The sequence below is a fragment of the Vombatus ursinus genome, unplaced genomic scaffold (assembly GCF_900497805.2).
Source record: "Vombatus ursinus unplaced genomic scaffold, bare-nosed wombat genome assembly UNPS02014793.1, whole genome shotgun sequence".
NCBI classification, from domain to species: Eukaryota; Metazoa; Chordata; class Mammalia; order Diprotodontia; family Vombatidae; genus Vombatus; species Vombatus ursinus.
In genome coordinates, this window is record NW_020954571.1 from 11,176,056 (window position 1) to 11,293,831 (window position 117,776).

At 40.3% G+C, this 117,776-nt stretch overlaps 2 protein-coding genes and 1 pseudogene across 8 annotated transcripts; 1 reads left to right on the forward strand and 2 right to left on the reverse strand.

The window, feature by feature from the left end:
• Positions 1-21,656: 21,656 nt before the first annotated feature.
• On the forward strand, positions 21,657-51,936 carry WDR34 (WD repeat domain 34). Its single transcript, XM_027869322.1, has 9 exons — positions 21,657-22,100; positions 33,442-33,690; positions 41,090-41,199; positions 45,450-45,607; positions 46,301-46,410; positions 47,896-48,063; positions 48,694-48,926; positions 50,856-51,013; positions 51,486-51,936. The coding sequence occupies exons 1-9, from the start codon at positions 21,657-21,659 to the stop codon at positions 51,722-51,724; spliced, it is 1,869 nt and encodes a 622-aa protein (XP_027725123.1). The 3' UTR covers positions 51,725-51,936.
• Positions 51,934-113,680, reverse strand: SPTAN1 (spectrin alpha, non-erythrocytic 1). 7 transcript variants are annotated; one of them, XM_027869315.1, is made up of 58 exons: positions 113,570-113,680; positions 112,575-112,658; positions 103,094-103,333; positions 100,649-100,774; positions 97,129-97,269; positions 96,628-96,774; positions 94,530-94,663; positions 94,183-94,327; positions 93,947-94,101; positions 92,881-93,016; positions 91,773-91,874; positions 90,567-90,704; positions 89,957-90,067; positions 88,889-88,966; positions 88,606-88,761; positions 88,189-88,393; positions 87,239-87,420; positions 86,587-86,830; positions 86,159-86,281; positions 85,263-85,480; positions 84,669-84,761; positions 83,939-84,073; positions 82,854-83,002; positions 81,389-81,448; positions 79,941-80,139; positions 78,973-79,077; positions 77,112-77,135; positions 76,296-76,331; positions 74,898-74,945; positions 74,050-74,141; positions 71,257-71,401; positions 70,970-71,151; positions 70,547-70,646; positions 70,186-70,383; positions 69,951-70,097; positions 69,276-69,379; positions 68,872-69,034; positions 68,499-68,513; positions 66,615-66,746; positions 66,270-66,407; positions 65,611-65,715; positions 65,090-65,298; positions 63,863-63,983; positions 63,411-63,532; positions 62,848-62,980; positions 62,052-62,150; positions 61,451-61,610; positions 60,462-60,538; positions 60,164-60,373; positions 59,445-59,741; positions 58,625-58,737; positions 57,819-57,836; positions 54,635-54,689; positions 54,099-54,295; positions 53,715-53,768; positions 53,453-53,599; positions 53,172-53,319; positions 51,934-52,441 (listed from the first exon to the last, which is right to left on the reverse strand). In XM_027869315.1, exons 3-58 carry the CDS (start codon positions 103,328-103,330, stop codon positions 52,316-52,318), a joined length of 7,434 nt encoding a protein of 2,477 aa, XP_027725116.1. In that variant the 5' UTR covers positions 103,331-103,333; positions 112,575-112,658; positions 113,570-113,680; the 3' UTR covers positions 51,934-52,315. The 7 variants fall into 7 exon arrangements, with proteins under 7 accessions (XP_027725116.1, XP_027725115.1, XP_027725120.1 ...); XM_027869314.1 differs by lacking the exon at positions 112,575-112,658; XM_027869319.1 differs by lacking the exons at positions 81,389-81,448; positions 112,575-112,658.
• On the reverse strand, positions 84,331-84,424 carry LOC114048733 (annotated as a pseudogene).
• Positions 113,681-117,776: the final 4,096 nt, after the last annotated feature.

The window sequence follows — 117,776 nt, forward strand, 5'->3', positions numbered from 1 at the left end:
TACCCCAGGTGTACTTATCATCTTTTACCTGGATTATTGCAACAGCTTCCTAATTGGTTTTCCCATCTCCAGTCTCTCCCCTCTCCAATCCATCCTTCATAAAGCTGACAGATTGTTACTTATAAAGCACATATCTGCCCTGTTCAAACAGTTTCAATAGATTCCTGCTGCCTCTAGGGAAAAATACCAAGTCCTCTGCTTGTCATTTAAAGCCTTCATCTTCTACTTCCCAATTACTTTTCCAAACTCTTTTTTAGACTGCCTTTCTTATTCTTTATGTTTCAGCTAAATTGGCTAAGACATGACTCTCCACTTTTTGCCTTTGCTGAAGCCAGGGGTGGGGAACTTTGGATTCAATCAAAAGGCTGCACTTGAGGATCTTGAAGGCCACTTGTGGCCTCAAGGCTGCAGGTTCCCCACCCCTGGCTTAAGCTATTTCCTGTGTGCCTGGAATACTCTCTCCTCACTTTCACCTTACTTCTTAGGATCTCTAGCACTTTTTAAGGTTCTCCCACTTACATGCTCTCTCCTATCCAAAGACTGTTTTTGATTCCCACAGTTGTTACAGCCCTGTCCTCCCTAAAATTAATTTGTATTCCCTTTTCATATATTTTGTATTGACCTCTCTTGGTACATGTTGCTTCTTCCCTGTAGAAGGTAAGCTAGTTGAGAGCAGGAATTATTATTTAGCTTTTGCTTTTGTGTCCTCAGATTGTAGCGAGGTTCCTTACACATTGTTGTTTTCGGTGGTATTCAACTCTTCATGACCCCATATGGAATTTTCTTGGCAAAGATACTGGAGTGCTTTGCCATTTCCTTCTCCAGCTCATTTTACATGTGAAGAAACTGAGGCAAATAAGGTTAAATGACTTGCCCGAGGTCACACAGCTATTAAGTGTCTGAGACCAGATTAGAACTCAGAAAGATGAGTCTTCAGACCTGTTATTCTATTAACTGCATCACCTAGCTGCCTTCTTTGCGCTAAATAGGTGCTTAATAAAAGCTTTAAACAAATAAATGAGAAGAGGACAGGGAGAGGGAGGGGTGGAGGTCTGTACCTGAGTCTGCCTATCTGTAAAATGAAGAAGTTGGACTAAGTGACTTTTTTTAAGTTATGACATTTATTTTTAATCAAAAACTCCTAACTTATTTTATCCAAATGAGGGTTAGCCTTTAAAGAAACCAGAGAAAATCACTCTCTTAACTTTATAGCCACATCTTACATTTTTCATTGCAACTAGGATTTCAGAGTTTGACCTATGACCAGACTTGGCTGCATATGACTGTTGTGTCAAATGACTGGAATGAACTTATCACTTTTTCATCATACTTTTGCTGGAGTGCTATAAGTCTCACCTCAAATCCCACCTTTTTGCAAGTCCCTGCTCTTCCCATCTAATTCAGTCTTCTCCAAGATTAACTTTCTTCTATTCTCTTTGCATCAGTGATATGCTTATTTATTTACAGGTAGTCTCCACCATCAAGAGTTTAAGCTCCTTGAAAGTGGAGGTTATAGTTCTACTTTTACTTCTCTTTGAGAGACAGTGTCAGTGAGAGAGAGAGAGAGAGAATTATTCTTTTTTAAAAATTATTTATTTTGTGTTTTATTTTTCCCCAATTACATGTAAAAACAATTTTTATTAATTTATTTTGAATTATCAACAATCACTTCTATAAGCTTTTGAGTTTTAAATTTTTCTCCCCCTCCCTCCCCTTGATGGTGTGCAATCTGATATAGGCTATACATATACATTCCTATTAAGCATATTTTTACATTAGTGATGTTATAAGTAAGAATTAGAACCAATAGGAGGAATCACCAGAAAGAGGAAAAAAACACAGCAGAAGAAAAAAAAAAAGAGCAAATAATATGCTTCGATCTGCATTCAAACTCCATAGTTCTTTCTTCCTTGTCCATAGCATTTTCCATCACGCGGCCTTTGGAGATGTCTTAGATCCTTGTATTGCTGAGAAGGATTGAGTTTATCAATATTAGTCATCGCACAACGTGGCTGTTATTGAAAAACAATTTTTAACATTCATTTTTAAAATTTTGAGTTCCAAATTCTCTCCCTCCCTTTCTCCCTCCTCACCACCCCTCATTGAGAAGGCAAGCAATTCAGTATAGGTTATTGAGGTCACACATGTGTGTAGTCATACAAAACATATTTCCGTATTAGTCATATTGTAAAAGAAACATAGAACTAGGTGACTTCCAAAACCCTTTCTAACTCTTGAGCTGTGAGCCTATGAATCCTTTATGTTAATATAAAGGAATGGAGATCTCAAGAAAATGAGCTTAGAGTGCTGTATGTGCAGCTAGGGGGCACAGTGGATCAGGCAGCTGGGTGGTGCAGTGGATAGAGTGATGGGCCTGGAGTCAGGAAGACCTGAGTTCCAATTCAGTCTCAGACAGTTCCTAGCTATATGACTCTGAGAAGTTGCTTAACCTCTGTCTTTAGTTTTTTCAGCTGTAAAATTGGGGTGATAATAGCAGCTACTTCTCAGGACTATTGTGAGGATCAACTGTCTTTCTTTAATATTTGTCTCCCCAGCACTAAGGACAGTGCCTGGCACCTAGGGGCTTAATGTTATTGACTAACTGACCTCTTAAGTTAGATTGTGACCTTCTAGAGGGCAAGAGATTTGTCTTGGCAAGGGTTCTTAAGAAATATTTGTTGAAGGGTCAGCTAGGTGGTGCAGTGGGTAGAGCACCAGCCCTGGATTCAGGAGGACCTGAGTTCAAATGCAGCCTCAGACACATAACACTTACTAGCTGTGCGACCCTGGGCAAGTCACTTAACCCCATTGCCTAACCAAAAAAACCCAAAACAAAACAAACAGAAATATTTGTTGAATATGTGCTGCTGTTTGTCCTTCATTCTCAAAGAAGACCATGACATCAGGGAGGTGATGCCATGACATGCAGGTGAATTGGATTTAAGTGAGGGAGGGCTATGCAGAGTCACCAGCCTCACTATCTCCTCTGGAGCCATCTGGGTCCAGTGACCAGATATGGATCAGGACTAATATATCCAAATTACATTTTAATTTGCTTCAAGTAGCCACATGTAGCCCACAGCCTGTTTAATACCTCTGGTCTAGAGCCTTGCTAGATATAGTGGGTTGTTGATTTTGACTTAATGAAGGACTGATTGTGGTGAATGAAATCATAGCAGGCTACCTAGAATTTTAGTATGGAATCTTCCCAGCAAGTAGCATTAGAGGTCTAGATTGCTCCCAGAAAACAGAAGGGGAAATATAGTAGAAAATTTACTAGCCTGGAAGTCAAGAGATGTTGGGTGTAGCCTTAGCTCTGCCATTAAATCACCATGTGATTTTGGGCAAATCATTTCAATTCTCTGTGTCTAGATGCCTTTCATCACTATCTCATTCTTCACTGTGTCCCATAGTGAGGTGGCCCTTTTCCTTGCTAAGGCAAACCCAACTATATTCATAAGCAATCCCATTTTTCTCCAGCTATCATTCCCACCTTCTCACTTATCTTCAGTCTCTCCCTGTTTACTGGCTGTTTCCCAACTGACTACCTACAAACATGCACACAACTCCCCCATCCTCAAAAAACCCTAGTTTGATGCATTCATACGTCTCATTTCTCCCTTGTCTTTTGTGGCTGTCTATAATAGGTATCTCCATTTCCTTTTACTTTCACTCTTTTTAACACTTTACAGGCTGGCTTCCAGCCTCATGATTCAATTGAAACTACTCTCTCCAAAGTTACTGCTGATCTCTTCACTGCCAGATCTAATGGCCTTTTCTCAGTCTTCATCCTTCTTGACAGGACTGCAGTCTTTGACACCATCAAACATCTTCTTCTCCTCGATACTCTCTTCTCTTTAGGTTTCTGTGATACTACTCTCTCCTTGCTCTTCTTGTTCTTCGCCTACTTTTCTGACCACTTCTCAGTCTCCTTTGCTAGATCTTCATCCAGGTCATGCCCACAGGGTTCTCTCCTGGGTCTTCTCTTCTTCTCCAAGATTATTTCACTTGGTGATCTCATCAGCTCCCGTAGATTCAATTATCATTTCTATACTGATAACTCTCAAATCTATTTATCTAGCCCTAACTTCTCTGTGTACTTCCAGTCTTATATCTCCAGCTGCCTAGTAGACATCTCAAACTAGATGTCCCGAGACATTTAAAACTCAACATGACTAAAACTGAATCCATTATTTCCACACAAACCCCTGCCAAACCTTCCCGCTTCCTAATTTTCCTGTTACCATTGAGGGTATCACCAGCCTCCCAGTCACCTCAACTCCTGACTTTCTCTCACTGCCCCTCTCCCCCAATATCCAATTTGTTGCCAAGACCTGTTGCCTGTTACCTTTGTAACATGTCTTCTCTCCTCTGACACTGCCACCACCCTGGTATAGGCCCTCATCACCTCATGCCTAGACAATTACAATAGCCTGCTGGTGGGTCTCCCTGCCATAACTCTCTCCCCACTCCAGTCCATCCTACTTTCAGCTAATAAAATGATCTTCCTAATGTGCAGGACTGACTATGTCACATCCTTCCCAACCACATCTCAATAAATTCTATGGTTCCTTGTCATTTCCTGGATCAAATATAAAATCCTCTGTTCGGCATTCAAAACTCTTTATACCCCCCCCAACACACACACACACACTCACACCCCTTTCCAGTCTTTTTAGACCTTATAACCCCACAAGGACTCTGATCCAGCAGCACTGGCCTCCTTAATGTTTCTGGAGCAAGACCTTCCATCCCCCAGCTCTGGGTATTTTCACTGGCTGTCCTCCATGCCTGGAATGTTCTCCCTCCTCATTTCTGTCCCTTGGCTTCTAGGGCTCCCTTCTAGTCTCAGCTAAAGTCCTACCTACTTGCAAGAAGCCTTTCCCGATCCCCTTTAATCCTAGTGCCTTTCCTCTGTTGATAATCTCCAATTTATCCGGAACACTGCTCATTTGCATGTTGTCTCTCCCGTTACTCTTTTGCCCTTCTCTGTATCTGCTGTGCTTAGCACTGAGAAATGGTTAAGTGCTTAAATGCTAGTTAAGTTAGCTGTTTAACCCTACTAAAAAATAAAGGGACTAAATGACCTGTAAGGTCTTTGTCAACTTTGTGTAATTCTATGTTTGATAATCTTCTAGGAATTCCCACCTGAGTCTCTGACTTCACAGTATTGTATAGTATAGTATCATATAGTATAGTAGAGTATAGTACAGTACAGTAGTGGAAAGTATGCTGAGTTTTGAATAAGAGAACGAGGTTAAAATCTCTATTATTACCTATGGGCTAATCACTTAGTTCCTCTGTACCTGAATCATCTAATCCAGAGGTTCCCAAACTTATTTGGCCTGTTGCCCCCTTTTCAAAAAAAAAATTTGCTCAGTGCCCCCCTGGAAATCTACTTTCTTTAACCCTTTAATTTTTTTTTTTAAATTTGCATCCTTTCAAAAAATATAAAATATTTTTAATGATGGATCTTAAATTTAATAACTTACTGTAAATATGTGGTTTTTTTCTACATTGAAATTTTGATGACACAATATTGCATCATGTAACTGTATAATATCGTATTACAAACAAGTCAGTATGCACATATTCCTGCTGATGTATGCTGGATTTCCCCACAATTCGCAACAAGCTCTCTGCCAACACTTGCTTGTTAAGACCTGTCGTCAAACTTGACCACTAATGGGTTATAACTTGTATTTTGTGTGTTTATTTGGAAAATAATGTAATCACTGCGACTTTAACTCTGTTACACAACAGATGAAACATGTACTAATGGCTTTTCAAAATTTTCTTCTTTTCTCTTCTTTCCTTATGCTTCCACTGCCCCTTATTTTTATTCAGTGCCCTCTACTTGCACCCAAGGCTATACCAGCCCCTCTGGATCGCTACAGGGTAGGGCACACTGTGGCCCACTTTGGAAACCTCTGAAATCTGTCAAGAGGAGAAGGTTAAACTAAAAGACCTTTCAGGGCCCTTTGGTTCTAGATCTAGGATCCTAGGCCCTACCTACAGTAATGGGCACAAGTGGTTAAATTCCACTCCTAGTCATACCTTCCTTCAGAGACATTCAGATTTTTTAGTTCCTGGTTTGATGAGATAGGGAGGAGGAGTGGTTGCTAGGTAGCAATTGTAAACAATGGCTTTTCTGACTGGGCATGAGAATGGTTTGCTCTACCCACCCTCTGGCCTCATGGCAAAGGAGCATTTGGTGGTGCCTCCCTCATCTTGTAATGCATAGTGTTTTTCATGTATCTTAGAAAAGTTCATACTTATCAAGTAATGTTGTATATTTCAGTTAGCCAGTCTTAGGAATAGGGCCTGGACCTGTGATTTCATGGGTGGAGGGAACTCACAAGTAAGGAAACTCCCTCTACCAATGCCTTTTGGCATCTTCTCTGCAATTTCTGGAGCACTGATAGCTTAAGTGATTTCCTCATGGTCACATAGCCACATGATGCTGGCAAGACTTGGTTCTAGGTCTTCCTGGCTCTAAAGACTACTGATAACATTCCACTGACACATTCCTCTCCTCTGGGACTTGTTCAGTTGTATTTGACTCTTCTTGGCAAAGACACTAAAGAAGATTGCCATTTCCTGGGGAAACTAAGGCAAACAGGATGAAGTGACTTGCCCAGGGTCACATAGCTAGCAAGTGTCTGAGGCTGGATTTGAACTCAGGTCTTCCTGACTCTAGGCTCAGTGCTCTATCCACTGTGCCATCTAGCTGCCCTTTGGGACTTAGTCCTCTTAATAGACTGCAAACAGAGAACCAGGTAAGAAAGATTTTGAAGGAACTTTAGATTTCATTTAGACCATAAGTGTCAAACAGGCAGCCTGAGGCTATCTCCTGACTCTAGTCCAAACCAGATTGAAATATAATTGGGAAATATTTAACAATATAAATAAAAATATACTAAAATATTAATTTGAAGTTTTCTAAGTCAATATTTGACCCTGCCAGGATCAGTTTCTATGTGAGTTTGACACCATTGATTTAGGAACAACCTCCCCCCTTTATTTTACAGATGAGGTAACTGAGGCTCAGAGATGTTAGGTAACTTGCCCAAGGTCACAGATAGTAAGTGGACAAACTGGGATTTGAACCTGGGTCTGCTAATTCCAAATCCAGCATCCTTCCTACTACATCAGGCTACCACTCCCTTGTACTTTGTTCACCTGCAGCTGCATAGTGCTTTCCAATGAGTAAGAGGCTTAATGTTCGTTTGAGTGAATGATTAAATGAATAGTGTACTGCTCAGTGTGATTTCTATACTCAAGAAACTTCCTGTGATTCCCTATTGCTTCCCAAATAAAGTACAAATTACTGATTCTGGCATTCGAGACCCCTGTCCTCTCCACCCCCCACCCCCCAACAATCTGGATCCATCTAGATTGCCTCCAGTTTGACCTATCACCTGTTATTTTCCTTTTTGTACTCTTTATTAAAGCTGAACTGAACAATTTTCTCTCTTATATTCTGTTTTCCTCTTGCCTTCTCCTATATATATGCCTTTGCTGACATCATCCTCCATGTTTCGGAAAAATGCTCTGTATCCTCCCTCCCCTTCCCCCCAAACCTATAGAAGAACTTCCCCCTGCTAACCCCTTCCCCCAGATGAAAGTGATTTTTCTCTTCCAAAATTCTTGAAGGACATTGCCTGCCCCTCTCCTTACCATCTATCTCATTCTCTCTTGAATTAATTGTGCCTATGTCTTTTCTGCCCATTTGATTTTAAGTTCCTTGAAAGCAAGAGCTGTATTCCCAGTGTTACACATAGTTTGAGGGAGCTGTGATCTCATCAATATGAGTAATCCCTCTAGTGCTACAGATTGCGACTCCATCCATGCCTGTTTATCCTGTGGGACTCTTGTCTATGCCCTCCTAAAAATGTTGGGGGTGGGGAGAGAGAGACACTTAACATGCTGAAGGTCTTCCTCTTTCGTCTGGTTCTTCGGTTGAAATTCCCTATTTGTAATGTGTTGCTTGCTGCTCAGGTCCTCTATTTGCTTCTCTGTTGTCCTTTGGGTGATCTTTAATTTTATGTCTTTAGAAACTTGTATTTGTGTCTTGCAGTCACCCAACATCATTGGAAAAATATTGTTAAAAAGATGGTTTAGGTGGCACAGTGCATAGAGTACTGGGCCTGGAGTCAGGAAAACCAAGTTCAAATATGACCTCGGATACTTATTAGCTGTGTGACCCTGGGCAAGTCACTTGACCGCTGTGTGCCTCAGTTTCCCCACCTGTACAATGGGAATAATAACAGCCCCTACCCCCGTGGTGGTTGTGAGGATCAAATGAAATAAAAATTGTTAAAAACAAAAGTGCTTAGCCCAATGCCTGGCGCATAGTAGGCACTTTATAAATGATTATCTCCTTCCTTTCCCTTGTTTTGGTAAGAAAATAAATAGGCCCTTAACATTTGTTGAATTTGAGTTTTCTCCTCACTTTTCATGTGTATGTTCAGTAGTTTCAGTTGTATGTGACTTATCATTACCCTATTTAAGGTTTTCTTGGCAAAGATACTGGAGTGGTTTGTCATTTCCTTCTCCAGCTCAATTTTCAGATTAGGAAACTGAGGCAAACAGGGTTAAATGACCTGCTCAAGGTCACACAGTTAGTAAGCGTCAGAGGCCAGATTTGAACTCAGGGAGATGAGTCATCCAGACTCCAGGCCAGGTGATCTACCTGTTATGCTACCTAGATATCCTTTTCATGTGTATAAAACAATGAAACTGATCAGTTGATAAGCAGAGAACTGAGACATCCAAAATGATCAACAAACTCCTCTTTGAAGCATTCCATTTAATAGGCTGTCCAGTTACTCCAATACTTCTTCCATTGCTCAGAACAAATCTGGAGCTACTTTTCAGAAGTCAGTATGAAGCAGCAGCAGACCGCTGGGTTTGGAATCTTTGGTTGAATCCTGACTCTGCTGATTGTGTGGCTTCCGGCCAGTGACTTTTACCTCTATGGGCTGCAATTTCCTTAGGCTCTAAAATTTATAAAATTCAAGGCATGGACTAGATGACTTTTGCAGTCCTTTTTTTTTCTTTTCCTAACCCTTAAGAAAAATCTATGATTCATTGGAAGTGATCCTGAGGAGAGTTCACCATTTTTTTTTTTACAAACTATTTTTTTACACTTATTTTACAAATGAGTAAGGAAGCTGCATGACAGGAGGGAAGTGAATTTGGCATAGCCTGAACTGAACTTAGGCGCTCTTTCCAAGACTGTAAGCTTCACGAGAGCAGATTTCTCAGTGAAATCAACTCTCCTGATTCCACAGACTTGGCTCTAAATGATTTGTGGTTGTCTCCAAAATTCCAGTTCATCAAACATAGTCTCTGAATGCTTCCAAACAAGAGGAAACCTTTAAGATGTTAAAGTTTAATCTATTTGCTTAAAAAATGTCTTATTATCTTTCTGTCTCCTCTCCTCACCGCAGATGGGAGATTCATTCAAGACAGAGACTTCACTCCAACTTAGAATCCTTCCTGTTGCCCACAGAGCCTAGCACAAGTCTGAGTATCTAGATAGCTTAATAAATATTTTTTGAAAGGATGGAAATCAGCAAAGAGTACAGCTTGGATTTTAAAATTAAGGCCATCTTCCCAGTGATTTCCCTTCTGCTGTGAGAAAGGGCCAAAACCTACCAGTGTATTCACAAAGAGGGGCTGACCTGGCCTGGTGAGCAAGACAATGAAACCTGCTGGACTCCCCATAGACCTCCCAGCCAGTCACTCAGCCATGATAAAGCCATGTTAATGGGTTTGTTAAGGTGCCCTTTGTCTTCTTTGTAAATTCTTTGTGCCTTTCAGGACTTTCAAAGTGGAGCTGGGGGAGGGCCAAGGCTCTGGGGGATTGAGTAGGAGGAAGGTGAACTGTCTTGTGGAATGAAGAGTGTACAAAGGAGAGTGTTGGAATTTCATTCTTTTTACTTGCAGTTTTTTTTTAAATAATGTTTTATTTCTCCCCAGTTACATGTAAAGACAATTTTTAACATTCATTTAAAAAAAATTTTCAGTTCCAAGTTTTCTCTCTGCTTTCCTCACCTCCCTGCTCTTTGAGACCATAAGCAATTTGATGATATAGGTTATACATGTTCAATCACTTGCAGTTATTTTTGACATTTTTGTTTTAAGCAGACCTCTGACCTCTTTATAAGCTGGTAATATGGCACCTGAGGTTGGGACTCCAGGAAGCCTGACTTTTTTCTCTACTTCTGCCTTTTGACCTTTTAGGAGGCAATCTTATTTCAAACAAATTGAATTTATAAATTCAAAGGAGCATTACCCTTCAAAATGGTCACCTGTGGTGGTTGTACACTTTTTCCAGTGATGCAGTTGTTTCTGCAAACATGCTTAGGGGTTTGTACATGGCTTAAGTCTTTGCTAAATTATTGTAACACTGAATTGTAAAATTAAATTTTAAGATTTGTCTTGGGAGCCTGTAACAGATTCTTTTGCATACCTTTAAAGGGGAAAGCTCTTTTCATTTGAGGACTGATTTGATCTGGGGAAACAGCCATAAGTCATTCAGAAACCAAGTCTCCATAAGGTGTGAGGTCAAGCTAGGTCATAACCTTTTCAGTCACTATGCATATATCCCAAAGAGGTCAAGAACAGAGGGAAAGACCCACATGTACAAAAATATCCATAGCAGTACTTTTTGTTGTGGCAAAGAACAGGAAACAAAGTGGGTGCCCATCAATTAGGGAATAACTGAATAAATTATGGTATAGGAATGTAATGGAATATTAGTGTACAAGAAATGACAAAAGGGATTCAAGGAAATCTGGGAAGACTAGAAGACTTGTTTGAAAGGATGCAGAGTTGAAATGAGCAGAACCAGGGGAACAATTTATACAATGGCAACAATAATGAAAGGAAAACATATATGAAAGACTTGATAACTATATCAATTCCATAACTGAAAAGACTGATGATGAAGCATGCTTCCCACCCCTCAGCAGAGGTGATAGATCAGAGGTGCAGAGTAAGACATTATTTTTCAGACAAAGCCAATGGGTAAATTTGTTTTGCATGCTATACTTATTTGTTATAAGGGAAGGCTTTTATTTGGGGCAGAGGAGAGGGGAAGAGTTATAGGGGGAATGAGAGGAATGAGAGTGATGCAAAAAAGGGAAGAAGAAAACATAAATGAAACATGTTAAAAATGCACAGAAGAGAACAGAAGGAAGTTTAGAAGAGGAACACAAACAAGTAGGTCAGTGTTGCTACTTTTATGCTTAATTTATTAATATATACATTTAAAAACAAGTTGTAGAGTTTCCATTTCATATACATTCCTTATTTCCTGTTCTTTGTATATGGCAATGTTCATAGTTGTTGATGTCTGTCAAGTTTAAAATTTTAAAAATTCAAAACAAAAAAGAATTAAAGGACAAAATGTTGATGGGGACGTAGAGGGAGTGATGAAATGACATTATGAGTATTCATTGAAGTTAATTCATTTGAATGTATAAAGTTACTAAGCAAGCTAAATTGTATTTGTGTTTGCTGTTAACTTCTCAATAAAACATTTTTAAAGTAAAAAAAAACAAACAAACTATGTAATCATAAACTGGTGAAACAGGAGTCATGTTGTAGATAGGCAATGTTGTCTAGTGTTAGACTCTCAGAACAGTTCTGGGTTTGAATTCTGTCTTCAAACCACTTACTAGCTTTACTGGACCCTGGATGAGTTCAGATCTTCTTGGTCTTCAAATCCCTCATAGTCTTTGCACTATATTCCTTATAGAATTGTTTTGAAGAAAGTGCTTTGTAAATCTTAAAGTGCTATATATTGTGAGCTATTATTATCAATAAAGTATTATATTAAATGGGAAAGGGGTAGACAAGATAATCTCCAAGTTTCCTTTCTACTCTAAATCTAGGATACTACTGCTGCTGAGTACTAAGCCAGAGTCTCAGAGGAGGAAAATTAAAAGTAATGTCTTTTGTTGTTGTTGTTGTTTTGTTTTTATGGTTGATAAAAAGGAGGCCCTGGGAGATTGTGATTTGCTTAAGGTCTCATTCAGTCTAGGAATCCCCTCCAGAATACCCCCCACAGGTAATAATATAACCTCTTCTTGAACCCTTCTAGCAAAAGAGAGCTCGTTCCTTACCAAGAATTCTTTTTGTACTGTTCAGTGGGTCTGTGAGGCAAGGAATGTGGCTGACTGTCTGTCTAATATGAGTGATATTTCCCAAGGCGTCATTTTCCAAAACACTTTTGACCAACATATAGGCCATTTTATGTGTACTTGTGGCCTAGCCCTTTCCCTCTGACTTCACTCATAAGGACTTAGTCTGATTTTGGTGTTTGATCCAAGAAGATAATTTTCCTTTTTTGGCTCATTGCCTTCCCCCAGAATTTACTCTGTAAAAACCTCTAAATATAGATTGTGTTTGGGTTTCCATAAATGTTGATAAAGGAGTCCTGAGCCCCTGCATAAGCATTCAAAATAAGAAATGCATATTGGATATAGGACAGCCTTATTTGAACTCACAGAAAATGTAGAAAATGAAAAGATTTCTCAGGAGTCCATAAACAAGTATTGAAAATACAAAGAGCCCTTGCAGTAGTTCCCCTAGGAAGGAATACATTTTGGGCAAAGTGTGTCTCAAAGCAATCTGGAGAAGCATACGAAACACTGGCATGGAGAGAATGTTCAGCAAACATACAGTATTGGTTTCAATTGGTCAAATTCCCTAGACCTTCAGTTTTACCAGTATAGTGTACCTGGTCCAGAAAATGTATTGCTTCACAGGGCAGTGGAAGTCAGTTAAACCAGAAAGGTTCAGACTACTCACACCCTGGACTTTTATGCTTTATGTGTCAGGGAAGCTATGTCCAAGTTCAAGCATTGAACCAGTTCAGTTTCAAGAGTGGTTTTATTGCCTTTTTAGGGAAAAACTAGCCCAAGTTTGAAGAACCTTTCAGTTTTCCTAGCCCCACTGCCATGAATTCTAATCAGTTTTGATCATGGGCTCTTAGCCTGGCATCTATGAACTTGTTTAAAAAAAAAATTTGGTAACTGTATTCCAATATAATTGGATCCTTTTGTAGTCCTACGTGTTTTCTTTTATGCATTTAAAAACATTCTGATCATTGTGCCCTTAGAAATCATGAGACAGTCTTAAAGGAAACTGAGAGACTTCTACAAACTGATGCAAAGTAAAATAAGCAGAATTAGAGCAATCTATACAGTTACAACATTATTTAAAAAACAACAACAAATTAAAAAACAACAACAAAACTTTGCAAGACTTTGGTACTAATCAGTGCAATGATAAATGAGTAGAGAGGGCTGAAGATGAAACACAACACCTACTTCCTGTCAGAGAGGTGATGGACTTAAAATTCACAGTGAGACATGGCCAATAAGACAATTTGTTTTGCTTGATTATGCATATTTGCTATGAGGATTTTCTTTTTCTTTCCTTTTTTTAATTGTTTATAGCGGGGGGAGCAGTGGGAGGGAGAGATAATTTTTTTTAAACCACAATATTATTCTGAGAAGAGGATCATAAACTACACCAAGGGGTCAAGGGAGTGTCCCTGAGACAAAAATGGTTAAGAAACCCTGGTTTAAACGTTGCTTCAATGACATAGCAAAACTTGAGATTGCCTCTGAGACATAAGTGTTGTTCCGGTGAATCCCTAGCTGTCTCACAGGGTCCTACGCAATGCCCTGGAAGACTTGTAGTACCGCTTGTACTTTACACAACCCTCAGGAAGGGAAACACACTTAGTACTGCTATATGAACAACCTTTTTCCCCTGGACCTGCTCTGTTTGAATAAATAACAGTAATAGCAGCAGGTTTTGTATATGGCAAGGTCCATATAACTTGCCCCTCCATGTTGTGGCTCTGCCCTCTATCTGCAGGGGCCATGTGGACAATCTTTGTCTTTTTCTAAGAGGTACCAATGCTCAGGAAATGTCTTTGTCTATCTTTTAGGGCTTGATCTTTGAACTCTCAAACTTGAGGCTACTTAAATTGTTTTAAAAAATTTATATCTTTTGTTTTTATATCACCTAAATTTCTCCTAATATCCTTCCCAATTTGCTACTCCTCCTCCTCCTCTCTTTCAGTGAGCCATCCTGTATAACAAAAACTTTTTTTCAAAGGGAAAAAAAAGAGGAAAAAAAATCAGCAAAACTGTTGAATAAATTAAAAAAAGATCTGAAAATGTATGCAATGTTTTACAACCTCCCACCTCTGCAAGGAGGGGGTGGTGGAGCTATCCCCTTGTTTCTCTTCTTTGGGGCCATACTTGTTCTTTGAAATTTTACAACATTCATTTTTAAATGTTTTGTGGTTGTTCTTTCCATTTATATTATTGTAGTCATTGTGCATATTGTTTTCTTGGTTCAGCTTACTTCATTCTGCATCAATTCCTTTAAAATCTTTCCATGAACATGTTTATATTCATCATATCCATTATTTTTACAACACAATAATATTTCACTATTTGTATACCACAATTTGTTTAGCTTTTTCCCGACTGATGGACATTTACACTATTTCCAGTTATTTGCTTCCACAAAAAGTGTTGCTATAAATATTTTGGTATATATGGAACTTTCTTCTTATCAATGTCCTCACTGAGGTATATGCCTGATAGAGAATCTCATGGTCAAAGGACATGGTCATTTGATTCACATAATTTCAAATTGCTTTCCAAAATGACTGTCTGAATCATACTCCCCTGCCAATGCATTATCGTGTTTATCTTTCTACAGCCCATCCAACATTGATTATTCTTATTTTTTGGCTACTTTTAAAAAATAACTTTATTGATATGTTTTATTTTTACATTTTTTTGTCTTGCCACAATGTTTTTATATATTTTCTGATGTGCTGTTCCCTCTTCTCTACCCAGAGAGACATATTCTACAACAAAGAATTTAAAAAAAGGAAAAAATGCATCAAAACCAACTAACACATGGAAAAAGTCTGATGTTATATGCCATGTTCTATACAAGTCCCCTACTTCTGCAAAGAAGGGCAGAGTTGCCTTTTATGGGGCTTGGGGCTATTTCTGGTGTAACCATTAAAGCTGACACTACCTAGGAAATTTCTGTTTTCTGACTCAAAGGCTAGATTTCATATCATCCTGCCTTGTGAGTTCTTCTCCAAATGGCTGGATCATAAGACTGTAAGACTTGTGAGGAAAACTCTAAAGTTGGCACTGACCAAGAAATCACCCATCATTGGCTAAAAGTTTAGATTCCAGGATCACATTGTCTGGAAAACTGAAATCCTTACTTGACATAGGAAGTTAGAATTCAGGAACATTGTCCATAACTCCCCTCTTGGACTGAATGGGCCAGCACATGTCTATTTCTGCCACATGCTTCTGAAGGAATACAATCATTGCTCCAGTTGCCCCAAGTGGTCAGAAATGACCAGATTAGTGAGCACATGTAACTCCCATTATTTTTGTCAAGGGCATCACTAGTTTTTTATTCATCCAATATTGAAAACCCCTGGAGTCATCTTCAATTCCTCATTCTCCCTCACCCTAAATATCCAATCAGCAGCCACTGACTTGGCAAAGTCTTGTTGAGTTTACTTCCACAACATTCCTCATGTCAGTCTCCATTTCTTTACTCACGTGGCCACCTACCCTAGCTCAGGCTCCCATCACCACCTCACTTGGACAATAATCTCCCAATTAGTTTCCCTGAATCATGTCTTTTCTCTCTCTGCAGAACTGCAAAAAGTGATTTTTCCTGAAGTACATTTCTGACCATATCACTCCCTTGTTCAATAAACTCCAATGGCATGGCTCCCAACCATCCCTAGGATCAACTACAAACTCCTTAGTTTGGCATTTAAAGTCCTTCACTTCTTGGCCCCAATCTATCTTTCTAGACTTTTTTAGTGTCCAACCAAACAGGCTTTCCTACTCTTCCTCATACAGAGCATTCCACTTCTGCATTACAAATGTAATGTTGTTGTTTGTCCTTCATTCTCAGAAGAGGACCAATGACATTGTGAGAGTGATGTCTTGACTTGCTAGTGAATTGGATTTAAGTGAGGCAGAGCTGTGCAAGGTCTTCAGCCTCACTCTTCCCTCCAGAGTCATCAGAGTCCAGTGGCAAGACATAAGTCAAGACAACTGGTGATCGCCCAGCACAAATTTATGTTACATAATCTCAGCTCACTGCAGCAAGGCAATCCTTTTACACTTTCCTAATCAATTTGCTATTACTACAGTAGTTATTCCTAACACTTTTCATCCCTCAAGCCTGTCATGGATTCCCCTCCTCCCACTCTCTTAGCTAAAGACCTTGCCTCATACTGAAAAAGCTGAGAACATTCTTTAAAAGCTCCTTTTCCTCTCCTCCTCCTCTTTTCAAGTCCTTGGACAAAGGAGGGACAGCCTCCTTTATATACTCTTACTCTTTCCTCCTTCACCCTTGTCTCACAGGAAGAAGTGGTTGTTCCTCTTGCCAAGGTAAATCCCTCTACATACGAATATGATCCCCCATTCCATCTCTTCTCCAGTAGATGACCTCTATCTCCTGCATTCTTTCACTGTTTTTCAATCTGTCTGTCTGCTTCCCTGCTGCCTACAAACATGGCCATGTCTCCTCCATACTTAAAAAACTTTCACTTTTCATCTTCCTCACTAGGTATCATACTATATCTCTACTCTCTTTCATGGCTAAAGTCTTTGAAAAAGCTGCCTGCAATCAGTACTCACACTTTCTCTTCTGTTTCTCTTCTAAAACCTCTGCATTCTGACCTCAACATTTGACTGAAATTGCCCTTTCTGGTTACCAATGATACTAGTTTTCAAATTTAATGGTCTTTTCTCAATCATTATCTATCCTTTTTTACCTGTCTGCAGCTTCTGACTCTGCCAATTACTCTTTCCTCCTAGCAGCTTTGTCTTCTCTTGGTATTCATTATACCAGTGGAGGGGAAACTGTGGCCTTGAGGCTACATGTGGCCCTCTAGGTCCTCAAGTTTGGCCCTTTGACTGATTCTTCTTCTGGTTCTCCACTCCTGCATTATACTGTTCTCTTCTGGTTCTCCTACCTGTATAACTTCTCACTCTCCTTTGTTGGTTCTCTGTCTAGGTGATGCTCAAGCTCACTAATTGTGTGTGTCCCCCAAGGTTCTGTCCTGGGCTCTTTTCTCTTCTGCCTCTATACCAGTGGTTCTCAACCTTTTTGGTCTTGGGACCCCTTTATACTCTTAAAAATTATTGTGGATCTCAAAAAGCTTTTATTTACACGAGGTTTTAAAATAAATATTTATTGTATTAGAAATTAAAACTAATCATTAAAAATTATAACAAACTTATCATAACATGTTAATATAAATAACATTTAAATGAAAAATAACTATTTTGCAAATCCAAAAAAAACTCAGTGAGAAGAGTGGCAACGTTTTTCATAATTTTGTAAATCTCTTTAATATCTGGCTAAATAGAACACTGCTAGAGTCTCATGTATGTTTGTGCATTTTATCTGTTGTGACATGTTCTTTTGGTTGACATATATGAAGAAAATGTGGTTTCACACAGATATGCAGTTGGAAAGGGAAAGAAAATTTTAATAGGTAAATAACTTTTTTAGTATTATAATGAAAATAGTTTTGATCCCATAGGACATTCCTAAGGATTCAAAGAGAATTACTCTATACTATCTCCATTGTTGATTTTAACAGCTCCCATGGATTCAATTATCATCCCTATACAGATGGTACATAGATTTTTAAAAATCTAGCTCTAACTTCTCTCCTGACCTTGTCTCACACCATCAAATGTCTGTTTGAACTGGATGTCCTATAGACATCTCAAATTCAACATGTTCAAAACAGAACTCATTATCTTTTTCCCGAAACCTTCCCCTATTCTGAACTTCCCTATTATTTTGGAGGGCACCACTATCCTCCCAGTTGCCCAAGCTCAAAACCTGGGAGTCATCCTCAACTCCTCATTTCATTTATCCCATATATTCAATCCACCTACAAATCTTGTTTCTACATTCACAACATCTCTCCTATATATCCCCCTTTTCTACTCTGACACAGCAGCTGCCCTGTTGCTGTGCATGCCCTTATCACCTAATGCTTGGACTATTACAAAAGCCTGCTGTTTCTCCCCACTGCAATCCACCCTTTACTCAGCTGCAAAAATGATCTTCCTGAAACTTAAAGTGACTATGTTATTTCCTTCTTCAATAAACTCCAATGGCTCCTTATTACTTCCAGGATCAAATATAAAGCCCTCTGTTGGGCTTTTAAATCCCTACATAACATGACCCCTTCCTATCTTTCCATCCTTTTTGTACTCTGCTCCTTTCCTGGTACTCTATGATTCAGAGACCCTGGCCGTCTTGCTGTTCTTTCAATACAACACTCGATCTCTCAACTTTGTGCCCTTTTCCTGGCTGTCCCTCCGTGCCTGGAATGTACCCCCTCTTCACCTGGACTCCTGGCTTTACTCAACACTCAGCTCAAATGTTGCCTTGTATGTACATACTCACTTTAGTTTTCCCAGTAGAATGTAAACTCCCAGAGGGGGGCAGGGACCAAATTTTTATTTTATTTTTTTTTTTTTAACATATCCTTACCCCTTAGTACAGAGTCTGGAACACAATAAGCTCTAAATAATGATTGCTGACTGACTTTCCCCCATGCCTGGAATATCCTCACCCTTACTTCTTAGAATCTCTAGTTTCTTTCAAAACTCAGTTCAAATGCTACTCTCTACATGTAGCCTCTCTCCCTTTCTCTCCATGCTAGTGCCTCTCTCCCCATTATGTTTATTCTGTATCTGTATTTCCATGAATTAAAAAAGCACTTATTAAACATGTGCGAAGCTCATCATACTTCTCTCAAATATTGTCATCATTTCTTATGGTGTTCCATATCTACATCTCCTGATAATTTAATATATTACTTTTGTGGTATTAAATAGGGATACCAAAAACAAATAAACCTGCAACAGTCTCTTTCCTCAGAGAATTTACATTTTAAAGGAGATAATACATATCTGGGACTTCTGGCTGGGGCTGGGAGGGAGGGCAGACTTTAAAGAATCACCTGGAAGGTGAATTAATCTTTGGGGCAGTCTGTGACCCTCCCTTCTCAGGAACAATGTTAGTATTGGTTTGATTATTGAGAAAGGGCAAGAAATTGAAGGCAGGGGTGAGGTGGGATGGACAGAGGGGAGGTTATGAATTAGGTAAAGCAGATGGTGGTGATGGGGATGGGATCTGAACCCCCAAAAGGAAAAGACCATGTCTTTTGGATCTGGACCCCAAAAAGGAGCCCTGGACTCTCCCACTAGGTCAAGTCTCTGGGGTTTGCCTGAGGCCATAATCCTCTCAACTGCCCTTGCATTGTGGCCTACGCCCAATCTCCCAATTCTCTGTTACCTTCGGATTGCCCTAGGCTACTTCCCACTATTGATCCTATCTAGGGCCCATTGTATCTCCCGGAACCCCAGCCTACTGGCCACTGCCATCTAGATCCTCCCTTCTCTCAGTCACTCCAGACTACTTGGTCACTCCTAGATCCCTCCCACAGTCTTTCTGTATATAAGATCCATCTTGCCTCCATTAAAGTGCTCAGATTTAAGAGTCTGGTCAATATGGTTGATTGTTAGAATCACTACCCTCCCTCTACCTGTGTTTTAATAAACCTTGTCTTTGGCTGAAAAAAGCTTTAGGTCGAATTAATTCATGCAAGACCCTTGTGTCACTATTCCCGGTCAACAGTGGTAGAGTGAATATTGATTTGGAAAGTGAAATGTGGTCCAGTGTCTTCACATTGTAACTTTCCCCATTGCAGGCTGATATATCGCAAGTTGGCATAAGAAAGTAAATGGAAATTTTTTGGAAGTTTTGCACAAGCCAAAGACGACATGCAAAAGCCAAGAGAAGACACAGAAAAAATTTAGAAACTCAGAAATGCATAAAATATATGTATAACATTGTATAAAATAAACTCAAATTTACAATAAAGTGCTGTGCTTGGGTACTGTAAACACTCCATAAAAGAAAAAGAAAGAATTCAGACTTTTGGTACAAAGGAAGGGCCAAAGAAATTTTACACAGATTTTTAAGCTTGTCTGGGGCAGGGCCCCCCCCAACCCCTCAGATGGAAGGGTGTATACAGTCATTTGACAGTGTAAATTTTGTGGTCTGGCTCAACTTTGAAAGTCATTGTTCTTTGTTGTTTCCTGATAGAATCAAAGCTTTTTGTGGGCAAGCAGTTTCACTTAGTTGACCTTCCTTGAGTATAGCCTGGAGAAGTTTAATAAAGGCTTGCGGGTCGATTGACTGATAGAATGTAAGTTCTTTAAGAGCATGTACTTTCATTTTTACCTTTGTCTTCCTGTATCCTTAAGTAGGGCCTTAAGAAATGATTACTGATTGATTACCCCATTATAAACATCTAGTTCCTATCTTACTTGCACTTGGGTTATCAAATGAGATCAATCAATATACCTTTGTTATTATTATTAAACCTTTTGTATTCTTTTATATTAAATTTAATATTATTATTAAACCTTTTATATCAACCCATTAACCTCAGACACTAGCTGTGTGACCCTGGAGAAATCACTTAACGAAGTTTGCCTCAGTTCCTCATCTGTAAAATGAGCTGGACAAGGAAATGGCAAACCACTCTAGTATCTTTGCCAAGAAAACCCCAGGAGGAGTCCGACAAGACTGAAAAACGACTAAACAAGAAATGTGTCAGGCTCCGTGCTAAATACAAAAAGAGGCAAAACACAGCCCCTGCCCTCAAAAGGCTTGCGCTCTAACAGAGGAGACAAGTGAACAAATGTATACAAAGTAAACTATATACAGAAAAATAGGAAATAATTAACAGAGGGAAGCCACTGGAATTAAAAGGAGTTGAGGAAGACACTGGCACTTAAAAATAATATATAAAGCGTTTTGCAAAACTCAATTATCAACGCTAGCTGTGGCCAATATTATTATTATTATTATTATTATTTCAGTTTTGCTTTCTCTTTTTGGAAAACACGTAGCACGTATTGGGAGCATTAGCCGGAGGCTTGCTGGAGGGTCAATGCCCCGGGTCCAGCCTCAGATTTAATGTGGTTTTCTTGGCACATGGCAGAGCTGGGGGCAGGGGGGAGGTCCTAGAAACCAGCGCGGGCCCGCCTCCCCACCCCCATTTTAAAGTAGGGGAAGCCGAGGTCCGACAAGGGGGAAGGATTTGCCCAAGGTCACGCCACAGCCAGCGACGAGCCCTTCCCTGCCCAGCCCTCGGGCGCTGCGGACTCCGGCGCGCCCTCCACTCCCCTGCCGCAGACGCTACCGCAGCTCCCCGCCTTCGCCGGGCGCCTCCCAAGCGACCTTCCCCCTCGCCGCCATCTTAGAGCCTGGTACTGGCTGGCCCACTGTCTCGTATACATCAAATAAGTGCTGGGCCTTCCTCTGTCCCGCCCCTCCGAGATCGGCTAGTCCGCTCAAGGCCACTGCGCCACCTTCCTCGAAAGTGGAGTCCTCCGAGCAGGAGGAAACTTGCCCACGGTCAAGATGGCGGCAAAGGCATCAGTCCTCGCCTGGGGCCGTGGTTCAAGGCGTCATCAGGAGGCGCCAGCTTCTAAGGGACTAGGAGGCGGTCGGGCGCCGTCTCCATGGAAACCTCTGGGCGTAGGGCGCGGCCAAATACTAGAGGCTGGCGGTGGGGAAAGATCCGAGGCGACCAGAATCCCCGGCGTCCTGAATCTGACCCTGGCCCCCATCTAGGTTGGGGGCCCAGCCCTGATCCGAGCCCCTGCCCCGCCCCTAACCTCTATCTCCGTCCCCACCCGGATCGAGAGCCCAATCTTGACCCAGGCCCCTACCAGGGCCCCGGCCCCGATCTTGACTTCGGCACAGATCCTGACCCTTTCTCCAACTCCGGCCCCGACTCCGGTCCTGGCCCCGGCCCCGGCCCCGGCCCCGGCCCTGGCACCAGCTGCGGCCCCGGACCCGGCCCGGGCCCCGGCCAGGCTCCCGGCATGTTGCAGGACGAGACCCTGGACGGGGCCACGGTGCCCTCCCTCTGGAGAGGGTCCCTGGAGATCCGGAGTGAGCCGGTGAGTGAGGGGGAGGGGACTCCCCTCCCCGAAAGACAGTCGGTGGTGAAACCCATTTCCCTCCCCTCGATGCCGCCAATAACCCCCAACCCCTTCGCTCCCCCCTGCCCCATCCCAGGCTCTGAGACCTGAAGTTCCTCCTGCTGTATAACTTAGGAAGAGTAACTTCCCTTTTCTTGGATCTCAGCTACCTCATCTGTAAAATAGGTCAGGGAGTGGATAGTTTGGCATTGGACTCAATCAACAAGCATTTATTAAGCCCCTACTGTATACCAGGTGATGTGCGAGGCGAAAGGGTTGCAGATATAAAAAATGAAATAAACAGACCTTACTCCCAAGGAGCTTTCTATTGGCAGAAACGACATGTGCACATATAAGTGTATACAAAATAAATGTATGCGGTCTTCATCATCTATATTGGTGATTCTAAATTGAAGCCGAATGAAACTAACGCTCTTTAGTGTAACAAGTCTGGGTTTTGGGACTGGTAACAACAGTTAAACATTGTTATCCGGAGCGGTAGCACAAGCAATGTATCTATCTATGTGGATTTAGAAAGAGTCTGTACAGATTTATAAATGGTGGAGAGCTCTACCTGACCTATTGCGGTCGAGGCTGGGGTGGACTGAAAAAGGCATAGCCCTTGGGGCTGTTGGTGGCAGCAGAATGCCGGAGCTGGCTGGTTGTATTATGGTGTCTGTTCCTAATGGAGTGAGCTGGTTTTGGTTGGTCAGAAAGAGCCAGAAGAGAATTTCTTGTTTCTAAGGGGGAAAGCATGGGATTAGGTTTATACCTGGCTCATGTACAATAGTTTTTTTTTGGTGAGGCAATTGGGGTTAAGTGACTTGCCCAGGGTCACACAGCTAGTAAGTATCAAGTGTTTGGTCTGAGGCCAGATTTGAACTCAGGTTCATTGTAACTTTAAATAAGTCACTTAAACCTGTTTAGGCCTGTTTCCTCTGTAAAATGAAGGGTTTGGATTTTATGGTCTCTCATTCAGTTCCAAAGTTTTTGGATTGTGTTCTTCTCTTCCTTTCCAACAGATTTTATACTTTCTGGTTTCAGAGAACCACCAACTTCTTTTAATACTGGGGTACTTTACTTTCTGCTCAATTTTGAGTCATTCTTGCTGTTGTCTGGCCCTTCTGAAAGTTCCCAGAGCTTGAGCCTCTCACAAGGGGAGTTGAAATTATTTCAAAATATTCCCCAAAGCTAAATTACATAAAACTACAGTTCCCAGCTCACCTGTTCCCCCCTACTTGTGCTCCAACGGAGGCAGGCTCAAGGGCTAGCTTTTTAAATAATTTCCCCCTTCTTTGTTGCTCCCCAGGAGTTCTATGTTTTTTGTCTTGTTTGAGTAAGAATTTTGCTGACCTAATTAAACTCTTCCTCTTCTGAACTCTTCATTTATTACCTGTAGCACTCATTTGATACCTAATCATCTATCACTTTGCATTCAGTTATTTTAAAAGATATTTGTTCTGTATCCCCAATTAAATTATAAGTTTTGGCGTTACTACTGACTTTACCACTTAACACACTGACTTCAGAAAAGTCATAGATCTAGAACTGGATGGGGCCTTAGCAGTCTTCTAATCCAACCCTTTCATTTATGAGATGAGAAAACAGGTCCACAATGGATAAGGGATTTGCTTAAGGTAAACTCTAAACCAGGCCTAGGTTTGAATCCCAACTCTGCTACTTATTAGTAATAGTATTTGTAGTAATAGTAATTTTTATATTATTTATAAATTTATAGTAATAATTAGTAGTAATTACTACTAATTACTATTAAGTAGCAGAGTTGGGATTCAAACCTAGGCCTAGTGACACCAAATTTAGCATTCCATATTGGGTGTTCTTTCTCCTGTACCGCACTACCTCTATCTTGGGTCTCAGTTTTTTCCTTTTTAAAATGAGAGGGTTAGATTAACTCTACAAAAATCTCATTTAAGGGACAGCTAGGTGGTGCAGTGGATAGAGCACTGGCCCTGAAGTCATGAGTACCTGAGTTCAGATCCGGTCTCAGACTGGACATTTGACACTTATTAGCTGTGTGACCCTGGGCAAGTCACTTAACCCTAATTGCCTAAAAAAAAATCTCATCTATCTCTTAACATGTTAGAGTTCTGTGCTTCCCTAGGTCAGAAATTATCTTTTACGCTTCTTTGTATCTTGTGTAGTGTCGTGTAGATATTGATTGATTCTATATTCATTTTTACCTCCCCTCCCAGTATATACAGATGTTTATTGGGGAAGATAGATCTCAAATAAGATCTTAATTTCCTTGGGGCCTTTCTTAGGTGAAGTGGAAGCAGACAAAACACTTAATTTTTTAAAAACTGTCTTTTGTGGGGGCAGCTAGGTGGTGCAGTAGATAGAGCACCGGCCCTGAAGTCAGGAAGACCTGAGTTCAAATGCGGCCTCAGACCAAACACTTGGCATGTACTAGCTGTGTAACCTTGGGCAAGTCACTTAACCTCAATTGCCTCACCAAAAAACAAAACAAAATAGTCTTTTGTGTTCTTTTTTGTATCACTGTGATATTCTGATGACTACTCCCCCCTCCCAACCTTTCCCTTATAAGAAATAAATAGTTCAACAAAACACATCAACACAGTGGCCATGTCTGAAAATCTTTCCCTTATTCCCCACTTACAGTACACCACTTTTCTGCCAAAGGAGGGAGACATGACTGACCTTTAATCTTCTGAAATCAAAATTGATCACTGCATTAATCAGAGTTCTGGAGTCTTTCATTGTTGTTTTCTGTTACTCCTGTCCTAAGGGATGTCACAAGACTCAAATGAGATAATGTGTATATAAAATGTTTTGTAAACTTTAAAGTGATACATAGATATCAGTTTTGCATTATTGAACATGTATAACCAGTATCAAATTGTTTACTGTATCAGGGAGGGGAAGGTGAGGGAGGGTGAGAGAAAACTCAAACTCGGAACTCAAAAATTTTTTTAAATGAATGTTAAAAATTGTCTTTATATGTAATTGAGGAAAAGGAAAATATTATTTTAAAAATATAGCTACCCAAAAGTGAAATGAGCCTCCTGCCTTAGAGTTCTCTCTCACTGGACTTGTCTGGTATGTTGTTGGAGACATTTATTTAAAAAAAAAAAGGGTTATTAAAAACAACATTGGACATCAATGCAACCAACTAATCATGCTTAGTAACCCCCTCTACCAGTTCAGGTCAGCACCTTCTCTGCAGTTTGTAGTCTTAGTCTTAACGCCATTCCCTGTGTTATCTCCAGCAGATTGTATACACTATTTCCTCCTCTCTCTAATCTTCAGGCTTTCTCCATCTACTTGTTCCTTCCTTTCTACCCAAGCTTCCCCAATCCTTAAAAAACCCACACTAGATCCCATCCTCCATGCTACCTTTCATGCTATATCTCACTTCCCTTTCTCAACTGAATTCCTGGAAGAAGTTGTCTAACCTTAGTGTCTCCACTTCCTCTCTTCTCACTGTCTTCCACTGTCTTCTAAGCTCTCCGCACTCTCCCTTCAGATTTCATCATTCAACTAACACTGGTCTCTTTGAAGTAATCAATGATGTCTTTTTTTGGGGGGATTAGGCAATAGGGTTAAGTGACTTGGCCAGGGTCACACAGCTAGTAAGTGTCATGTGTCTGAGGCCGGATTTGAACTCAGATCCTCCTGACTTCAGGGCTAGTACTCTATGCACTGCGTCACCTAGCTGCCCCTCAGTGATGTCTTAATTGGCAGATCTAAGGGTCTGTTTTCCATCATTAGCCTTCTTAACCTCTCTGTTGTACTTAACACTGTTGATGACTTTCTACTCCAGAATGGTCTTTCCAGGGGGCAGCTAGGTGGCGCACTGGATAGAGCTCCAGCCTTGGAGTCAGGAGGACCTGAGTTCAAGTCTGGCCTCAGACACATGACACTTACTAGCTGTGTGACCCTGGCCAAGTCACTTAACCCCAATTGCCTCACCAAAAAAAAACAAAACAGAATGGTCTTTCCTCTCTGGGTTTTGATGACATGTCTTTCTTGGTCCTATTCCTACGTCTCTAACCACTCTTCAGTCTCCTTTGTTGTACCATATCCATATCTCCACTTATGTACCGTGAGGCTCTCTCCTGGGTCCCCTTCTCCCTCTATATTCTCTCTCAGGGTGATCTCATCAGCTCCCCTAGATTCATTTATTATTTCTATGCAGATGATGCCTAGATCTTTGTAGCCAGTCCCAGTCTTTCTTCTGAGCCACAGTCTTGCATCACAGCCTGCCTATTAGACATTGAACATTGGACATCCTGTAGTCACACCTTGAACTCAACTTGTTCAGAAGACAACTAATTACCTTTCCCTCCAAAACTATTACTTTTCCAAACTTTGCTATTACTTAAGAGGGCACCACAATCCTTGCAGTCTTCCAAGTTCAAAACATTAATGTCATTTCTGATTTCTCATTTCTCACCTCACACATCCAGTCATTTGACAAGTCTTGTCATTTCTATTTTCCACATCTCTCCCATGTTCCCCTTCTGTCATTCAGCCACCACCCTAGTTCAGTCTCTCATCATCTCTCCCTTAGGCTATTGTAATAACCTCCTATTTATTTATTCTCTGCTTCAAGTTTCTTTTCCTCAGCTCAAAGTGATTTTCCTAAAGTGCTATTCTGACTTTTATCATACTCTCCCTCCACTGCCCCCACTCAGTAAACTCCAGTTGGCTCCCTTATTACCTCCAGGATCATAAAGGCTTCTGGTATTTAAAACTCTTTATGAACTGGCCTATACATTTTATGGTTTAGTTATACTAGGCTATTTGCTCTTACTTAAATACAATATTCCAACTCTTTTTTTCCTTTTGTAAAAAATTTAATTTTATTTTTAGTTTTGATTTCTTGCCTTACCCTAACCCTCATTCATTGAGAAGGCAAGAAAAACAAAACCCATTACAAATATGTATGGACATGAAAAACAAATTCCTACATTAGCCATGTGCAAAAAAAAATTAAGAAAAAGAAAGAAAGGAAAATATGTTTCAATTTGTACTATCCGTATAGCATGTTTTGTTATGAATCCTTTGGAATTGTGGTTGGTCATTGTGTTGATTATTAAGAGTCTTTCAAAGATGATTATCTTTACCTTTCAAAGTTGATTTATCTTTTCATATGTTGTTATTGTATAAATTGTTCTCCTGCTTCTGCTTGCTTCACTTTGTGTCAGTTTATACAAGTCTTCCTAGGTTTTTCTGAAATCATCTCTGTCATTTTTTGAACACAGTAGTATTCCATCACATTCATGTTCCATAATTTGTTTAGCCATTCCCCAATTAATTGATATTTCCTCAGTTTCCAATTCTTTGCCACCATAAAAAGAGTTGCTACAAATATTTTGGTACATATGGGCTCATTTCCTCTTTCTTTGATCTCTTTGGGGTTTAAAACTAGTAGTGGTATTGCTGGGTCAAAGGATATGCACAGTTCAGTACCTTTTTTGGGCATAATCGAAATTGCTTTCCATAATAGTTGGACCAGTTCACAGCTCTGTTAGCAGTGTATTACTGCACCTGTTTCCCCAAAGCCCCTAGAAATTTGTCATTTTCCTTTTTTGTCATCTTAGCCAATCTGATGGATGTGAGATGGTACCTCAGAGTTGTTTGAATTTTCCTAATTATTAGTGATTAAGAACATTTTTTCACATAGATATTGATAGCTTGGATTTCTTTTTCTGAAAACTGCCCATCCATATCTTTATCAATCGTTTTTTTCTTGTAAATTTGACTCAATTCCCTATATACCTTAGAAATGACACCTTTATTAGAGAAACTTGCTACAAATATTTTTCCCAGTTTCCTACTTTTCTTCTAATTTTAGCTGCATTGGGTTTTGTGTGTGTGTGTGTGTGTGTGTGTGTGTGTGTGCAAAACCTTTTAATTGTATGTAATCAAAATTATCCATTTTACCTCCTATGACCTTTATCTTTTGTTTGGTCATGTTTCACCAATTTGCTTATGATGTCACCCTTTATGTTTAAATCATGTACTCATTTTGAGATTATCTTGGTATATGGTGTGAGATGTTGGTCTTACACCTAATTTCTGCCAGACTACTTTCTAGTTTTCCCAACAGTTTTTATTGAATAATAAGTTCTTGCCCCAATAGTTGGATTTATCAAACACCACGTTATTGTGCTCATTTTTCTCTATATGTTGTGTGTCTGATCTGTTCTGTCAGAAAACCTATTTCTTACCCTGTTATTAGGACAATTACAACTTTGTAGTATAGTTTGCTATTTGGTATTGCTAGTCTTTCCTATTCCCATTAAAAACAACAACAATAGCAACTGATTTCCTGGATATTTTTTATCTTTTTTTTTCTCCGGATCAAATTTTTTTTTTGGTGAGGCAATTGGGGTTAAGTGACACCCAGAGTCACACAACCAGTAAGTGTTATCTGTCTGAGGTCAAATTTGAACTCAGGTCCTCCTGACTCCAGGGCCTATGCTTTATCTACTGCACCATCCAGTCCCGTTCCCCCCCCCCCCGCCCTGACCTGATCAATTTTGTTATTATTCTTTCTACCCTATAAAGTAATTTTTTTGGTAGTTTGATTGGTGTGACATTAAATAGGTAAATTAATTTATGTAGTTTTGTCATTTTGATTTTATTGGCTCAGCCTAACCATGAAGAATATTTCTCCAATTATTTAGATCTGCCTTTATTTATGTAAAGAGTATTTCTTTTGTTCACACAGTTGTGTGTTCACACAGTTCCTGTGTGTGTCTTGGCAGGTAGACTGCCAAGTATTTTATAATATCTGTAATTTTAAATGGAATTCTCTTTCTTTGTCTTCTTGCTAACATACAGACATGCTGATTATTTGTGTGGGTTTATTTTATATCCTCAACTTTGCTGAAGTTGTTAATTGTATCAGTTTATCTTTTAGTTGACTCATTAAAGTTCTTTAAGTAAACCATCATGTCATTTGTGAAAGGTGATAGTTGTCTTTTTTCTTTGCTTTGCTTATTCCTTTAATTTCTTTTTCTTGTTTTAGTTAGCATTTCTAGCATTATACTGAATAGTAATCATGATAGTGGATATTCTTTCTTCACCCCTGATATTTGAAAAGTTCATAGCTTACCCCCATTATAGTAATACTTGCCCTTGGTTTAGAGCAGCTAGGTGGCACAGTAGATAGAGTGACAGACCTGAAGTCAGGAAGACTCATCTTCCTGAGTTCAAATCCCACCTCAGATTCTTATTAGCTGTGTGATGCTGGGTAAATCACTTATAACCCTGTTTGCCTCAGTTCTTCATCTCTAAAATGAGCTGGAGAAGGAAATGGCAAACCACTCCAGTACCTTTGCCAAGAAAACTCCAAATGGGGTCATAAAGAGTCAAATACAACAAAATAACAAGTTACCATTTTAAGGAAAGTTCCATTTATTCCTATGCTTTCGTGTGTGTGTGTGTGTGTGTGTGTGTATTTAACAGGAATGGATGTTGTATTTTGTCTAAAGCTTTTTTTATATCTATTGAAATAATTGTGCTTTTTGTTGATCTTGTTGTTAATATGGTCAATTATGCTCATAATTTTCCTAATATTGAACCACCTCTGCATTCCTGGTATAAATCCAGTCTGGTCATAGTATATATATGATCTTTGTGGTATATTGCTCTAGGCTGCTTGTGAATGTTTTGTTTAAATTTTTCACATGAATATTCATTAAGGAAATTGGTCTATAGTTTTTCACTTATGTCATAGAAGGAATTTTGTAGGATTTCTTATTTGCTTATTTTTTCAAACAGTTTATGTAGTATTGGAATTAATTGTTCCAGTGTTGAGTAGAATTCACTTGTGAATCCACCTGGTCCTGTGGTCCTTTGGGATTTCATTCATGGATTATTCAATTTCTTTTTTCTAAGATAGGGTAGATTTCTTTTTCTAAAATATTTCTATTTAAGTATTATATTTCCTGTTCCATTAATTTGGGTAATTTATGTTTTTGTAAATATTCATATATTTCACTTACACTGTCAGGTTTATTGCTATATAGTTGGGCAAAATAACTCCTAAATAGCTCTTTATTTCTTCATTAGTTGGAATTTATTTTTCATTTTTTTATACTGGTAATTTGCCTTTTTTCTTTATTTTTCTTAATCAAATTAACTAATGATTTCTCTATTTTATTTTTTTGCTTTCCCCCCCCAAAAATTAGCACCTAGTTTTATTTATTAATTTAATCAATTAATCAAAAATTAATTCATTAATTTTTACTTTCAATTTTGTTAACCTCCTCTTTTATTTTCAGGTTTTCTATTTTGATGTTTAATTGGGGAGTTTTGATTTGTTAGTTTTTTAGACTTTTTTAGTTGCATGCCCAATTTGTTGATCTGCTTTCTCTCTCTTTAATTGATGAAAGAGTTTAGAAATTTAAATTTTCCTCTAATTGTTGCTTTAGCCACATACAAATTTTGTTAGATTGTCTCATTTTTGTCATTGTCTTTAATGAAATTATTAATTGTTTCTATGCCCTACCCATTCCTTAGGATTAAGTTATTTAGTTTCCAAAGGGTCTTTTGCTTCAAAGACCTTTTATTTAATATAATTTCTATTTCATTATGGTCAATAAAAGTTGATTGACTATTTTTGCTTTTCTGCATTTGTGAGGTTTTAATGCCCTAATACATGGTCAATTTTTGTGAATGTGCCATGCATATTTGAGAAATAGGTATATTTATTTCTATTCCCATTCAATATTCTTCAGAAATCTAGCATATCTAACTTTTCTAAAATTCTGTTCTGGTCCTTAACTTCTTTCTTGTTTATTTTTTGATTCCATTTATCTAGATCTGAGAGGGGTAAATTGAGGTCTCCCACTAATATACCTATATATTGCATATTTCTTCTTGTAACTCATTTAATATTCCCTTAAAAAAATGCCACACCATTTGTTACTTTTACCTATTTATTTTTTTCTTTGTGAGGCAATTGGGGTTAAGTGATTTGCCCAGGGTCACACAGCTAGTAAATGTCAAGTGTCTGGTCTGAGACTGGATTTGAACTCAGATCTTCCTGACTCCAGGGCCAGTCCTCTATCCACTGTGCCTCCTACCTGCCCCTCATTTGGTACTTTTAAGTTCAGTATTGATATAAGTTTATTGTCTATGGTACCTTTTAGCAAAATGTAGGTTTTTGGGGCAGCTAGGTGGCGCAGTGGATAAAGCACTGTCCCTGGAGTCAGGAGGACTTCAGTTCAAATTTGGCCATAGACATTTGATACTAGCTTTGTGTGACCCTGGGCAAGTCACTTAACCCTGATTGCCTTGCCAAAAAACAAAACAAAACAACTTTTTTTTGCTTATCTCTTTTAATTAGGTCTATTTTTCATTCTGTTTTGTCTGAGACTATGATTGCTACTCCTGTCTTTTTTACGTAAGCTGAAGTGTGATGGATTCTGCTCTAGCTCCTTATTTTAATTCTATGTATAACTTTCTGTTTCAAGTGTATTTCTTGTAAACAACATATTGGATTCTAATTTGTAATCTAGTCTGCTATCTTTTTCCTTTTTGTGGGTGAGTTCATTCCATTCACATTCACAGTTATGATTGCTAACTATGTATTTACCTTCATCCTATTCTCTTATACTTCTTTTTTTCCTCCTGCCTCCTCTTTAAGAGTCTCTTTTTACTTCTGACTAATGTATCCCTTAATCTACTTTCCCTATTCCCCCCCCTTAACTCTTTTCCTTCCCATTTTCCTGCTGAGCAGGATATATTTATATGCCCATTTATGAATGTACGTGTATTCATCCATCCTTTAACCAATTTAGATGTGAGTGAGGTTCAAGGTGTCATCTGCTCCTATTCTACTGCTCCCTTTTTGTTGTATAAACTACACTTTGTGCACTCCCATTTATGTAAGATAATTTCCGCCATTCTTCATTTCCATTCTTCACTCTTCTAGTACATTTCTTTTCCCCACCCATTCCCTTCTTAGTTTGAGATTATCCAAACACAACAGAGTCCCACTCAGGCCCTCTGTCTAATTAGTTAGACTCCTTCTGTGGCCCCTGGTGATGATAAAGTTCTGAGAACGTACATGTATCATTTACCCATATAAGAATGTAAAACAGTTTATTCTTGTTTAGTTCCTTATGATTTCTGATGTTTGCCTTTTTATATTTCTCTTTACTCCTGTGTTTCTACTTCAGAGTTTCTCTATAGCTCTGGTCTTTTCATTGGGAGTGCTTGGAAGTCCTCTATTTTGTTAAAAGTCCAATTTTCCCCCTGCAGAATTATACTCAGTTTTTCTGAGTAAGTTATTCTTGGTTATAAGCCTAGATCCTTTGCCTCTTAGAGTGTTGTAGTCCAAGTTCTATGTTTCTTTTCAATGGTGGCTACTAAATTGTGTGTGACCTGATTGTGACTCCTTAGTACTTTAATTCTTTCTTTTGGCTTCTTGAGGTATTTTTTCCTTGACCTGGGAGCTGTGGATTTAGGTTATAATATTTCTTGGACTTTTCATTTTGGATTTTTAAAAAATACTTAATAGTATTTTATTTTTTTCCAATTACATGTCAATATAGTTTTCAACATTCATTTTTATAAGATTTTGAGCTCCAAATTTTTCTCCCTCCCCCTCCCTCCCCAAGACAGCAAGCAATCTGATATAGATCAATCATATTAAACATATTCACACATTAGTCATGTTGTGAAAGAAGAATCAGAACAAAAGGGAAAAACCACAAGAAAGAAAAAACAAAAAAAAAGCAGAAAAAAATAGGTTTGGACTAGATGATTTCAAAGGTCCTTTTCAACTCTAAAATACTATGATTCTTTTTTTAAAAATAAGTTTTTGTTAATGTCTTTTTTCATTAGTCACCACAGTTTCCTCCAGCATCTGTCTGCCTCTCTCCTCCCAGTGAGTCATTCCATAAAACAAATAGTATTTTTTTAAAGACAAAAAAGAATAAGGAGAAAAAAAATCAGTATTACTGATTCATACATTGAAAGGTCTGAGAATAGGTACAATGTGCAGCATTTGTGGACCTCCCACCTCTGCAAAGGTGTGGAATGGGACTGTTTTCTCTTGTCTCTTCTTTTGAGCCATGCATGTTCTTTATAATTTTTCAACATTCACTTATGATTGTGTGTGTGTGTGTGTGTGTGTGTGGTGGTTCATTCTATTTTCATTTTTGCAATCATTGTATAGATTGTTTTCTCAGCCCTGATTGCTTCACTCTGCATCAGTTCATGTAGATCAGTTTGTGCTTCTCTGTATCCATCCCATTCATCATGCTTTGAGGATAGATCTTCCCTGATTATGATGTTCTTCCTTATTCCTCTTCCCTAGAAAAGTTGCCAGACTGTCAGCATTTCCACTTCAGAAGATGCCTGCCAAGCCCGCGAACAGGTTGATGCAGAGGTGCAAACTGACCCACCTTCTCCTGTGGCCCTACGCTATACATCTCAGCAAGATCTCCCTGGGCTGGCCTCCTTCCTTTACCGGGTAGAAAATCTTATCATCCGTGAGCTGGATAAGAATTGGCAGAGCCATGCATTTGATGGCTTCGAGGTGAACTGGACAGAGCAGCAGCAGACGGTATGGAGGGATGGGGAACAAAGATGGCTATTGGGTTCCCCATATTCTCTGAAAATTCCAAGGCCTCTTTATCTCCTCCCAGTTTTATTTCCTGCTTTGAGGTCTTCCCATTAGAACTTCTGCAAGCCTCTAGATCTTACAATTGTTATTTAGTGAAAATGGTTATCTGGCCCTAAAGAATTCTGAGAACCTGAGACCCAGGGAAGTTTGAATGATATTTTTTCCCCTCAGTTCTGGGCAAGGAAGTGGGCTTTCCATTCAATTCTTTGTCTCTAATCTTGGCTTACCTTCCCAGGGTGACTGAGGGGAAGAACTCAGTTTAATAAAGACACTTGACTGCAAATATAAAAATATTCATTGAAATAATTTGAAGATGACCATGTTTGCTTTACTAATTCTTCTGCTGTTTGGGTCCTGTGGGATTACTTTTCTTTCTGGATTGCAAGTTTTCTGTCTAGCCTTAAGCAACAAAATTTATTTTATTTTTACCATTTGGAGTGAAAAGTTTTCTAAAATATGTCACACATTTCCCTCCCTACTTAAATGGAGAATATAACACAGAATGTCACCTCTTTTTAAAAATGTTTTATTGATGTTCTATTTTTGGTAAACATTTTTTATTGAAGATTTCAATCATCTTTGAACATGGAAGACAACACTGATGTACAGTGATTCTCAGTGGGATTTTCTCTTGGCTTATCATGAAGGCACAGATCTTCTCCTTTTGATCTAGATTTTCCTTTTCCTGTTTGTACATAATTTTAAAATCAGCCTAGCTTTGTAATTTATACAGCATATTCTTCTGCTTGTGAGATTCCAACTTTGTTGTCAATTAGAAATAGTGATTTACCTTTATCAATTGTGGTATAAGTTTGCACTGAGGCTTTGAGGTCAGAATTATAAATTATAGGTTTTAGAATTTGTTTGTACATCATATGCATTTAATGGACAGAATTAAATATGCTACATCAATTCCCGAAAATCTGGGATATTTCCCTCCTCCTCCAAATTTCCATGAGATACTATGATATCTTACATTGGCAGTTAAGGGGTTGATGGGATTAGACTATGTATGATGAACTCTGCTAGTATGGCAAAGGAGAAAATAGCCTACTTGCATATTAATGAGAAATACATCTTTGAGTCAAGAGAGTCGAAAAAAGATGTCAGTAAACCAACTAAAACAGAAAAGGGCTTATTTTAAATATATCCACAACTTAAAACTAAGTCACAGAGATTGACAAGTCCCTGAGGCCAGTATCTGATTTTCATAGTGATTTTAAGAATTTCCAAGAGAAGCTGCTAACAGGTACTGCCAGGTCTTTACTCTGCAGCCTCTTCTGTGTATATGGCTACATTATTTCCACAAAAAAATTTAATTTTTAAAATTTAAATTTAAACCCAATTCCTGCTATGTTCAGACTTTCATCTAAGATGTTACTAAGATCATGATTAGGAAAGATCTTTGGGGGTGCGCATCATCCTATCTAGTAGCATGACACAGGTATTGATAAATTCAAGGACACATTAATTAGTGTTATGAGACTAGGGACCCAATCTTTGAGTGTATAAGAGAAATTATTGCAAATACTATGTTCTTTGTCCTTTCTTTCTCTGATGGGGCTTAAGTGAAGGAGAAAAGATTCATCATCTAGTTTGTGCTCAGGCCTAGCTTGGTTCTTCATACTGAGACTTGAGATACAGTGATCTGGAAAATTTCCTTAGCTTGTTCTGGGTTGGAAGTCCACAACTTTGTAGGGGAGTGAGGGCCACTGGAGGTAGGTGAATCTTGGATATGGGATCTGTTAATATAATCCTATTTCATTTCTTACTCTGCATTCATCTGTATACATTGTTTAATCAATTTTGAATCCATAAGATTTTTGTTTTTCTGGAAAACGTACTGGCTTCATTTATAATGTGCTGCTTTTCTCTGATGGTGTCCTCCCTCTGCCCCAATGCATGCTACCTCCTTGCAAGCCTGAAAATCCTGTGGTACAGGCTGAGAACTTCTTGTCATGTTGCTGTTGTCATCTCTGAGTCCCCCCTGTGCTTTCTCCAATCCTCCTTAAACAAGGTCCTCATCAAGATTGTGAAGTAGACTTATCAACTGTGTCTATCACACCTCCCCCCGCCCCAAACACACACATACACAGACAGTACCGGGGTGAGAAGAGGGAGCATCTGGAGCTTTATGGAGCCAGCGCGGACAGACCAGGGACTGGTGTGATGCTCTATTTTTTACATCACTTTCACTTCCCAATGACTTTCCTTCTCCCCCAAAAGAACCCTCTCTTATAAGAAATAAATACAGTTTAGTGAAACAAATGAACATATTGGCCGTGTTTGAAATTGTATGCCTCATTCTGCAAGTATAATCCAACATCTTCCTCTCTGCCAGAAACTGAGGATGGGCTTCACTTTCAGTCTTTTGAAGTCCTTACTACTCAATGTATTGATTGAGAGCTCTGAAGGCTTTCACTGTTCTTTTCCTACACTTTATTGTGGTCAGTATGTAAATGATTCTCCTGGCTCTGCTTACTTCATACAAGTCTCCCCAAGTCTCACTGAATTCTTCAAAAATAATACTTCCTTAAAAATTCACGGTCATCTTTGTGAAACATCCATTGTTGGACCATACCTTGTAGATGCTGAAGTATACAAGGCTGTTTGTCCCTAAGCTAAATGGTGCTCGATCATTGTGCTTTTGGAGTTTTGCATTTGCTTTTTGAATTTTCATCTGCTTTTTAAAAACCGTATTTTTCCCCATGAATTTGTTTCATTCTATTGTTCAGCATGTGTGATTCTTCTAGATTTGTGCTATTGTGAAGAGTATCTTCCAGTAGACTCCTTCCCTTTACTGACTTCCCCCAGAAACAAACAGACTAACCTTCTACCCCCACATGCTTTGGTTATTTCCTTGGGATTTTTTTTCCTTAAAGAGGAATTAATGTTTGCTTGTGTGTGTGTATATGCGCGAACATGCATGCATGTAAATCTCAGAGGGCCCTTGATTTATTTTTAGCATTTAATTTGTTTCTTCTACCCCCCATTTAATTAAAATTTTTCCAATTAACAAACATTATTTTCCTCTTCCACTCACCCCTCCCTCAGATGAACAATAAAAAAAGAAAAAGGAAACTCTTATAACAAATATGCATTGTCAAACAAAACAAATTCCCACATTGGCTATGTGCAGAAATATATGTCTCACTCTAAATTAAAAGTTCATCACTTCTCTTTGGTCTCTGGAAGCATGATTCATCAGTGCCTTCATCAGAGATCTAAAATCTCTTAAAGTAGTTTTTCTTTGTAATATTTTCATTGTATAACTTGTTCTCCTAATTCTGCTCACTTCAGTACACATCATTTCATAGAGATCTTTTCAGTTTCCCCAGAAACTTTCAATTTCTTCATGTCTCATGGCATAGCAGTGTTCCATTACATTCACATACCATAATTTGTTTAACTGTTCCCAATTAAGTGGACATGCCTTTAATTTCTAGGTCTTTCCTATTATGAAAAGAGCTACTGTAAATATTTTTGTATATATGGGTCTTTTCATCATTTTTAAATTTCTTTGGGTATAGGCCTAGTAGTGGTATCATTGTATAACAGTTTAATGACTTTTTGAGTATAATTCCAAATTGCTGTCCAGAATGGCTGTACCATTTCACAGCTCTGTCATCATCATTCTCATCCTTATCAAATATAATATAATGTAATATAATGTAATGTAATATAATATAAGGTAATATAATATAATGTAATAATATATGATATGATATGAGTTAATATGATATGATATAATATGATGTGGTATGTGATGTGATGATATGACATATGATGTAATATATTATGGCATAACATAATATAATAATATAATTAAAATATATAACTGTATAAATAGAATCATAATATGCACTACCATTTAATTATTACTTATATTAATAACAGTAACTAGCATTTATATAGTACTTTAAGGCTTTTTAAAAATTTATTTATTTTGAGTTATTAACAATCACTTCTATAAGCTTTTGAGTTTTAAATTTTTCTTTCCTCCCTACCTCCCTCTCCAATATGGCACGCAATCTGATATAGGCTATACATATACATTCCTATTAATCACATTTTCACATTAGTCATGTTGTATAAGGAAGAATTAGAACCAATAGAAAGAGGAAATGAAACAAAATGGAAGAAAAAAAAGAGCAAATGGTACGCTTTGATCTTCATTGAAACTCCATAGTTCTTTCTTTGGATGTGGACAGCATTTTCCATCATGAGACTTTTAGAGGTGTCTTAGATCCTTGCATTCCTTTTTTCTTTTTCTTTTTTCTTTTTTTTAAGCAATTGTGGTTAAGTGACTTGCCCAGGGTCACACAGCTAGTAAGTGTCAAGTGTTTGGTCTGAGGCTAGATTTGAACTCAGGTCCTCCTGACTTCAGGGCCGGTGCTCTATCCACTCCGCCACCTAGCTTCCCCAGATCCTTGCATTCCTGAGAAGGGCTAAGTCTATCAAAGTTAGTCATTGCACAAGGTGGCTGTTACTGTGTACAACGTTCTCCTGGTTCTGCTCACTTTGCTTAGCATCAGTCCATACAAGTCTTTCCAGGTTTTTCTGAAGTCTGCCTGCTCATCATTTCTTACAGCACAATAGAATTCCATTACATTCATATACCACAACTTGTTCAGTCATTCCCCAATTGATGAGCATGCCCTCAATTTCCAATTCTTTGCCACCACAAAAAGAGCTACTATAAATATTTTTGTACATGTGGGTCCTTTTCCCATTTTTCTGGTCTCTTTGGGATACAGCCCTAGAAGTGCTTTAAGATTTGCAAAGCACTTTTTGCATGTTAGCTCACTTTATCTTCATGATAACCCTGAGACATGCTATTATGATCTCTGTAGATGCAGACAAGTTAAGTCATTTGCCCAGGGTCACATGGCTAGTAGGTATCTGAGGCAGGATTTGAATTAAGGACTTCCTGACTTTAGGTCTGGCATTCCATTGAACCACATAGCTATATTAACAATACATTAGTGTGCCTGTTCCTAGTAAGTCCTCCAACATTTGTCATTTTCCTTTTTTGTCATATCTGCCAAGCTGACAGGTATGAGGAGTGACTTTAATTTGCATTTCTCTAATTATTAGTGATTAGTAATATTTTTACACATGGTTATTGATAGATTGGATTTTTTCTTTAGAAACTTCATATTCTTTAACCATTAACTGGGCAACGGCTGTGATTCTTATAAATTTGAATCAGTTCCTTATTTATCTTAGAAATGAGACCTTTGTCAGAGAAACTTGCTGCAAAAAGTTTTTCCTTGTTACCTGTTTCCTTTCTAATTTTAACTGCATTGCTATTGTTTGTGTAAACACTTTTAAAATTTTATATGATCAAAATTGGCCATTTTATCTTCTCTTAGCCTCTCTTTTTTGGCCCTAAATGTTTTCCTTACTTATAGATCTGAAGGGTTAGGGGACTCCTTCCCTTCTCCCTCCAAGCCTTCCACTTTTTGGTTGTTTCATTAGAGTCTTGTCGTTGCTACCATCATAACATCTCTCGAAGCTCTCCTTTCCTTTCCTGAGACTGTCCCTACCCTGGTGCCAGCCTTCATCACCTCGAGCCTGGACTGTTGCAATAGGCTGCTGGTTGTTCTCCCTACCTCCAGCCTCCCCCCACTCCAGGCCACCCTCCCCTCAGCTGTCAAAGTGGTCATCCTCAAGCAGAGGTCTGACTGTGCCATCTCCTACTCAGTAAACTCCAGTGGCTCCCTATTACCTCCAGGATCAAATATAAAATTCTCTGTTGGCTTTTAAAGCCCTTCACAACTGGCTCTTTCCTACTCTTCTAGTCTTCTTTACACTTTCCTCCCCCCTTTGTACTCTGTGACCTAGTGACCTCAGTCTTCTTGCTTTTCTTCACACACAATACTACATGTCCCAGCTCTGCCTTTTTCCCTGGCTGTCCCATTTACCCAACCTTAATCACCGAATGGGTGTAGCCTCAGACAAACTGAGACCTGTTAAAGACCTTAGCTTGGGAAGGCCAAGTTCTCCCACTGCATCCTGGGCCATCTCCAGTCATCCTGATCAATTATCAGCCGTTGGGCCCAGATAGCTCTGGAGGAGAAGGTGAGGCTGGCGACTTTGCCCAGCCCTCCCTCACTTCAATCCAATTCACTTACATGTCATGGCATCACCTCCCTGATGTCATGGTCCTCTTGGAGAACAATGGACAAACAACGACAACAACAACTTCCTCTTGGTCCCCTTCCTTGTTTTTCTGGCTTCATTAACATCTCAGCTCAAGTCCTACTTTTTGTAAGAGGCTCTTCCAGTTCCCTCTTAATGCTGGTGCCTTCCCTCTGTGATTGCCTTCAATTTAATCTGTCTGTATCTTCATGTTGTCTCCCCCAGTAAATGTGAGCTCCTTGAGGGCAGGGTTTATTTTTGCCTCTCTTTGTATCCCCAGCATTTAGCACAGTGCCTGGCATTTAGTAAGTATTTAGTAAATGTTGCATTTGTTCCCCAAGGTGGAATTACTTTTGTTTTTTACAATTTTTCTGTGATTTACCTTATTGTCAAGATGCCATCTATCACTCATAGGATTGTAAAAGATGGTTAGGATTTCAGGAATCATTTAGTCTGACTTGTAGCTAGAGAAGATTTCTTTGTAACTACAGTGTAGCAATAGTGCTACATGTGTGCTACATGCTTGCTACAGTGGCCCGCCTTCCTGTTTCTGATTTGCTCCCCCTAGGGAGTAATGCTAATAAATATTTAAGGATAGGGACTGGACCTGGAATTTTATTGATATGAGTAATTTCTGGATGAAGATTTTCCTATACCAATACAGATTGGCACCTTTTCTTCAATTTATGGCCTAGGAGATTTGACTTGAGCCTTGAGAGGTTAAGTGATTTGCCCAAGGTCACATAGCCAAACTGTCAGCTGTGGGACTTGAACCCAAGTCTTTCTGACTTGCAGCCAGGAGTTCTCCATTCACTTAGTATACTGCCTTTCTGCTGAGTAGATCTCTAAGCTGGTTAGAATAGTGCATAAAATAGGGGCCCGCAGAGTGTGATGGGCTTCAGTGAGGAAAAGCAAGATGTGTTAGTGCATTGACTTGGTGACCTAGTTGTTTAGAGGACTTTTGGACTTCTTTCATAGTACTTTGCTTTGTTCCGCATAGAAGATGCATTAACTATTTGACTGTTTTTCTCTCTTGTGCAGAGCAGAAATATCAGGGAAACATTTGGAGCAGGCTTGTAAAATCTCTGTATTTCTTTGCAAGGTTGCATTCTTCAATCTGGAAGGGGCTTCACTTCGGGCACAGAGATGCCTCATCCCCCTGGGCTAAGGAACATGTGACTTTTTTGTTTGGCAGGTGACCTGCCAGCACACCCTGTGCTACCCCCTGGCCCAGGCTCAGAAGCTGCAGGTGACCAGCGTCTCCTGGAATGCCACTGGCTCAGTGGTGGCATGTTCCTATGGTCGGTGAGTATCTGTGAGGGGGACATTTGGAGCTTAAACTAATTTGGGGCTTAAGCAGGGTCTAGCCTCAGCTCTGCCACTGATCTGCTTTATGATCTTGGATAAATTACTTTATCTTTCTGGACTCTGGATCTTATTTTATTATTCTCAATGCACAAAAATCTATTTTCTCCCCTTCCCCTCATTGAAAACAAAAGAAAATAGAAAAACTAAACCCTTGTAACAAACGTGCATAATCTAACAAAACAGATTCCTGCATTGGTTATGTCCAAAAATGTATATTTCATTCTGTACTCTGAGCCCATCACCTCTGTGTCAGCAGGTGGGTAGCAATATCATCAGTATCCTGGCATCATGGAGATAAGCTGGGCAAAACTTAGAAACTGACTAGAGAGAGAAGAGTCAGAGATGACTATGAAGCTGGAAACCTGAGAGACTAGAAAGCTATTGATCTCATCAACAGAACTGGGGAAGTTTGGACTGTGAATTCCATTTTGGACATGTTGAATTTAAGATGCATATAGGACATCCAGGGGCAGCTAGGTGGCGCCATAGTGCATAGAGTGCCAGGCCTGAAGTCAGGAAGACTCATCTTCCTGAGTTCAAATCTGACCTCAGACACTTACTAGCTGTGTGACTCTGGGCAAGTCACTTAACCTTGTTTGCCTCAGTGTCCTCATCTGTAAAATGAACTGGAGAAGGAAATGGCAAACCACTCCGGTGTCTTTGCAAAGAAAATCCCAAATGGGGTCATGAAGAGTTGCGCGTGATTGAAATGACTGAACAACAATAGGATATCCAAGTGGAGGGACAGTTGATAATAAAGAACTGGAGTCAGGAGAGAATTGGAGGTAGGATATATAGTTTTTGGATTTATCTGCATAGACACAATAATTGAACCCATGGGAGTGGATGAGCTCACCAAAGGAGAGCACGTAGTGAGAGAAGGCCAAGGGAAGAGGCTTGGGGGATGCCCATACTTGGGGGGCAGAGCTCCAGAAGAGGCCATCAGACTTGCAGGAAGGAAACCAGGAGAGAACGGTGGCATGGAAGTTGTGGGAGGAGAGAATGCCTGGGGAAGGGCATGGTCAGTAGCATTAAAAATTGCAGAGAGGTTGAGTAAAATGAGGTCTGAATAGAACCATTGAATTCAGTAGTTAAAAGGTTGTTGGGAACTTTTGGCGCTAGCCCATCTGCTGGTGGGATCAGAAACCAGATTTCAGTGAACACCTCCATTGGTGAAGAATTCACCATTTCATAAGGTAGTCCGTTCCATTTTTGGACAGCACTAACTGTTTGAAAATTCTCCCTTCTATTGTACTAAATTCAGTAGTTCCAGTAAGTTCTCCCCGTTAGGGGCCAAGCAGAGTAAGTCTTTTCCGCTTGACAGCTCTCCAAAAACTTGAATGTGCCCATCCTAACTTCTCTCATCATCTCTTCTCCAGGCTAAAGATTTCTTAGTCCCTTTCCTTAATCCTTATATGGCATGCTTTTGAGTTTCCTCAGCATTCTGTTCACTCTTCTCTGGACTTGTTTTGGCCTGTCTTTGGTCTTCCTAAAACGTGGCACTCAAGCTTGAAACAGTCTTCCCGATGGGTTCTGCTCCAGGTGGAGCACAGTGGAACTGTAGCCTCCCTCATAGAGGACACTGCCCCAAAGTTCAGGCAGCTCACATGGCTGGTGCGTCACACGTGTTGGGCTTAGAGCCAGTATAACCACCAGCACTTTGACGTGACCCACCGTCTTGCTACATCTCATCCATTTTGTACTGGGAGAGCTGATTTTTTGAACCCAAGTGCAAGAGAGAGTATTTATCCCTTTGATTACATTCACTCCATCATCCTAGGCTGCTGAAATTCTTTTGGATCCCAGTTCTGTCAGCTACCCTATAGGTCATCTTTATCATTTTGTGTATCACCAATGGGTGATAAGCATGCCATCTATGTCTTCATTTAAACCACTGATAAAAATGTTGAACAGTATGTGTCACTTTCAGCTTGAATACATTGTGATCCTTTTAACTTGTCCATTTGCTAGGCTGGGCCAGGCCAGTCAGAAAGCAGGGATGTGAGAGAGTATTGGAGAGGGGATGGGGTCTGTTTACTCAGAACAAGGATCTTCCTGGCCCCCAGGACCTAGTGGGTTATTGTTACTGTTGTTGCTGCTGCTGTTACTATTATTACCATTATTTCTACTTCATCTTCAGTGGGATTCAGATGGAAATGGTCCTGGGACAAGTTGCCATCGTGCTAGTATTCTTTAATATTTAATGTTTTATTGCACAGGTAATTAAAGTAGCTGTTTTTTTTGTTGTTGAGTAAAAGTATTGGGATGTTTAGCTCATCCTCTGTAGGTTTGCTGAAAGCATCCTTGGCACAACTTCAGAAACAGGTAGGACAAGATGACATGTACCGACCTCATCCTGTTTTAACATAACATTGACCTCCTCTGCTAGATCTCTATATTTTGAAAGCTATTTATTGCATGTAACTTGGAGATTTTGAATAATGGCTACGGAGAGCTCTATTAAAAACATTGTTCATTTTTAATGGATTAGGGTTATATCCTATCATTTATTACTATAAGCCCTAAAAATATAATAAAATACATTATAATAATTATATAAAATACAACAATAAACAACTGATATTTATATAGCAATTTAAAGTTTGCCAAATACCTTCATATACTTTATATACATTATCTCAAAACTACCTTAAGAGATATTGAAGATACTATTATTCCCATTTTACAGGTTAAAAATTGAGGATCAGAGAGTTTAAGTGAGTTGCCCACAGCTCATAAGTATCAGAGGTGGCTTTTGAACCCATGTTCTGGACTCACAGTTCCTCTGAAGTTTCAAAGATTCTTAGCTCAGGTGAGGCTGTAGCTCTCACACCTTCCTCCCTGGGCTTTTATTTGTACAGCTTAGGTCAGCTTATGTCTCTGCTGCTTGGAGGGTTTTTTTTTAATTTTTTGAGCTAAGTCTTAGCCTAAAAATAAGTTTTTATAAATGTCTTGTTTTTTACATCACCATAGTTCTCCCCAATATCCCTCACCCTCTCCCAGAGAGCCATCACATATAGCAAATAATATTTTTTAAAGATAAAGAAAGAAAAAAGGAAAAAAATCAGCACAACTGATCAATACCTCGAAAAAGTCCAAAAACATGAATGGGTAATTTCTCTGGCTGGACCTCTCACCTCCATGAAGGAGCAGGTTGGGTGTGTCCTCTCATATCTCTCTAAAGTTTGATTTAAATTTAGAGAAATAGGGGAGATTAGGGAGACTTTTAATTTGATTTGATCACAATCAGAGCTACCCGGGGTTAACCTACTGCTGCTGAGGAACTGAATTTATAATCCAGGGAAGATTCTTACCTCAGTTGCCTATCAACTCACTGTCTTCCCAAGGAATTTTGGGGAGGTGGACAAGGAATAAGGGATAAGGACAAGGGACATTGCATCATTGCCCTGGAACCAGAAGCCAAATTAGGTTCTTTGTTCCCCCCTATTTTGCCCCATTCCTGGTTCAGCCCACAAGTCCCAGCCACTGACTTTGAAGGTATTCTACTTCAGAGGAAGCAAATGAGTAGAGTGTGTTTGAAGGAATACTGTCCTGGGAATCAGGAGGCTTGATTTTTGCCATGATGCTCCCTTGTGTACCTTGGGCACTGATCAATACCTCTGATCAATATGCTCACTGTCCGTCCTGCCTGCTCTGTTTTTTGTCTGTTCTCCCTGGGCTGTTTCCTTGTGACCAGAGGGTGTTGTGTCTGTCTGTTAGTGGAGCCTGATCTGTGAGTTGGTACAGCTTGTTGGTGTGTGATAGATGGAGGCAGGACAGGTGCATGTGCATGTCTATGCACCATTTCCTTGGGATAGAGACAGTGTAGGGATCTCAAATCAATGAAAATCAGTTAAAGGTCAAAAGGAGTTCTTGGCTTATTGCAGTAGTGTTCCCCATAGAATTTACCTACCCTTGGCATGTTTTGAGTGACTTCTGTCTCCTGACATCCTAAAATGCTAACATGTTGAAATTATTTGTTTAATGGGAGGACATAGTCTTGACCACCCAGTCTTGCTTTCTAGGAGTGGGGAAAACTGAGGCTTAAAATCCTGTCTAGGGTATGTGTGTCTGCTGTAAGATGAAGGTCCTTTCTCAAGTCTCTGGAGTTGATATGAAACCTCTAATAAGCAAATGGGAACAACTGGTAGGAAGCACCATTTCTCTGCCTCTTCCTCCCCCATCAGTTTAGATGATGGTGACTGGAGCACTGAGAAGTCTTTTGTGTGCAGCTGGAACCTGGATCGTCGGGGGCTGAACCCCAGCCAACCTTCTGCTGTGGTGGAGGTGCCCAGCTCAGTCATGTGCTTAGCGTTCCATCCAACTCAGCCCTCTCACATTGCAGGTGAGCCCCACTCTAGCTTTTCTTGCTTATCCTAATGACCAACACTTTGTTCTTTTCCAGTGTGGCTCCCACCCTCCCAAGTCCTTATCCCTTCCTCCTCAAAATGGGCAGACAGAAGGGCCTGTGGGAAAAATGGATAAACTACTGTGGGCATAACATCATGCTAGGTGTTGTGGAGGATTTAGTTCAATTCAATAACTATCAAATGCCTGTGCCATGCAAGGCAATATGTGCTCAGGGTATAAAGACAAGGAACAGTAAAAATGGTCTTATCTTCAAGGAACTTACATACAGATAATGAAATACAAGATAATTTGGAGAGGGTGGCCCCTGAACTTAGCCTTGAAAGCATCTAAGCATTTTAAGAGGCAAAGGTGAGCAGAGGGCATGCATTCCAGCCCTGGGCCAGTCTGCACCAAGGCTGCTCATCAGGGAAGCTAGAATGTGCCTGATGCTGGTGGAGGCCACAGTAGAAAGAGGAAGCACTCTTAAGACTTGAGGTGGGTCTTGAAGGATATGTGGACCATGAAAGGTAGCAGTGGAACTACACACAGGAAATGGGGTGGTTTTCATGTTTATCTTCTATGTGTGTTTTAGAATGTGGCATGGGGGAAGGGGCTTAGAAGGCAACAGGAAATTGAGGGGGTGTGAGTGTGGGTAGTCTTGCCAAAATTCCCATTCCTTTTCCCTCAGGTGGCCTCTATAGTGGGGAGGTGCTTGTTTGGGACATGAGCCGGCCTGAGGACTCCTTGCTGTGGAGAACAGGAATGACGGATGACACTCACACAGATCCCGTCTATCAGGTCAGCATGGCCCAGCTGCAGGAGACACGTGGAGTTATGTCTGATGCATAGAGGTTCCCTTTAAAGAAACAGAAGCAGCAGCTGATGGGCCTTAGCTCCTCCCTGATTCCTCTTCAAGTGTCTTAAGTGTATTTTACACATGTGTCTTACATGCATTCCCTAGGAAACAGGCTGGGAGCAGACAGGTGGTACAAATGAGCAAGTGGCATCTCTCTGACCTCCTCGTTAGGAAAGTGGTCCACGGGCTCACACTTAACCCAACAAAACGTGAAAGCCCGTCCTCCTAGGAATGAAATCACTGGGAAACGAGTAGACGTTAACTAATAACTAGGTCGGTGATCTCATCGCTCTTCGTTGTCATAACCGTCTCCACCTCCTTGCAGATGCTTCGTAGTCGCCACCCTCTGGCCCAGGTTCCTATACTAGAAATGTCTAGACACAAGTGTCACTGAGCTGTCTCCTGTTGTCCTGGCTTCTGGCTAGCATAGAATCCATAGCATGCCACTGTTTGCCTGCCCTGGGGTCTGGCGCTGTTATGAGAAAACTCCTTGGAGAAGGAGCCTCACATAGCCCATCATAGGGCACTCCGTGTGGGGATCTGAGGGGTCCAGGTTGAAGCCTGGCATGGATTTGGTGAGTGGTCCTCTCTGGCCCATTCTGCCTTCTCTTGTGTCATGGGTGAGGCATTAGAGCAGTTGACAGGGAGGTCAGTAGTGCATAATCTCCTGGGTGGAATGGAGTTTTGTGACCTTTTTTAACCTATGCCCACGGAAGGATGTCGAGGTCATACTGAAGGCCTAGGGGGCAGAACCAGGGGGACACTAGGTAGAAATTACAGGAAAGCAGGGTTAGGCTCTGAGGAAAAACATCCTAATAATCAGAACTGCTCCAGTGCTCAGTGAACTACTTAAGGAAGTACTGGGTTCTCCCATCCCTGGAAGTCTTCACACAGAAGCTTAGAGATTTTATGTTAGAGATTTCTGTTTGAGGTTTGGGTTAGGCCAGATGAGCCCTTCTAATTTTGTGATTTTCGTTCTCATGAAGGAAGGGGACATAGATTGGAGGGTAGTGTGGTTTTAGTGAGCATGTGTCTTTGCTCACAAACCTCAACTGTGGTTGCCTCCGGAGATCGCAGAAACCCAGCTCTGTCCTGGAGGATGCTGTCCGCTAGGCACCCAGGGCAGAGAAGTTAGGCTTGAGAGCCCTTAAGAACCCCTTCACTCAGTGCTAATGCCAGGCTCTGCCACTGTGGATCTGTCCTTCAGCTCTCTGGTTCTTCCTCATTTTTGCATTAGCACAGTGGGAAAAAGGAAGGGAACCAAACCCTTGGGAAGTGGGGGAAAGGATGTTAGCTACTTCCTCAGTCAAGGATCCTATGTGCCACTGAGGTGGCCTCTTTCCATTCCCTGCTCCTTGTTGGGCCTCTGCCCACTCTGCCATCTCCATCTCCAGCTGTGTTTCTTCCTTCTCTTGTGGTCTGCACAGGTTGCCTGGCTGCCTGAACCCCGGCACAGCCACCGCTTCCAGCTGTTGAGTGTCTCCACAGATGGGAAGGTGCTGCTGTGGCAGGCAGTTGGTTCAGGGCAGCTGCAGTTGACAGAAGGCTTTGCTCTAGTCATCCAGCAGATCCCCCGAAACACAAAACTGAAGAAGGTGAGCGGGGCCAAGGCTGATATGGAGGGGCCAGGCTTGAGGAAAGGGACCAAGGACATCCTCATGGACCTAGTGTGAAGTTTCTCTCCATGAAATATAAGACCCAATCAGAACTGGTAGTGCCTGTGACCCTCTCCGGCTTGCCTAAACACTAAGGAGGTGGGGAGTCTACTATGGGAAATGCTTCCATTGGTACTGGGGAAGTAGCAGGTAATACCAAGTGGAGGAAAAGGAGGGTGGAGGCTGAAGAGATAGGCTCCTGCCCATGTCTGAACCCACAGAGGCCTAACCCGGCTGGTGACTCCTTGGAAAACAGGGTTGGGCTATAGGACGAATTCTGAGCAACAAGGAAGGAAGTTGGAGGTCTAGTCCTAGTTCTGTCTTCCAAAGCCATGTCTAAAACATGGTCTAGTGGAGGGAACACTGAACTTGATAGTCAGGAAGTTGTGGTCCCTGGTTTATACTAACTGTAAAAACTTTAACCAGATCCCTTCAAAGAAAGGGGCTGGCCTCGACACTCTCTGGTGTCCCTCTGGCTCTCTGATGTCTTCACATGGAGAGATGGGTAGTGTTTGCTGCTGCTGGCCAGAGCGATTTGGGGTTGACCCTCCTATTGCTGTCTTCCTGTAGCCTACCCGGGGTGAAACAGAGGTAGGGGTCACCGCCCTAGCCTTCTCCAGCTTTGACCCCAGCTTGTTTATCCTGGGCACCGAAGGTGGCTTCCCACTCAAATGTTCGACGGCAGTGGAAGTGGCAGCCCTTACCCGAATGCCCAGCTCCCTGCCACTCCGAGCGCCTGCCCAGTTTACCTTCTCTCCTCATGGTGGCCCCATCTACTCTGTGAGCTGCTCACCCTTCCACAGGTAAGGTCCAGGTGTTCCTCAGAGCCAAGCAAGTACGTAGCTTCTTAAATTGTAGGTTGTGGCCCACAGTTTTAAGAAGCGCTAAACACTTAACCCCAATTGCCTTAAAAAAAAAAAAAAAAGAAGCGCTAAAGGGGTCTTGAGTGGAAAAAGTTTAAGAAGCCTTGGGTTAGAGCAGGGGTTCTTAAACTTGAGGTCCAGGAACTTTTTTTTTCCATATTTCAATAACTGAACTGCAGTATAATTGGTTTTCTTTGTGATGCTATGTATTTTATTTTATTCTGAGAAGGGATTCATAGGCTTCACCAGACTGCCAAAAGAAGGGTCCAAGGACCCAAATTAAGAATGCTTGTTCAAAGGGCCCTTTGGCAAGTCACTCCTTTTTGCTCAATGGGGTTGGTGGATGAATTCCTCTTTCCCTTCTTAGGAAAGGCTTCCTTTAATGATTCAGATCCCCTACTCCCTTCTGTGTGGACGAGCAGAATAATCTTTTTTTTTTTAAAGATACATTTTATTTTATTTTTTGCTAAGGAAATGGCTTGTAGGTCATAGGCAAAAGGATTTAAGCTGATCATTACAGCACAAAGGGAAATTACGTGATTTGTATGGCATAGTTATACTTCAATACATGACACATGGATAACATGTGTATTTGTGTGTTGTGTACAGGGTGTCTACCGATTAGATTTATCAGTTTCTACACTGATGTTTCTATTCTTAGCCCAATGTAAACAAAACAGTAAACTGAGCTGCTGATATTCTCCTTAATTTGAATGTCTTAGGACACTGACATAATAGAGCTCAATCATTTCCCTTGAGAATCAGCAAGCAAAAATAGATCACCTTGTAAGATTCAACAAATGCCATCATGGATCTTAGATACAGGAGTATGGTGTGAGAGTCAGACACAGGGAGAAACAAAGACAGAGAGATGAACCCCTCACAGTGCTGGTGTGTACAGGTTCAGATAGAATAATGTTTCTAAAGATTAGGGGGATGTAGAGTGTGGTGCAGAGCCATGGGCTTGGGGTGGAGATCTGAGTGAGGGTCCAGCTCAGACACATTTGCTGTGGCACCTTGGGCCAGGTGTGCACGACTGAATGACTGAGCAGCTTGGGTCAGTCACTTATCCTCATTTCCTCATCTATAAAATGAGGAAGATGGACTCTATGATTCTGTGACCCACTCAGTTTTAATTAAAGGCCCTCTCAAATCTTGGCTGCGTTCACTCTTCCCTTATGTGAACCCAAAGTCTACTTGAGCACGCTTTACCTTTTGCTTCCATGTCTTTGCTCACATCACTTTTCCCCCCTCTTTTTTCATATATTACCCACTCATCAGGGCTCAGGTCAAGTCCCACTTCTATGCTAATACCTGCTATTGTGGCTGTTTATAGTTCAGTTATTTTTTCAGTTGTGTCTGCAACCCCAGTTGAGGTTTTCTTACCAGATACTGGAGTGGTTCGCCATATCCTTCTCCAGCTCATTTTTCAGATGAGGAAACTGAAGCAAACAGGGTTAAGTGACTTGCCCAGGGTCACATTGCTAGGAAGTGTCCTGAGGTCAGATTGGAACCCAGGAACATGGGTCTTTCTGACTCCAGGCCAGGTGCTCTATCCGTTGTGCTACCTAGCTGCCCACCATGGCTCTTCAGCTTCCTGAATTTCCATGGTACTCACTTTGGGTTCTACTCAATAGCATTTATATCGGAGAATATTAATATAGCATATACTGCTTATTGTTATTTATCTTTGCAAGGTGTCTTGTAATCTTTTGTACATTAGGAAATGTTGGGAGATAAAACACAGGCCCAGCATACTGGCGTTGTTTAGCATTTTTGCTGCCTTTTAGTACGGAAGACCAGGTTTTTGGGTATGTATATTGACAAAGGCCCACTGGGTAGACTGACTTGCTCCCTTCTTTCCCCTAGGAACTTGTTTCTGAGTGCTGGGACAGATGGGCACATCCACCTCTATTCCATGCTGCAGGCCCAGCCCTTGACGTCTCTCCAGCTATCCCACAAGTACTTGTTTAGCGTTCGCTGGTCTCCTGTCCGTCCCTTGGTCTTTGCTGCTGCCTCCGGGGAAGGTAAGAAGGCTTTCCTTTGTTTTAGGAAGCCTAATTGTTTAGGATAAACTCCTTCTCCCATTCCTCTTTTAAATCACCCATGGAAAGAGACAGCAGCTTACTTCTAGACAATTTAGTTCTCATTTCTTTCTTTTTTTTGGTGAGGGATTTGGGGTTAAGTGACTTGCCCAGAGTCACACAGCTAGTGAGTGTTGTGTGTGAGGCCACATTTGAACTCGGGTCCTCCTGACTCCAGGGCTGGTGGTTGAAGTTCTCGTTTCTTCATTAGAATATGGAATGAGATTGTCAAAGCTATAGCAATTTTAGTTGATTTTAATTCTGGGTCTGTGTTTCTGGAAGCCTGGCTTTAGATGGTAGGGTGCAAAGAGGAAAATTGCTTCTTACCTTTTTGACTCAGAACAGACTCATCTTTAAAGCCAAGTGAGAGAGTTCCTGTCCTCAAAGAGTTTACATTTTCACCTTTTTCTTAAAGGGGACATACAGCTGTTTGATCTCAGAAAGAGCTCCCAGAAGCCCACAGTTTCTATCAAGCAAACCCCAGATGAAAGCCCAGTATACTGTCTGGAATTCAATCTTCAACAGACTAATCTCCTGGCTGCTGGGGATGCCAAAGGTGTTGTAAAGATATGGCAGCTGAGCACAGAGTTCACAGAACAAGCACCCCGGGAAACCGAAGACTTGGACCAATTGGCAACTGAGGTGGCCAGCTGAGGACACCAGGCTTCCCTTTTGCCAGGTGGCAGTGATGAGCAGAAGCGAGCCGCATAGGGCCTTTATACTGCTTACCCATGGCACAAGGAATGCTGTTCAAGGCTTGGAGAATTCTGCTCCTATGAGCAGATACTTGAGTTTTTGGGTGTTCCTCAGATATAATATACATAAAGACTAACATTTGCTAATGATTAAAAAAGAAAAAAAGCTTTTTTGGGGGATGAATCATTTATTTATCTTTTGCATACAGAAAATTGGGAGGAAACAGGAATGAAGTGAAGCCAGCTTTATAGAATTTTTCCCCTTTAGGTCTGGTTGGGGCAAGCCGGTTTTAGGACATATAGGAGACAGGGTGGAATCCCAAATTTTACACATATATCTCCTGACACTGATCCAGCCATTTCAACTGGACTCAACATTTTATTGAAGCACCGTTTTCTCTAATATCCCCAAGCTAAGCAGGTTTAAGGTTACATTTGGAAGTAACACTGTCTGAATTTTTTTTCCTTTAAGAGCACAAAGATGGACAGACATGCAGTGAGGCAGCAAGACGAGCAGTGTTTGGCTGTGGCTAACACTAGGGGTTGTGGATCAATTCACAAAGAGAGAACGGGTAAATTCTACGTAGTCAAAAGCAGAGGGGAGTTCACGGCCCTTGCCATCAACATAGGGCTTCATGTGTGAGATGCAGTAGTCTGCTTGCTCCCGTGTCAGATTCTGAAAGGGGAAAAGAAAAGAGAGAGATTAGGGCTGGCATCACCTCACCCCGAGTACAAGGAAGCTCAACTTTTGTCTCTAACCAGCACTGACTCTAGCTGTGGAGGGCAGAATCTCTTGGGAGCCCCACTTATTGGTTCCTCATTACACAGAAGAATGATGACACAAATGATGACACTTTTTAGAAGACTATAGAACTGACAGTCTGCAGACTTAGTCAATGGAGACCACAATCCCTGCACAGAGCTGATCAGAATATCAGTGAGAAAATCATGACCTCCTAAGTACATGAATTGGTTGAGAGGTAGCTTCTAGTCCAGATTCTACCACTGACCAACTGGCTTTATGGTAAAGTCACAAAGGCACAAGAGGCTGTTACCAGTATTTCAAGGGGGGACATTCCCTAAAGGGTGTTGTTAGAAGTGCTTTAAAAATGTTCAGTGCTAGCATATAAGGTTTTGGTATATCCTGTTTTTAGACCTGATAAGGTATGTTCAGTCTGCAGCTTACAGGAAGATAGATTCTGGCTCAGTGGAAAGAGTATATATAACAGACATGGAATGGGGCTGCCTTGTGAGATTCCCGTCACTGGTGATGCTCAAATTCTCCACCCTGGCCTCAGTGTGATTCATTATAAAACCCAGTGATGGAAGCTTCCATTCTCTTCCTGAGACAAGAACGCCCAACAGTCAGTCACCTGGTGGATCAGAGTCATGCATTTCACGCATACCTGGTACAATTCTTCCTTGGTCACATAGGGTTTTCCCTCAGAACTGAGGGCACGGAAAGCACTCTCAATCTCCTCGCTGGATTTGACATTTTCAGTCTCTCGGCTTATCATAAAAGCCATGTATTCTTGCAGTGATACATGGCCATCCCTGGGAAAGGAACAAAGGGAAATGAGTAAAACAATAGAGCATCCATCCTAGAGACTGTGAACGTGTTTTAGCCTGGACATCACCCTGCATGATCCTGTGGCTCCTGCCCACTTATTGTGTTCTGGAATTGTACCTGTTTGGATCCACAGTGTCAAGGATAGCTTCAAACTCAGGGTCTGGTTCTCCTTCTTCCACCATAGGCAGGTCATAGCCCAGGGAACGCAAGCAAGATTTAAACTCTTGGTGATTGAGTCGACCAGATTTATCCTTGTCAAAATGTCTGGAATGCAGAGAGTCAGGGAATTAGAGTTGGCAGAATTGTGTTGGGAAGCATGAAGCCCAAAGTGACACACCTCCCTTTAGAAACCTCCCTGGGGAACTGTGGCAGTACTCACTTAAACATCATGCTGAACTCCTTCAGGGCCTCTTCAGTTACACCAGTTGTATTCCTGTGAACAAAAGCATAGTTAGGAACTTGTCCACGTAGCCCGGGCACTTGTATATGCCAGCAACTGGGTGATCACTGTTTTTTTGCCAATACAAAATTTGTCCCTTCTAAACACTTGAGTCCCTAGAGAATCCCAAAAACCAGATGACTAGCTATTAAGTGGTTGTTATATTTTCATTACTTTTCCTGTTGATCCCAAGATTATTACCCTCCTTTTATCTAAACTCTCTAAGACCCACCACCCTAAGTTTTCATGAGAAGTAATGAAGGAATTTCTTCTCATTCACCATAAAGCAGCCTAACATCTGGGGAAGACGCAGTAGAGGCATACCTGGCCTGGATCTGCTGCTCCAGGTTGTGCTGCATTCGCATCCCAAGTTGGTCCAATTGATCCCACTGTTGGGCCAGCCCTACAGTGCTATGCTCAGTGTATTTGTTGTCCAGGATAAGGGCTTCCTCCATGGCTGCCCCCAGGTCCTCAATCTTCTTCAGTTGACTCCTCATGGCCCGGATCTCCTGGTGCTTACGCTGTGGGTGGGAAGAGTTGGTGGTAAGGATGGCTATTCCCATATATTTTTTCACTTTTTGAGAATAAAAGGCTGTTGGATGCAGGATTTTTATTTTTACTAAAACAAGAGGCCTAGTGAAGGCATGAGGAAGAAGAAAAGAATCCCTGGTTCTCAAAGAGCAGGGCCCCCTGGCAGCCCCTGGGTGTTAAACACCTTGTGCCAAACTGTGGATCTAACTGAAGCTAAGGAGGAAAATGCCATAACCTCATGGGGGAGGAGGTGCCTGCTTTACTCCCAGGAAGCAGGGCCACTCCAGCAAGCAACTGCAGAGACCAGGAGCCATGCCTGGCACACTTACTTTAGTGGCTTCCAGCTGGGATTCCAGGGTCCCAGATTCTTCTACCATACAGGACCTAGACAAAGAAGCACGATAAACATTTTGGGAAGGAACAATGGGTTGGGGGCTTAAAATTAACCCCATCCCTTCAGGAATGAAATAATACGTTTTGCATTCCACGTAAGTCCCTTTCTTCATGGAGCACAAAACACATCTTTCATTAACTAACATCACTTCAGAAACGCCCCATGAGGTAGCTAAGGCAAATTTATCTCCATTTTATAGATTAGGAAACTGAGACTCAACAGGGATAAGGCAAGTTTGAGAATGGAGACAGGAATAGAACCGAAGCCTCCTACCTCCTTAGCCCGGTACTCTACCCATTCATTGTACTTTTAAAAACTACACCAGCCTTACTATATTACACCAAAGGCCTATTTCCCCATGTTTTTCCAGTCCCAGTATTTTAAATGAAGATTGGTTACTTCAGGCAGTCATTTTAGTGACCTTCTTAAGGACTTGGGAGTATGTTTCAAGTCCCATGACTCCCATGGAAAGAACTGGGAGATATGTTGTGCTCAATTTGAAGTGCTCATCTCTCTCCCCATCTTGTAAGATTAGAAACACAGTGCAGCTCCAACAACCGTGCTCTACATACTACAACAGTAGGAGACTTGGGAAAGGACGACATATATGGCCAAGATGAGAGAGGAGGTTAGAAGCCAAACTGTTTCCTTAAGGTTCGGTTGCCAGGGGCTCAATCTCAGGGCCTTTTTGCAATCTGTTCACTGTGGGGGGGGGGGGGGGAGGAACTATGGTGCCGACACCAAAGAGTATGGATATAAGCAACACTGAAAATGAGATCAATATCTTAGAGTAAATTGAATAATCTTTTCTGCTTAAGAGTTGCTAAGACCATTGGCATTTGTTATTTTTAAAAGTTTTTGTAAAGCCCTGACAGTTTGGCCCAATGAGGAAAACAACACTGGCTGGTCTCCTAGATTCCTGTTCCCGACTCTAGGTTATGTATCTGCACAAGGTTTTGATGTTGATGTGCAAAGGCTGCATGTGAATAGTAATGATGTGCTTTGGTTCTGAGATGCTCTGGTCTCTGAATGTGTCACTGTGAGGTTTCACAGCAGGCAACTAGTGAACAAAGAACAAGTTGTGGTTACCATGCAAGGACAAGGTAACACCGTGTTTTTGATGGAGGTGTATATGCCACCTATTACCTCTTCCCCTGGAAACTACCTTTCCATATCCCTGGGGGGTTAGAGAATGTGGTTTCACTGGGATAGAGAATTTCTCGTAAAAAAAAAAACCAAAAAACCCAAAAAACAACCCAGTAACAACATAACGAAACAAAACTTCCTCTACTAGCAGTTATGGGCCTGCCAGAGGCAGGACTCCCAGGATTTCTCTCTAGGTATGATGATACTCTGCTGCCCCTTGAAACTGAGGAAATTGCTCTAGCAATGGAAATCAATAAAGCTTTCTCCTATGACAGCAGGTCAGAGCTAGTTATGCTCTATTCCCATGGGAAAAACACACACCAGGACCTCAGGTGGGGTGGCAGGGCAGGGTGGGAGTCCAGGCACTGGTGCAGGGGAAAGGACAGAGGCTCCTCCTTCCCAAGCGGCCACAGGCAGTGAGTTAGTGAGGAAGCAGAGCCGCCCAGGAAGTCAAGAGTGCATTGGGAAAACCACAGTGAGGTAAGAAGAGAAAATAAGAGGAGAAAAACCTTCCAGACAGATCATCCCCAACTTCATACTGATAGACACGAATGACCCGACGATATGCTATGCTATTCAAAGAAAAGAAACCAAATGAATACACACCAAAGGAGGAAAAAGGGAAAGAGGCAAGAGCATATAGACAGAAATACACTATGAGGTCTGAGCTGGCAATGCACAGAGAACAGTAACATCAAAGCCAAGGCAGGCGTCCAGTGGTGGACTAGAACCTCTACCCACGAGGGACCACAGGCAGGCACTTTTTTAACTCAAGAGGACTACAGTGGAAAGGGACATGGACTTTTTGGGACCCAAAAGGAAAATGGAGCATTTTACTTCACTCAGCCACGATTGGCAGATATAGACGCGAGGGCTTAGAGGGTGAGAGTCTGGGAAGGAGAGCCAGGTGGCCAATTGTTCCAGAGGTCTCAAAGTTTCTTTGGTGCGGACCTCTTGCTAAAAATCCCCTTTCCACTTTCCCAGTAGTGACCTCATCCTGGTTCTGACCTTCTCCCCCCAAGCTGCTGTTCATAAGACCACAATGGTCCCACCAGCCAATTCTTTAAACAAAGAAGTGGTGGTACTAAGGTGTGGTCTAACTTAAGTGGATCCAATGAGTATGGGGGTTCTTATCTTGTACTGGCTCTTCCATTTTCTTTCATAAAATTCTTTGAATTTCACATCCTTTTCTCAACCACCAATTTAAAAAAAGGAAATATTGTACTCAAAACTTTTCCAAAAATGTCTTTCCCAGGGCAAGACAGGATCCTCACAAGACTCATTATGTCTCCCTTAGTTCAAAGGAGAACATATTTGATAGGATAAGCCCTGAGTCTAAAATGAGCTATCACAGCTCATCCAATTTCAAGTAATTTGCACAAACAATATCAAAACTGAAAACGATTGAGGTTTCTCTAAACTATTTTAAGCTTTTGCGCTTTTCAAATTTTCCACCTGGCTTTGCTACAAAGTACTTCAACAAAAACTATTTTCCACTGGGCAGATGGGAGAATAGATACATAGACATGATATACTACATTAATGGAGAAGCAATAGTTTAAAAACTCAGACTCTCTAATCAATGCCTTCTCCCTTCATCATGCTGCTTTTGCCAAAGGACAATGTCTCCTTTGTTTAAAAAAAAAAAAAAAAAAAAAAAAAAAAAAAGAAATGGCTCTCCTCCCCAGGCTTTAGGTCCTGAAGGGAACAGGCATACTTTTTACAATTAACCTGGATATCTAGGCTGGACATTAGGGTTGGGGTGGGGTGCGCTCCCTTTTGGGGAGGGAGGGTACCTGGCACAGTATCTTAAGGGTGCTACAATCCGCCCCTGGACAGGCAGGCCCATCATAGAAATACTTTAAGCCAAGCCACCGGGTAAAGGAGTGGAGGGAGGTGGGGGGCGGGGAACAAGCACACAATACACCAATGCCACAATACAAGCCTGAGGAGAATAAAAAGGTGATATTAACCCATCGAGGAGATATGTTCTATGGAGACACGGATCCAAGAAGCAGGAGGTGGTGTCAGGAGAAGCAACCATTGAAAAGGGAGAAAAAGGAAGACAAAAAAAGGACATTAGTATAATGTCTACACCTTGCACTCTTCCACTAGTTCATCAACAGGTAGGCATTGAGCAACTACTATATACACAAGGCCCAATGAAGAGAAACCTTTCTGCTCCTAATTCCTAGATGTGCAATTGATCCTTTTGGGAAAATAGCATGAAAAACTGTTTTGGCTTCCTTACCCAATCTCTTCTCTAACTGGAAAAACAGATCTGTGTCTACAGTTCCTTTTTGCTCCTTTCACAAGTACCTACTCTGTGATAGACTGTGAAGGTGTAATGGCTGCCTCTGTCACGTGAGCGCCATGGCAGGGAGGCCAGTTTGGTGAGAGTGTGTGGGGAACAGCTGCAGCGAGACTGCCAACTTAGAGCTCTTATTTTGTCCCGGTGGCAACAGGGAACCCCTGGAGCTTTTCTGGTGGCAAGTTTCAATGACAAGCCGTAAGTGAGGGTCTCTAACTGAAGCTGGAGGTTTGGGAAGACAGGTGGTGCTGCCCCAAAATACAAACTCTGCCAAGAATCCTTAGTACCACGATTTCACAACCAGGCTTGCCTGAAGGGCTCCATCATTCTGTTGTTGTGTAATGAACTAACATAGAGGGAATGGGCATCCCCAGAGAGATTCTAGCCTGAACAGGATCACCTTCCCCCCAGCTGCCCCTCAAGACCAGCAAGGGCCACTCTGTGATGGATTAACAAGGAGATGGGCACCTGGTCTCCTGGATCCACTGGTGGAAGGCATTGGCATGCTGGGCAAACTCCTGCCGTAACTTGTCATTTTCCTCTTGCCTGCGCTGTTCCTTCTGTAGCTCCAGCTCCCGCTCCTAAGAACCAGAGGGACGATGCAGATGTAGCATTCAGGAAGGCAAGAGAGTCAGTAAAGGAGCTCCACTGAGGTTATGTTCTATAAAGATTGGCTGAGGTAACTAGGGATGTTTAGCTTGAAGAGGAGAAGACTTTAAGAGGACATGACAGCTGTCAAGTACCTGATGGGCTGATATCTGGGAAAAGCGTCTGTGTGGGTTTTTATCTGTTACCAGAGAACAGAAAGGCTCAATGGATAGAAGCTGCACAAAAGAGCAGATTTCTTAAATCTTTAATAATCAGAAGAATGGAAGGGGCTACCTGCGTTCTGCTGCACTAAGGGACCTTAAGATAAGGCTGGATTTTATCACCTGTTCGGACACTGTAGAGTTCTTAACATGGGATCTGTGAACTTGGATTTTTAAAAGAATATATTTTGATAACTGTATTTCAGTATGATTGATTGGTGTATTTTATTTTATATATTAAAAACATTATTCTGAGAAGGGGGGCATAGACTTCAGACCGCCGGCGGGGAGGGTCCATGCCCCTGCAAAGACTAAGCAATCTCCTAATGTTAGATGGAGTTCTCTCAGGCAAGCAAGAAGTGTCTCAGAAATCTTTTTCTTCTCTTGAGATTATGTGATATGCTGGCAGGAAAGGGCAATTTGGGATGGAGGGATGAATGAGGCTTGACGTTCTGTTTAAAGGGATGCAGAAGACTTACTTTGATGATTTTCTGTAGGTTCCTCCAGGTTTCTTCCAGGGCCTCCATGGTGAACCAAGTATAAGGATTGGACGCCACCCGGAAGCTCTTGATCTGTCTGTCCAGTTCAGCCAGCTGATTAAAGTCTGCCTGGGCAGAGCTGAGTGAGGAGCGGAAGGCATCATGGGCCTCTCGCAATGCTTTGATTTCCTCCAGGGAATTGCAGCGAACAGGATCTGTTAGATCCTCCTCAGCATTCTCAAACCAGCTGTTGAAGGCTGAAGCCTTCTTGGCAAAGGTCAGGAAAAGATCTTCCACCTGAAGCAGAGGAAAACTTGGGTTAGGATACTCACTTAGTGATAAGCTTATTTTTAAACAAAGCCTAGAAAAATACAGAAGATTGAGGCCATCAGGAACACATGCTGCTTACTGGTCATCTTTACATTTTAACTCTGATTCCTCTTATTTTCACTTCTGTAAATTAGCATTCCTATCAACCTTATCTCTTCTACAATTTTTCCTACACTGCAATGGAATTACAAGTCTTTCCTGCCTGCTTTTTAAGGAAACTTTCTAATTAGTCTACACATGCCTGCAAACTATGTGTCATACATAGCTATATACCATCTGTGGCTCACAGATATTACTGTAACAAAACCCTGGTTCATACATACATCCATCACTGGGCAATTGTCTAGTTCGGCCTCTGACCTCAAAGGCTGATTCATTCTGATCTTTACCTTTCGGAAATGTTCCTGGGCTTCTAAAAGCTTCTTCTTCCGGGCGGCTGAGTTGGCTAGCAACTGGTTCCAGCGCTTCATCAGAGAGGCATGCCGTGCCTCAATGGCCTTGGACTGGACGTGCTTGGCAGCCAGCAGCTGATCTTTGAGGGCTGTGATGTTGGCGATCCCTTCCTGTTGGAAGGCCTGAAGCCCTGCGTCAAAGGTTTCCTGTGATGATAAAGGGGGTTAGGGTGTTGAGAGACACACACAATAAGCAGCTCCACCTACCCTTCCACAGAGAGTGGGGGCCACTGACCTGTTTGGTGAGAAGAGTTTGAACAGAAGAGAGGTCTCGGCCATAGTCATCTGTCTTCAGACTGTTTTCTTTCTCACCTGGAAATTTAAGTTTGAAAAATATGTAGCACACCACCTCTTCTCTACAAAGTGAGAAGGGCAAAGCAACATTATGAATAAGATCAAATTCTATTAAACTTTCTCTAAATGGTTTTAGCTAGCTGTGTGATCATGAGCAAGTCACTTGTAAACTTTAGTTTCCTCAGTTATAAGATGAAGGAGTTAATGACTAGCTCTAAACCCCAAAGAGATGAAGAAAAAGAAAAAGGACCCATATGTACAAAAATAGTTATAGCAGCTCTTTGTGGTGGGAAATAACTGAAAACTAAGGGGAAACTCATCAGTTGGGGAATGGCCAAACAAACTGCTATAATGAATGTAATGGAATACTAATATTCTGCTGTAAGAAATAAAGAAAGTGATGATTTCAGAGCAACTTGGGAAGACTTGTATGAACTGATGCAGAGTGGAAGTGAGCAGAAACAGGAGAAAAGTTTATAGCAACACTGTAAAGAGAAGAAATTTCAAAGACTTAATAACTCTAATAAATACAATGACAAACCATAATTCCAGCAGACTGAAAACACACTATGCACATCCTGAGCAGTGATGGGACTTGATACAAAATAAGACATATATTTTCAGGCAAGACCAGTGCAGAAATTTGTTTGACCTGACTATGCATATTTGTTACAAAAGTCCCCCCCTCCCCAGCGTGGGGAAGGGATAGAGAGAAGGTGGGAGACACAGGCAAAAAATGCTTGCTAATTTAAAAAAAAAAGTTAAAAATAAAATAAAGAGATTAAACTAATGATAATCTAGGACCTGCACAACACTCATCTATGAAGGAAATCTAATTGACTGTGACCTGCACCCATAATATTTCTTTACCTTCCAGATTATGTGATCTTAATGATCAGAAATGATGAATCTTGCTGAAATATTACTTACCAATCCAAGATTCCACTACATCAGCCTTCCAATTGAACTGAAGGAAAGCCGAGTTCTCATCTAGCTTGGCCTTCCTCTGAGCTGCAGCTTTCTCTAAGTCAGACACCTTCCCATTCAGGCCCTTCATTTTAGCAGAGATATTCTCCTCATGGTGATTATTCTATGGAATCAAAAAAACCCATATGCACTGGTCAGTATCACCTCCCGATCTAGATGCCAAAAATGGCCACCTCAAATTCTACCCTGCATCCTAACTCAGAAAGGCAACACTCCCTATAAGAATGGCTATTTACTACAGAAATGCAAGGGGATAATTAGCTAAGATATCAAAACAAAAGATAGGCTTTCTCCTTCTGTGTTTGTCTTACTAAGGCTAGTAAATATTATTTCCTGGCCTACTAAAAAGAAAAGAAAAAAATCAACTTAGCATTATAAAAATGTTTTCTTTTATGGAATATGGAAAATAAGTGTTACTCTATGTGGGTTTTTTTACCTGGAAGAAACATTTCAAGTCAAGTTCTCAGGGTCAATCACTAAGCAGCCTACCTACTTAAGCCAGAGGATTAGGAGGTAGGAGACAGAACTTTTCTGATCTGTTTACCTTTTTAATGAGGTCTTGTCCATTGGTACAAACATCATTTACTCGGTCTTTGTGAACAGTGAAGTCTGTCTCAAATGCTTCATGTTTTTTTAGCAAGCCCTGTGGGGGAGAGACAGTACCTGTGGCTATGACTCAGAGCCAGACCAATACTATGATTCATAGTTTGCTGGCTCCAAAAGACAAAAAGAAAACATAGGTTTAAACTAAGCAAGTTCAGCAAAAGTAAACAAATAAATACAAAGGTAATTATTTCAAAAATTTCATATCCAGTGATATCTATTTTATCCAGTGATAATTAACAGTGCTTAAAATGCTAGTTTGAGAAACAGTCTTTTCATTTGCTATTCCATGATATTCTACATAAAACTTGGAAAAGGAAGTTAATCAAGTTTAATTCAGACTAAATAATCATGCTGAATAGGCTACTGACTTAGCGATTCAAAGATTAGAAAGCCGATTCTGTAATGGTAGTTTAGAGAATTCAAATTCCAATTAGACTTCTGACAGTTTGCTGTTGCAGTGTTTGGGGTACATCTCTGATCTTTAAGAACTAATACCATGCTCTCTCATAAAAAATCCTTTTGTGCCAGCATCAAACTGAATGCTGGGTGGATGGATCTTAGGTCTAACCTAACAGAACATTTTATTTCCAAGGGAAGGATGAAATGTGCTGACCAGGTGGGCATCATCAGCAAATGGAAAACCAGATCACTTTCATGCTGTCCTGACAAAAAAGAAAATAATTTTATAACAGTAGCTACGACAAGAATGGTGATCTTTTTAGTGCCTCATTTACCTGTATAGCAGCAAGAGTATCTCCATAATCCTCACTAGCTACCAAGGTCATTTTTTCATTGATCCAGGCTTCCTCCTCCTCCACATTGGCTACAAACTGCTGATATTCCAAGGACTCTTCTAAACGTTGGCCCCTATTAAGAGTAAAAAAATAGCCATTCTAAGTTGGAAGTCTGGCGTCTGTCCACCAGAATATAAAATAAAAGGTACAACTTGGTGTACAAAAAAGGATAGCAAGACTTTGCTCCCCTCATTCTGAAGGGAACCATTGTCGTAGCCAGAACACAAGATGCGATTTCCCTTTCTTTTCTTCCCTTGTGGTCAGGGTACAACAGGGACTAGGACTGCTTAATATAAGTCTTCCCATGGATCTGAAGGCAGCTTCCAGATCTGGTAGGTAATGGGTTGTGGGTCCAGGAATGGGCTGAGAGACACCACACTCTATTCCCTATTCCAGTTCATTCTGATCTCAGGGTACAACAGACACTCAACATACAAAGAGGGAGAGTGGAGTCCTCATTTGCTTCATGAAACTCAGAGAAGCAGGCTCTGGGTTTCACTCACCGAGCAGCTGCCAACTGCTTCAGCTCCTTCCAGTGCTCCACAAACTGAGCCAGGCGCTGCTGGATCTCCTCTTTGCCAATTGTGTTGTCATCAGACAATTTCTTTCCAGTGTCCAGAACAGCCTAAGGGGCACAAAATTATGATGTTAACACTGCTCTCCCACCAATCCTGTCTCTTGGCCGTATGCTTCCTTTATGACCAAATCAGATGAGCCCCCTTCCCTCTTTGGGACTTTTGATCTTGGGTGTATTATTAGGTAACTGACATGCCCCATCCCTTTTGGGGATGCCAATTACTGTCCTGATTGTCATCAATCCCACTCCTCTTCTCAGTGGGCCCTGAGATCAAACATGGTCACCCCTCTGCTTTGTCTAAGTAAGGATACTATTGTTCAAGCTCTGTCTGATTGAAAGTTCATAGCTCCCCCCAACACAACTCCACACTTCATTTACCTGGATGGCAGGTTCGTGTGCAGCTAACTCGGCTTCTAGGCGTTTATGCTTTTTCCTTAGGTTCTGTACACCTGTTAAATCCCGGCCATAGTCCTCTGAACTCACCAGGAGCTTTTTTTCTCTGAAGCAAAGGAGAAAGTCAAATTTAAAGGTTTTTTAGTGCTATGTTAGGTTAATGAACTGGGAAGCTGTATGTATTCCAGTTCGAAAGATGGCTTTCAGTGTAGGAAAGACCCAAAATGTCCTTCAACCCTAAATCTACAAATATCTTCACAATCCAACCCATTCACCTATTCTCTCCAAAAATAATCCAAAAAAATAAGTGTTCTGGCATGTCAACCATAACCTTCACTGGCTGAAGAGACCTAAGTAATTCCAAGACCCTTCTTTGCAAATTCTCTTGGAAAAAAGGGCTTTTGCATGCCCTAGACAGCCCCTTTTACTACCGAGAATTTATATCAGTTTAGCTCCAGTACACAACATTTTTAAGAGGATAAAAACTCTTTCTCAAGAAAAGAAAACCACAAAGTTCCAGGCCATGATACCCACCTGGGAGCTCACACTGATTTATACGCATGATCTCATCTTCTCTAGAATCACAGAATCTTAGAGTTTAAAGAGAACTCAGAGATTCAACCGCCTCATTTTACATATCAAGAAACTGAGGTCTGGGAAAAGACTTTTTTTTTTTGGTTAGGCAATGGGGTTAAGTGACTTGCCCGGGGTCACACAGCTAGTAAGTGTTATGTGTCTGTGGCTGGATTCGAACTCAGGTCCTCCTGAATCTAGGGCCACTGCTCTATCCACTGTGCCACCTAGCTGCCCCAAAAAGACTTTCCAGAGGCCACACAGCAGCGAGGCAGGGCCAAGGGGACTCTGCTAGTGTACAGCTAAAGACCATCAAGGCCTACAGACGAAGACACAGGCCTGAGGCCATACAACAAATCTACAGTAACAGACACCTGAACAGCTGATTGCTAAGGACAGGGCTAGACCTACTTACTGCTTCCTGGTTTTGCCTCTCTGCCCCACCTAAAGACTCCCCCCCACCCCCCCCCCGCAACTGGGGTTAAGTGACTTGCTCAGGGTCACATAGCTAGTAAGCATCAAGTGTTTGGTCTGAGGCCAGATCTGAACTCAGGTCCTTCTGACTTCAGGGCCAGTGCTCTATCTACTATGCCACCCAGCTGCCCCCTAAAGACTCTTGATGACAAGTCCAGCACATACTTGATCCAGGACTCCTCATCATCCATATCTCGGAAGAACTGGTGCAGTCGATGAGACTCATTTAGCCTGGCTCGCCTGGCAGCTGCCATGCCCTTGATCCTCTGGAAGCGGCTGTTGATGGTGTCGCGCTTCTCCTTCACCTGAGAAGTGTCAAAGGCGCTGCTTGTCATCAGGCTGTCCGCTTGGCCATTCAGATCCTTCAGGCGATCCTGTGGATATAGGAAGATGTGTGGGAGAGCAGGGTCTCAAGCATTTCAACTCAAAGCAATGGAACAAGGAAACCATCAGTTAAGCTCCTAACTGGGCTGATGGCACAAGCATCCTGTCACCAGCTTCTTTACATATTTGCAGAACCAGTTTCCAGTATGTTGTGCTGGGGGAGTACTCTTGAAGAGGACACTGCAGACTCAATGGCATCAGATCACAGAAGCCATCTGTGTCACTGTCACAGAACCCCCCTGGCATGTCCTGTGTCCTCTGCACTGAGAGGTCTTATCTATTCTTTCTGGAGGCAACCTTACCTCATGAGCTGAAATATCCGCCTCAAGTAGCTGATGCTTCTTCAGCAGATTATTCACAGAGGCCAGGTCTTTACCATAATCTTCTGAAGCTAAGAGAGCCTCCACCTGGCAGGGGAAGGACCAAAGAAGACGATGCAATTTCACACAAATCTACACCTTTACGAAAACAAGACTAAAGTCACCTTTGAATCATCTACCTGCCCAGCTTTTGCATGAACTATTTAATTCTAGCTCTGACATCACTTAACACATTTTCAGGCTGTCCTGGGTGACTATCAAGGGATATGATCAGGGAAACAGCCAACAAATCTTAATATTAGCAAAAATAATTCAATTTAAAAGTTCTATCTACTATAGAAACATTAAGCTGAATTCTAAATCAAATAAATCATTTTATCATCTGCTGCTTTGGTTTATAAATTATGAACTTTTGCAACCAAGACAGAGAACTAACCTATTTTTCTTCTCAAACCCTAATTAGGGAGGCCATTTGTAGCTGATTACCCACCTGGGTCAGGGTCTGTTTGAAATTATCTTGCATTTTCTCTTTAAATAGGGCAAATAAGGCTTCTCCGAAGTTCTTGGTTAGGTGACAAGTAATATACCAAAAATGAAATGAAAAAATTCTGCTGGTACAGTGGGAAAGTTTCTACACTTACCTCCGAGAGCCAAAAATCAAAGTCCTTGATGCCGGTGTTGAAGTTCTGCTGTTTGTTGGCTTCTTTCAGCTTCTGGCTCTTCTCGGCTGACTTCTGCACCAAGAACTGCCACTGGTCAGCGAGGGCAGCCAGCCGGACCTGCAGAAGAGAGAGTAAAGGACTGAGAGTCACCCAGAGCTGCCGCTGTCTGCTCCAAGCACATGCCAGGCTATCTATCCTAGGAATTCCAATTAAGACAGTGATGGGTCTTGGGCTATGTGACATTTAAAACTCATCTCTTCTCCTGCTAAGTGAGAAAGGCCAGACAAAGCAATGCATGACAGTGAGGGAGGTAAAGATTCAGACCTTTACAGCATCTTCACTGCCAGCACAGGCCCCTCGCTCAATGAGGGAGTTGCCCATGTCAATGACACCCCGGATCCGGTCAGCATTGGCGTGCAGCTCAGCTTCGAAGGCTTGGTGCTTCTGGTGTTTGCTCTGGAGACAGCAGAAACAGAGTGTCACTATCCAGCAAGTTGGACTGGGCTCCACAGCTGTTCTCATGGACAAGGTGAGCTACAGAAAAATCTCTCAAGAGGAGACGTGTAAGGAGTTTGAAAGGAAAGAGGTATCAAAATCAAATGACTGAACTTACAAAGGCTACAAATGATAGACTCCTTTTTTCTTAATGAGGTGAAACAGCTTTCAAGCAGAGCTCTAAAATTATATACTGTCTCACACTCTAGATACTATGATAAGTAAATTTCAATTTTGATTTTATTTGCAAATTACTTTCCCCCACAAGGATTTCAGATTTACGAGACAAAACCAATAAAAAAAAATCATATATTTGGAAAGCTAGTCAGCAAAAAAAGTAGTTAATTTAATCTAGTTTGGGAAATAAGTTGACGTCTCCCACAAATCCATATAAAAAGCCTCTTGCACGCGAGCATGCGCGCGCGCACACACACACATACACCCTGTAGGAAATAGAGACCAACTAATTTATGTCATCTGATAACTGTGGTTAACCCAAACCCAAGTCTACTAAAGAATCACAGGCTTGACTCTTGTTAAGAGTATGTCCTGGCTAAGAAACGAAAACCAGAGAACAGAACCATGAGAACAACGGGAACCCAACGGGTAGAGAGGGCTGATTTACTTTAAGAATCCATAAAGAGAACAGAGAACGCACTCTTATTAGCATTAACAAAAACAACAGCAATGATGACAGCTGCAACTCCCCAACTGAGAATGACAGCCAGGGGAGAATTATATTAACAAACAACAGAACTCAACAGTACAGAAGGCAGAGGAAAAAAAAGGAAGAAAGGTACTACTGTTGGTGAGGATTCTGCATCAAATGTTTACTTAGAGGCAGCAACTGCTCAAGGACTGGGGCGATGCCACAGGCTAACAAGTCTACTACTGAGAGTGAAAATGGGTGAAGACGATGGGGAAAAGGAACTTACCAAAGAATTTTCAAAGGGGAAAAATGTTACACAATATGACAATCTCACCCTCAGCTTCTTAACAGGAACCCAGAAGGACTTATATGTCTGAACAGCTTACCCATTTCTCTGTTATCATTAAATTCTATTCTCCTCTTGTTTCTGTAATTCAATCCCATTCTTCTCCTAACCAAATTCTTTTTTTTTTGTTTTTCACCTACCCATTTAAGTGATTATTCTATGACATCTAAATTAAATTTCTCTTACTATCCTCTGGGTAAACAATCCCATTTGTCTTAGCTTATTAAACTGCTGTCCTACTGGGCTTTTAATGCAAAGATTGGCATCTCCTTATGCCGTTAGGTAATTTCTTTTTAATGAATGGCAACCTAAGGCTTTATACATATTATGGATTTTCTATCCTTGGCCACAGAAGACCTGAATATCAAGTCAAAAGTCTAAAGAGAGGATGCTAACATCTGCTAAAAAAGACTTAGCAATGAAATAATGAGCTTAGTATTTTCCGATACCAAGTATGCCTTTGAAGAGAACCCAAATACTGCCTCGGAATCAAACAGATCATGCAGAACATGCCTAGACAATGAGTTTTTTTGGCCACATGATTAAAACAAGAAAGCCACATCCCACAAGGGACACCTAGATGGAATATGATGGATGATTAGAGAAGCCAAAGATGAATGGACTAACAAAATGAACACGACCAAGTATCGATAGTCTATACAAGAGAACACAAATACTGGCAGCTAATGAACCAAGCTCTAAAAAACCCCAAACTTACCAGCAGCTTGGAAAGCTACAAAATAGATTAAGAGAACAAAAGTTCAGTGCACTGACACAGATCCACATCAGTTACCAAAAAAAAAAAAAAAAAAAAAATTCATTGCTATTATACTTATCCCAAAAAGCTGGCATTATAAAACAGTAAAATAGAAGGAAGATTTAAAATGTTTTATTTTACACTAATTATGCTACATGGTCTCATATTATATCACTGGGCAACAAGACAGACATGAGAACAGCTTACATAAGGCTACATCAATTTCCAATGCCTGGATCAGTTTAACATTTTTTTTTAGTTTCTCCACACATAACAAAGAGGGTTGCCTCACTTTCACATGTCTTCTAGATTTCCATTCAGTTTGGTAACTCACCTGAATGTTGGTAGGATCCTTATAGGATTCGTCACTTGCCGTTTGCAGCTTTTCACTGATCCAGGCCTCAATCTCATCCACATCTCGACTGAACTGTTGAAGAGTTTGAGATTCTCCCAGCTTGGATCTCTTCTCAATCATCTGTGCTTTTAGGCGTCTCCATCTATAGAAAGAAAATTAGACCATGTCAACACACTTCAACAACCCAATATAAGACAAATAGCAAACAATGAACACCAAGAGCAAGGGCTGGCATGCAACTGCCTAGAATGCTTTTTACATTTTAAAATAAAGTTTGCAGTAAGCAGCAGTATGCCAGCCCTTGATCTGAAGGGTCAAAATTAATTTCCAAAGAGATTTTCATTGTTCATTTGACAATAAAATTCACTTATTATAATACCCACCTGTCCAGAACCTCGTTACGACGGTTAGAAATGTCTCCTTTGGCATAGTGATCTGCAGAGATTAACTGATCAGCAAAAGATTGCAAAGCTGCAATCTTTTCTTCCTGTTAAAAGAAGAAAGCCACAATTTAAAGTTGGGAAGCATATGTAGGATGAAATACCTAAAGGATAATCATCAAGCCATGGCCATATGTGAAGCTGTTGAAAGAAGAATGACTGCTTTAGGTGATTCAGAAAACCTGCTTGGTGACAACGTTCATGTGTAATAAGCCTTCAACCTGTCCTTTCATCTATGACATCTACTTTTTTCATTGTCGGAAAAGATCTTGACTGAAGAGGAGCTCACAGCTTCAGAAAAAAAAAAAAAGGACAGTAAGGACTTGGCAGTAGGAGTCTGTAAAATACACGACACCCCCACCACGAAACATGGATCAGTGTCAATTTTTGTCTTGATTAATCCTGGGAGTTAAATATAGTTTACATCTAAAATGGCCTGAACACCCACAGGCCAACGATTGTTCTGAAGCACTATCTGCCCACCCCTCCCTGTTTTTGGTGACAACTGATTATCTCAGATTCTAACTTGGTCAAATTAGGTGAGTAAAATATGCAAATAAGTGCCAAAGAATGTCAATCTGGTGAAGGATGAGTCATCTTATCATTCAAATGCTGTACCTGGACATTGATTGCTTTATCAAAGTCTTCATGTTTCTTGATCAGAGCCTCTACACTATCCAGTGAGTCCCCTTTATCTTCAGTATTTAGGAAGGCCTCCCGAGCAGCCATCCAATTTTCCGCTTGTTCACAATCCCGGTGAAACAACTAAGGAGGAGAAAAGGCTGATGAGAGCTCAGTTACTAGGAGAGATCAGTGGATGAAATATAAACAGATATCAAAGGTAAACAGGTACCTGCAGTTCAAGACACTGATCCAACATCATCCTGCGCTGAACCCAGGCTTTCTCCAGATCGGCCCTCTCCTGATCTAGAATATCTAGTTTCTCTTTGATCTCTGGGCTGGCATAGTGCCCACGGGCCAACAGCTGCTGCCCAAACTGCTCAAATGCCTGGAAAGTGCCAGCCCTGGCATCAATTTCTGTTCGGTGTTCCTGCCAAAAGGAGGGAAAGGATTAAATAACTGGCAGTGAAATGCCCACTCCAATGTTATCAACCTGCTCATAACAAAAGGTGTAAAAAGGTCTTCAAGAGATAGTGAATAAACTGACTTCAAATACATGGCGGCTTTGACATCCAGCAGGAAATTTCACCTACCTGATGTCTTTCTAACAAAGCTTCAGCTCCTGTGACATCCTTGGCTAATTCATCAGAGGATACTAAACCCCGGATACCATTGATCCAAGACATGAGGTCCCTAGAAAATAGACCCATGGAAAAATATTACGTTCTCTGGCAGTCAGGCCATCTGTCCAAGAAAATATAGTAACTTCTAAGACCTGGGCTAAGACTTAGGGACTTAGCCTATACAGTGTTCAAAAACCACAGAAGAAAAGTAAAGTTTCCCTGGTCAGCACTTTTTACAAAACAGACACCTGGAAATCTTCTAAAAGCAACAACTTAGAGGAGTGGGGGAAACTGGTTCTAATTTTCATTTAGGACCATAAAAACCCCATGTCCAAATGGAACTGTAACATACCAAACCACCACATTCATGTGTAAAATGCTTCAAATTTTTACCGAAAATCACTAAGGAAACGTTGCAGGTCATGAGAATCCCCCAGCTTAGCTTTGCGCTGGTCAGCTCTTTTCCCTAGGCTGTTCCAGGCCTGATTTAGCTCAGTGCATTTCTCTTGAAGGTCTTCAGCTGACTCGGGATGGGACTGAATTAGGCGCTCAGCAGTCTCCCCAAGGGAATTCACCTAGAGAAGCAAACAAAATCAGAAGATTCAAGTCAGGAACCAAGCTCAGGAGAATCACAATTCTTTTGCTGTCTGGGAAGGAGCCTGCATCAGAATAAGGCTCACCTTATCACCTAATGCTGCCAGGTCTCTCTCAAAGCCCTCATGCTTGCGTTGCAATGCCTGGACACTGGCCAGATCATGACCATAATTGTCTGTGTTTAAAGCTTGATTCTTTTCTTCAATCCATTCCTTGGTTTCATCAGCATCTCTACAGAAAGCAAAGAATTATTTTAGCTGTGTCCGAAGACTTTACGTGCTTTAGGAACTTGTTTTTTTGAAACATTAAGCAAGGGACTTTAATCCTTACACTATATATCAAACTGCTTTAAGGAGCAGAAGAATTTTATTTTTTAACCTATTTCAACACATTGCACTCTACTCCCGACTCGTCAATGGAAGCCTCCTTAATAACAAGGAAAGCACACAAAATAACTGAACGCATGGCCATGTCTGACAAAATATGCTTCACTCCATACCTGCAGGCTATTACCTCTCTGCTGAGAAGCAAGTATATTTTGTCATCAGTCCCCTGCAGTCGCTCTGATCATTACCAAGAAGACTGGTGCCCAGTAAAAAACTGACTGATACCAATGACGGCCATACTTCCACCTACATCAGCATTTTTCATGTCAGCAAAAAATGGAAACAAAGTGGGTACCCCTGATGGGGGAAGGACTGAACAAATGGTGGCATGTCAATTTAATTTTGGGGAAGGTAAAACAAAACAAAACATGGGGATGCTTCTATCCAAGTCCTCTATCAGCAGAACCAGGAAAAAATTTACAATAATGTAATGAAAACGTCATTAAAAGGTAACTGAGCACCAATTAACTGTAATGACCAATCTCAGTCCTCAAGAACAGATGATGAAACACATTTCTTTCCTTGCAGTAGCAAGGCAGATGGGGTGCCAAAGGAGTAGAATGTTGCATATGTAAGGCAAAGCATTAAGCATTCATTAAGCTCTTACTGTGTACCAGGCACTGTGCTAAGGCACATATACTGTCAGATATGGTCTTTTGTCCACTGGTTTTACTTAACTGTTTTTCTTTGACAAAAAGAATCATTCAATTGGGCAAAAGTAGAGGAGTACACAGATAAATAAATAGCTGTGATGTAAGAAACTAGGCATCAATAAAACTTTTTTTTTGGGGGGGGGGGGTGGCGCAGAAATCAGGATTAAGTTACTTGTCCAGGGTCACACAGCTAGTAAGTATTTGAAGCCAGATTTGAATTCAAGTCCTCCTGACTCCAGGGCCAGCTGTCCCAATAAAACTTTTAAAAGTTAAAATGAGGGGGCAGTTAGGCGGCACAGTGGATACAGCACCAGCCCTGAAGTCAGGAGGACCTGAGTTCAAATCCAGCCTCAGACACTTGACACTTACTAGCTGGGTGACCCTGGGAAAGTCACTTAACCCCATTGTCTAGGCCCCCCCCAACAGTTAAAATTAATAGTACAAATACTATTTTTGTTTGACCAAGATTCAAATTTTAGATTAAGTTGGGTTATTTACCTCATATTTGGTTTGTTCACTCTTGTGTGAATATTGTATTTGATTTCACATTCACTATAGGAATCTATTCTATTACATTCCTGACTCAATCCCTGCTTGAAGAACATTTACAATAAAGGTGATCACAATAAAGGGGATCACTAACAGGAATTTTTAAAGTAACTTATATTTACGTAGTACTTTATAGTTCTAAAGCACTTTACACGCACATCTTACTTGACAGTCTTGACAAGGTAAGTAAGTAGTATTATCCCCATCTTATAGTTGAAGTAATTGAGGATCACAAAGGTGCATAAATTTCCCATGGTCACACAGTCAGCGGTAGGTAGTTCTTTTCTTTATACTGTACAACTTCCTTACCTCATGAGGCAGTTCAGTGTACTCTATTTTAATGTCTTTAATTGTGAAAAAGTTTAATAGAATAGAATAAAATTCAAATCTAGACAGTGGCTTTACAAAGAAGTAAGAATACAAATTCTATGTTAAACTAGGAGTTTGGAGAAGTCTTTTAAATCAAAGTCTGTATTAGAGGTTGCCAAGTGAAGAAGGGTTTTTACCTTTTTAAATACATTTAAAGAATACATACTTTTAGAATACATTTAAAAAGATAAAAATCATTCCTGAAAAGTATACAACAGAAGGAAGACACTTGGATTTATTTATTTACTGGGGGGTGGCATGGGTGTGTGTGTATATGTGTGTGTGTGTGTGTGCACGCACACACACACAGCTAAGTGGCAACATGGATAGAGTGCTGGGCCTAGTGTCAGGAAGACCCGAGTTCAAATCTGCCTCAAACACTTACAAGCTGTGTGACCTGGGTGAGTCACTTAACCTCCGTTTGCCTTAATACACTGGAGAAGGAAATGGCAAACCAATCCAGCATCTTTGCCAAGAATACCCCATGAACAGTACATATGATCCATGGGATCATGAAGAGTTGGACCCCACCAAACAACTGAACAATACTAATTTTAAAGGTTTGCCGAAATGATGCTCATCTCATACTATCTGTGACCTCAGCTACATGTGTGCATGCTAGGGCAATTAATTTTTAATAAATATGTTTAAAAAAGTTAAAAAAAAATTTTTCACTCATGAGCTCTAAAAATGTGGCAGGAAAAAAAAAATCAAAATTAGGCTGCGGGTTGGATTTGGCCTACAGGCTACAGGCTACAGTTTGCTAACCCCTACTCTGTATAGTGAAGGGTCTTCCTTTACCTAGCCCTATTGGGACCTAAATCACTTTAAACTCTAAGAACATTACAAATCAAGTATTACTTCTTTCTTCTTCTATCCTCTGGCCCCATTCCTATCCTGGTTAACAACAAGGACCTCTCACCTATGGAATCTCTGTACTTCATGAGCACTGCCAAGAAGTTGGCTCCGCTCTTCAGCCAACTGCTGCAAGGACCTCCAGCGCTCATTTAATTCCTATATAAAAGAATACAAATCACCAATTTTGCTTAGTTTTTGCCCTTCCCATGGGGTTCCATATTTTCCCTGAAATACTCCATTCTTGGTGATAATGGTAAAAGGATGATGAGGTGAAGGGAGCTAATGGGTTACCTTGAAAGTTCCAGTGTGTAGGTAATGTGTTCCTTAGTCTCTAGAGTGCAAGTGAAGTCATACCACAAAAAGAAATGTTTGGACTCTACAACAAAAACCTTGTAACTTTAATCAAAGTGATAGGACTATGGCAGCAACACTGAGCCTTCAGTGGTGCTGGATACTTCCTAGCACTCTGAGCTATATTCACAATTCACATCTTTCGAAAGCAGCCCAGGGAAAGTTGTGACCTCCACAAGGTCTCTTAAGGAGTTAAAAGCTAACCCTGCGGGGATTCAAACATAATAAGAGGTTTAGTTTCAGTGTAAACTGGGAAACAATGCAAGGATTAATGAAACTACTTTTTTCAGGCCTAACACATACTACTCTTCACCAATGGCATGAGTAACTTGGAAATCAACTAGTACTTTTCTATAGTGGATCCTTCATGAGATTTTATAACAGGGATTCTGAATAAGAACCTATAGTCTCAGAATCAGAATTTGAAATCCAGCACTGATTCAAGAGACTCCTGAACAGTGGAGCCCACACAATTGGATATTAGTCACAAAAAAAAAAATGGAAGAAAAGAGCTGAAGAAAAACAAGAAAATAGCAGGTAGAGCTGTTCATTGATTCTTACCTTGATTGAATTAAAAGTGGCCACTGTGTGAACCATCAGACGTGCAGACTACATGGGGAAGGAAAGCAGAAGGAGAGCAAAAGTAATCAAAGATCTGCTAATCAGGGACAGGAAATCAGGCTTTCAACATCAATCATGCCTGACTAATTGTCAACCAATATGATGTTAAAAGGATGCTGAGTTTTTATTAAAGGCATTAATAGTAGCATGGATTATATTTTTTAAAATTTTAATTTAAAAAAAATTTTTTTTAGGCAATTGGGGTTAAGTGACTTGCTCAGGGTCACACAGCTAGGAAGTGTCAAGCGTTTGGTCTGAGGCTGGATTTGAACTCAGGTCCTCCTGACTTCAGAGCCAGTGCTCTATCCACTGTGCCACCTAGCTGCCCCTAGCAGCACTGATTATAATGTCCAATGTCAACAATTAGACATATTTCAATGGCTCATTTTCACCACTGCATAATGAGAAAGATAAAGAGTCTAATTGAAGCCACAATAACTTATATGTAGGGTGGTGAAAAACAAAAATCCAGAACTTATAGCATGGAGAAAAACACTCCCAGAAATTACAAATGGCAATTAAGCCTATTTAATCAAATAGATTAACCAATCAGTGAAATTACTAATTATGGTCATAAAGTTGTTTTAAATCAATAGGATCAACTAAGGGCAAGAAAAGGTCAAGAAAGAAACACAAATAAAAGAATTTTATTTAAGTAAGTAAAAGCAAGAAGAACAAGGAAGAGTAAGAGATTTGGGGAAGAAATACCATAATTTTATTTATTGGGCCTCCCTGAACATTTTGTGCTATGTCTTTTAGCTGGCAATATGAATAGAAAGGTAGGATACGTGGCTAATCATGAAGTACAATACCCACTGTATTTCTGAACCTGAAACAAAATAACCACTTTAAACAATTGAAACTCTGTGCTTAGTTTTCTACTTTGTGACTGAAATATTAATCGAGCCACAAAAGAGATCTCTCACTTAAGGACTTATAAGAAAAAACCTAAAGGAGTTCAAAGCTCACTTGAGTTCAAGAGAATCCTTACTTTCTCAATTGTTTCAGAAGAAGAGATGAGAAAATGTCCCTTCCTTCCTTGCAGAGGTAGGGGACTATGGGTGTGGACTACTGCATATCCTGTCAGCCTTGGGAATTATACTAGTTTTTGCTGATTTTTTTTTTCCCTCTTTTCTAATTTTTTTTTGTTACAAGGAATGGCTCAATGGGCGGGGGAGAAAAGAAGGATATATTCTGAAATGAAGGTAATGCACAACCAAAAGATATTAATAAAAATTTAGGCAGTACGTTATAGGAGAAAACTAACAGTTTTAAATGGCTAAAAATCCTTTAGAGATAAAACATTTTAAAGGCAATATAATATAATGGAGTCCTTACCTTCCAGGGAGAAGCAGTCTTAGAATCAGTATCATCCTATCCAAAGTATAAAAATGGATTTAGATCAGTCTTGCAAGCAAGTGCAAAAACACTATCAAGCCAGCCCCATTTTATTAGCTCTTTCCACAACAGATTTAAAAACAAATTGACTACATCAGCATTTTTACCTGCCTAGCAAAACCTGTATCATACCGTTGTCAACTAATTATGTGCAAGGTTGGCTGAAAGGTTGGCAAAGAAAAATGACACAGTTTGCTAGCTGTGTGACCCTGGGTGAGTCACTTAACCCCAACTGCCTAAAAAAAAGTGTAAAAAAAGGCTCTGATTCTTAGAATCTAGCCACTGCGCAGATTTTCACAATCTAGCCAATAGCCCATAGATGTTCACATTCCTTAAGAGTCTAGCTAATATGGCGAATCCTCAATAAACCTTGTTTAAAAAAAAAAAAAGAAAAGAAAAATGACACAGTAATATGGTATAAAGAAAGAATTCAGAGAGCAAAGGAGGGAAAAATACTAATAATTTCTCCTTATACTACACTTTGACTACTTTTTCAAAACAAGAGGAAAAAATAAAACATTGAAATGACAGATGTGGAAAATATCCTGAAAGGTTAAACTTACAGCTTCTTTTGATCTTTTGCAGCATGGGCAAGAAAAATGTAAAATCTTCTATTCCTTTCAAAGGACTTATCTATTTAGACATTTCTGACGGTCAGTTGGAGACATCTCGGGTGGTTTTAAAATCTTTGCCAGGTCCTAAGCCATACCATATTCAAGTTCTTCAAAAATTCTATTTGCAATAATTAAGACTTACCCTGGGCATCATACCATATACCTCCTGCAAAGAAAAAAAAATATGAATGTTTACTATCACAGGAAGGAAAATACACACTAGTTTTAGGTAATAATGATGAGAATTGCAATTTCTATAGTACTTTTAATGTTTGCAAAGTACTTATACATACATTACCTCATTTGATCCCAACAATCTTACAAGGTAAGTATAAGACTAATCCTTTTTTTTTTTTTTTTAAAGTAAGGCAATTGGGGTTAAGTGGCTTGCCCAGGGTCACACATCTACTAAGTGTCAAGTATCTGGTCTGAGATTGGATTTGAACTCAGGTCCTCCCAACTCCAGAGCCAGTGCTCTATCGAATGCACCACCTAGCTGCCCCCAAAGGTATTCTTATCTCCATTTTAGGGATGAGGTGGTTTGTGACTTGCCCAGAGACACATGACTAAGTCATTAACTGTCAGAGGCAGAACTGGAATCCTAGTTTCTTCTGACTCTGAGTCCAATGCTCTTTCCACTACACTACACTTGACCTCTCTGAGAAGTTATGCACACCAGTCATGTTTATTACCACTAGGGTAGAAATCATGACCCTAAGTTAGACAACTGACCCGGGTCTAATAGTTTTGCTAGAGTGCTGGGTCTGGTAGGAAGACTCATTTTTCTGACTTGAAATCCAACTTCAGACACTTACTAGTTGGGTGACCCTGGGCAAGTCACTTCACCCTGTTTTCCTCAGTTTTCTCATCTATAAAATAAGCTGGAGAAGGAACTGGCAAACCACTCCAGTATCTCTGCCAAGAAGACCCCCAATGGGGTCACAAAGTCAGACAAGATTGACACAAATGAACAACTAATGGTTTTACACAGTGAAAAGCAAAGCCATACAAAACATCCAAGTAGAGAACATGGAAGAAATTGATTTTAATACCTATTCTAGGTTTGCTCATTATTCTGAAATTTAAACAAATCAGCACACTAATGCAAAATCTGAATGTAACTTAAAGCAAAAGTGCTTCCACTAAAATCTTGGTTCTCAAAAGCCATGCCAGCAGAGTGCCAGCAAGCTGGAGAGTCGTCTGCACAAATGCTTAGCGATGGGCAGGGTGGCAGCCATCACCCAAGCCAGCTAATATAACCTCAGGTTGGTTTCACAGTGAATAATTTTTACCCAAAGAAACTTGTGAAGATTATCTACTAAGCCACAGAGTACTCAGCACCTGGAACACAGTAAGCATTTAAAAAATGCTTATTGACTGACTAGATGGATTTGCAATCTGTGTCAGTGGAAATCCACTGATGAAGCCACAGATCCTTTTATTCAAAAAGCATAAAAACATATTATGGTAGAATTTCAAAAAAGAAACCTCTGATTACTCTTGGTCAGAAAAGAGACTTCTGGTGATTAATATCAGAAATCATACAAACAATATGCAAAAAGTCTTTACAAATCCAGAGTTTTATGAAATAATGTACAGTGAAAAAAACAGAGCCAAAAGAATGAAGTACACACTGTAATCACATAAGAGGAAAAATGAACGAGAATGAAAAAAGACCAATGGAGGGGCCTTAGAGGGAGTAACTAACAAGTTATTATGATACTTCAGTTGTCAAAGTAAGTTTGGTTGATGGTTCTGATGCTTTGTATTAAGTTTTAATACAACATAAAAAACAGAATAACATTAAGTAACCTTCTTCTATAAGAAGAAAGAAGGTTTGGATGACATTTTCCCTACTGATTCAAGGAATTAAACAACTTGCATGGAAATCAAGTCTAGGTAATCTCAACTCACCAACCCTGGTGTAAACTATCAGTCAATTGTGGTTACTAAGGATTGTTAAAGGCACACAGGTGTGTCAGTATCTTAAGGAAACTTCCTACCTGCTGTTGGACAGCTTGAACTTCCTCTGCCATTAACCCTTCTGACTCCAGGTCTTCAGCAACCTTGTTGATGTCCTTTAGTCGGGACTCATTGGCTTTCAAATCCTTTAATGAAAAAACAACAACATGTAAATGAACGCAAAGAGATAGGTGTGCAACAATGAAAGGTAGATAAAGAGCAATGAAAGGTTTTAATAGCAGGGATCTCTTGGTAACCATGTCATTATGCTCTTCCACAATGACTCAGACCAGGAAATCCCAGCTATAATAGTCAAAGAAATAAGAATACAGTGGTAGCTTTCCCTGTCTCAAAAGAGCAATTATTATCCATGTCTAATTATCACATTATTTTGGATAAATGGTAATATTATTTAAATGAGATGAGTAGTTATATGTTGTTTTTTTTTTTTTAGGCAATTGGGGTTAAGTGACTTGCCCAGGGTTACACAGCTAGTAAGTATCAAGTGTTTGGTCTGACACTGGACTTAGGTCCTCCTGACTTCAGGGCCGGTGCCCTATCCACTGCGCCACCTAGCTGCCCCAAGTAGTTATATATTTAATGGTTATCAGCTGAAATACTGAATATATAACAATGTGTTATAAGAATAGATTTCTACTATGATATTTTAGGTCTAGAATGGTTCTTAATACCATCTGCTGTGATCAGCAGAGAAATCACTGTATTGCATCTACCTAAATCAAACTGCCTTATGAAAGAGTCTCAAGAGTTACTAGGTTTCAGAATGTGAAATAAAAATGGTATACACAGAGTGATACTAGAACACCGTATTTCAATCTAGATCGTCACAAGAACTACATCTGTTTCAAATGTCAGCTATTCTGGAATTTAGGGTAAGTGTTATATCTGTAAAAGAGAATATCATCAATATAGAAGAAACTCTTTTTTCCAGTATGTACTTAATTCTGAATTCAAAGTATCAGTATCAGAAATCCCAATCTCCTCCTACCTTTTGGAAGTCATCAAACTTCTTCTGTAGCACCTCCACCTGTTCTAGGTCTGTGCCAACTTCCTCATTGGTCAACGTGGCCTCCTTCTCATTGATCCACTGCTGCAGCTCGTTAGCTTCACGGAACAGCATGAACTTCTTGCAACTCTTCTCTAACATGCCTTTGCGCTTCTCCCCCAGTTCCAGCAGAGAGTGATACCTGTCAGGATTCAGGAAGAGAACCAAGTTTAGCTGTTTCATGATGCAAACACATAAGGGCAGCACTGGGGAGCTGCCAAGGTACAAATCCAAAAGTATTACTGCACACGATACACATGGTAACCAAGGATCTAGATCCGTGTGGAGGTCAAAACTCCAGGTTTTGATACCAGAAGATCAGGAAGATGACACACAACATCCTCCACACCAAGAAGCACCTAAGCACAGGAACAGCCAAGCACACTGGTGACAAAGCCTGTCACTTAATACCACCACCACAACTGCAAATGACTGAAACAAAGCACAGGGTACAAGTGGTGCATGCAACTACAAACAGCAGATGAGATGGATATTCTAAGTATCATGTATCACAGAGGGTTTCCTTTTTCCTCCCATACAAGATTTTTTTTTTAAACCCTGAAGGCCAGTTGAGCTAGAAAGCAGCCTAATGCCACAGGCATCTAGCTTAGATTAGTGCATTATGTCCTAAATGACTAGAAATAAATTTTTTTATTCAAGGTAGAAAGATTGTAAATGAGTTTCAAAAATGTGTCCCTAAAAGATTAAGAAATGAACACATCCTGGTATTATAATGCAGTTTATGATTAGTTGAGTATTATTGTTGGGTCAAAGATACTTTCCTAACTTAAATGTCTTGCCAAAGACTTGGCAAAGAATAAGAATCAAAGATGAACATTCTAGCTATTGGTAAAGAAAATACAAAGGCTGTAATTTCAATGGGTTCATAGAGATTAGTAAAAATTAATAAGACTGGATTTGAGGCAAGAAACATCTTACATAACTCCAAAAAATTAAACTTAAGCTTCTAAAAATGAAGTAAAGCAAATCTTGAATTTACACAACAATCAACATTCTTTAAGGCCTATTTAATCTCCCTACTATACAGCCAACTGGGTATTAAGAGCAAATTCAGTGTCTGGTGCTGACAGAACAACTGGTCAGCTAAAGAGAACCAAGAGGGTGAAACCAAGGATGCTCTGAACACATAGCAAGACATGAAAGCAACTGATGAGAAAAGTAGCAACCAACAACCAACCAAAGACCGTTTAAACTATATCCTTTTCCTTTTGAATGAATGATGGATGACTAGTGGACATTCTTCCCACCACTCTATCCCCTGTGGAGAAGCACTAGGTGCCCCCCCTCCAAGCTATGCAGCAGAGGCAAGACCAACAAGCACATCAATGGACAAAGGGGGCTCAGGAAAGGCTGGCTCTCAGCCTACTCACAGTTCTTCCACCTGTTTCATACGCAGAGATACACTGCCAGCCTCCTTAGTTATGAGTGTCCTGCACAGAGGGGGCACAGCAAAAGCATGCAAAAATTAGTGAGATTAATTCAACTAATGTAAAGCAGGAACCTCCATCAGAGGCCATGATGGAGGACTGAGGACAGGACCCATTCAAGTGAAGATTAGGGAGTCATTCAAAAGCTATTGGAAAGCAGGGCAGGCTAGCAAATGGCAAAGAAGTAATCAGCAGGGCATTCACTTCAACTTATTAGTAGGTCAGAATATCTCAGATCTCTAAACCTGAAGACAACATTCTTTAGACATACACCATGGCTTCAAAGTTATGGAGGGAACAGGAGCAGATAGATATTTCTTGGAGTCAAACCCTACGTTCAGAACTGGCTTCCTTTGGAAATGATGAGTATCTTACTAATGGCTAATAAATTCCCTTTGGTATGATAGGCAAGATGGTTTAAATACAATGCCAGGTTTAGCTTGTACTATTTACAAAGGAAATCATGACCTCCCCACAATCATCAATAATTCTTTATGAAATAGTAAAAATAACTTATATTACAAACTACAAAGTGCTTTATAAAAATCCTTTCTTCCTAACTACTAGCAAAGTTGAACAAATATCATTTAACCCAATGTTACAAATATGCAAGCTGAGGCTCAGAGAATCTGATTTGTCCACCCCCACCCCCAGCTATAAAAGTGTGAATGCCAAGACTTGAATCTAGGTCTTCTGATTCAGTGTGTTGCCATTTTGAATATGTCAAGATTGCTTCTCTAGAAAACAGGAGGAACTTCTGAAGTCACTGAGTAAACAATCAGCTCTATTCCCCCCCCCCCCCCCCCCCCCCCCGAGAAGATTAACCACTGTGAGGCCAGCTCAGATACTTCAAATCTAAGTAGACAGGCAGGAAAACTTCTAAGCTGATAAGTCCATTAGTGGAATTAATTGTGCCATAATACAGCCTAACAAAGGGATTTAGGAAAAAGTGCTACTCTTCACAAAACAAATTACAGTGAAAAACTGTAAGCCCCATTAGAGAATCCGTGTGTTTGAGCAAGGCTTGAACAGTGGAACAGGGTGTGGGGGCAGGGAAGCCTATCCTGAAAACCAATTTCAGAGAGTATCCAACACCAGATGGAAAGATTAAGAAGGTTGTAATTTCAAAAAGGAAGGTTGCCTAGGAAAAGGAGAACGCCATGAAAGTTGGGGGGGGGGGGGGCAGGAATGGAAAATTAGCCAGGAAATCTGGTTAAAACTGGGGATATTCAAATGTTACAGGTGATTCTAAGAAAAGCACCAACAGTAAGGAAGTATCCTTGAGTAAAGATGTACACTAGGACACTATTCAACTCCAGAGAAGACAAAATCATGGTCTAAGCCTGTGCGGTGCTAACCACACCCGCTAATATGCTTTGACTTTGGGTCTTATCTGCAATGTTCTTACTGGTTGTCAATCTGTTCCTGTCTCAGTGAGATACTGCCCTGTTCCTCCAGTAAGTTCTCTCGTGATGCTGACTGGGCTGGGTCCAATTTCTTTACATAGGCAGCAGGTACAAAACCTTGGCGGTCATTCACTTCCACTTTCCACCAGTCCTGGAGGGAAAGAGAAGGGCACTTGAATCTGAAGTCCAAGGTTGCTCCTCAAAAGAAGCTGAGAATTTAGTGAAGTTTTTATATGTATATATGAAGATGCCATACTACTCCTAAAAGCAGTCCTATTGTATGCCACTTATAAATAATCATCTGATAAATTATAACATTCTGTACTCTAATTTTAATTATTGTTGCAATGCTACACTAGGGATTATCAGAAAAAAAAAAAAGGGTTATTAGTTACTGCTAAGGACATAGAAACTTTCTCTGTTCAAGCCACTGAAGAGCCAACCCCACTAGTATTATGGTATTAGTTTTGGGTTAAATTAATGTCAGCCTAAAAAAAAGAACAGTATTTCTTTCTAAAATGCCATCTATGTCTGAGCAGAAGTGAAGACTAGGAAGTAAGGAGCTTCTTACCAAGAGAACAATGAGTAGGACTGTGAAGGGTGGTGGTGGGGGACCTAGTGATGTTACTAATCTAAGAAAAGCATGAGCAAGGTAAGAATTATAGCTGTCTTCAAATATTTCCAGGGGAAGCCCTCCATAAGCCCACCTGGACCAACTGGTAGAAATGAAACACAAGTCACTTTCAGTGTAATTTAAGAATTTTCTAACTAGAAGTGTCCAAAAAATGTCAAAGGCTGCATCAACAGAGGTGTTCAAGCACACGCTAGATAACAATCTCTTCAGGTCATCAGAAAGCACATTTTCTCTACTGCTTGAGACACTGAAGTAAACAACTTCCAAGTTCTCTTCTAATGCTAACATTTTATTATTCTAAATTGAAGCTGAGACTTTCAACTACTAGGGCAATTAATTACAGGAGGACAAGGTTCAGGGGGGTAAGTACAACTGTGAAAATTGATAAATTACTGCAGTGCTGATTTAACAACAACAAAAAAAAAAGGATCACTATCCTCTAATGTGCTTTACCTTGTTTGTGCTGTTCAGTAGTGTGAGGATATCTCCCTTTTTCATAGTGACCTCTCGAGGACTCTTTTCTTGATAGTCATATAGGGCCAAGACTAGCTCCTTCCCAGTTTCATCATCTGTGGGAGCAACTTGTTGCTAAAACACCAAGAAGAAATTAAAACATTTAGTAGTTAAAAATCAACTCTTAGAGAGTATCATCTAGATGCTAAATGAAAGAGAATATCAACTTAATACTACGTTTACTGCTTTTATTCATTTAAAGTTTCTACTCCAGATACATTGAAATTAAGACTCAAGTATACATATACATATATATTTTATTTTGCAAGCGATAACTTTAATTTATTAATGCAATAACAAATATAGCAAAATATGCCTAGCCAATGTATGTTAAAAATATGGAATGCTTCACAATTGGGTGTCATCCTTGCCATGCCAATCTCTGTATCATTCCAATTTTAGTTTACATGATGCTGAAGTGAATACTTCAGTTTCCTATGTCATTTAAAGTTAAATCTCTCATACTATAGTAAACTGCACACCTCCTCCACCAGAGATTTAAAGAGCTCAAGCTTCATTCATTCTGATCATCAGTCAACAAACATTTACTGAGTGCCTACTATGTGACAGGCACACATTCGGTTTGTTTTTGAAATACTTATTAATAGTACTCAGAGGGGCACATTGAATGAAGAGAAAATAAAGGATCTGTTATATCAGATGTCTTTACCCGGCATGATTGAGCTTGCTCCCGCAAAGCCTGTATACTGCTTCCATAGGCACTCAGATCTGACATCAAAGCTTCATGTTTCTTCAGAAGAGCCTGAAACCAAAATCAAATATATCAAAAACATGAGCACGAAGTCTGTGGCTGCATTATCAGTACACTCAACCTCAAGCTTTATCAAATCGCTTGTTATTTTATAAAGTAAGAAGAAAATACTGGGTATTTAATGTTATACAAAGTGAAACTCACGGATCACATTGTCACCTAACCTTATTCTCTGTATCCATCCTAATGACTCCTGACACACTCAAATATGAAAGCCAAAATTCTACCTCCTACCATGAAATACCACCTAATGAGAACACCTAAAAGAAGTTAACAGCAGCCTTTAATGTTGCTGCAGTTTTGTGACTCCCATCATCTACAGCAGAAGGACATACAAAGTGAGGTACAGATGTACACAGTCTCAATTTGGGGGAAAAAAAGGGCAACTATCTCCACATTTTCTGTAACTGGTTATTCTAACCAAATGGTTTATGTTAGTCTGTCAAATGCCTTTGACTGATCAACTCCTTCCACTTTCTGAGAAGGCCTTACCTCAGCAGAGTCCTCATCTTTCCCATAGTCTGTACTGCCCACAATAGGTTCTTTCTCTCTCATCCAAGATTCGGCTTCATTGGCATCAGCGAAATACTGCTGAGCCTGTAAGGAATCTTCTAAATCCTGCCGACGCTGGGAAGCTTTTGCTTTTAGAGACTCCCACTTCTGATTTAATTCATTTAGCTTGGCCTTCACATCCTCAGCAGCAAAATGGCCTGAGGTATGAATTGATGGGGGCGGGGGAAGGAGAAAAGAAAAGGGTATCAATAAAGGAGAGGATGAACAAAAAACTTGCCTACAGCACTTATCAGTACATTATGCTGAACCACAGTTACTCTGCCTTCTGTAAATAACACAGAAACAACTCTGGAATCCCAAGATCTAAATGAGCTGCAGTTCAATCAGAACTTGAAACCTCATTTCCTTGACTATAAAACTAGGGCATTCGGGCCATATCCCGACTTGAAGGCAGTACAGAGAGTTCTGTCAAGATCACTGTAAGTTGATGAACAGAGAGAACCCACAACAAGCAAAATACCATCTGCCCTTGCGCACGACAGACATGAAGAATTCAGAGAAATATGACAAGGTTTGTAGTGATAAGAGTGAAGAAATCACAGTGGAACAACACCACCACATTTCATCAACGTGGAAAGAAAGTCATCCACCACAGTTAATAAAACCCTGGTCAAATACAATGGCCAATGTTAGGACTACACTGTCTTTACAACAGATTCTTAAGTTCTGCTAACAATACAGAAACTTTTTTTTGGTGGGGAGGGAGGAGGGCATTGTTTGCTGGGAAATTTCTGCCATGTCAAAACAAAAATTTTGAAGTAGGAGAAAACTTCTGCTTGTGAATTCCAAAAATGATTATAATATGTCAAACTCACCTTCCTCTACCATGGCATTTCCTTTCTGTGTAACAGCTTTGATACGGGGCTCATGACCAGCAATCTCGGCTTGGAGGGCCTGGTGCTTCTTTAGGAGGTTCTGGACCCCAATTAAATCCTTGCCTGAACAAAGAAATCAATTCCTTCATCCAAGCCTTTAATAAAACAAAGTCAAAGCTAAACGGTTTCCCTAGGAATCACATTATTTAATTTAAACATCAAATGCCTACTATGGGCAAAGAAGCCATCATCACAGCTGAAATTTAAGTAAACTTTGACCCATGCATTTTAAGACACAAAACCATGAAATAGCAACAACTGATATTTACATAGCACTTTAAAGTTTCAAAGAAAATAATTTACATATCATCTTATTTGAATAGCAGAACTCATTAAACTTGCTTTACATATTACAGAGACGGCCTGACCTCTGTTAGTGGAAGCAGCGATGGGCTCTTTTTCCCGGATCCATGTTTCTTCATCCTCAACATCCCGGAAGAGCTGCTGTAAGCGCAAGGAGTCAGCTAGCTTCTGCTTTCGGGCAACCATAGGATCCTTCAGAGCTTCATATCTAGCTACAAGGGCCTCTTGCTTCTTCTTGATGTTGTCAGCATCAAAGTGACCAGCATCCTGAAACTGTCGGGCCTGTATAGTGATGCCATCAATTCGATCCTGGGATGAAGCAAAAGAAAGAAAACTGATGATTAAGACGGTCTCCATTGTCTACCTTCTATTATCACTTCAGGCATTCTGAGCCTACACAATTGCTTTATTTCTGGGCTAACCAGAAACCAACGCCAGGTTTTGGCAAATTTAGTTAAGTCTCATCACGGCAACATCCAGGAGGACATTAGTTTCGTGAGGGCAGGAACTATTTCCTTTGTCTTTATAGTCCCAATATCTATGTAACTCTCACTTGACCTTAACAGGGGCTTAATAAACATTTGATAATTGAATGGACTCTCCCCTTTGAACTGCATGGCATCTCATGACCAGAGATTCTAGTGTCGGAGCATTTTTGTACATTCCCAAATTACGGTGCTTAAAAATGCCCAATATCCGGAAAAACAGACTCTCTACCTGGTGGGCTGCAACATCTGCCTCTAGCAGGGCATGCTTCTTCTGAAGGTTCTGAACATTAGTAAGATCTTTCCCATAATCATCAGAGGCCAAATGACCTTCTACTTCATAAAGCCACAATTCGATATCTTCCACATTACGGTTAAATTGCTGTTGCTGGTTAGCTTCACGAAGTTTTATTCCTATTTAGAGAGACGGGTCTGAGATTCAGAGAGAATTTCTACATGCTAATACTGATTGTCACTTTTTATGTCAATACTTGCTCTGAAGAGGCCATGTGATGCTAGTATAGAAACTGGGATCAGAAACCCATTTTATATTCTTTTCTTGTGATTCAATAACGAGAGAGAAGGTTACTACCTTTCATGTACTTCTCTATGATGGCAACACCAATCTCTGTTGTATCCCTATCTTTTAAAGGATGGGAAGATGAATCACATATTTTTTTAAAAGGATTATGAGCAACATGAGAAAAACATAATAAGAAACATGAATTATAATTGAATGCTCAATTGAGTGTTCATTTTTATTCTCAGCCATGGAGTGTCTATCTCTATCAGATAAATGAAATTGTCGTCGCCATCCCCTTCTCAACCAGGGTTGAACAGTTTATTAACCATTTTCTCTAATCTTTATCCAATAGTAGGAAACATCTATCTCATCTACCATGTTCAATTATATTTACTAAATAAGCCTGGCATCTGAATCTATTCCCAATAACTCTCTCACAGAATCGTTAAACCCAATACTGAAATTATCTTCAAATCTACTCTTCCTTAGGCATAACTTTCCCCAGCATAAATGTTTTGCTCACAATAAATTCAACATAACTGATCAACATATTGAAAAAAATCTGACTTCACATGCAATGTCTTAAGCCAAGAGAGCTCAATTACCTACGGACTCCTGTTCTGAAGAACCCACCAATACTGGAAATGAAATATTCTTACCCTTCAATTCTGTGGCTTCCAGCAGTTTCTTCCATAAACTGATTACCTCATTCATACGAGTAGCCACCTCATCTTTGGCATAATGATTAACATCAATCAGCTTTTGCCCAGCTTTCTCCAAGGCATCAATTCGACTCTGATTAGCTGACAGCTCAGCCTCAAAAGCCTGATGCTTCTGAACTTTTCCCTGCAAGTTGGATGGATCCTGGGGGAAATGGCAGACAAAGATTTCTAACTGCAATTTTAATGGGAAATTCATCCAACACACTTTCACGTTCACAGTGTCTGACCTATAGTCAACAGTCTTAAATTAGAAGGCACCTATATTCCTTCTAAGAAACCTCCATTTCCTAACATAATTTACAGTTATAGCCTTACATCTATCTCTCCTAGCAGTAATAGTAACTTGCATATTACCTTGTAAGCTTCATCTGTTGCAGTTTTCATCTTCTCATTCACCCAACTCTTGAGTTCATCAGAATCTCTGAAAAACTGCTGTAGGTGGAAGGAATCAGCCAGCTGCGCCCGGCGGTACATAGCCCGCTCATGAAGAGCATTGCGTCGGCTCAATAACTGAAAGATAAGGATTATTTGTGAATCCCTGGTTCTTGGCTCCCAGTGTAAATTTTGTGTAGGAGACCTTCTTTCTATCTCTTAGATGGTCGGCTGTTTCCTGATTACAAAGGACTTGGAAACTTACTGCATCTCTACGTGTAGCCACATCTTCCATCGCATAGTGGTTATTTTGGATTAGCTTGGTTGCAAACTCATCCAGTGCCTAGAAACACAGAATCGTTCATGAATAAGGATACCGTTTTCCTCAAGTTGAGCTCGCTTTGCACTAGGTCTGCAGAGATTCACAGGACTAGATTACACTCCATTTTAAAATTCATGCAGAGGCAGCAAGGTGGTGCAATGAATAGTGTGTTGGAGTTGCAGTCATGAAGATCTGAATTCAAATCCTGCTTCAGCTATTTACTTAGTTGTATGCATAATCCTGTGTAAAGGACCATAAGGACCATCTTTGTAAGTTTCAGTTTCCTCATCTGTAAAATGTGGATAATAAGAGCACCAGGATTGCGGTGTAGATCAAATGAGATAATACTGGTAAAGCACTATGCAAACCTTTCAGTGCCATAGAAATGTGAGCTATTATATCCTATGTCAAGGTTACACTTGTGCTTAGGATTACCATGGCAAATCTGTTCTCTCGGTTTTGAACCTCTGGCTGGTTTTCTCATCAAATGTTTGACCGGTGTCAAACTTGGGCTGCATATTGACTTAGAAACCACAAAATAACATTATCTCTGTCGCATTGTATTTTTATTTCTTTTGTTTAAAATTTCTCAATTATATTTTTGTCTGTGGTTGCACTACAGAGTTCTGCTGACCCCGAGTTTGATGCCTGTCTTCAGAGACTCTTGACCTCTTTCTCAGTTCAGCAGGAAGCTGCAGAGTAGCCAAACCTTGGCTCCACACAAGTCAAACAAGGTTATGAGACTACCAATGTCTACTTGCTTATCTTTCAGCAAAAGATCAATTCCAAATTTAGAGTCAGACACACCAAGCTGGCCTTGTGTCATCTAACTCAACACGTTATTGAGGATCCTTATTTCAGATGTTTTGAAAAGATTCTGGATATCAATGGAAAATAACAAAGCACTTTTCACACAACTACCTTGTGTAGGAATCCCTTAGAAAATGATAAATCTTGTAGAATATTCTTGAGATCATTATAAAGGGACTAGAGTTAAGGAAAATATCTTACTGTAATTTTTTCTTCCTGAGCACTGAGGGATTTCTCAAAGTCTTCGTGCTTCTTGAGAAGAGCTTCTACACTGTCCAGAGAATCTCCCAGGTCTTCATTTAACAGAAATGCCTTTGGAAAGAAAATAGAGGGTTTGGGATGATGCTTTCACTTCTGAAAATTAAACGGCAAAAACTACTTTAGGCCGAGAGGGAAAATGACAAGTAACAGTCTATGTATGCCAGTCTCCAAAGAAAACTCGGGCAACACTCTCAGATACAACAAAGGATAAAATCAACTCAGTCCTAAACTCTTCATGCTGTTGTTGTCTTTCTGTTGAACATATATATTTTCCAATGACTGTTCTTCCTCAATAAAATGAATAATAATAATTTTAAAAGACTATTATACACAGGAAGTTTCTTCTAAGGACAGCCCAGATGCACTGCTGGTTGAGAGAAAAACGCTAATACATTTAAGAACACTGACTCAGTACTTTTACTTGTTGAGTTAGACTTTATCTCCTACGGTACAAGATTCACTCATAAAGGAGAGAAACAAGATTTTTCTTCCATTAAGCAAGAGCATCAGAACTTTCTATTTCCCTAAGAAATTCTCATTCAAATTCTACCTCTTGTTTGCTCATCCAATTGTCTACTTGTTCAGTGTCTCTGTAAAAGAGCTGCAGATCCATGCACTGTTCATACTGCTGCCTTCGAAGTTCCCAAAGTTCCAGAAGGGCAGCTCTTTCATCAGAAAGGATGGTCAGCTAAAGGTGAGAAAAGACAAACACAGAGATTATCGTAACTTTAGCTATATTAACTAGACAGTCACACAACTAAGTGACAAATTTAGAGCCTGTGAATTCTGTTACAAGAATGTTGACCTTTCCAGAGCCTAGTTTTCTTACCTGCAAAATCCTAATTTTTTTTTTTGGTGGGGCAGGGGGGAAGAGGAGGTTAGACAATGGGGTTAAGTGACTTGCCCAGGGTCACACAACTAGTAAGTGTCAAGTGTCTGAGGCCAGATTTGAACTCAGGACCTCCTGACTTCAGGGCTGGTGCTCTATCCACTGTGCCACCTAGCTGCCCCAAAACCCTCATTTATTATGGTGACTGGCTTTAAAAAAAAAAAAAAAAAAAAGACACACAGCAAAAACTATATAAATATTAAATAACCAACAAGACCAAAATATCAGTGTTTATGCTAATTAAAAGAGGAAAGCCCTACTCCTTTATTTTTCTTCTAGGGTTAATTCAATGATACACTAGTGTTAAGTTTATCTAACAGAAAACTGTTTAAATGACATCTACCTAAAGAATGAAACATATAACGAATAAAATAAAGGTTTTAATCTAAATATCAACTTAAAAATTTTAGTTTCTTACCCATTACTAAATGGTATATATCTTCTGTTAATTTATGGTAAAGGCCTAATAATTTTGATCACTCCTTAATTTTCATGCTTATAACTTAAAATGCAAAGAAAGTTATACATTTGGGTTTGGCCAATGTAGAAATGTTTTACTGGAATATGCGTGTTTATGATGAGGATTTTCGTCTTTTTTTTTGGTTGGGGGGGCATTATAAATTATAAAGATTATAAATATATATAATAAACTTATTTTTAAAAAAACTGTATCTCGTAAGATTTTCTCACATACTAATGAGATCTAAAGGCTGGATAAAAGCCTGATATATATGTATATATAGATATAGATCTATAAAATTGAGGGGACTGTGTAAAAGGAAATAACTGTTCTAATAGGCTAGAACACAGGAGCAATAGTTAGCTCTTAGATTCAGAAAATTTTCCATCCTCTACAATCTTGCTTACCTTTTCTCTCACTTCATCAGAAGCATAATGACCAGCAGCAAGAAGAGCCTGTCCTGATTCATCAGCAGATTTAAAACTATCTTCATGAGCATCAATTTCACCCTGTGGGAGGGAAAAAAGCATGTAACTCAAACTCTGCACTTTGCAAAAGTGGAAAACAAAAGCTCCACCTCTTTATTTCCAATGGTCTTTTGGAGTACAAGTCAGACTATCACATGGAATTAGAAATTAAACCAAATATTATGATAGGTTTCTCAATAATCAATAGCAAAACTTCTTGATGATTTTTAGAAGTCTGAAATAATAGCTCAGATAACTGAATCTCATTAGCCTTTCTGAGCAAAGAATTTCTTCAAAAAAGAAAAAATGGGGGCGGTGGTGGTGGTTACCAAAAAGTTTAAGAGGGGGAGAAGTTGAGAAAAACAGTATTCACTGAAAGCTTTTGTTCAAGAACACTCCCCTCGGAGAAACAAAAATGTGCAAATTTAGCACCCAATAGGCACGTAATAAAAAAGACCAAGACTGCAGTAGTATAAGATCTTTGAAAATGTCCCTAAAATATGTAAAGTATGTAGGATCACAGATTAAGGGTTGGAAAGGACCTTACAAGCAATCCAGTCCAACCCCCTCATTTTTACAGAGGAGGCTCAGAAATCTTAAGTACTGCCCAACGTCCTAAAGGGACTAAGTGTTCAGGGTAGGATTTGAACCGAGGTCCTCTGTCTCCGAATTCAGTGTTCTTTCCATTGTTTTTTTGATTTATACATATCAAACAAAGGAATTTGGAGTTTAAAACGAATCATTTCTGTTAATCCCCTGCACCAGAGAGTATATATCACAGTAGGAATCAAAACATCATCCTGTCAATCTTGCCAGAACTCATCTCTTGGCCTTTACAGGCTCTTGTTAACCTCTTGATATTTAACTCAAGGTCACTGCAATCTACTAAAAGTAGCTGATAACCCTTAGTAGCAAAATAGATCAAGATCATATACTCTAGGAATTACATGTAAACCAGGTCTTGTCCTACACAGCAGCCGGGAAGTGATCCTGATGAGATCCTGTGTCGCAGGATGTGTGTGTTTTCAGAAGACCCTCCCACAGTTACCTTGTGTTCCTGGTGCCTGTCAAGGAGAGCTTCAGCCCCAGCTACATCATTGGCGAGTTCATCTGCATTTATGAGAGCCTTCATCTCAGTCACCCAGCTGGTGAGATCTCGGAAGTCTGCAAGGAAGCGCTGAAGTCTTTGAAAAATCAGAAAGAAACAGTGAGTTTTCTTCACCCAAAAGATGGAAAATCCCGCCCTCAGGTCCCAACTTGGAAAAAATGCAGGGCTATCCCTGAACTAGGATGATACCTTTCTATTTCATGCTATTAATGTAATAAAGGACTGAAAGGGTTTTAAAGGCAAACAAATGGTTTTAAAATAACAATTTCAAAAATTATTTCAATGTAAATCAAAACAATTCTTAAGTTTTACCACACTCCTAGCAAATTGGCAAAGGTGACAGAAGATGAGAATAGCCAGTGTTAAAAGGGCTGTGTAAAGACAAACACACTAATGTATTGTTGGTGGAACTGTGACTGGTCTCCAACCACTCTGGAAAATAATCCAGAATTACGTGAAGAGAATTACTGAAACGTTCATACCCTTTGACTTACATTCTATTGAGAGGTATATACCTCAAGGAGATTACTGACAAAAATGGGAACTGGGTGAACAAATTATGGCACATGAATATTATGCAGCATTACTATGCAGTAATAAATAATGAACACAATGAATACATAAGCATGGAAAGACTTAAATGAACTGATGTAAAGTGAAGTAAGCAGAGCCAGGAATAGAATATACAAAATGACTACCTAAATGTAAATGTGAAGAAGAACCATAAAACCGAAATTGAACGTTGCAAAATTATAAAGAATAAGCTTAGCCTCACAGAAGAAAAAAGAGATGACATATCCCCTACTCTCTGGCAGAGATCAGAGTTCCCAGTTGTGTAATATTACATAACCTGTTAGATATTTTCCCCATGTTTTCATTGGTTTCTCTGAATGTCTTCTCTTCTTTGTCTTTTAAGAAGAATTATTTGTTATAATGGCTCTTTGTGATGAGAGAAGGGGAGGGATACTGGGAGAAATAGAAGTGAGGTAACAATGTTTTTCCCTACCTATAAGAATCATTGAGACGTGCATGTCTCTCAGCTGCCAGAGTGCGGATCTGCTCCCAATTTGTAATCAGTTCCTCTCGCTTAGCTTGGATCTGAGTAGCGCTCAGAGGGTGGGACTGCTGCAGACGGTCTGCCTCAGCACCCAAAGCTTTGACCTACAAACACATGAACTCTAAGTACCATCCTCTAGACCACTCTTTACTGGAATGAATCAATCAGTTTCCTGTCAAACCCACCTTGTCTTCTAGGGCAGCAAGATCTCTTTCTAGCCCCTCGTGTTTCCGGAGTAAAGCCTGTACGCTGGCCAGGTCTCGGCCAAAATCATCAGAGGCCATTAACTGCTCCTTCTCCTTAATCCAGCTGATAGTTTCATCTACATCCCTAAAAGATACACATACCAGTTTATTCACAGGAATTCAGGCACACCAAGGAGCAGGAGCCCTAGTATTTTTGTATGACTGGTTAATCTCCACACTTATCAAGTCTTTCTCTTGTATTACATAGATAGGCCTGTGTCTCATCTGCTCTGCTGCTTGTTACTAATCATAACACCCCCACTCCTCTCTCTCTCTCAGGCCTGTACCTGTTAAAACGCTGAACTTCAGCAGCTCCAAAGAGCTTCCCCTGCCTTTGGAGGGCCAGGCCCTTCAGTCGCTGCCAGGCCGCATTCACTTCATCCTGCTTGGTCTTGATCAGGTCTTCTTCTGGGTGCTGCTCCTAAAAGAAATAAGATGGAACAGAGGGGACATGAATGGATAACTTCTGACTTGTCCAGTTACAGCAAACCACTTTGGGGTTGTAATGGCATCTCTTGAAAGCATAATTCCCTGTTAAGAAATATGTATCTTGGGGCAGCTAGGTGGCGCAGCAGATATAGCTCCAGCCTTGGAGTCAGGAGGACCTGAGTTCAAATCCAACCTCAGACACTTGACACTTACTAGCTGTGTGACCCTGGGCAAGTTACCAAAATTTAAAAAAAAACAAAAAAAAAACAAAAAAAAAACCACACCAAAAAATGTATCTTATGACAATTTATTACATGGTTTGAAATTAATTGCTTATGTGAACCTCAATTATTTTTTTTTGGTAATTAAGATCAATGATCCTGAGGGGAATGAATTCAACTAGAGTTTCCTAAGCACTTCCTATCTGCCAAGTACTGCTAGGTGACTGCTATACAAAGATAAAATTTAAACAATTTCTGACCTCAAAGGTGTCACATTCTACTGGGAAGAAACAATATGAACACGGCTAAGTAAACACAAAACAGATATGAATATAAACGGGAATGGGGGAAGAAACTAGTCACTAAGGGGATCGGGCTGGACCTTGGATCAGAGCAGTGCAGCACTAGAGCTAAAGGCTACAGGGAACTAGGGATTCTGGGAGAGTGAGACGAGAAGTGAATGTGTTCCAGGGGCAGGCACAGGTATGAGGGGTGGAGCGTTCTGCATGGAGGACAGGAAGCAGGACAGTTTGAATGGAATGTAGAGTGCACAGTGATAGGAACACGTAATCAGCCTGGAGCCGGAATGAAGGTAATTTCACTCTAGAGGCAAACTGGAGCTAGTGGAGCCTGCCGGGCCAGGTCAGACCATTAGGAAGCTGTATTTGTACAATGACAATAATATGGTAAAGATGAACAACTACGGAAGAATTAGGTACTCTGATCAATGTAATGACCAGCCACAATTCCAGAGCTTTAATGATGAAACATTCTAACCCCTTTCCCCTTCTGAGAGACTTGGTGGAGAATGAGACATATTTTTGGACACAGCCAATGCATGAATTTGTTTTGATTATACACGTTTGCAACACAGGTTTTGTTTTTCTTTCATTCTCAATGGTAGAGGAAAGAGGGATATAGAGGGTTGATGGGAAAGGGGAGGATTTCTGCTAATTGGAGGAAAATATACACATACACATGAAACTGCCCCAAATATAAATTTCTATAAAAACTAATAATAGCTGATATATGTATATTAATATACAAGTTTGTGTAGAACTTTACACACATTTATTTCATTTTAGTTAAGCTAAAATTTTATTCTATGAGGTTCAAAGTATGTATTACACAGTATGCGTTGAGCTCTTTAGAAAAAGGAAACAGACATCGGAGGGAGGGATGTTTCTGCACTATAAAAACAGTGAGGTAGAGTTTAGTTCTCTCCTATTTTATAGGCCTCCTTTTCTACAACCTATTCATTATGGTGCCTTCCCTAAGCCAGAATACCTCCGGGACCTGGGAAGATGTCTAATCACAGTGGAGGCAAAGAATAATCAGGCTTGATGGAGGCTTGCCAATCCTTTCTAAGGAAGCTCTCCCCACCACACCCTCCCCTGAGAAACCCTTTGGGGCAGAGCTTCAAATGAAGCGCGATTAAGCCTCACCCCAAATTGGGTGGAGGTGAGAATGCTCAAAGGAACTCTGCCTTTTTTGCCCAAGTGACCAGTATAGGTTGCTTAAGTAGGAAAGAAAACATTTTCAGGAAAATAACATCTGTCAAACGGACAAACCAATGGACCGAACACATGTCAGCAACTAGTTCTATTTTGAGAAATGCAATCCACTCAAAGATTATAAACAATATCCAAATCGCCATTTTTAATTTCCTTTTGAATACTCTAGATGTTCTAGATTGAAGATGTTCTAGAATACATATGATTCCTTTGCTGTTTACCTGGATGAGTTTGGCAGCAAACTGGTTTACTTCATTTACTCTTTCTTCATGAGCAGCCATATCTGTCTGAAATTCTTCAAATTTCTTCTGTAAAACCTCCACATGTTCCAGGTCTTGACCAAGCTCCTCTGAAGTAACAATTGCTTCCTGTCCAGTTAACAAATCAGAACCAGAGTTACCCACTAATGCACAAAAAACATCCTTCTTTATGAAGAACCAAATATGGGGATACAAATGTTTACAACAGAAGGCTCAGAGTGTATAACCCCTGAGAACAGAACAAAGCCCTTAACTATCATTTAACTTCTTTTCAAAAGTCAAGTCAGCCACATTTTTGTCATGTACCCTCCTATGGTCTAGAGGTGTGGCAATTTCGATCATCGTCGTCTCCATCACAAAATCCTATTCCTCTTCCCAGATATTCTTCACTTTTGGGCTTCCCTCTACACTTCCAGAATCTGGCAAGAAACGGGGGTCAGGCTTTCTTGCCCCCAGACCTACCTTGTCAGTGATCCAGTCCATCACATCTTCGCATTCTCGTAAATACTGCACCAACTTCTGTGCTTGCAATAATTTTACCCCCTTCTCCCGCATCTTCTCCAAGAGCAGCTCCCACTGGCGGTGCAGCTCCATCAAACGAGCCTGTGGAACAAAAACCAGCCCTTCAGTGTACAGCCAGCCTCAGGGCGCTGGCAGTGAGTGACAACTCTTTGCAACAGTTGCAAGTCATATGAAACATTACAAGGCTTTGCATCAAAACCTTTCTTTTAGGTAACTACCAAGTTGAAAGAGCATTATAGAAGCAGGAAAAAAAATATGAGCGGTGACCATGAGAAATGAACAGGCACTAAAAGCTAATTTGATGTGACTCAAGTCTTCATAGGCAGATTTATTCTGGTCTGTTTTAAGGTAGTACACTTCTCAAATTGGGTTTGTCAAGTCAAGAGACTCTCCCTGATAGAAAGGCATGAAGATGTAAAATGGGAAGACTAAAGGATTAACAGAGAAGGGATTAATGGGAAGGATTCCCAGTCAAGGGAATAAATACCTATGGACAGCACGGATGTTAAAAAAAAAATTATGGGACTTAAGGAAATAGGCATAAAGACTGAAAAGGAAGGGTTCCTGAAATTTAACCAGATGACAAAAATGGATTCTTAGCAGAATAAGTTTGGGAACTTGTGTTGAAGAGATTATTGGGAGAATACATATATCAAATCTGACTCAATTAAGACATCATACAAATGACAATCTTAGGTTACATGCTCTTTTCCAAGGTAGAAATAAATATATCCTGAACAATGTTCCCAGCATCATTGGGTTTTATTGGTTTGGACCTGGCCAAATTAAGAATCTTAGACTGGCTTGCAAAAAGGCAGGCTAAAACTCTATATTCAGATTTGGGGTAAACTTCTCTTCTGTATACAGTTGTGCCTACCCAAGATGCTGGAAGTTTCTCCATAACACCAACAAAAGCAAAAAACTAAACACAAAAGAGAAAGAGGCATGAATTCCACCCACTGTTGACAATGCCACTCCCATTAAAACTGTAACTTGAAAGTCAAGTTACTGAGGCTAATGGATATTCAATGTAGGATTCTCGGGAGACAATTGTGGGTACCCAATCTGAAAGAAGAAAGCAATAGGCGAGAAAAAAGGTTCACACAAAACTCACTTCTAACACTGCTCATTAACAATGCAATTAAGTTAAGGAAGGAAGAAGACAGTGGCATCTCCAAGGAATAGAAAAAGAGATAGCACACATGGCACAGTTAACACTCTACCTACTCGTATGTGGGACCCAATATGGGTGGCTGTGACTATGGGACGACAAGCAGTCCGGTACGGCGTGAAAGTCTGAACCAGTAATAAACAGGTTACCCACAATACAACATACAAAATAGTTTTCATTCATCCACCACCCTCCAAGTCAGTGATGATATTATGCAGATTTTGCTCGTTAAAAGCTTAATAAGGAATTACTGGTTTCTACGAAGCAGAAGGAACTGAGGACACTAAGGCAAAGACTAGGGAAGGGAGCAGACTAAATTGAAAATGTCACAAAAGATTAAACACATCTTATAAAAAAATTTACTCCAAAATTAACTCTTCATCCATAGCAAATTTAATTTTCATATTATTGATTAAAAGTCTGATATAAAACAAGCTATTAATTCAAGAATAGTCTTTTCTTTCCTGACTAGTCTGATCTTCTGAATTCTGTTGGTTAGATACCAGTTTCACAAGGCTATTATTATTGTAAGACTGTGGATGGGTATGTTATGTTGTCAAGGATTACTAGTCTGAACAAAGACTTCAACACTACTATCATAATACTTGATAAATGTAGCGAAGGTTGACTGGCTGGAGGAAAAACCCTGGTCTTGAATCAGACAGATTTCTCAATAACATTTTTGATACAAACAACAATCTTTTTCTAAGGAGTGGCAGAGGTTAAAGAAAAAAAAAGGTGGGGAAAAAGATAGAAAAGCTAATAGGCATTACCAACCAATATGAGTTGAAAATATCTCGCCCCCCAAAAAGGTAATAGTATATTAATGTAAGTTAAGAGAGAGGACTAGAAGAAAATAATATTTTAATGGTCCACTTAGAAGATTTGTCAGGAGTCCTGAGGTGACTAACAAATCCAGCTTTAGGGAAGTTTGGATTTTGACATCAACTGATTTCCTAAATGGTGCTAGAGAAGTTATTTGTCTGAGCTATTCTTACTTTTTCCATTAGTAGCGTGGGAATAACACTACTGACACTGATAAAGAAAGCTCAGTTTGAGGAGGAACAATTTATCAGGAGAGTACCAGCACAAGGCTGATTTCGCTTATCTCATTATCTGTATACTACCCTAACAGAAAACGGGTTAACACAAATTTTTCTTAATTGAAAGAATTTTCTTATGATTTCTTAGAGGGTTATTACAGGATTACACAAACAGGCACTTTGTAAAGGGGAAGTGTCTTTGTTACTAGCATTTCTTCTATTAATAATAAAAATAATGAATGATTGGTTTCAACCATGATGGCCGTGTGTATTCATTACAAGATTGCTTACTACAGCAAGTCAAGGGAAAAATTGACTTAAATAAAAAACTGACTTCAAAAAAAGTTATTAAAGGATTATAAATGTATAGAATATTATATAAAGTAGGGTACAGAAGATATCTCTTCACACTTGGTGGTGAGAGCATCTACTAAAGTCTAAGTCCTGGGAAAAACTTTTATAGAATATAGAAAAGCATTGGTCAATCCCTCCATGGAGAGTAAGGTTATCCTGAAAAGCAAAAGTGAATAAAAAGCACACTGAAGAAAGCAGCACACAAGTCTATCCTACAGAAAATTATTTCCCCCAAATTCCTGGCATTAGAAATTTGCAAAACAAAAGTACTGAAGACCAGTCATTACCACAACCCCTTCCATGTGTAAATGTTGAATCTAGTCATACTAGGTAGGATCACAATGCAAAAGGCTTAGACAACAAGCATGCTTCAGACTCATGGCTACCAGAAGCTGAACACATTTATCTGAAGTGAATACACTTCTATTTGATTTTTTCAGGTCAATGTCATCTCCCAGGGTAAGCCCACAATGAACAAGTGGCCAAAGATGGCTGACCTCTGTTTCTGCATCAGTGATTAATCCTATTTAACATTATGTCAATCCTTATGTAAATGTCATTGACATGCTCTCCACTGCTAAATACCTCTCCAAAAAATAATATTTTAATTTATCCAATCCTGTTTCTAGCATTTCATTCTTGTTACTTTCCAGACTGCTGTCCAAAGAGGACAGTAATTCCTGCAATGAATACACATATTTTGTTTATTATGTTCACTCAGAATCACCATAGTATTTGGTTAAGATTTGGTTACTTCCTTTAAAGATTCAATAAACTCCTTTAGAACGTTTGAGAAATCCAAAAATCTATTAATTGAGCCAACTAGCCACAGCCTTTATCAAATTCTTCCTACCCCCAGCCAAAAGTCACTGCACTGAGTACTCATACTTACTCTTATAGTTTCAGACGCAAAATGCCCTTCTGAGATCATCAGATTGCCAGTCTCATCCAGCTTCACGATGGCACCTGAATTGGCCTGCACTTCAGCTTCAAATGCCTGGTGTTTCTGAAGCTTTCCCTGTTAGGGGAACAAGGAAAGAGGCAACCACTCAGCTCAACACAGCTTTCTTCCTAAGGCTCTCCCTGCCTCCCCCACCCTGTCCAACATCTCTTACACTACCGATGCTGTCCCTCCCTTTCCCCAATACTTGGCACAATGTTTCAAAATAGACTTTGCTCTATGAATAATGAGCGTATGGTAAAGGAAAAAAATATATATATATATAGAAAAATTCAATAAAGTATCTTAAAATGAAGTATAAAAACTACTCTATATATTTATTGCTAATTTTTTTCAATCTTTCAATTCTATAAGAATATTTTGCTTGAGACACTGACAAGGTAAGTGACCCTTCTTGTGTCACATATGTTAGCCAGCACACAGACAACGTGTCACAGGCAGGACCTGGATTTCCAGTCTGACTTCCAGGCTGGCTGTCTGACCCCCTACTCCAGGGAGCCTTCTTTTAAGGACAGATGCAAATCCACACTGGCAGGAGTTTCCTACACAAGCAAGCTCCACCCCCCCCATGCCCAAAAAGTTCTTTTATTCATATTGATTATGGCTGTCTTTATCTTCATCATTTTTATTATCATTCTCTCAACACGAATGTGATTACAGGCTATAAGGTTTTATGATACCAGATCCATAACTGGAGAACCTCCTTGGCTTACGTTCAGACCAAGGAACCCTGACTGCATTCATGCTGGGGCTGGGAGGTTTCCAAGGGAAAGACTCTGGCAGCTCCGACACCAATGCCAACCACACTTCCAAGAGTGAATTTGATGAAGGTGCAAAATCTACTTATTTTATAGTCATATTAAGAGCTACAGCACATATGTGGGGGAAGGAGGATGAACAATGAACATAAATCAGTCATTTCTAATAATGCCATCACTTTGCTTCACGTACAGGTTTACACCATAAAAATCTTTCCCCTTCACAGACTTTTGGACACTGGCTTGCTACAGTGCAGGACTCTACAATCCTGCATGGATTCAACTTTTTAAATAAATTACTATTCATATTTCCATAAAATACTAAGCTCAGATGAAGCATCAAAGTTCTAGGAGCAAAATTCTATCTAAGGCAGTTCTAGGTAAATATTTTTAATTCATAGCATTCTTTTGGTAGGACAAAAGGATCCAAACTCCACCTACTACACATAACACATACTTGAAACCACAAAAATTCTCTCTCCAGAACACAAAGAATAATATTTTTATTGATAAGCTATTGATGAAACATCTAGTATTTATTAAATATTCTACAGTAATTGTCTAGAGGTAATATGGAATAGTGAGTGGACAGAATGCTGTACTTGGGAATTAGTAAGACTTGAGTCCAAATACCACCTCTGACACTTAACCAGCAATATGACTCTGGACATGTCACTTAATATTTCTGTTCCTCTGGCACCTCTCTAGGACTTATTTTATATGTAGTAAATCAGAAGTGAGTTTTGATTTGCACTAACATAGGGAACTCCCCCACTGAGTGTTCTCCACAATGTGTATTCTTTTATCTATCATCATTTTGAATTCATATCAGCAACAAAAATATAAATATGTTTTAAAATTAATACTACAGGAGATTAACAAATGGGGCACCAAGAAGATGCTTACAGATCATTCAAGGCAGACTGTCTGCCTACTTATAAGATTTTAAATAAAAAGTTCTAGAGTCAGCCCTAATATTAGACCAAAGTTTCATATAAGTTCACAGTAAATATATTTTGCTACAGTAATTTTGTATAATTTGTTTTAAAATATTCCAAGTACTAAATAGGTCATATAGTGGATAGAGAGCTGAGCCTGGAGTAGGGAAGACCCAAGTTCAAATCTGCCCTCATTACTAGGTGTATGATCTTAGGCAACTCACTTAATATCCATTTGCCTCAGTTTTCTCAACTGTAAAATGGGGATAACAACAGCTCCTATGTCATAGGCCTGTTGTGAGGATCAAGTGAAATATTTGTAAATATATTCAGCACAGTGCCTGACACATAGCAGACACAAAATAAAAAAATGCTTATTCTCTTCCCACTTCCTTTCTACATGTATGTGTATATATGTGTTACTGAATATTGGGCTCTTTTACAGCTCAATTCTGCATCACCTATTTAGTACTTTCAATATTTTAAAACAAGTTAAAATAAATTAATACAGCAAAATATGTTTACAATGAATTTATACTGACAATATTCACCAAAAATTGGACTCTCCTATAGCCTAATTCTTCTTGAAATCACCTTTTTTTAGACAAAAATCTTTTGCCTTATGGTATAAGCCTAACAGTTCAAGAATTTAGGCAGGTATTTTAGAGGCCGAGACCTACCTGCAAATTGGTTGGGTCCTTGTAATTCTCATCTGATGCAATCTGTAGCTTCTCCTGGATCCATTTTTCTAACTCTTCAGCATCACGCTGGAAAAACTGGAATCGGTAAGAATCCTCAAGCTTCTGACGCCTAAGAGTTGACAGCTCCTTAAAGCGGTGGTATCGGTCCAGAACCTGCTGTCTCCTTTCCTGGATGTCTTCAGCTGTTTCCAGCACTTTGACCCCACTTGGGTCCATTTTCTGAAAAGCAAAGTACTTTGAATTATAATATGCTTAAACAGAATCAATGGAAGAGAATTAGTATTAATATTCCCAACATTTCCTTTTTTACCTTTGACTAAATCTGTGATTTCCTGGGGTTAAGGAATGGAGGGGAGAAAAGCAAGGGATACTGGGTAAGGAGTTTCCACAGGTCTATACCTTCTCTGCAACTTAGTCCTTTAAGATGCCTGGGGCCCTGAGAGGTTAAGTGACTTGCCAAGGATCATTCAGCCAGTTATGTATCAGAAGACAGGCTTGAACCCAGATCTTGCTAACTCTCTATCTACTCTTGCCATGCTGACTGGCCATTCCCAACATATCTAAAGGAAAAGAGCTACCCAGAAGACCAGCTCATACTAGTGGAGATAAGAGGTGCTGGCAGGCCAACGATGAAGCTTGGATTTGGACTGCTTACTTACCTTTTAATTTCTAAAACCTGTACATGTCTCCCTCCATGTATCCCCAAAATGATTAACCAACGTAGCAGAGGAAAGAACAGAGATGGGAGAGAAGTTGGCCTACAGTTTTTGACGCAGAATCCTAAAAGGTATTTTGAGAACTTAGACTGTCCTGTTCTATCTACAGTAAGTGAGACTTATTGCCAAATTCATTCAAAAAGCTCTTTCAATTTATTTTTTCCATTGCCTTGTGGGGAAAGTAGAGAGAATCAAACTTTTCCCCTGCTTGCCGACTTTTAATTCAGTTATTTTCTTTTATCCCTGTTTTAGACTCAACCTCATTTAGACTTTCGATGAAGACAAAAAGTGACTGAAACGATCAATCCTTAATATCAGTGAAGTTAAATATGAAAATCAACCATTATTGGCTGGCTTCTCTCAATCACACCATGAATTGAGACCAAAGAAGTTAGGTGACCTGATTAAATCAAGTTGAGCAAAGTGGCAAGAAATCTAAAACAAAGCACATCTAAATAACCGTGGTTACAAAACTTACATGCATAAGTTAAGTTAATAGCCTCTAGACTTGACTTGTGTAGTCCCTACTTGTTCTTTAAAACGTGGTAGGGTTTAAAAAGGAAGTATAGCTTCAATTTCAAATCCCTTTAATTCATGTGCTGGGGAAGTCAGTTTGTCAAAAGCTGGCAAACCAAGAAGGCAGAGTTCTTCTACTGCACCCAGTTTCAAACCATCTCTTGTAGTTGACTGGGCAACTTCACTGAAATTTAAATGTCAAAGAGGGAACAGGATCTTCTGGTTTTGACAAGTTAGCATTGGTGTGGTCAGGAGGAACCCAATAAACTTTCACCAATTAAAAAAGCCATTCTCGTCCCTTAGATGATTGTCTGTAACAATAAAGTGAAATGGGTACAGAGAAGGGTAACATATCTCCAAATCTGTAAAAGGTTCAACAGTATTTGTTGCTCAGGAAACAGTTAAAGAATTGAGTAAAGTCTATCTTCTTGTACTATGTGATTTGGAAATGTAGTCATCTGTGAGAAATTTGCACCTCTGTCTAGCTTTGGGACTAAATAAAGATGTGAGAGGACAGAGAGAAGAGGCCATTTCGAAAGGTCTTAACAATGAAGCCCAGACTCAGCCTACCCTTTTGGTTTTGTTTTGTTTTTGGCTAGGCAATGGGGTTAAGTGACTTGACCAGGGTCACACAGCTAGTGTTATGTGTCTGAGGACAGATTTGAACTCAGGTCCTCCTGAATCCAGGGCCAGTGCTCTCTTTGCTGCACCACCTAGCTGCCCCTACCCTTTTGTTTTTTAAGGCCACACAGATCTATATGCACTATTATGACTAGCAGAATTTCCTGCAAAATTCCACCACTACTGAGGAGAGGTCTAGGTATGGTCAGTGTGTTTCCAATTTAAGCACATTAAGATTATTCTAAAGGAATACATTAAGTGATGTCAATCACATTATGATTCCTTCTCTTTGTCATAACATCCAGACAAGACCGGTTATTGTTGGGGAAAGCAGGAGCTTTTTAGTTGAGTCCTGAGCTTAACTTGGACTGCAGGAGTTTTAAGTGTATTTGCAAAGGATGAGGTAAGGGTTTAATATCCATCCACAACTTCATTTTCCAAATTGAAAAAAACTGATTTTTCATCTAGAAACAAGCTGTACTCATGACTTAATAGACAAAGCCAGGAAATATTAACTAGAGAAACACGAAGAGTCTTAACTATTTAGCAAGTCTGAATCACATTTAAAGAGTTCAGCCTAAGGTAATCTTGGATCTACCATAATGCAACATTTCAAGAAACTTTGCTGCTCTTTTCACTGTAACTGCCACAGGGAAATAAAGATTAAGACAGAACTTCCTACAGTATCAGAAGGACAATAGTAAAATCGTTTCTAGAAAAAGAAATCGGAAAAAAGAATAGAAAAAGAAAAAAATAGTATTCTCTTTTCTGGCTTCTGAAGAGTGCTTCTTAAAAAAAAAAAAAAAGCCTTGCAAAAGAGAACAAAAGCTGTAGTGAACACACACACTTCTACACCTCAGACAATAGCTGAATCTTTTCTAATGTAAAGGCACTTTTTAAAACATTCCTTTCCTGGGGTCCCAGTACCCAAGCTTTTTTTTTTTTGGTGAAAACAGAATGGAATCAAATTAAAAAGTATCTTGCTGACAGCACCATCCCCACCACCACACCCTGTATTTTCTATTGATTCCTCATTCATTATAAATATGACTTCATTAATCCTAAAGTCACTACTGGGGAAATAAGATAAGCAGAGTATTTTCATTCTTACTGCTTAAGAAACTGAGGCACAGACCAGACAACTACATGGACATCTGGGAATCAAGACAAAATACGTTGATTACAAGGATACAAGGAGACTTGGTATGTCTGATTTCATCAGTTAGAGATTCCCAATGTGAAAACTTCCCCAACAACATATATTGGTCATTGATCTATGTTTTATAGTATCCTAATGTTACCTGGGGCACTAAGATGTTAAGCAACTTGCATGGTCACAATACCAGTATCTACTAGGTATAATTTACAGTAGAAGGCACTGGGCATGAACAAAGGCAAAAGCCAATAATTATGAGTAAAAGACCAAAAAAGGTATTTATATTTGATTGCCAGATAAAGCCCATTCTTCAACCCAAATAAAATGTAATCCAATAAAATGAGGAAGCTTTCCAATCTATTAAAAATTCACCAAATCCAGTTCATTAAACCAGCTCTTAAATTATCTTGCTTCAAAAAAAAGAAAAAAAAGAAACCGAGGCACACAAAGGAAAAGTGATCTAATCCAGTATTATCATGAAGTCAACAATAAGGCTAGAAACTGAGCCCAAGTATCTTGTATCCTGATTCACTGCTTTACCTATGAGACAAGGAATTGCTAACCCCCTTTTTTTTTTAAGTTAATAAACTCCTAATGATTGTATCTGTGTCCTCTACCCTGAGCCATATGGCATTATCTACACTAATTAAAATGAATGTTGCAGTTAAGAACTGAGACACTGCCCGAAATGGCTGGCTGGGCAAACCAAACCATGGGTGAACATCTGAGAATCCCTGCATCAGACCATACCACCCATTATCTCTCATACTTACATTTCCTAGTGAATAGGTAAGACACAGAAACAAGCTAAGTAACCCTCCTTAAGAAAGGAGGAAACAGTTTATCCACTTTGCTCCCATAAATAAAATTTAAAAAGTAGTGTCTGCTAGCTCCTCCTTAGCAAAGAATGTCATAAACACAGGCATGATATAATCACTGGAGTTTCTGAAAAACATCTTAAATCCTAGGGATCACTATTGTGTTATTTAGCCTGCCTCTTCACACCACAATCTCCATTACTTTCCATAATCCTTCAGCTTCTATGGAAACCTCCAAGAAATCATATTCAGTAAAAAGCCCTTTGTGATGGAAAAAAACAACCTACCATTACGATACGTTTGTCTTTTGAAGAAGGTTTTCCAGTCTCCCCCTAGCTCACTGGTCTCAATCTACCAATGAGGTTAGACCATCCAGAAGCCTGTGGCTGAAGTTACCAACCTAAAAGGACCTCTTTGTAGCCCTAGTGAAGTAGAGCCAGTCAATTGTATACCAAGTACTTCGGTAGGGTGATAATGGACTGTTCTTTCCCCCACTGCAGATCAGCTGACATCAGCAGGCCTGGGTTCTGCCAAGACGCAATCAGCAGTCAGCAGTCACTAGGGAGCTTGGAGGCTGAAAGTCATCCATGCTGCAGAATGAGGTCTGCATTCAGTGTTTTCATTTGCAGAATTACAAAAAGCCCCCAACCTGAAATGGAGCTCTCTCTCCAGTTTAGCTGCTATTTTCAACCTATTCTTGTTGTCCCATTCTCATTGGAAAAGACTCCTAAAAGGCAGATGAGTAGGAAAAAACTCACCCAACTTGTTAACAATTTTCTGAATTACCAAAAACCATTATCATCCCATGATGTTACTTCTCACACAACATGAGAAAACTGACTGCATTCTTGGACTCCGTTGACATATAACTCTCACCCTTCCACAACTAAAGCGGCAGAATTCCAAGGAACCTGCAGGAGGGTCTCTCCTAGCAATACCCCGTGGACTGTTACGGTCAAGTTGGAGACTAAAAGTTCCATATTGGTCCAAGAGGTAAATAAATTCTGGTCATGAGGACTTTAAAAATAAAGAGCTAAAGATACTCCTTTTTGCAAAACAAAAAAAAAATCTTTTTTAAGTTCTAAACACTAACTTCCTAAAAAACTTTAAATGAGAATTTTTTTAGACTATTACAAATATAAACAACTACTTATCTCAAATCAGCTTGTAAACTGATTTTTAAAAAACCACTGTGAATAAGAGGAGACATTTAACAGTGAGTGAAGCTGGTCTGATAAAATAAAAACTTGTGTTTTTTAAAAAAAAATTTTGTAAACATCCTCCTTAAATTAATGGAAAAACAAAAAAAACAAAACAAAAAACAAAAAACCCAGCTCTTTGCAGATGGTATTTGAAAAGAGTGATGCTAAAAAATAATGACGCCATTCAACAAGGGCTATTTATAAATGCTGCAATGCAACAGTCATGATGTCAGCAAGCCTTCAGCAAAGAAAGCTGCTTGATCTCAGGGGATTAAAAAGGAATTACAACGCCACCAATAGTGATAAATAAAAACTAAGACTTTGTCAGCATTTCTACAGTACTATTTAAATTCTAGGGAGAGGAGGGTCCAAAGTGGAACTTACCACCTAGAAGTTTCAGATCAATTTTTGATACCTACCTTAAAGCTTAAATACATCGACTGAATATGTTTGCATTTCCTAGATTTCTAGCTAGAGAATAGTTTGACATTAACTAGCATTTGTAGCTTCTGAATCAGTACCCTAGACACCGACTGTAAAATGTACTTGTTTAAAAAGTGTTTTTGTTTAAATAAATTAAAAAAAACTGTACAAGTTAAATCCTTAGTGTGGACTGAGAACAAATTTGCAAGAGAGAAAAGAAGACTGTTAAGCAACACATTCAACCCCAAAGGTCAAAGATTTGGGGCATTGCAGACTTGGTATCTACAGTGAGCCAGCAATCACAGCTTCTTTCTAGGGCTCATGAGTAGAAAAATTTGTAGTAAAGATGGTCAGAAGTTTCTACAAAAGGAAAATCTTGGATTATCATCCTTTCAGAAATGAGTGGCACAAAAATCTGAAAGGCATTCAAAGCAACCACTATATAAATTCAGGCTTTCAGAAAGAGCAATGACGATTTTTTTTTTTCCAAGAGCTGCAACACCAATCAAACTCTTATTTCATTTGTTTTGCTGCAAGTTAAGAATACCTATTTGATTAAAATAAAACCAAAATGTAGCTAGGGAGGGGTTTTCCAGAATTAATCTTTCTTTACTCATTAACAGGATGAACAAGTAACCGGCTCCATGAGAACAATCTTTGCATTAAACCAAAGAAACGAGCTAGTGCAATCATACAACAGTTTTGCTCTTCTGCTTAGTCAGACCTCAGATGTTTAGAAAAGACAATGCAATTGTCTTTGAAGAATAAATAGCAGTCTGTTAACTACATGTTAACATTCGCCAGAAAAAGTATTAAATCTATAGATTACTGGTTAGCACCCATAAAATGTTACATTAACTTTCAATTAACTAGATATTAGTAGAAGTCAGCAGGGTCTTAGCTTTGAGAAAGCAAATTATCCAGACTGCATTGCATCAAAATCCAAAAAGAACATGCTTTTTGGACAATCTAATTCCTGAATGTTTCTCAAATATCACTATACCACTTACCTTTTAACCTATAAAATCCAGACGAGAAGTACTTAAGCACAATATTATCTTTATTGCAGTTCAAACAGGAAAATGTTGTATAATGTAGTCCATTTTTTAAAAACACCATTTAAAGAGTTAAACAGGGTTGATTTTTTAAAAAAAGGCCTGTACCTTGGATTTATTGCCTATAATCGTGAGATCACAGAATCATAGATTTGGTGATCTAGTCTAACTCCCCTCATTACAAATGAGGAAACTGAGGCTTGGAGGGATTAAGTGACTAACCCAACACCATATATTACTAGGTGGCAGATGAAAGAATATGAACGCAGGCCCTGATTTCATATCAATGGCTCTTTGCACTGCACACCATTATCTCTCCAGGTTTGAGAGTTTATATTTCTTTGGACATGAATTTTATTTGTTTTCAGATTTAAAAAAAAAATATTCTAATTCAACAAATGCTCTCAAATGTTTCAAATAAAATGGTTATTAGCTATTTTTGATTTTTTTTTTAAAGATAAAATTCAAAATTCCTATCATTCTAGGGACAAGGTTACAATAAAAATAAAAGCTAGCAGAGACAGGAAACAAACCCAAGTTGTGAACATAGGGCAATGAGAACCAAAAGGTCACTTTTACTAAGTGAATTGGGTTCAAATTCTTTCCCAAACATAACAACAACCTGTTTCGTCCCTTGGTTCCTAAGAGCCAAGCAATGACCAGAAAAGAAAAAATCCAAATCCATGACACATGCAAATTATGGTCCAGTGATGAGATAATACATTCATGCGTCAGAAGAGGAAAAATACTCAAGGATTTAGATATTTTAAAGAGAAGCTACTAAGAATCCTTGGATCACACACCACACCACCCTTTCCCTTCACTCCTCAATCTTCATCCTGCCCCCCAAAAAACTTCCCACTTGTCTGCTTAACACAAAGACCCATGCAAGCCTGAATTCCTCCCCCTGTCCCCTTCTCTGGATCACAATCCTCTCTGCCATCAATATTGTGCCATCACTGCAAAACAGGCAAATCCAGAAAAAGCAACACATTTCCTGCATGCTTCATGTGAAATACCTGGACTCTGCGCTTACGAAACGATGACAACATGATGGAAGAATGCAGAGTCTAAAGGGGGAGGGGGAAGAGCAAGATAATACACTGCTAAAGGCAAACTGAAAAACAAGGGTAAAATAAAGAGATCTATAAAAACCATTCAGATAAACTCCACTTTCAGAACCCTTTTATTTCCTTCCCCATGCTTCAAAGAATTAATGTAGCATGTCATCTGCCACAAAGCTAATTTTTATTTTTTTAAAGGAGGCACTATTCCACCAGAATGCAGCAGCTTTTTTTTATTCTTTAATAAAGGTATGACTGATTACTTTCAAACTAAGGTTCCTTAAGGAAAGGTGAGCATCCCTTTCCTATGCTCCGGAGTGTTTCATTCTCTATGATTATTTAAAACATCGTGAATAAGAAACAAGATATTTAAACGAAAAATGATAAAGTATTTATCTCTATACATTATCATAGCCCAACCCATTGAAATGCACCTAGACGAAGTCTGTGCTTCTTCTCCCAAATATCATTTCCTGTTTAAAAACAAACAAAAAGAATTGGTCCAAAGGGATTACACGAAAATCATCAAAGAGAAGTGACTATCTGAGAGAACAGCTGCTCTACTGAATGAGCATACCCCATGAGTTTTTTTTTTTTTTTTACATTCTCTTACTCTGAAATCGCTATCAAGGCAGTGCCTTCCAAGCTACGGTACATGGCTAACTATTGCAGATGGACCCTTGCAGTTGTGAGTGCATACCTAGCACAATCCTTGCATAGCTCAGAAAGGATTGATTACAGAGTCAGTAGAGTAGGCAGGCAGACTGGACATCTATTGCCCTTGACACAAGTTCAGCAATGGGAGGATTGTGCTGGACCTCTTCCAGTTATCCAATTCCCAGTATCTGCAATATGCCCCTCCCTTTCACAGGGCTTGTTCCAAAGAACCAAAGTATAATAAAGCCATTTTGAGCAAAACAATATCCATTACTTAAAATGGCTTTGTCAGACAGTCTGATAGGAAGACGTTACAACCTTAAGAATAAATGAAATTTCCCTATTAGGTCAATTTAAAAAAACATCCAATAGGAACTATTTTACATTTGTCTGTAACACCCTTCAATTCTTTTCCTGATTTTGGCTAGGTCCCTGGATAGCATCTAACACAGTTTAAGTGTCCCTTTGCTAATTATTGATCCACTTACCAAAAAAAGAATTCATTTCCTGCAGTAAGAAGTTGACCGCAGCACAATCTTTTCCCTGATTGGCCTCAATTTGACCTTGCAAAATGCACAACTTGTTACAATTTTTAAAAAGAAAAAAAACTTATGACAAGATAATCAATTGCTTAGTGATTCTGCAACTACAACCACAGCACTACTCTTAAAATATGCCTCACTTTCTTGCTTAAAAAAAAAAAAAAAAAAAAATCACCTCCCATGCTTTGTGCTTTTCCTGTCCTTTCTTCTCCCCACCCGCAATATATGGTGATATATTTAAATCTGCATTCCATGCTTAGGGCAATTTTTTTCGACAGATCACTAAAATATTGTTACATTTTGTCACTGGAATTCTCTTTTATTCTCCCTCAAAAGGCCTGAGTCTGGGCTATTCCAATATAACCTGATAGAGCTAGAACAAAGAGCACAAGTATTCCAGGATTCATTATATAAATGTGGATTTTCCAAGTTGATTCACCTCATCCCAGCTTTCCCAGTCTGCTCAGTAACTTACATATATAGCTTTTAAACCCAAGGGCAGATTTTTTTGAAAAGGCAATTTATAGTCTTGAATTAAAGAGATCTTTAAAGGTAACGTCTTTAGAAAAAATTCACCACAGAGATTATTTTCAAACAAGACTGCTCTAGCATTCAACAGAAATTGTTACAAAAAGGCAAATAAGTAATTGTCTTACGGATCCCAAGAACAAGGAAAAAAACCTTTCTAACCTGTTAAGGTTTTATTTGAATGGTTTCACAATTATCTGCTGCATGGTATCAACCAACTTGATTGACAAATAAACCACAGCTGAGCTGAAATAAAAAAGGCACTATTTGGTGGAATTATAGAAAATGGTTCCTACGGTCTGTTAAGAAAGATAGTCTTTTCTCAGATCTGTATGTTAAGTGGAAAAGGGCGGGGGGGGGGAATATGTCATGGATTCCTTCGCATGGGATTTATCTTGAGGCCACCGAGACATCTCTCTCGACCTCCCCTCCGGCCGAGGACTGACTGGTCTGCATGTCCAGCACACAAACTCTGACCTCTCACCCGGTGGAGGTTCGGTAAAGGGGGCTTCCTAACCGAACCCCCTCCCCCCACGTCCAGCTCGGAGGGGATCTAAGGGCCCCTGACCTTGGTCAGGGTGAGCGAGGGTGGGGCCAGGATGCCCCCAGAGCCCGCCAGGGAGAAGGGAGGAGGCAGAGCACTGGGTGGGCTGGGGCGGAGGCCGGCCGGGCAGCGCCCGGGCGGCGGGGGGATGGGGCCGGCCACCCCGCGATCCTCTCAATGACATTCCTGCCTCCGTCCGCCCCGGGCGGATTCGCCGCGCTCTCCCCACGCCACAAAGCCGGCTCCATCCCCCGAGCCCCTCGGGGCGAGGATGCGGGGGGCGCGGGCGGGGCCTGGCGATCCGGAGAGGACCGGCTGGCTCTCCGCGGCCGCCCCCGCCCGAGCTCACCTGTCCGTTTCCTCCCGCCGCCGCCCCGCCCCTTCCAGCCAGCCCAACGCCTCGAGCCTTCCCGGGGCCCCTTTCTCTTCCCTCCCCGGCCTCCCCTCTATCCCCCGCATCCCCCCCAAAACGCTAGGGTGCATCTCCCCCCCCCCCCCCCCCCCCCCCCCCCCCCCCAGGGCTTCCCAGGTTCCCCAGGCCAGGCTCCGAGGCAGAAGAGGAAGCTGCCCTGGCCTGCCCCTGGGGGGTGAGGGGCACCCCACTACCTCTCACCGGTTCTGGGGCGGGGGAGTGGGGTTCGCAGGGACAGAGGATGGGATAAAAGGCTCGCTCGGCACTGCTCAGCTCCGCTCCCTTCGTTTCCGCAGCGGCCAGTGGAGGTAGTGCGCGTTCCCCCGACCCTTTTATAAGCAGCCCAGGCGCGCTCCCGACAGCAGCGCGCAAGAGGGAGGGATAAATAGTCGGGAGCGAGGAAGAGGAGAAATCACGCAGCGAGGGGTGGGGAGGAGGAGGTGAGGGGCGGGGCTTTCGGGCCTCGCCCCAGCTGGATGGGGCGGAAAAGGCCGAGAGGTTCCGGAAGGAGCCGAACGGGGGTGGGGATTGCAGAGCAAATTGCGTGGGAGTAGAACGAGAAAGGAAGACGCCAGCGGGTGGGGGAAGAGAGCGAGCCGAGCTTGGCGCGCCTAAGGTGGGGCCGTTCTCCCAGCTGCCACCGCCCCTCTGCACAGCCTCCATCCTACCCCACCCCTTGCAGAGATGCTGTCAAGGGCAAGAAGCCTAGTTCCTCTAAGGGTGGAGACCACCCAGTCCTAGGGTAGGCAGTCAGGACAACAGCGACTTAAGGGGGACCCCAGGATCCATTGTCCCCCTCCCGCCCTGATTCCCGCAGCAAAGTGTACTGTATGGGAGAGGAGCCTGCCTATACTCCTGCATTCTACAAGTCTAAGATCCCTTCCCCCGTAGCGAGGCGGGGCGGATCCTCCAGGCATTCACTGCAGTTCAGCCCTGTAAAAATAGCTTTTAAAGCCTGCGCTGCAGCATCTGCCTCCTGGGAGAGATGGGGCCGAGACACGCGGGATTAAAGCGCGAGGGGAAAGAGAGAACCACAACGTCAAAAGGTCTTCATGTCAGAAGCACTATTAAAAACAGCAAATATCCGAAGTTTTAACCTCAGAAACCTGAGGGAGATGGGAAGAGTGAACCTGCTACTTTTGCTAATAATGACGGTCCCCCTAGGAGGTTGGGAGGGGGAGGGGACACATGGCAGGTTCTTTCCTTGAGAAACAGCAGGACAGATTGGAAATATACGTTGGATTTGGAATCCTAAGACCTCTGTTCAAGTCTACCATTTATTAATATGGCGATCCCTCTAAATGTTCATCTGTAAAATGGGGACAATATCTACGTCACAGATGTGGTTAAGAAATGAGATAATAAATGTAAAAAGAGTTATTTTTCATAGACCCAAGGGCTTTCAAATCCTTCCCTTTGGGTGGGAAATCTGCAGTATGCTTTTTTCCCCCCTCCAGTTCTACTAACAGCAGGAGGTGGAAGAAAACAGCCTTTAGGAGCAGTAGGAAAACCTAATTACCCTGCTATCAGAGAGAGGGATATCTGCAGTGCTGAGTTGGAGAGCCTCAAAGCTGCATCAGACTGCAACCGTGTTCATTAAATAAACATGCAAAGCACTGGCCCTCTGCGCTAAAGGTTGGTCCCGAGCCCAGCTTCGAAGCTCCTTGTACTCAGATGGGCGGGTTCCTTCCTTTGCCTTAGGAAGCTCTGCCCAGATTCCTAGCTCCCAGCGCCATACGGTGCGGAGAGGAAAATGTTTTTCTAAAGGAAGCCATCATCCCAAAGGAAAAGGACTGGCCACTCCCAAAACGCTTTGCAGACTCAGAAAAATGGGGCAACAGGGTAAAATATTTTCTGAAACCTATGTAGAAAAGACCATAGCAGAACGATTCCTCCCTGGGGGAATCATTTCAGTGAACAGCTGATCCTTTCAATATCCTCTTCCATTCCTGGCGGCAACAAAATGTCTAATCAAATATTCAGCTCAATGTACAAAATGGCTAACATCATCTAATGTGTCAGAGGCAGATATGGCTACTCAGAATGAGAATACCACTTTGCACCAGTAAGGAATGCATTTAATTTCGGTTATGGAGGGATAGCTATAAAAACCTTTTTGTGCCTTTGTCTCCCTTTGAAAAGTCACCCTGGCCCCTTGAATGCTTTGCAGTGAGGTGGGGTTCCAACTACTAATGCCAAATACAAAGAAGCCTAGAAGCTTCGATACTGTCAAATCACCATACTAATTACATAAACTACAATCTAATTCCTGTTAAGATATTAGCTAAGGCTTTACCTGGAAAACTAAGTCAGTATCAATGATGACCGCCTCACAATTTAATACTAAGCATTTTAAAGGATTTTCTAAAAGATCTACGTCAGTATCTGCATTAACCAATTTCCATTCATTTAACGAGAACTTATTTAGTGCCTACTTTTAGTTGGAATGTCTAAGATTATCACAAAGTATCTTCATGGAAGAGCTCATTTTAATGGAATACAATTTATACTGCCTGTATATCTTATGGGCTTTATCAAGTTCCAGCCCAGTACATTTTTCAGGTGAATACATACAAAATCAAGGAAAAGCACTAATTGCTTCCCCCCCCCCCAAATATATACTCCACCCTCAAAAAGTCACTTACAGCTTACTCTGGAACAATTACAAGTTACTTGAAGGCAAGTATAAGAGAATGCTGACCTGTATTTCACTAACCAAGGTATCTCTTGAGAGAGAATATTGTGAAGCCCCTTAGGCTGGTAAAGTCACACTTGTTCACAAGTCAACTTTTTGAGTTTTGGTAGTATGGGTCGACACTTTTTTCACCAGTGAATTTCACTGCCTCCAAATGCCTTCTCATCATGTAAAATTTCATCCAGGTTCTTCCATAAATCCTCCATAGAGCATCTACCCAATACACTGGAAGATTTACATGGTTCAGTTTCCTCAGTAGTCTTATCAATTCACTAGTTGAAGGTCTCATGTTTAGCTTACCAACAGATAAATTAATGTTTGTAGGCAATCTTAACCAAAAAACAAAACAAAACAAAACAAACAACAAAAAACCACCCAACTGATTCTTACCACCACCTGACTTCTTTTATACCACTGGGGAGGAGTAGGCTATACAGGGGAACAAGGGACATTTTGTAGTTTTATCTGTTTCATGGGTCACCAAGGCTGAAGAATTTACCACCTAGTGGCCCATCTGTAGGTAGTTCGAGAAAAGCCTTAAGGTTGCCTTTGTTACCTCTGCTCAGGGCTCCTATTTTCAAACTTGCATTATCAGAAACTGGATTAATCAGTTCATTGAGTAATCAGACCCCAGGTAATTAATTCACATTGACAAAATTCACAAGAGGGAAAATGTAAACAAGAACATCAGTTTATTATATTACAATGGAGACCTTGTATACCTCAATACATTGAGGAACTGTGCTATCACCTGTGTGCTTCCTCTACCAACACACTGTCTTAAAGAGTTGTGGCAAAAACATTTTGTCACCTTGTAGCCAGCCTGGTGATGAGCTTGTCCAAATCTAGCTAAGTTGGTCCTTAGATAACAGACATATAATCCCCATCGCTAGGCCTTTTTAATTCAGTTTGAACTTGCAAGAGGAAGGATGCATTTAAGAACCCAAGGTCACTTCCATGCTATCATCAAGTAGGGGTTTAATGGAAGGGGCAATATTCTAAGTTAACAAAGTAGTCTGAAAAGTATGACAAGTTATATACACAGTGGCCCCTTCCTTCCAGTAGGTTCATTTAGGAAGCTAGAGTTCAATATGGTGGTTAGAAGAACATGGAAAAGAGAAAAGAAAAATACCCAGATTTAGTATGGTATTTAGAAATACCTAGGATTTGTCCTCTTTTCTATAAGGTTTGGTCAGTAACTCAGCCTATACCTACCTTATAAAGTAACAGCTGTTACTCCATTACTGCTCACATACTCTCCACACACATCACACCTTGGGCTGCTTTTAGTTCTACCACTTTTCCTACTGCTATCGATGGGTAGCTTTATCTGGCTCAACTCTGGAAAATATTCTTCCTAGGGGAAGGCCCCCAGGACCCATATTTGAAATTGTCTGGAAGGCAACTGACTTCTTATAGATAAGGGTTATCAAGAATTTCTGTCCTATTTCTAATTCATACTCATTATATTCAATTTAAGGTTATACAGGGCACTAATTAAAGAAGAAAAGGAAAATGGGCTCACATCCTGAAATAAGGTCAGACCTGGAGGAAAATTAGAGAGCAGGTAAGAACTTGAATAAAAACTGAATCAAATCACTACCACTTTAAAGAAACATGCTCATTCCATCACCAGTTGCATCTATCTAGTAGATTTCTTTCTGTGTGAACTACAATATCAGTAAGCATCAAAGATCTTATCACCCCTCTTCT

Excerpts from the sequence above, each read along its gene's own strand:
- WDR34 (XM_027869322.1), top strand. The coding sequence starts at position 21,657 with ATGGAAACCTCTGGGCGTAGGGCGCGGCCAAATACTAGAGGCTGGCGG. Across the intron at positions 22,101-33,441 it reads TGGAGATCCGGAGTGAGCCG|AAAAGTTGCCAGACTGTCAG; the intron begins GTGAGTGAGGGG and ends CCTCTTCCCTAG. Across the intron at positions 46,411-47,895 it reads ACACAGATCCCGTCTATCAG|GTTGCCTGGCTGCCTGAACC; the intron begins GTCAGCATGGCC and ends TGGTCTGCACAG.
- SPTAN1 (XM_027869314.1), bottom strand. The coding sequence starts at position 103,330 with ATGGACCCAAGTGGGGTCAAAGTGCTGGAAACAGCTGAAGACATCCAG. Across the intron at positions 85,481-86,158 it reads AAATGCCATGGTAGAGGAAG|GCCATTTTGCTGCTGAGGAT; the intron begins GTGAGTTTGACA and ends TTCATACCTCAG. Across the intron at positions 61,611-62,051 it reads GACAAGACCTCATTAAAAAG|AATAATCACCATGAGGAGAA; the intron begins GTAAACAGATCA and ends TTGATTCCATAG.